The 144,179-nt window shown below is 44.9% G+C and overlaps 2 protein-coding genes across 2 annotated transcripts; both read right to left on the reverse strand.

The window, feature by feature from the left end:
- Positions 1 to 4,061: 4,061 nt before the first annotated feature.
- LOC135375968 (uncharacterized) lies at positions 4,062 to 69,963 on the reverse strand. The gene is made up of 14 exons (XM_064608604.1): positions 69,957 to 69,963; positions 69,860 to 69,886; positions 64,530 to 64,539; positions 63,393 to 63,475; positions 56,327 to 56,485; positions 44,586 to 44,728; positions 37,649 to 37,711; positions 36,475 to 36,626; positions 36,151 to 36,191; positions 21,770 to 21,887; positions 13,587 to 13,658; positions 12,448 to 12,577; positions 9,677 to 9,778; positions 4,062 to 5,408 (listed from the first exon to the last, which is right to left on the reverse strand). Exons 1-14 carry the CDS (start codon positions 69,961 to 69,963, stop codon positions 5,313 to 5,315), a joined length of 1,203 nt encoding a protein of 400 aa, XP_064464674.1. The 3' UTR covers positions 4,062 to 5,312.
- A 69,383-nt stretch (positions 69,964 to 139,346) lies between these two features.
- On the reverse strand, positions 139,347 to 141,368 carry LOC135375973 (uncharacterized). The gene has a single exon (XM_064608606.1). The coding sequence runs from the start codon at positions 141,366 to 141,368 to the stop codon at positions 139,347 to 139,349; it is 2,022 nt and encodes a 673-aa protein (XP_064464676.1).
- Between the last annotated feature and the right edge of the window lie 2,811 nt (positions 141,369 to 144,179).

Here is a 144,179-nt window from a genome sequence, read left to right on the forward strand (position 1 = left end):
AGCTTTGATAGCATATGAAGATACCTTTCCTTGGCCATTTCCTCATTTCTTAATTGGGAATCGCCTTGTCCTCAGACTCACTGCTGGCAACATTCGTTTATAATACCATCTGTGTGTGTACTGCCCATATTGTCATCCGTATATCCGATCACACTTGTACGTCGGCATACAGTAAGTATGCACTAGTAAAACAATACGAAGAGCAACTAAAAATTACAGACAACAAACACAACAACAACAACAAAATAAAGTACTCATATAGCAATAGGAGACACGCAAAAAGACGTGAATGTCTCGATCGAACTGCGGACCTTTCGTGTCAAAGTCCGACACTTTACCTCTCGACAAAGAGCGCAAAGGGTGCGCGCCGCCTTAAACTCGCGACGTGAACCACGCACAATGGGGATTATTTCGCAGTCGGAGGCGAACGGCGTGATAAGGACGCGACCGTGGCACCATCTAGAATCGAGAAAATCGTGAATCGGAGTTTCCCCGACTGGTATGGCCTCTAATGTGAAACCTTCAAAGTTCGATTTCATCTCCGACGTGGACCTCATAGCTTCTGCAATGTGGTTCCCAAACACATGCTTTCATTGAAAATTCGATTGCCAAGCTTTCCCAATGCACGGGTCCCGGCTACTGTGTCAAAATCCCGTTCTGTGGTCGCGGCACAGGAAGAGTTGCAGGCTAAAACCTCGTCTTGCTTCAAACTGACAAATCTGGCCGTTTTGGTGTTCTCCCGAGAGAAGAGTTCTTAAAAAAGCGATCGGATGCGATTGACGAGCTGTTAGTGCCTTTCATTGGGAACCTTCGAACATTGAAAAGGGATGTTTCGAATATTTTGAATGAAAACGAAATGTCAACCTTGGTAAAATATCAAAGGAACTGCGTCTTGCGCGTTCTCTTCAAAATTTTTATTGAAGGACCATAAACCCAATCTACCCCTTAGAATTGTACTTAATGAAAATAGCACTTGGCAGAAGTTCGTATCAGCGTTCATCCAGAAATCATTGTCAGTTTTAAATGTACCCAACCCCTTATCTCTGAGAAACTCCGAAGAATTTGTCAAAATGCTTTTGCCATTTCATGGTTCTGAAATGTTCCCGATATCGTTGGATGTCAAAGATCTGTACTATTCTCTAAAAAACCTTTGCTGTGAAACGCGTTTTGGATCTTTTTTTGGTACGTTTCCAGTCTCGCTGGCATAGCTATAAGTGATTTTTGGAATTGCTGAATTTGTACTTGAATTTAATGTAACTTATAGATGGCGTTTTATACACCCAAAAGGATTGTGTTTTCACAGGTTCGTCTGTTTGCACCATTCCTATCTGAAATCTATTTAGGCTGCCTCGACTTTCATTTACGTGCTTTTGTAAATTCGTCTTTGCCTGACGCTGTTTTGGTGGCTAGATACGTTGATGGTCTGATATTTATGTCTCGTTCCCGATCCTGCTTGGTAGAACTGCAACGTGTGGCTCGTGAATCGTCCCCCAAATTAACATTTACGGAAGAGCATCCTGCCGACGGGAAATTGAAGGTTTTAGATTTGACATTACACTTCAAAGGTGGGTTATGCTGGCACTATGATGCTTCAACTAAAAAAACCTTTCTGCCTAGAAGGAGTTGCCATTCTAAGTTGGTGAAAAATAGTTTGATAAATTCCTTGATAACCAGTGCCCTGACCAAGTCTTGCTTAAATTTTGTGTTCAGTGCATTCAAGCTACAGACCGCCAAGTTACAAAGAGCAGGATATGAGTTTAAGCTAATCCAGCACAATTTACTTGCACAGTTTCATGCTCGCCCGAAAGGTTTAACGGAAGAAAAAGAGAAAAACGAAAACATGGCAGTAGGTCCGTACTACCACAAGATATCACATAATTTGAAGGCTATGTCGAATGAGATGGGGGTCCGTCTCCTCTTTAGGAACAACTTCAGGTTAGATCGTTTAACGCCTTTTTCGAAACCAGAGCCTGGATGTAATGCTGAACACAGAACCATCAAATTTGTTCCACGTGCAAAAAATGTTGTGTATAGAATTCCGTTAGCTTGTGGCTTTGTATACATAGGTCAAACGTCTCAAGGTTTTAACCAAAGGTTGGGCCAGCATAAAAACAGCCCAGATTCAAATTTGTCGGGCCACCTAAGGCTCTGTAATAATTGTCAACCCCTATGGTCGCAGACAGCGGTGCTGGCGTGGGAACCAGACAGGCGAAAACGTCTTTTGAGAGACGCATTGGCCATACAGAGTGTGGGCAATTGTATTAGTGTGCCGTCTGTATGTATCCACCCGGCCTTCAAGCGGCTCTTCTAACCTTCCTTCAACTCACTTTGTCCTCAATTCCTATTCCCCCTCTCTCGGTCTTCCCACGCATCGTCTACGTGTTCATGAAGTTCGTTATTATCTATTAAACGTCTTGCTGGTTTTGAGCCCTCGTGTTTGTGTTTGTTTACGTGTCTTGCGCATCGCTCAGGCTTGCCTATCATGGAATTTATTCACCAGCTAGCCTGCATTTACGCCATTTTGTCTATGCTCCATATTGCCAAGTGTGAGCAGTAATGGGGAAAATGTCGGCAATGTGGGCTCATATTGCAAAAATTCAACCAATATGGGGAAAATGTCAGCAAGATATTACTCATGCCCATATAGCTCATGCGAACCCCCTAATAATGAAAATGCAGATAATGGGACGAACCCGTATTGGTACCTGTTCCAAATGGCGAAGTCGCACGGAATATCGAAATTCGAAGCGTGTGAAGTGCCCTACTCAGCGCGTCGTTACATTCAATAACTTCCCGCAGACTATACACATTGCTCGAAACAACATATCTGGCAATGCCACTGTAATATGCACTGGAACTCTGCTTATACCTGCTGTAATGAGTCACCATCTTGCTTGATGACAATCGGTCGTAACCGCAGAATGAAACGAAGCGTTGCAACGTCGTTTCAGCGAAATCGCGCTAATTATAGAGGGGCGTAAAAACTTTGTAGCGGTGACGAGGATGGATGTGCCTTTGCAATTTCGCTACACCTGCATTGAGTCAATGCCATGCCAACAATAATTCCGACATAATTTCCTGTCAAATACTGTGTTTTTAATTCAGGATGTCAGCTCTGCTGTGATTACCTGCTACGTAGAGCTGTAAGGCCATTCATCTGTTCTTTAAGGATGCTACGTAAATGCTTTGCAAAGAGAGCAACACGCGAATACTATTTATTCACGCTGTATCGGACGCTCAGACAATGTATGTTTGCTTGCTCCCAACGCTATCGAAATACTACACAGTAAAATAAGACTTACAGTAAAAAAAAAGATTGTATAAACATCCTACAGATCCGTATATCTAAGACGACATCCCGTGATATTCGAGCGACGTTCAATGAGTGTTCATATCCTGGTCTCTTGGATAGTCCAGGAGCTTCCCCAGATATATGAACTGCGCTTTATACATCGGAATGCAAACATCCAGAGCGTGATATTCTGTACACAGACATGTGCTGAGACATGTGTTGTTTACTGGGTAGAATCACAAGGTAAATGGCTTTGTGGGATATCCCCTACATGTCACAAAGATATCCGGATATTCAGGACTTTCGTGACCAGGTAGAGACGTTCCAGGGATATTAATCAAAGAGGTACATTTCGTTGAATTTGAGAAACAGAATACGAAGAGGACAACACAGGACTCAAACCAGCTGTGAAGCTTTAATGCAGAGGGTACCGGAAAAGTGGATCGTGGAATATCGTTGTCTCTGGCAAGGCTCGCAACCGTAGGAAACCTAAGCAGTCAGAGCTATATTCTTTTTTTTTACAATTTTCTTCCCCACTTCGTTCCCTTTGTCCGTGTTTAGTATGTAACAGCAGAGCTTCAGGTAATTGTGCTTGTTGATTTTGCGAATGCGTTGCAACTGACAACTTAATGCGATAAATTTCCTCACGCCACTCGGCTCCCCAACGGAGAGTAACACGACATAGGTGCTACGTGGATTGGAGACAGACCCGCTTAGAGCCACAGATGTAGAACCGATAACCGTGGCTGTCGTACGATTTTTCTGTTGCTAAGGTGGTCGAAAGTTTGTAATGATTTCGAGTACTAGAAAGGCGTTAATAAAGTTAAAGAATCGAAAATATATAATTCATAAATAAAATAATAAAATAACTGAAGGACAAACTGGAATACTAAGTGCGAACTAAGTGGGACTAACGAAGGAACTACCCCTAAATTCGCACTTACTATGCTAATTAATTAATTTATTCTATCTTTCAACACGAAACAAAGTACAATACCATTTTATGTTTTAGCATTACAACTCCCGAGTTGGAAAATCGTGACAGTCTGATGGATGTGCGTAGCGCCGGAGAAAAACCTCTCCGCTCCCTTCCTCATTCAATACCGGCATTCCGCCGCATCAGTGATGCATTAATTAATCGTACTTCGATTTTTGGAGTGAACCCGTTCCCTGGGGTAGCAGAATTTTGTAGCAGAAATTGCGTGTGTAAATAGTGCATGCGTAGTTCAGTTGTTTGAGACACTGACAGTGGTCACACGCACACACACAAATACACACGCGCACAAATTGTTCATCAGTGTACTTGTTTCAAGTATTTACTGTTTATTTTCACAGGTGCCTGCAGTATCTTGGATGGCGTGATGAAAGAACGGCGGTCTGTCCATGAAGCGTCTGCGTGCTAAGTTGTGATTGTGAGATCATCCTATCAACTTGATCTCAGTCAACTCAGTAACTGTCTCAGTATCAACTACGTGGTGACTATCGACGTGGTGACTCTCTTGATGTTTCAGTGCCCTCTCGTCCTGGAGGTTTGATCCAAAACAGGTCGAAGTCAGGGCTCGAGTATTTGCCATATTAGCGTATGACAGCCGCGTTGACAGATCCAGGAGATTGGTAGCGGACGAGTGCAAGACATTTTAGGCTATCCTGAGGGTTGTGTTACATGTCCATCACCTCTATATTTAGATATGAGTTGAAGGTATACTAGTCGAATGACGATTGAAGGACAGAGCGAGCTCTGGAAGGGACGACGTTTTTCAGACGCTTGAAACGGGTGCGTGAGCTGCAAGCTGTGTCATCAGAGATGAAACGGGCACTTCTCTCTAGACATAAAGAAGCTAGGTGTCTGCGTCGTGTCTGCCTGTGTCTAAGCGTGCGTCGTTTGGATTGTTTTTGGGGCTTTGATTAAAAATTTGGGATCAATGTCCTATAGTGCCAGCATAAAGCATTCAAGAGTGTTTGACGGAATGTCGAATGATGCAGCCAGTTTTCACGAAAGATTCTGGTGCTTTCTGTCAATCTATCTAGTCATGGCGTAGCTAATAAAGTTGGTTGTCCAATTAGAAGATAAACGTGCACGTACCGCATCGTCGTCGTCGAAGCATGCTTGTCCGGGCTGAAAGGCAATAACGAAATGTTAATCAGTTTTGTGTCGCTCTCGTTCATTTGGATCAGTTCATAGCACACTCAAGGGTACCAAGGAAATTTTTTTCTGTTTTACAGAAAAACATTTTCTGTGCCCCATCGTTTGATAGATACATAATCATACAAAGATGGGTAGAAATCCAGCGAACCGGTGGAATGTAGGAAGGGAGTTGCCTCAGGACAGAAGCCGCCGATATTTTGAACAGAGACTGTTCTTCTTCTGGGCACCGTCCTCATCATTGGCATGGTATTTAAAGGGTTAGATGTGACGTGTTCCGTACGGAACCTTTCTTCCCTCCGGGCTGTTGACCCACAATTCGCATGAACCTTTAAACACGTCACACCTAACCCTTTAAATACCATGCCAATGATGAGGACGGTGCCCAGAAGAAGAACAGTCTCTGTTCGAAATATCGGCGGCTTCTGTCCTGAGGCAACTGCCTTCCTATAATCATACAAAGTTCGGCACCAACCCCTGATATGAGAACAGATAGGGTATCGATCATCGCATTTGTTTTCGTTACGACGCTACGCTACGTAACCCTACGCTGCATGACGATACGTCATCCGTAGACGTCTGCCGTGGCCATGGCCGTGATATCTCGCATAGTAAGCTTCCGTATTCGTGCTACATATTTACACCCTGCTACCCCGTTTAATGTAAAACTTCGTATTGGGTTCACATCGGAGCAAATGTACCCTGCTTAAATTGGGGTATGTGTGGGGGTGTATAGTGGGGTATTGGGGTATTGCGAAAATATTCTGGCACAGCGTCGATGTATTGTGTGTACCGGACTGTACTGAAAAAGCGTTCTGACATGTGTTCCCACTGTTCGACATGGTCCAGAACAGTTTTCAGCACACCACCAACCAAGACAGCACACGACATCGGGCCGATATCGGCAGCAAGTTGGGCATGTCGGCCCAACATATCCCTGACACTGCCAACCTGTGACCGATATACGACAGAAGTTGGCAATGTCGGCTCGATGTTGATGGAAAAAACGCGACATCTAGCCGAAACTGCCAACTTGCGACCGATATCACGCTGAAGTTGGCAATGTCGGCTCGGTGTTGACCGAAACAAGCTACATGTAGCCGACAGTGCCAACTTGCGACCGATATAAGTTTGAAGTTGGCAATGTCGGCTTGATGTTGACCGACACCAGCGAGACGACGCTGACAATGTCAACGTGCGATTGATATCTCACAGAGATTGACAATGTCGGCTTGATGATCACAGAAACGAGAGACAAGACGCCGACACTGCCAACTTGCGACCAACATCCCACTGAAGTTGGCATCGTCGGCTAGATGTTGACCGAAACAAACGACATAACGCAGACACTGGCTTTCCATCGACCTACTTGGTGTCCCGCGCCAAAAGCAAGTAGGAAACACATTCGTTACGTTGATGTCGAGTTAATATTTGAAGCAATACCTCATTCGAGCCTTGTTTGTATGCGTGAGCGAACTAAAATCAGACACGTCACCTCCACCATTTTGATTCTGAGACGAGCAGGGCTCTCGAATTTGCGGAAGCTCGTAAGACATGAAATATATAGTATGTTTTTGTTTCGAAAGAAATGCCGGTACCTTTTGAAAGCTTCTTGCGCTTCGTTTTTTAAGGAGCTTTCGAACTTTTTTTCGTCTTGCTTTTGGTAATACCGCGCTCATTCCGTGGGAAATACAAGAAAACCATGAGAAAATAAAACGAGTAATAAACAATGGTAGACATAAAACGTAGTTTCCTCGCAAACCAGTCTAACGTTGTTTTCATCCCTACGATGGCCAGCACACGAATAAAAATACAAAATTATGTTGGCGCAACATCGGTCACAAATCGGTAGCATGTCGAAATTTCATCGGCAGCATGTCCAAATGATATCGGGCCAATATCCTGACCCGACATCGGCCCAACTCTGAGCGGTGTTGCAAGCGTATGTTAGGCCGATGTCGGGAGTGTCGGCAGCAGCACATAAGGTTTTGCCAGGAGTTTCCCCGTATTGGATTAGACTTGGCAATAGGGACCCCATATTGCGAAGTTTGAGCCGTTAACGGGGAAGTGTCGCTAATATCGCCCTGTATTGCAAGTGTGCAATCCGTCCCAACGTCATTCTCTCGTATGTTTAGCGGCACATAAAATAACTTTGTTCTGTTTTTCTAAAAGCGTTCTGGAATTTTGACAGGACAACACCCAAAAAAGACAGCAGCGTATTCGTACGAACGGCACGATTGTTATCACCCAGCAAGAGAACACTGATCATATGTAATCCATGTGTTCCGCACATGGTGCTAAGGCGTCGCATCGCTAATGACGACAACGGTGTAGAGGAACTAGACGCCATATAACAATGGCACCGGGAAACAATCCGCGCCGGTTATGCTGTATTGCGCTCTTCCAACATTTTCACATTGCGGCCTCTGCCAACGCCACCTAGATACAGAAGGTCTGCTTATTACCTCCTCTCCCTCCTTCTCTACGTGGACACAAAGCCTGACTTCGTCTGATTGCGGTGCGCCCTGTTACGAATCCAATAACTCCGAAAACCTATAGACACGAATCTGTAGATAAAAAGAACACTTTCCACAAAGTTACTGACGATAGAAATATGGGACAGTTTTGAGCTTTATTTTGAAGTTTTCCTGTTTACTACGCCTGGACGGCAGTGGTTCATCTATGTGGCTACGACAGCTAAAAGCTTTGATTTGATTTGATTTTTTTTTTGTGGCGCATTAGTGGCGTTATTAAGTTTTACCTAGGTACAATTTTTGTGCTTACTAAACCAGTGCTAAGTGCTGGGTTAGTAATTAAAATCACAGATCCTTTAAAAACTCGGTATCTCTAAAAAAACATGTATACCTTTTCAAAGGGTACAAAACTTTCATTGCCGAGCTGAAGAGCCGGGTGCGCAGTGGCAAGAAGTTTCTATTGCACGAAACAAAATGACGTTCACGGAGATGCTGGTAGGCTGGGCATACAATGAGGATGTGAAAGATTGAGAGTTGTTCCCCACAGTCACTGCATTCAGGACAGTCTACTTCCCGTAAGAGATATTCATGTGTTAAATAGGTGTGTCCCAGGCGGAGCCGACAGGATAGCACCTCATACAGTTGATTGGATGCAGATGGAGGAATAGGTTTTATAGTGCGTAATTTGTTGCTTGTCTGTTGGTTCCAAAAGCTCTGCCAGTGTCTGCTGCTTTTTAAACATATAGCCCGACATCTTTTGATGGAATGTCAAAGGGCGTTATGTCGCATGTTAGGGCAGCAGCAGCTGCTCGATCGGCCTTTTCATTTTCTGGTATCCCAACATGGCAGGGTACCCAGCAGAAAAGTAACCGATAAACTGTGTGCTTGCTAGGTTCCTTGCACGATAGACAATGGGGTCTTTTGTGCAATGAATGCTACATATAGTCTGTAATGAGTCAAAGAATCTGCGTATATGACTGATGATTTAATACGATTTTGTAAGATATAATTAAGGGCTAAAATTATGGCATACACTTCTGCTGTGAAGACAGACATGGTGACCTTCACACGATGTGACCTTGTAACAGTGCCAGTGACCATAGCGCATGATACCTCGGAAACACCCTTTGAACCATCAGTGTACTCTATGTGCTGCCAAAGCTATCCTTTCGCACCTCAAATTCCTGTTGCAGTATTGTGTTTCACAGTTTCACGTTTGTTGTATCTGGAGAGGTACATGTTTGGAGGCGCTGCCATGGATGAGTTTTTTACTTGACTCAAGGATGATAGAGTTGTACTCTGGAAAGCCATAGTGATGAACTGGTTGTGACATTCGAACGCTAAAAGAAGACACAGCTGAATGCCTGTTCAAGAAATGCTGTCTGAACGGTGTGCCTTTCACACATTGATATGTTGATTCTTAATGCATATGAAGGAGCCAGGTAAAACCTGTGTTGCTCTAAAGACCACTGATTTGATTATATGTACAGCCATTGTATTGGCGAAGCTCTGAAAACTAAACGTAGTCCTTGGAGACCTACTGGACCCAGGATTTTAAGTGTTGATGGCCGTGCTGAAACGTACACAGCACATCCATAATCCAATTTGGAAAAAAGAGTGGAGACGCTCCCCAGGACCGGTGAAGCTGAAGGTTCGACCGGGATTTGCTACCGCCGTGAAAAACACTGTTCTGATTGGCTACGCCACATCCACGGGTGACAAGGCTTTATCCATCTAGATAGTGTTGACTCTGCCCTATGCACTTACAGTCTGCGGAGCCTTGCATGGACCAAAGAAGTTGGTGTCATACGAGTGTCCCGAAACCCCACACTGCGTGGTACACGATTTGCTCACTGTAGAGCCTTTGCCCTAGAACGGTGACAGACGAGACGTGTATTCATCACTCACCATATCATTGTCACACATCACACATGAAAATGACACCCATGAGCATTTTCAGTAAAGTTTCAGAATCAACAGCATTAGATGAATTTTAACGGGGCCCGGGTTTGGACTGAACTATAACGTTTTATTTTTAGTTTACTTCACGCTAGCGCCAGGACTTGACGCAGCGCCTGGCGCCAATTGCGTGCTTCGGATCAAGCCTGAAATCAAATGCATGTGATCATCCCTACGGCTATGAGTCTTTATTACTCGGCACCTTTTGTGGCACAGTTGTGTGGCGTTTAAAAGAGTATTCTACTTTCGGCATGGATATAAGGACGGTTCTCGCCGAAGTCGGCCTGACACGCAAGGAAATTCCCCTGTCTCGACGGCACAGTTGCAGCGTCCAATGTTGCTCCATAGACGAAAACGTGCTGGGAGAAGGCAATGCATTTAGGACAGGTCCTGGTCGCACGTCACAGCAAATGTCAACCTACACGTGACCATAAATATGGCCGCACCCGTGATCCGCTCGAAAATCGTTTGTAAATAGTCCGTTTACTCTTTTTGTGCACTGTTCCGGGCGTCTTTCGACCTCGGTAGTTATATTCATCCGATAATCTCGCACTAAACACTCAGTTTTCTACATGAGGTCTCCTACTGTTGACCACTTTCAATGATGCGATGGCGACCTACTATTACACACTGAGTCGATGCGATTGGCTTAAGCTGAGGGGAAATCTGCTACTATGTCTCGGAAGAAGCATTGACGTTGCCAAAATACGTTCGTCTTCTGGCATGAAGCCAATCGGAATATGTCGACAAGCGCTAAAACGACATGACCTCAAAATGATGTCTATGCTTTGACACCGTGCTTAATGTTGCGTCACGCGTGTTTCCTAACGTGGTGTCTAAGCAGAGGCCTCGTATTCTCCACTTTCGGGGCTCCTATCAAACGCACATGAAGGACACATCTTTCAGAGTGTTGTTATAGCTGAAACCGGTAGTACTCCGGTGAAGCGTGCTTTTCCTGAAGTGCCTTCAGGTGTAGTAAATAATGTACTGTTTAGTGTTGAGATCCGAAATAGCACAGATACAGTTGTGTTGAGAAAAATGATGTATACATGCCAGGAGTTTTGTTTCTCTGGTTGCGAGGCGAAGGATCCGCCTGAGGTAGACGACTTGCTTTGTGAGTGACGTATTCATTGTGTCAGTGGACCCAAGCAGCACACAATATTGGGCCCATATTGGCTGGTCATTGGCGATACGGGTCCAGTATGGGGCCTGTTTCGCCAAGAGTTTTCCCATATTGGATGAAAATGGACAATACAGGCCCCATAATGCCCACTTTGAGCCAATATTGGAAAAATCCTGGCGATATGGGCCCCATATTGCCCGCGTACACCCCATATTGACTCAAAATATAGAAAATTGTACGTACCCGTGTTGCACAAATGCCCAAGCAGCACGTCAAGATTGAACGTTGAACCGTGTGAAATACCCAATTCAGGACATCGTTACATCCAACAACTTCCCGCAGATGATACACATGTTCGAAACTGTCAACGTACTTGGCAATCCCAATGTCACGTTCGCTAGAATTCGACAACTCAACATTCCCCGTTCTGGAAATAGCCGCCATCTTCCTTCGCTATCCTTTAAGTAAAAAACACAATGTCTGATAGGAAGGGATGGCTCTTCTGTAAAATTAGGTGCTTTCAAGTTGCTGCAAGCCGTGTGAATTGCTCTGGCGTATGTCCGTCACCGTCACGAAAGTGTTTCGCTCCTTTGTAGTCTCGGAGCGGGTGGGAAATTTTTAGTTCACAGAATATTGCGATCCCAATGAAGGCTTCTGAGGGATCTTTGGCATTGGCAGCTGCGTGGGATTGCTTGTGGCCTTCAGCAAGGCGGGCGTAGTTGTTCGTTCTTTTTGGGCGATGCCGTGTTTTGTCTGCTTTTTTTGCAATCATGTGCAACGTGGATCAATTAGATCCGCAGAAATAAAAAAGCAAAGATCAGAGAAAAGTATTATCGGTGGTGAATATTATACAGGATAATTCTTTATTATTACACGAACTCCCCGTTGGTGATATTACAGAAATATTGGCAATATTGGCGCAAAACGGGCTTGCCAATATGTGCACCCCCATATTGGCAGCCCACATTGGGCCAATATTGGACCAATATTGGCGTGCTGCTTGGGAGTATCACTAATCATATGTGAAGAAGGACACCACGGCAATAACTCCACTAGGTTTGCAACACTGGGTTTCCTTAAACCTGAGTATCGGATCTATTCTTTGGTTCTATCAAGAAGCGGTCCGTCTGTAGTACCAGAGTACCTCATCACTAATAGTCTGCTGCTGAGACGCTTGGAGCTCGCACAATACTAATCAATCATTAATACGATCCATCGCTATTAAACGTTAATGCCGTCAATCCTCGTATCTTCTTTTCATCACGCGCGAAACAATTTCCTTGGAAATGCAGTTACCGGAAAATTCAAAACAAAGTATTTTCGCAGAAAAAAGTTCGCACAATCGAAAAAAACAAGCGTTCTATTACTTCCCAGCGCTACGACCTCGTTTACATTTCAACAATTTAAACAACACGAAAATACGAAATATATGATTTTTTCCCGTAGTGATGCTTACCGCTGTTAGTCCATCTATAAGAGCGCTCGCCTTACAGAAATTATCTACGTTGAATCCTACTACTCCTGAAAATGTAGGCGCATTTTGCGTGTCTGTCGTTGTGTAGCATAGACTTCTATTCAAGTCGTCCCTGTAAATAAACAAATTAGCTTCCAGAAATTTTCGTACAGGCAGAGTAGGTACGCTATTGGAAAAGAGCTGTCCCAAAACAGGAACTAAGATGGCCATCTTCAACACTCTCGGAGCTAATCACCATTGAGAGACATTGTTCTGACTTCTTAGTAGTTGTAAATGCGAGCCGTATTTGCGTCTTCGTGCTAAGCGTCTATGCTCTGCTCTCCGTTGAGGGGCATCAGGCAAGGGCACCAGTGGGCTCTGCGACTGGGACAGGCAACATCTGTTGCCCTGAGTTTTTATGAAAACAATGCGGCTATTCAGCAGCCTTCCTTTCATGTTGGCACTCCGACTCAAGACTACATGCCATCATTCCCATCATTCCATGTCTACCTTCGAACGGTATTGCTTACGCGCAGTGTAGAAAACACGTAGTTTATACGTTAATGTAAGCACCTTCCCCCTTCATGGAGGCCAACTGTCCCATTGCGAAGGTAAGTAATCGTGATCATAATCATAGTTCGAAATTTTTTGTCGCCAGACAAGTGCGATCACGAGCGACGCGAAGACGGTCGCGTCTGTGGATTAACGTTGTCCACACGTTACTTTTTTTTTTGCTTTTTTCATGTGCCGAAATCTCGGCACATGAGACACCAGATTTAATGTCAGTCGTGGAAGACTGCGTTCTTCAGCAACTTGTGCCCTTCCAAAGAACTTACCATCGTCATCGGCCTGCTTTGAATCTTCCCAGATAACCAGAAACGTCTTATGAACATCCATAAGACGTGTAGTCCTGGATATTGTGCACGTGTAATAGATATCCATTTTAATCCACTGGATATTCCATGGACGTACTATCAACATATAAAAACCATCCACACCGGAGTTCCTCAGCGATTTGTACCCTTCCAAAAAAAGTAACCAGCGTCATCGGCCTGCTTAGAATCCGCTATCTTTGGATCGGCGCTTTGGATACGCTACCGACTCATCCGCTGAGAGAAGCCATTATGAAAGGTGACCCTTACTTATATGCAGGGATGAGATGTTGGTAGCATTGATCAAGATGCATGTCATCGCATTCACTCGTGTTCACTATCCTGCAAAACGAGAGTCATATGGTCATGTGAGCTTATTGACTGCCTCTGAGACTTCGTGGCGCACATGTGGCAATCTCCAACTGCTGCAAGCGTACAATACTTTCACGTACATTTAGAGCGTCTTGCTGAAGAAAATGACTTGAAAACAACGGCAATCCCGAAATGTTTAGCGTAGCGGAATATTTTTGTGCATTTGTTTTCTTCCTTCTCAAATATTTTCAAATTCTTCCCTGCGCGCATGATACTGTGATGATGCGTCCACCTGTACGTTGACTTTTCTTTATTTTGTTCATTTCGGATCTTCGGAGACCCGTCTTTCTTTCTTTCCCCAATGTGAGAGGAAGAAAGACCACACTGTCGCCTCTTGCGTCCTGGAAAAAATATTATCAGAAAACAGAAAATGCAACCCAAGGTAAGGGCAGTTCAGATAGAGTCACCCCATACACACGCTTTTGTTTTATTTCTGCAAGTTAAAGCTCATCTTCGATGCATGAGGCGGTACTGTGCTCCTCCACCCTCTCACACTGGGGGTGAAGAAAAGACGCGTCTCCGAAGATGCGCAATGAACAGAAAAGAAAGAACATCAAGAAAAAAAGGAGTTCCTCCACAAATTTTTCGCGGACTATGTACCGAACGGATTCTTTATCAAAATGGTAACGATATGAAGTCACCGTAAGGAACAGATGTTCTCTTTTGGGACAGCTTCGCAGCTTTTTCAACGATTCTTAGGTAATTAGTCGCTTGACGGTTGAGCAACATATGGCCAAGAACGCCGCCGGCCCAGAGAGAATAGTGAAAGTAGCATGCCTATCGCATATACATATATATATATTGCATATATATAGAGATAGGGGAGAAAAGACACCAGAGATTGAAGTAGGGAGTAGGGGAAAGTTATTTATTAAGCTGGCATTTAAACTAAGGGTCTGGGGAAGTCTACGTTTCGGCGGAAGCTCCGCCTTCTTCGGGACTGAGAGGAAAATCTCTGTACAAGGTCTTTTAAAAGGTTACAAAAGTGTCGTCACAGTTGGTACAATTCCACTGCGAGGCAGTCGTTAGTGAGTCATGTTCTGGAAGATTCCGGAAGGTTCCTGGGTCATCGGCCGGGGAGATTACGTGTCAGAGCCTTGGGTCGCGCTCGTTGAAAACCTGTTGTCCGGGGTGTTCTTAGAGTCATTGTGTCCAGCTGTAAAGAAAAGAAGAAAAGAGGCAGCGGGCACTCCGAGGACATACAGAAAAAAAGTTATCCGGATATGCTTCTTACAGTTGATAGCACTCCTTTATCCTCATTTATTAGAGATTGGAATTTGTAGATCAAGTACGATTCGCGTTGCTCTCTGCAGCGATCGGATGTGAAATTTGACTCTAAAATAAAAAGTGCGACGTTATTAATGGAATGACCGGGTCGACTAAAATGGCGAGAAACCGGGAGGCTACCTTTTTTCGAAACATCTGATCGGTGGTTATTGAATCGAATCCTAAATGAATTTTTACTTTGACCTACATATTGCGCGGAGCATGTTGTACATTGAATGATATAAATAATGTTACTGGAGTTACAGTCAAAGTCGCCATTGATTTTAAGGGAGAAGTTGGAGTTTGTACTCTTGACCGCTGCCGTGCTTTGCATTGATTTGCATATTTGGCATCTTTTACCATTGCATGGATGGCATCCCGCCGTAGGTGTTAATGGTTTGGGAACTTTGGAGTTGACTAGTCTATCTTGGAGGTTGCGGGCACGTCTGTAGGTAACTCGTGGCTTCTCGGCAAATATTTGTCGTGTCCGTTCAGATTGCAGAAGGATGCTATGGTGGCGGTGGAGGATACTGTTAATATTACCCGCGCCTGCACCAAATGTAAGAACAAGGTTTACGCGGTCGCCCTTGGGTTCGTCGTTGCGTTTACCGAATAAGTTCCTCCGGTCTGTTTGTCGTGCTTTGGACAGGGCGTCTCTTACTAGACTTACGATTAACGAAGGTCTGCTCTAATTCCGCGAGGTTTTTGTTTAGAACATCGTCGTCCGAGCAGATCCTCCTGTATCGGAGTGCCTGGCTATAAGGAATGGCGAGTTTAGTATGGCGCGGGTGGCAACTGTTAAAGGAAAGGTACTGCTGAGCATCAGTTGGCTTTCGGTACAGGTCAGTGGAAAAACCCTTCTCGGTTAAGGTTACTTTTACATCTAGGAAATTAACAGTCGTTGCCGAGAAGGAGTGGGTGAACTTCATGGCGGGGTGTACCAGGTTGAAATCGCGAATGAATCCTTTGAGATCTTCTTCGGAGTGTGGCCAAAGCATGAATATGTCGTCCAAGAAGCGTTTGTATAGACTAGGTTTTTTGTCGCGCACGGCTAGAAATTTTTCCTCTAGTGCACCCATGAAAATATTTGCGTACGTTGGTGCCATCTTGGTTCCCATAGCTGTGCCATTTATTTGTAGATAGTGGCGGCCGTCAAATTCGAAGTTATTATTTTTGAGGATCAAGTTGAGTAGAGTTGGTAATACAGATGGGTCAACCGCGCGATCGGAGTACTTCAGATACGCCGCCTCCGCTGCTAGCACGCCATCCTCATGTGGGATGTTAGTGTAAAGGGAGGTAACGTCTAGCGTTACAAGCAAGCTTGCATTGGGTGGTTCACATTTGCTAAGTATTTCGAGGAAATGGTTGGTGTCCTTAATATATGAGGGTAATCGGGGCGGTATATCTTTAAGGAGGTGGTCAACGAAGCTAGAAATTTTCTCCGTGGCGGTGCCGATTGAGGAAACTATAGGTCGCCCTGGGTTTCCTGGTTTATGGATTTTCGGTAACATGTAGAACCTGCCTGGTTTAGGGTTTTGGGGGGCTAGAAATTCATATAGGCAGGAGTCGATTATTTCACGCGCTTTTAGGGATTTTAGGGTTTTGGTGATTTCGGCAGCTATCTTATCTGTTGGATCACTGTCAAGCGGCTCATAGAACGTGTTACAGCCCAGTTGTCGGAAGCCCTCGTTAAGGTAGTCCTGTTTGTCCATCACTACGATTGCCCCTCCCTTGACTGCCCTTTTGATAATGATATCGCCACAGTTCTGTAAGTCGGAGAGGCTGCGCTGCTCAGCTGCTGTTAAATTTGGTTTAGTTTTGCGGTTAGATGAATTGTTGTATGCGTCAAGTACATCCCTTTGAACAGCCTTGATGTACATATCCAGGGCTTTGTCGCGGTTGGCATCGGGTGTGAAATCAGAAGTTGGTTTAAAGGGATTCGGATTGGAGTTAGGTTTGTCGAAAAAATATTCTTTTAGGCGCATACGTCTTGCGAAATTGTCCAAGTCAAGATGGAGTTGGTATTCATTTAGTTTAGCGTTTTTGGGGCAGAATGACAGACCCCGATGGGCGTCGGATAATGTCGTGACATTATCCGACGCCCATCAAGAAGAATTGTCAAAATTTTGCAGGTCCCGTGAACAGCTCGTATCGAGAACTAAACACAAAAAACTTGCCAGGGACGGAGTCTGCTCACCTATTTTAGCTGATAATAATGAAACGCCTCCAGAAAGTATCTCGGTAAATAAACACCCGGTCACCTCTACTCAATTATTACTGCCCCAACTTCAACGTGATCATGATGGTGAATTGGACGGTGCGGCCTCTTCCGTCCAACAACGTGTAACTGTATCACAAAACGTTGTGAACTTGTCATCCCGCACCCTCACCGACTCAGAATTCTCACTTGTGAATCGGGGTCTGTCATTCTGCCCCAACAACGCTAAACTAAATGAATACCAACTCCATCTTGACTTGGACAATTTCGCAAGACGTATGCGCCTAAAAGAATATTTTTTCGACAAACCTAACTCCAATCCGAATCCCTTTAAACCAACTTCTGATTTCACACCCGATGCCAACCGCGACAAAGCCCTGGATATGTACATCAAGGCTGTTCAAAGGGATGTACTTGACGCATACAACAATTCATCTAACCGCAAAACTAAACCAAATTTAACAGCAGCTGAGCAGCGCAGCCTCTCCGACTTACAGAACTGTGGCGATATCATTATCAAAAGGGCAGTCAAGGGAGGGGCAATCGTAGTGATGGACAAACAGGACTACCTTAACGAGGGCTTCCGACAACTGGGCTGTAACACGTTCTATGAGCCGCTTGACAGTGATAAAACAGATAAGATAGCTGCCGAAATCACCAAAACCCTAAAATCCCTAAAAGCGCGTGAAATAATCGACTCCTGCCTATATGAATTTCTAGCCCCCCAAAACCCTAAACCAGGCAGGTTCTACATGTTACCGAAAATCCATAAACCAGGAAACCCAGGGCGACCTATAGTTTCCTCAATCGGCACCGCCACGGAGAAAATTTCTAGCTTCGTTGACCACCTCCATAAAGATATACCTCCCCGATTACCCTCATATATTAAGGACACCAACCATTTCCTCGAAATACTTAGCAAATGTGAACCACCCAATGCAAGCTTGCTTGTAACGCTAGACGTTACCTCCCTTTACACTAACATCCCACATGAGGATGGCGTGCTAGCAGGGAGGCGGCGTATCTGAAGTACTCCGATCGCGCGGTTGACCCATCTGTATTACCAACTCTACTCAACTTGATCCTCAAAAATAATAACTTCGAATTTGACGGCCGCCACTATCTACAAATAAATGGCACAGCTATGGGAACCAAGATGGCACCAACGTACGCAAATATTTTCATGGGTGCACTAGAGGAAAAATTTCTAGCCGTGCGCGACAAAAAACCTAGTCTATACAAACGCTTCTTGGACGACATATTCATGCTTTGGCCACACTCCGAAGAAGATCTCACAGGATTCATTCGCGATTTCAACCTGGTACACCCCGCAATGAAGTTCACCCACTCCTTCTCGGCAACGACTGTTAATTTCCTAGATGTAAAAGTAACCTTAACCGGGAAGGGTTTTTCCACTGACCTGTACCGAAAGCCAACTGATGCTCAGCAGTATCTTTCCTTTAACAGTTGCCACCCGCGCCATACTAAACTCGCCATTCCTTATAGCCAGGCACTCCGATACAGGAGGATCTGCTCGGACGACGATGTTCTAAACAAAAACCTCGCGGAATTAGAGCAGACCTTCGTTAATCGTAATTTTCCAACCAGTCTAGTAAGAGACGCCCTGTCCAAAGCACGACAAGCAGACCGGAGGAACTTATTCGGTAAACGCAACGACGAACCCAAGGGCGATCGCGTAAACCTTGTTCTTACCTTTGGTGCAGGCGCGGGTAATATTAACAGTATCCTCCACCGCAAACATAGCATCCTTCTGCAATCTGAACGGACACGACAAATATTTGCCGAGAAGCCACGAGTTACCTACAGACGTGCCCGCAACCTCCAAGATAGACTAGTCAACTCCAAAGTTCCCAAACCATTAACACCTACGGCGGGATGCCATCCATGCAATGGTAAAAGATGCCAAATATGCAAATCAATGCAAAGCACGGCAGCGGTCAAGAGTACAAACTCCAACTTCTCCCTTAAAATCAATGGCGACTTTGACTGTAACTCCAGTAACATTATTTATATCATTCAATGTACAACATGCTCCGCGCAATATGTAGGTCAAAGTAAAAATTCATTTAGGATTCGATTCAATAACCACCGATCAGATGTTTCGAAAAAAGGTAGCCTCCCGGTTTCTCGCCATTTTAGTCGACCCGGTCATTCCATTAATAACGTCGCACTTTTTATTTTAGAGTCAAATTTCACATCCGATCGCTGCAGAGAGCAACGCGAATGGTACTTGATCTACAAATTCCAATCTGTAATAAATGAGGATAAAGGAGTGCTATCAACTGTAAGAAGCATATCCGGATAACTTTTTTTCTGTATGTCCTCGGAGTGCCCGCTGCCTCTTTTCTTCTTTTCTTTACAGCTGGACACAATGACTCTAAGAACACCCCGGACAACAGGTTTTCAACGAGCGCGACCCAAGGCTCTGGCACGTAATCTCCCCGGCCGATGACCCAGGAACCTTCCGGAATCTTCCAGAACATGACTCACTAACGACTGCCTCACAGTGGAATTGTACCAACTGTGACGACACTTTTGTAACCTTTTAAAAGACCTTGTACAGAGATTTTCCTCTCAGTCCCGAAGAAGGCGGAGCTTCCGCCGAAACGTAGACTTCCCCAGACCCTTAGTTTAAATGCCAGCTTAATAAATAACTTTCCCCTACTCCCTACGTCAGTCTCTGGTGTCTTTTCTCCCCTATCTATATTCAACATCCTGGTCGTTCGAACCTAAATTTTGTAGCGTATTGCATATATATATATAGAACAAATAGGTTAATATATCAGACGGCTATGAAGTTGAATAAAAGTGAAATAATAAGACTTGGACTACAGATTACAGGAACGTTAACAAAAACTAATTTATTTAATGGGCAATGTGACACATAGATTAAAAAAAGAATGGTCGACGTTTCGACAGTGGCACTGTCTTCATCAGGACAAAAAGAGACTAAAAGAGACAAAAGAGACAAAAAGAGTCAGGACAGAAGAGAGAGAGAGGACTTTTTGTCTGTCGAAACGTCGACCATTCTTTTTTTAATCTATGTGTTAAATTGCCCATTAAATAAATTAGTTTTTGTTAACGTTCGTGTAATCTGTAGTCCAAGTCTTATTATTTCACTATATATATATATATATATAAAGCAAAAAAATAGCCGAAGCTCTGTAGCTGCACGTTGAGCATATGTTTACAATTTGATCGTGCACTCCCAGCCAGGGACAGCTGTTTCGCTCTACTTGGAGCTCGTTAGCCTGGCGCAGCGCCAGGCTGACGAACTCCAAGTAGAGCGAAACATTGGGAACCGCATTATTACAGGACGTCTTACCTTGCCAAAAAAGAAAAGTTTTAAGGAAGTGTATACCGGAAGTCGCACTGTGTAAGCCACAAGACAAGGGTGTAACAGCTGTGTTTCAAAAACGCTATATTCCTTGTGATGAAATTAAGGAGGTGCATCATACCAGAGCATGCTGGTAGTACAGTTCGGATAATCGTCCCAGTCGAAAAAAAGTAAAGGGTCCAATTAGAAAATTTTCAATTGGATCAAATTTTCGATCAGTTGTGCTTTTGCCACACATTGGACTGAAAATCAATGAACCTATTCAAGAAGCAGTTCGTGCTCCCATTGCATGGCCAATTGGAGTTCAAAGATGAAATATCTTTGCTGACGGCAATGCATGCGTTACGGATACGTATTCTTGTCGCCCGCATTGCGTTGAGAAAACAGTTTTTTACAACGAAACACAACAACAACTTTGTAACAAGTACAATGATGTATGTAACTACACAACACAGGCTGGCGTTGTGTTGTTACGTCGCGTCCTTGTCGTTGTGCTTATAAGGAAAGATGACTGCAGTGCGGGTAAACCCGCGGATAGCCGCGGGTACCCGCGCAAGTTTGTTATTTTCGAGTACACAATTCCGTGTCATCGCGGGTTGCGGGCAAGGTGCCGGTAGACTCGCACTGCCTCAGCGGATTACGGAGGTATACCCGCAGTACCAGCAGGCGCAGAACCAACCCGTTGGATTGGGGTGTATGACCCGATTCATTCGAACATTTGGCCCAAAATACTTTACAAGACGTTCCACATCCAATTCGTCATCTCAAAATAAAGTTGTTGTTATTGTTTGCCACATAGGGCTAACTTCGGCTATCTTTCGACACCAAGACTGGTACACTTCGCATGAGTAAGCTGGCAACCATGTCCGCAGTGGCCACAGCGTACGCGTTGGAAAAATGGCTCGCTAAAGGAAGGACATTGTCCTCAGTATCAATAACTCATTTCGTGCCGTCACGATCATGTGGCATATAATTCATATATGAGTACGCATTGGGCTGCGGGTATATCGGCTGGTATGCGGATAGGCGTCGGGATGTTCGGGTACGGATGCGGGTTGTGCGGTTGCGGTACGTGTGCGGGTACGAACTTTCGTGCCCGCACTCATCACTACCTATAAGGTCATGCTTCGTCGTCATGGACCCCATGGGCAAGCTTTTCTACGCATGTCCTCTTATGTGTATAGTGTGTACTTAGTGTATACTCCACTGAATATGCGTATTCCCGCATAAAAGACGTACCTGACCAGGGTGTTGGACCACATACAATGTGTAACAGCTAGGTAGGAAAAGGGAGGGTCGTAGTAGATGTTGGGCAGCAAACGTCCTCCACAGGGTCCTGTTTTATCTTCGTACCAGTCTGAAACAAGTCAGCACACTTAAACAATGAAGGACACAATGAAGATATCATGATACTCTATCGACCACAATCGAAGAATCACATATTTCTGTACTAGAACGGCCCGGCAGAGACAGCCGTTGCAGTTCCGCCAGCAATTCACTTCGCTAGACACACCTTGCCTGACCCAGACAGACTCTGCAAGCTCTACAGTCTAAATCCTGTGACGGACATGTGCCAGTTAAAAAAGCTCCCTCAGAAAGTGCAGCGGGTACACAGCCGTAACCGTCTGGAAACAGCGGTAACGGTAATCAAATAGCAAGCCCAGCGAACCTCATCGCCAAATTTCAGCAGGTACAAAGCCGTCACCTGAACCTCGTACTGGTGTGCTTGTTGAATAATGCGTGTGCCGGCTGAATATGCGTGACTTCGATGGAGCGTACTACGTTGCCCCACGCTCCTCCGGTGAGGAGTGACATGGCACAACGTATTCTCCCGCAGTACGTTCCTTCCCGCAGTACGTTCCTTCCCGCCCGCTGTCTGCGTTGCAACCTCGCTTTTGAGAAGGATGACACCTTGCTTTTTAAGTACAGGTCTAATGTTTTTTCAGGGTAAGTCAACCTAGCTGTGATGCATCGTACGACACCTGCGTTTCACTCGTGTTTGACAATCGAAGTACATTCTGTTGCAGACGGTGGACGCATTGCAAATGGCGGCAGGAGAGGATCGACTGCATCGGTGAAGCGACGATGTACATTACAAGCGAGGTTAATAGTCGAAAGATGAAAGTCACTGAAAAGGTTAGCCAGCTGTAGGGATCGAACCCACATCTTCTGGATTACCGGTCCAGGGCTCTACCAATTGAGCTAAGCTAACACGCCTCTCCAGCGACTTTCGGGGTGCGTCATCTGAAGGGACGACAAACCAGCCACTCTCTCACTCATCCTCCTTTCACTATTACATTTTTGCTCACTGATACACATTCATACGACGGAAATCGACGCAAGCGGCACCTGTTGAACAAGAGATAAACTGATGTTCTGAGACTGGAACAACATAGAAGGGACAGATACAAAGCCTCAAATTGCCTAAGAAATCAACGACGAAAGATGAAAGTCACTGAAAAGGTTAACCAGCTGTAGGGATCGAACCCACATCTTCTGGATTACCGGTCCAGGGCTCTACCAATAGGGGCGCGCGCCTGGAGTTTAGCGGAACGACGCCAGCGCCAATTTCTCCCCTGTCGACGGAAGGCGAAACTACCGTCCCGTGTATGCCGGAGTGTGCTGCTGGACGATTCCACGCGAATGATCCAGCTGACCTGGTCGGCCCCCACAAAACGATCCGAATTTTTACGAAAAAATTTTTTTAGTCGCTAATAGTGCAAAACGACACACCACGAAACATTTCTTCCCAAATCTCAATGTGGCGGGCTAGACACGAGTAAAGTTCGCAGCGCTGGCGAAAACCGTGCCTGGCGTGAACGGCAGGTGCGGCTCATAGAAAGCACCTAGAACTGTGTGGTTTTCTTTTGCGGATAGAGGAAACTATGCTCTACACAGCATCCAAATCCCGGTTGTCGTGCTGTAATCGGTGCAGGGATACAAAGGCCGGAAGTTTCGCAATTTTCCTCCTACTTCGCGATTTTTTTGTGGACAATCAAACCATTAAACTTTAATGAATATTTTTTTCCTGCCAAGGCCCCAAGGAATACTTCAACAGGAAAAATCGCCAGACACGTAACTTTCACAGTCATTGTAGGAAAAAAAGAGGAAGTATGCGATTTTTCCAAATTCGCTACAATCGAGCGTAAAACACGCAATGAAGAGGTTGGAAGATACGGCTGAAACAACGCAGTTTTATAGAACGAGCCTTGCTCTACAACATACTAAAAATCTCGAGGGTGTTTTTTCGTATACAGGAGAAAATATTTTTTGTAGTATAGGGTATTACGACCACAAAAAGAAAAGAAAAAGGCCAACAAAAAAAGCTGTCACCAAACTTCATCCACACGGGCGACTTCCTGTCTTTCGTTCTGACAGTGAAAACCCCGGAGCGGCATAGCTTTTGTAGCGAGGACAAGTCCTGAGCGTCCTATCATCAACTCGTGCACTCCAGTCCAAAAAATGTGTCCCAGTGCAGTGAATATGTCTCTAAACCCTATGGAACGTAATTTCAGTGGGGCTTTGAAACAACAGTGTTGGCACGAGACTGTCCTTTTAACCACTGAAGTCAGTAACGCACCTTTGGCTTCCATTTGAGCATCATTTATTCAATTGTTAGAACATTGCTACAGAATAAAGCAAATGTTGATATTCAAATAATATAAGCCACAAGTTTATTCGGTCTCACTGAGCTCATTGAGGAGATATGTAAAGTAAAAATAGTCTAGCTTTGGGATTAATTCTGAAAGAAACGAGTCATCCCGAGTGACTACCACAGTCTGTGTCTCCTTCGGACTGTACACAAACAAAACACCCCTGGACAGGTTGAGAACATATAACTGGACTTGGATTTGAGTAGTATGTTGATTCCTTAGTGATACCTGTCCAGTACACAGCTCTAGATATTCTACCAAACAACGCGCACCATCTTCAAAAATAACGCTCCTGTGAAGTATGCTTCTACGTTCCCCACCCTTGCCGAATCCACAAAATAGACGCAACATTGCCATAGCAAGGAAAGCACGGCGGCACAACGCAGAAGTAGCCGATCACTTGCTTTCGCTGGAAACAGCTGCGCCTATGGCCTGGCTGGCGCGAGACGGTAATTAACTCCGCCACCGCGAGTGGCGCTGTAACGCAGTGAACTTGCACGCCACCTGGCCGAGGCGTTTCACCCTATTGAGCTAAGCTACACGCCTCTCCAGCGACTTTCGGGGTGCTTCATCTGAAGGGACGACAAACCAGCCACTCTCTCTCACTCATCCTCCTTTCACTCTTACTTTTTTGCTCACTGATACACAAATCATACGACGGAAATCGACGCCAGCGGCACCTGTTGAACAAGAGATAAACTGATGTCTGAGGCTGGAACAACATAGAAGGGACAGATACAAACAAAGCCTCAAATTGCCTAAGAAATCAACGGCGAAAGATGAAAGTCACTGAAAAAGTTAGCCAGCTGTAGGGATCGAACCCACATCTTCGGGATTACCGGTCCAGGGCTCTACCAATTGAGCTAAGCTAACACGCCTCTCCAGCGACTTTCGGGTGCGTCATCTGAAGAGACGACAAACCAGCCACTCTCTCGCACTCATCCTCCTTTCACTCTTACATTTTTGCTCACCGTACACACATTCATACGACGGAAATCGATGCAAGGGGCACCTGTTGAACAACAGATAAACTGATGTTCTGAGGCTGGAACAACACAGAAAGGACATATACAAACAAAGCCTCAAATTGCCTAAGAAATCAACGACGAAAGATGAAAGTCACTGAAAAGGTTAGCCAGCTGTAGGGATCGAACCCACATCTTCTGGATTACCGGTCCAGGGCTCTACCAATGAGCAAAGCTAACCTTCTTTCCTTTCGTTATAGGTGACCGTGGGACTGTATCGATTACGAGGAGGTGAGTTACAAAATGGAATACTATTCCAGCATTAACGTTGGAACAATACCAGCGTAATATTCACTTCGGTGTCTTTACAGGTTGTTTCCTGTCTCAACGGTCACACATACGCGTTCAAGATTGCAACTGCTTCTCACATGGAATTGGTGTCTGTTGCCACTTGTTGGACAATTGTTCCTCGGTCATTTCGTTTGAGGAACTGTCGTGTTCCGTGTTCGAAGTTTCGAGGATTGTGTGTTCGGCATTTGGAGGACTGCCTGGTGCATCGGATCATCGGATGGGTTGTGTGCCCGTGCAACGTGTGCTCCATATGTGTGTGTTGGGATTAGTGAACCGTGTATGCTTTCCATTCGGCAAAGGATTATGTACTGGATGCAATTTAAAGGTATGTGCAAGCCAATAAAATTTGGTGTTTCATGTTCGATGTGCTTGGAGCATTTTCTGCTTTTTCTTTTTTTGCGAAGCGTGGAGGTCATTTTTCTGTTAGGGAACTCGAGAGGCGCAATGTGTTTCGCGTATTAGGGGGTACAAGTAACCCTTCGATACGTCCGGTACACTGTGGCTCCTGGCGTCAGCAGGGATGTCGTACCGGTTGCTTCAGGGAGCACATGGCACCCGCAGCTCTCGCAGGCACCGCGTGCCCCTTGAAGACATCTGGCACCTTTTTTTAATAAAAATGTGCCAGTTGATCACACGGCAGCTATCCGTCACTGGGTTTAGAGTGTAGGCAACATTTTTGCATTTCAAATTGAAATTAGGAACTGAACGAACTTGAAGATGGCCACTAGCACCTTTGTAGTGCTACTGAACACTATCGAGACCAGGCCAGGTCAGAGCGAGAGCTCGGGCTGAGCGAGACAAGGCTATTTATTATTCGCGCCTTGATGTGATGGCGCTGGATATGCCGCCACACCTTCAAGTAACGGAGTAGTGCGAGAGGTCAGTGAAATAGTTGCTATCTGTATTCATACTTTCATTTTATTCTATTTCTATTAGGATGGAATTATCCGAAACAGGAAGGTTGAGAGGTGATCCCAAACATTTCTCTCTCCCAAGGCCACCGCGTACAAGCAGTATACCCAAGCAGCTCCTGCCTGCTCAGTGACATATATAAATGCTTTCAAACATGAGGTAACCCGCACGCTTCTCCCCACCACTACGTGGACTTTTGCCTCTACTCCAGACTACTACTCCAGACTACGTGGTCTTTTGCAGTCCGGGATGAGTTTCTACGCTATGGAGGGACGTGACGTTTAAAATTTCCAGCCCATAAACAGACTTCATTATCAGCTGTGAGGCGGATTGGTCGTTTGCTTCTGTAGAAGTACATTTCGCCCTCCGTCGTTCTCAAATTCAGCGTCATGACTTCTCTCACATCTCCGGCTCGACTAAACAATACTAAGCGCCCAATGCGAGGCGAACGTCAATAGTTGGGCTGGCGCGATTCCCACCCGGTACCTCTCAGATACAACGTCACATGGGCTACACTAACCACTGAGCCACACGAGATGGTGACGCGATGCCGCGTGGTTCAATCCAAAGTACGTCAGCCCAGTAGTCCGAACCATTCGAAGGTGACCAAGACGACGACCCATCGCTTACCTGAGATTCGGGAACTGTAGCGCCGTATATTCATTCGCGCTTGCGGTGTTCTGCGTGCTAGAAAACGTGGTGCAAGTGTGATAGCTAAATTGAATGCATTTCTTTTCCAGTTTGATGTTTGAACCGTTTAGGGCTTGAATGTAATATCATTAACATTCATCTAGTCAATTTCCGTAAGTGAAGTAAAATCATTCGTGGAACCCTTGATTATAATGGCAGTTCGGTTTCCGAAAGAACAGATCGACTGAGCTGGCTGTTTTAGTACAGAAAGGAACCGTACTAATAAAACACTGAAAAGAAACTCATTACTCTGGGAATTTTTATTGATTTCAGCAAAGCATTTGATTCGTTTTCACACAGGATACTATTACTAAAACTGTCGCGTTGTGGAATCCCGGGCCCGACACTTTCGCTGTCCTCGTCATATTTAGATAATAGGCATCAGAAGGTTGTCATTAATGGCTACTCTTCTGCGCTGCAGCGCAAGGTAGCTTATTTGGTCCTTTGCTCTTTAGTGTTTATCATACCATATAGTTTATCATACATGCCGACGATGCGAGCATCTTTTTTCACGGTTCAGACCCTGACGGGATAGTCACACATGCAAATGAGGTACTGGAACGGGTAAAGTATTTGGCTGATCCTAACTGTTTGAACACTAACGCCAGTAGAACTAAGGCGGTTTTCTTCAACGCAAAAACAAGTTCAGCCCTCAGTAAATCTTAAAATAGATAACACAGTTGCCGACATAGTAGGAAATGCAAAACTCTCGGTGTAACTTTTTCTTCTACACTACTACTTTCTTGGTCATTGATGACGTGCATTCCAAGGCATCGCGATTCTTTGGTTTTCTGTATAGATATCGTAAGCATCTAACCAAACGAGTTATGCTACTTTAAAACTCATTATTGTACACACATTTTAACTACTGCTTCTTGGTATGGGAACAACGAAAATGTCCAACCTACATAGGTTGCTTGTGTTGCAAAATAAATTCCCCCGAACTTTGGATCGTCCACCATATAACCACACCACAACTGGTTTGTTTGAACGGTACTCGCTGATTATTGTTAATAACCCGTATCGATATAAACTTTTGTGTTATTACCGTACTGCTCATAAAACGTCCTTAGATAATATCTTATCACTAATTGACCTCAAAGAGCATAGTTATTCTTATAATAATCGCGCCAAGAGGTTTCGGCATATCCCCCGATGAGAATCAGATATGGTGAACAGAGTGTTCATATATATTGCCTTGCATCTTGAACGAGCCCCTATTGATTCATTTTGACAGTGTCAAAGAAAGATATTCATATTGCATGCATTTATAGTTTACCTTCCACGGATGCTTTTCGTCTCGCTTAACCAATGTCATTTTGTACGGGAGCTGTGAACCCGTCAAGTCGTTACTGCGACTTTTTTTTTCAAGGGCTCCAACCACGACTTAAAGTGGGAATAAAATTCATTCATTCATAATTGGTGAGGAAAGCCCCAAGTCAAAATGACGTCAAGTGAGATCACAGGGTGGAGCTAAAAAGCGACAGAGTGCATTGAATATGTCATCCACATCCAAGCGCCTATCGGATTTCAGCGATAATAAGTACAGCGAGCTTTCACTGCATAAGTTGCGCTGATATAATGCAGAGAAATGCACACCTTGTTTTACTGCCCCTTTAGAGCAGCATGGAAAGCGGGGGAAAAAAGTTCACTGCTTGACCGCGTTGAAATACCCAAAGACATTGCGTCCTATGCGAACGTTTGATTCCCCCGCTCGCGCGAACCTCTCCGCTTAGTTTGCGCCACAGAGGCGCGAGACGTGACTGCAGTTCCTTTTCCTACGTTCGGCCTTCGACCAGTAAAGGCGTTCTCTCCCCCTTACAGGCTCGTCCCTTCAATCGACTATATCATGTTCCCAAAAGCAAGACGCATAAAAGCTTCTAAATGCCTTATCATCAACCAGAGGCACCTAAACAGATCACCTTTCGCTCATCATCCGTCCAGTAACACGCTCTGAACACAATAGAAGCGGCCGCAATGTCATTTCATGGCGTTCTGCGGCCGCTATACGCCGGTGACGCCGCGTGAACTGGAGTCCGCGGCGATATGGGCTGGTTTGTATAGCAGAATGTATTCAAAAAGGCTTCGCGTGTGTGTGTGTGTGTGTAAGGCCAGTCCAAGGCGCGTTGATGGGAGCGCACTGCTCTGTTGGGTACCCAAACTTGCAGCCAGCGATGGTGAATGATTATTTGATTTGATTTGATTTAGAGTCATTATTGGCTCACCTATTTAGTGAAAGCCTATGAACACATGTTAAGTGGTTTAGTTTAAAAATGATGAGAGCTACAGTGTGTAGCGAATGATGTTCACATTTACACGTTCTACTCTATAGTATTCTTGCAAAATATATGAGTGCAAGAAAATGAAAGGAAAACGAAGTGAATTCACTCCTGTATAATGATCGCTGCGCAGAAGCAAAACCGTTTTCTTCGTGGATGTATAGCGAACATGCATTCCTTTCTTTGTTTTGGTTCGCGCCGGCCGAGTGACGATATCCTATTACACCTGGAACGAAGACCTATTGTTTTGCGTTCGCATATATATATGTGCCTTCTTTGACGATGGTAGGATGATTATTGATAGGATTGATGACAGGATCATTATTAGGACCTGAGGAATAATATGGATTTATGTGGTTGTGAAAATAGACCTGTGTTTATTGAGTGTGAAAATGTGAGTGTGTGTCTGTGTGTCTGTGTGCTGGGACCCCACTTGATAAGTAAGTGCTATCTGTTTGCCTTTTCGTGCGACACGAGTGATACATTTATGTACTATCGCGTGAAATAGTTGTTTAAAAAATAAGGGCAGTCGCGTTTGCATTGCTATATCTAGGATATCTAGGATATCTAGGATAGGACGAGCGTTTTTAATGGAATTGCCTCGCGAACCTGGTGAAGTCTGTTTGGGCAGGGTATTTTATGAATGCCCGACGCCGGTCCTGTTGTTGGAGTTTTGTTAGTATGTATCTGTCTGTGACTGACTTTATGGTATTAAGCTGTCGGAGTAGAAGTGACTTTCCCTGCTCGCTTAAGATAAATCGTGTGTCCCTTTTTCTGTGCTTTCTTCACGCAGGGACAATGCAAATGAGTATTTAGCATTATGCAATAATTATCTGATAGCAGAAATGAATGTCTTTGTCACAGTTTATTAGCCTGTGCCTCGTTATTTTATTTTGTTCTCTTTTCTCTAGCTATGCGAGCAGAAGTGCGTGTAATTTTTTGCTGCTCTTTTCTTATTTTCTCTACGTTTACGCAGAAGAAAGCCTCTGGTAAAAGCTGAATATTGTTCTATCAGTGGAAGTGGGGTTGTTTGTTTGATTTTGTTGGGTGTTCGATATCTTGATGAAGTAAGCAGTGCTTAATTTTGCAGTCATGGTTTTTTGAGCAGAAATGCTGGTATCTGAGCACGGAGTAAAAAGTCCTATGTTTCTCTGCTCCCTAAGAAAATTTGTGCGTCATTTTCCAAGCAGACCGCGTTTAGTTTACGCGGAAATAGAAAAATGAAGTTCCGTATGCTCTATGATTTTCGGTCGCAGGCTTAAGCCCTTTTCCCCGATGAGCAGTATTTTGTATGCGATGTCGCATGTCTGAACTTGTTCAGTAGTGTTGCAATATTTACCCTTCACTAATATCTTTTTGCTGTCATGTTGTGCTAGCCGCGTAGCAATAAGCGGGGATTCTCCGAATATTCCTGAGCGGTTCGACCTAAGCTTTTTCCCTGCTCACTTAAGGAAATTTGTGTATCCCTGTCCTGTGCTGTCTTTACACAAGGGTAATGCGACTGGGTATGTGGCATTATGCAGGAATTATCTGGTGGCAGAAATGGGTGTCTCTCAGTTTAATAGCGTGCGCTACGGTTTCTTGCAGTTACAGCTATTGGGACACAAATGCGTGTAAATGTTCGCATTTTTTTTTTCTTCTTTCACTGCTTTTACTCAGAATGTAGGTGAGGGGAAAAAGTAAGCATCTAGGTAGAGCAGGAGAAAGCCGCTCGGCAGAGGAAATTTGTTTTTTGTTATATGTTTTTGAGTGTCAGTACTCACTTTGCTTGGTATGTTGATGGAGTAAGCTGTATGCAGTTATAAGTATTTGCGCAGAAATGCTGGTATGTGAGCGTGGAGGAGAAGTTCCAATAAAGCACCACTCCTTGTGCATTCCTGAGCTGCTGTGTGTGCGGGCGTGCTTTTTTTCCTGGTTTACGACGTCATCATGGCATGTTGGGGCTTCTTTAGCAGTGTTGCAATTTTACCCGCCGCTATGATCTTGTTATATTGTGTTAGCCGCTTAGCGATGTCCGGTGACTCTGCTATTATTCCTGGGCACTCCGTCTTAAGCCTTTTCCCTTCCCGCTTAAAGGAATTTGTGTGCCCTCGTCCTGTGCTTTCTTTACGAAGGGACAATGAGGCTGTGTATGTAGCATTATGCAAGAATTATCTGATACCAGACATGAGTGTCTTTTTTTTTAGTTTATTAGCATATGCTTCAGTTTTTGAAGCCAAGCACAAGTGTGCGCAATTTTTGCTGCTCTTTCCTCAAATCACTGCTTTTGCGCAGAAGAAAGTCGCATGCTAAAGCTGAGTAGTGCGTTTCTCTGCTTGTTTGTTAGATGTTGTTAGGAGCTCGGTATGTTGAAGTAGTAAGCTGTTATAGGTATTCGTGGAGAAACGCTTGCATCTGAGCGCAGGATAGGAATTCCTGAAGCACGGCACCCTCAGTGTAAATTAATTATTTTGGATGTGAGTCTGTTTCACTGCATGACAAGGCTGAAATGGGAAGAGAGAAAAAATTGGAGTGCCTTCATTAATAGCGATGCACCTAATAGGCCCAATTATAGTTTCCATAGAAAGTAGAATTTTAATAGGCTCCTAAAATTATAGTTTTGTTGTAGTTTTTCTAAACTGCAATGAAATGATCATTAATATGGTGGGAATGCAATCATGTTCCCGTAAAGGCGTTGTGTCTAGTCCTCCGTCGAGCGCGAATAGGACTTTGCCCCCGGCTTTCGCGCCTTTTTGCTCGCAGGTGTAGCCTCAGACAACGAATGTGTGACCATAGAAAGGGTCATGTATTACACAAACCTGGTTATGATATTGAGTGGTCTCACTTATTATTTTAAAAGGGCAGTGGTAGTTTACTGGTGTTGTGATTCTAATGACCATGATGAGCCTTGGGGGTGAAAATCGCTAATATGCATGGTGTTTTTTTTTGTGTTGAATTTTGTTGTGAAAATGAACGTTATTAACAGTCGGACAAAGGAAATAACCTTGCGATTCAATAAAGAATAGGAGTGTTTGTCTTTGCCACTGTCTTCTTCAGGCAGGATGTTATGATGTCATGCAGTCTGTAGCAATGCATTGACCGTTACTGGAAAAAAGTTGTAGCAATCGAAAAATGGTGTGTGTTGTCCTGGACGGATTTATGATCAGCACTGTTTTTGAATAAGAGGAGTCCGTGTGCTTAGAAATACTTTGATGCTGGTTTTCTTCTTTGTTCAAGTGTTTCTCTTTGCTTCCCCCCCCCCCTTGTTGTTTGACAAACATGCGCTGACATGCCCTGACCTGTTCTGTCATGTTTTCCTTCTACATGTAGTTTTTTTTCAGAACGAACATTCTTGACCATGTCGATAGTGCTGTCTTGAATGGGAGTAGTGCTATCCTAAATAATTTTGCGATTCATTTAGTTCAGAGAGTAACCAGACGGGGGACAGGTGCATGGCTTTATCCAGTCGAGGAACAAAGCGACATTATTCAGTTAGCTGCCTGGCTCTCGGAAAGGATGGACATGTCTCGATTAGCTCATTGTATGTAGCCATTGTAGGTGTTAGGATATTTTGTTCTTTTGCAAGTCTAATTTAGTAAGACTTTGGTAATGAAATGCTTAATTCCTACAATCACCTCTCATGTATGGTGTTTTTCTGCGATAGATCCCAATGCAATCATTATACAGTCGACCCCCGTTTATCCGGACTTCATTATCCGGATCCCGCGGTATCCGGACAAAAGGCACGGGAACGGATTTTCCTCCATGTATTTTGTTCTCGTTTATCCGGACTTCAGCTTCCGGACTCGGACAAGAATTCCAGGGAACGAAAGTCGAAAATTCTTGTAATCCAGCTTCAGTTATCCGGACTACGGTGAGTAAGAGACGACGCTGACCCCGCTTCGTCACCCTTTTCGCTGTGTTGGGGTTATTCCTATAGTGACTGTAGTTATTCCCGTCACACGTCAGGGACCTACATTCCTCATTACGGAGACAACTGTGCACGATGACCCCCTTTTCTATTTGTGTGCATTGGGTCACGTTGACGAGTCCAGTCATTTGGAAATATCTCGAGCAACTGTCCGGTTCTAGAGGGGAAAACTCCAACCCGAGGGCCTGCTGCTTACGGCCCGTTGGCGGATGAAGACATTCCCCTAGCTGAGCTGCGATCCCTGATGCAGCGGCTCACTGCGACTGCCGTACATGATGGTGCGATTTCTGACTACGTTGACGTTGATAAGGATGATGACGCGTGTGCAGCTATGACTGATGGCGGTGTGATTGCTGCTGTTGCCTCCGATGATGTGCAGCAAGACGGTGCCGATGACACCAACAGTGAGAAACAAGGCTCCGACATTGACACTTTGCGTCCGCACTGACATTCTTCGAGCAGCGCAACAGCGTGGCTCAACTCCATGCAATTAGCAAAATGTTTGCAGGAATCGAGTGCCTACGCTACTATGTAACAGCTGTCATTGACGAGATTTCTGTGTTTTAATTAAACCTTGCTCTGTAGGACGTTTCTATTCGGTCGTTTCATTTATCCGGATGCCCCGGTATCCGACGATTTCGCCGGGAACGGCACCGTCCGATAAACGGGGGTTGACTGTAGTAGAATAAAGGAAATTGGGGATAGTGATTCAATAAATAACAGGTCCCACTGTCTAGAGCGTACGCGTCCTCGAGCCACGCAGCTGCATGATGACGTATACCGCAGCACTATTGCTTCACGTGGACCCCGTTCAGAGGAGCATTAGTGAAAAAAAAAACAGTGTAGGCCTGAGACAATAGGATGACGTCACGACCAATGAGCATAGCCTGCAGGGGGGTGCAGGGATTCACTCTTCGACACTGACGGGTGTGGACGCATTAATTATGTTCCTAGCAATTCGTTGGCCGTTAGTGGAAGGGGCGTAGCTTCGGTGGGGTTCTGTCTGCTTCAGATGGGGGTGCCGATGTGTTGTTCATCACTGCTGAATCGTGCATTTTGTGTCGAGCGGATTTACAATGAGGGAATGTAGTGTACGTGTCCGATGGTGGTGAGTGTTCACTCTGTTCAAGTGTTTTTCTGTGTTTGCTTTCCTCTGTTGCCCGGCAGTTGTGCGATTTGTCCTGACATGCCCCGACATGCATGCTTTCCTTTGTTGACGCTTTGTATTCTTTTCTTTTTGACAAGGAACATTCTAGTCTTGACGATGTCGATAGTGCTAGGCTGAATGGGAATAGTGCTATTCTTAATAATTTTGCGATTAAATTAGTTCAGAAATCAACCGCAAGAGGGACAGATGCATGACTTTATAGAGGAGAAAAAGCATTACGATTCAGTTCCGTGCTTGGCTGTCGGATGGAGTAGGCGCATAGTTATGCGCTCCTTGTTACCCGTACTCCTGTGTTGATTTGTTGAGTGTCTAGTCCTCTTCTTAGCCATTGATGGAGTTACGTTTTAGGATATTTTCTTCTTTTGCAAGTCTAATTTAGTTAGACTTTGGAATTCCTACAATCACCTCTTATGTATTGTGTTTTTCTGCAACAGTTCCCTATGCAATCGTTATAGTAGAATAAAGGACATAATCTTGGGCTAGTGATTCAATAAATAACAGGTCCCGTCTAGAACGTACGCGTCCTTGAGCCACGCAGCTGCGTGATGACGTAATACCGCGACACTATTGTTTCAGGTGGACCTTTGTCCAGAGTAGTATTACTGAAAAAAAAACAGTGTAGCCCTGAGACAATAGGATGACGTCACGACCAATGAGCAACGCAAGAAGAGGGCGCAGGAATGCTCTTCGCTCTTAGCCTCTCGTAGGTGGTCACCGCGGAGGGCGCTAAGGTCGCGCGGGTATGCGTAGCTGCCGCGGCGCGGCGTCCCAGTCAGTTTGCTCGCTGGCTCTCGCGGAGAGGAGACGTTCGCTCGGTTGCTCCGCAGTCGCCGCGCCCGCTCAGTTTCTGCCTGGCTCTCGGATGGATGGCTCTCTCATCATCGCCGCAGGGGAAAAAGGTCAGTGATTTACCGATGTTTGAGAGTTCTTTTAACGTGCTCGTGTTAAGGCTTTTCTCGCCTTACGCGCATGTTTAGACTTGTTTAGCTGTGTCCAGTACCTAGCCTGTTGACTCTCGTTTACAGTCGTGTGGCTAGTGGTTCCCGCCTTGTGTTAGCCGCGTAGTGTTGTGCGGTGACGCTGTGGTTAGGCCTTTTCCCTCGCATGCCTAGACTGAGCAGTGCTGCCATTTTTACGTGCCGCTAGTACTTTGTTGTTTTGTCTTTCTCGCATAGAGCGACGATGCTGGCACCATCTGGTGCGACGCCTTGCAACTAGGTGGCTACCTGCCTCTGCAACCGTCATGGCTCAGTCGCCCGCACTGGCGTGGTTTCTTCAAAATGGCGTTGTTGATTTTCAAATAAATTAGTTCTCACTGTCTGCTTCCTTTCTATCTAGTTTTTTTTCTACAATCCGACTTTTACATAGAAAATCCACGTCAAGTATTGCATTGAGTTAGATTTTGCACAATTTAAAAATATTCAAAATTTTAAATTTAAAATCATTTAAAGTAAAAAGTGCAAAACTTGCCGCGGATTTTCTGTGTAAAACTTGGGTTGTATAATTAATTGTTGTATAGTTAATTGGTTGCAATAATTATTAGTTCTCACTGCCTATAGCACCATGCGTCGGAGGTCGGGATGCCCAATATGTCGCCGTATTATAGGCCGCCAAGCCCTACATGTAACATAATTGGCCCAATGTTGTCCCTGCTAAGGTGTGGTTATTACTTGCTCTGCCTTGTATACTTACCCCAACTAGTCTGTTGAGAACCTTCCTTGCTGAGGAGCTTTCTGAAAACGACACACGTTAAGTTTCGATGGAGCCATTTTGATGACCATTAGCTGACTTTCGCACTGAAGATCGGAACGATAGCAGCACACCAGCAGAATATATAAACAGAACTATAGCTTTGGTGAAAACCTAGATAGTAAGCACGTTGAACAATGGGCAACTGTTTATGCTAAAAACACATTCTCTTGCATTCGGCGTGAAACGACTTGCATTGAATTTTCTTGTAAGGGGTCTGCGATCTAGGAGAGGCATCTTGCGTCGTGTGTTATTCCTCGAACTCACCTCGTAAATACGTAGACGATGTCGGACTCGTTGACCCCAGGGTATTCAACTATTCTTCCCTTAAGTCTCTCAGAGGTTCTTTCTAAGTCAATTGACTGAAACTGTCTCCCAGGAATTTCCACGAGGTGGTTTCTTTCCTGTTCCTCATTCAGCTGGAAATACACACGGTTAACAAAGTCATGCATGTGTCCCTATGTCATGAAATTCCGTTGCTTTCAATATTTATCATCATCAGTGCCGCCAGTGTGGTCGCTCCGTGACTTAGGCTCAGATTTTTTAATGGGACTGTCCTTCCGCTGCTTTCGTTTTTTTCCTGAGGAACCCACAAAGCTACTCTCGACAGAAGGTAGTCTTCTTTACCTAGTTGAACTCGGCTTCAGTTTTTCTGAACTGCTTCCAGCAGTGAGTCTGATTGCAAGAGTACAGAGCATAACTTTACTAACCGCGGCTTAAAGACAAACCATCGTCCTATATTTTGAACCTAAAAATGTTTAGAATTGCACTACATGGGTTTGAGAATGGACGATTGCAAGAAATCAGAGTGCTGAATGAAGCACGCGTTGCGCCATGGGAGCTTATTGAACTGAGAAAGACAGAATTGCCGATTGTGTTTCATTTTCGATGACTTTGACACGTGTTAACTTTCACGTAGTAAGGATACCCAAGCTATATCCACTCGGTGTATGCTGTCAAATGTAGCAACATGAACACTAATACGCCATAACAGATGAGGCAGTGGTCCTGCTTGAGCCAATAATGACCTACAAGGCCCTGCTGTAAAACAAGAAAACCGATAGCGTGTCGACGGAAGGCGAGACTTGAAACGAAATGTAGCTCATCAGCAACATTTGTAAATGCGGCCCTGTAGTGTCTGCGAAAGTAATACCAATGGGGAAGGACTGTCTGAAACTGGGTGGGTTCTCTGTCGGAGCGAAACACGGGTCGGAAACGAAAGTAGCCTTATTTTTGCCCATTAATGATGTACTGAATTTGAAACACAGAACACTGCGATATCAACGTCCCTTGCAAACATGTTCCAATAATTTGTTGCTGCTATGAAATTGCCTTGCCCTCAACCTGGTTTCGTGACAGGACCTTGGCTCAGTGGTTGCCCTCTGTATGAATAGGCCCACTAATGCTAATGCATGTCTGGAAGCCGAGTATAAAATCGTACCACATAGGTGTCGTATACTTTCATCTTCAGCTTGATGTTATTTTCTGCAAAGGCTGCATTGATCTGGAACATAGGAAGAGAGATAGACAGTGTCCGTTAATTCGTATATTATGCAGTGTTTTTGCCATACCCGTCGAATTTTGTCATACGCGTCGAAATTCGTAGATTCGAGCTTCGTAGATTACATAGCGGTAAAAATTACAGAAAAGAATTACCTTCGTCCAAGAATAAGTTCCAACAACATCGTATAGTGTGGCTAATGGCGAGTTCCACGCAGAGCGAAAATCATTTTTCCAACCATTGGGTGGGGTTTAAGCAGTGTTGTACAGCTTGGGGAAAAGAGTGCACGGGACAGCACCGTGCCGCATGTCTACATTGCAGTGACATCAAAACAGGAAACAAGGGCGGACACACTTACTGATACATGAATAGAATAGTCAGTCACCCGTTTTTGACTGGGAGGTGTTGGGGTCGAATCCTACCGCCGACTGTTCTGTCTGAGGTTTTCCCGGGGTTTTCCTGAGACTTTCCAGTTCCCCCTGAAGTCGGCCCAGCACGCATAGTAACTCCCCTGCCCCCAACTTCTTTATGCTATTCCCTGTTCACCGGTCCACATCTGTACGCCGCTCATAGCCACAGTTGCTTCGCGGCGCTAACACGGAACAACAAAAAAGTTTCATATTCGACCTCTTCCTGGTATAATGCAGACGACCTCTGCGATGAAGACATGCGCCAGTGCCGTGCATGTCAACTATTGTCTCAAGCTGTACATGGTGATTCCGGACATGGACATATACAGTGGTGGCTCTGTGTTCAGTTTGTGAGTAGAGATCTCGCAACGTTGCAACATTTTCCGCTGCAAATATGGGTAGCTGTGGGCTCTCTCAGCGACTTTCTGCAAAGCACATAACTGAAAAACAGCAATGAAGCTTCCTTTTGAAGCTTGAACTTTCGCGTGTTGACCACGAGAAAGCTTTTAATGACGTTTTGGAATGCCCGTTGTCATTTTTGAATTGTTCTCTACTAGTTGACCTGATTTTTCCGGGTGAACCGAGGTGTACCTCATCTACTTCATAATATGGAAAATACAGGGCACCCAGGACTAACGCGATGGCAATCCTTGAACTTCAACAAAACAAAACAAATAAAATGCGAGGACACCTTGAAATTGCGTGTAATGCTTTGCCAATATGGGTCAAATGTAGGAGCTTACTAGAGAGGATAACGCGCTGCGGGTTTGGCATTAAAGAGGCCATGAAATGGTTAACGCGAAATCTAAGTACTCTGCAGGAAATCGTTCTCATGATCCATAACTATCGTACGACACGATCGACATTTACCCGTATTCAGTACAATGGAGGCGCAGTTACCAGGCAAAAAAAAAAATAGCGGTGCGTGACAGCCGGATAGATGCCTTCGAAACACCAGCTGAACAGCTGGCTAACCTTTTCACCCTTTCAACTTTCATCGTTGATTTCTTTGTTCATGTGGTCTCTGTAAATCTTTGTTCCTGCTCTTGTTAATATTAGAATGTTATTAAATTACTAAGGTTAAACATTTCCCTATGTATTCCGTCATCGCTCTTAGACTTGTTGCGGCGAATCACCTCATCCCATTGTCATTCATGTAGTTGTTCTTAGGCAACTAATAAATCAATGAATGCATTTCAAGGTTGCATAATACGGCAACTGTTCACCTTCAACCGGGAAACCAAGTAAGTGGTAATTTTTATCCTGTGGTTTATCCCAGATGCCCTAAATCACCATTTTCCGGTTGCTACAGCAGATGCTATGCCCGAGAACACGCACGATCCTCATGACGTCCTCACAGTGTCATCATGTATCGAGCTGTATCCCCAGAACGTCCTAGGGATAACGCTCGTGGACTGTTCTTGAAGAGTAATTCAGATTCGTCCTGTGCCCGCCCCTATAGGTGGATAGCGGGGCGAGTAATGATACTTCGTTTAATTTACATGCTCAGACTCCCTAACACATTTGTTCTGTTTTGCTTTTTCCGGCCGATCCTGAGACATGATAGACATTTCTCTTAAATAAAGAGTATTCCAACGTACAACTCAAAAAGGATGACTGAGGATACATGGAGCATTTCTCGTGGAAAGGACAGCAACGCGCGGTTATGTTGCACTGCAAGAAACATAGACATAGTGATCCAGAGCTAATGCTTCGATCAATTCCTCGCTTCGAGTATTTCTTTTTTCTTTTCGTAATCGAAAGAAACATGTACAGCTCACCCTTGGTTTTGTGTCGCAGGCGAGCAGGCACTCGAATTTACGGTTGGTCGAGTTCTAAGCAATTAATAGGATCTGTTTTGGCTTCGGAAGAGAATAACACTGAAAACACCACTTGGCGCTTGTTTCTGTGTGACTCCTTGCTGCCCGTCCTGTAAAACTTTGCAGCACTTTATGCACCTTATTCCTTTTTATTTTATTCGACAGAAGGACATGTCTCGTTCGGGTGACACTCATGAATTTTTGAATTGTGTGAGCGAGAGGTTACTACAATCTGTTAAGGGAAGGGAGGAGAGCGTAGCGTGAGCCTGGGAGAGGAGATGGTAGGGTTACCGTAGTGCATGCGTTATCCCATAAACCTAAGAAGATTAGTCAGGAGCAGGACGCGTCAGTGGTGCAGGCTTCATAGACGGTGTCGAGTTTTTAACGCCCGTGTTGCGGGAAGAAGCATGCAGGGGATTTTGTTTAGTGCAGAACAGTAGTAGTGTACTAGATACAACTGTCGTGTGGATGATGCCATATTGGCCCGCTGCGAGGTGGGTGAATGACAGATTAAGAGAGCATGCGCTTGGGGTTCGGTCGGCCCAGTCTGGCCATTGCATAGTTCACGGTGCCGCTGCACCTGTGAGCCGGATTGTTGTAAGACCTTCAGCGTTCTCAACGACTCTCTAGCGTTTGTTAGAAACGTATTACGTACACGATTCGTTAGAAGTAGAAATATTTCTCAGAGAACCGAGAGGATGGCGGGTGAAGATCAACGGCATGTGTTAATGAAGGAGTCTCTCTCCAGTGGGTACGACTGTAATATCAGCTTCCAGGGCTGTGTTACCTGTTACTTTCGACAATACCAAAGCCATGTAGGTACCGCAATACGTGTTTGAGCGCGCCCGCAGACCGTGTATCACCAGAAGCACAACCGGAACCATGTGGACTCGGATTGGATTAGATAAATAGCGTAGTATGGCTTGAACTGACTCGATAGTCGACAAAGCCACTGTTGTTAGGTGGACGCGTGAGCTAGGGTATCGCAAGTGCAAGCACGCACTTCTGTTTTAGTATTGTTGCTGTTCAATATGGGGGGATAATTGGTGCACAGCGGCGCAGGAAATTAAATATTTTGACTTTTTTTAACAGGATGTGGGAGGACATCGCCCGGGCGCAAAAATGCGCAATCGGCTCAGAAATCATACCCCTGCAAATATGTCTGCAAAAATGGTCAAGAGATGGTCAAGGACAGCTCTTCAGAAGAGAATATGTCGGCCGATATGTGATTCATTGAACTGTTAGAAATGAACAAAACACGGAAGAAAACTCCGCACCAGACAAGGTTGTTTTACGGTTTTGTTTTTCGCTTCCCTTATGGTACAGTTATTCCCCGAATGTTGAAGTAGAAAGAATAATCTAGTGCAGAGAGGGAAATCTGCGGAACATTCAATTAGGACAGAATAAAAAGACGAACGAAGTCGCGAAGCACCCGGGGCGAGGACCACAGAGAGACTGACACAACCTGCCTGACACAACCTGCCGTCGACACAATCGCCAATGCTATGCGGAATTTTTTTTCATTTCATTTCATTTATTTCACCTTAAATGCCCATGCGGGCTTTACATAAGGGAGTGGATAAATTGACAAAATATGAACATTTACAAACATGATGCAAACCTGAATTTACATGAAAAAAGAAAAATAATAATTCAAAATAAATGAGAGCCACAAAGAGTACACCGTACATAATAAGCCATTAATGCAAAAAAAATATGAATCCAAAAGTGAACATCATAGTAAAAACACATTAGCAAAGGAGATATGATGACAACTGTGAGCCAAATGAAGCACTGTCCTGATATGTTTAATAGTGATTCGGGTAGACCATTCCATTCGCTTATTGCGAGAGACAGAAATGAGTTAGAGTAAGCTAATGTTCTGCATTGAGGACGTCTTATTTTGTATGGATGATCAATGCGAGATGACACGTAGTCAGGCGGTGTTATGAGGATGTCCTTAAGGAATGGAAGGTGATGGTAAATTCTGTGCAGTAGTGTGAGACGTGCGAACTTGCGACGGATGTTAAGTAGAGATAACTGAAGACTAGATTTCATTTCTGTTATGCTGGAATGACGAGAATAATTAGAGCATATGAAGCGACAGGCATGGTTTTGAACACTCTCGAGCTCACGCGAAAGATAGTCTTGGTGAGGGTTCCAGATGGATGAGGGCATATTCTAACTTACTGCGGATGAGTGATTCGTAAGGCCACTTTCTTTACTGTGATGGGAGCATGTTTAAGATTGCGCCTGAGATCGCCGAGGGTTCTGTTAGCGTTGGCGGTGAGCTTGGTTATGTGTTCCTTCCAGGACATATCAGAGGTGAAGGTGATTCCAAGATAAGTTAAGGAGGTTACGGACTCAATGGGGAGGTCGTTAATGTAATAAGCAAAGCTAGGAACGTTTTCTCGTAAAATGAACGACCTTGCACTTCGAGCTGTTTAGTTTCATTTGCCATCCGGAACACCAGTTCTGAACGCGGCGAAGGTCGTCCTGAAGCAGTGATTGATCGGAGGAGTTAAGATATTTTTCTGTAAATGACACAGTCGTCGGCAAATAGACAGACCATCAGGTAGATCGTTAATGAAGATCAAAAAGAGGAGTGGGCCCAAGAAAGTTCCGTGGGACGCCTGAGATAACGCGTGACCCAGGGGAAGAGCAATTATTGACAGATGTGTATTCATGTCTGTCATGGAAATCGCGAATCCAAGCAACGACGGGCGGGTTTATACGTAGGCGGGCTAACGTGTAAAGTAATCGTTCATGAGGCACACGATCAAAGGCCTTGAAAAAGTCTATAAAAATGGCGTCAGTTAGGCAGTTATGATCCATGTTGGAAAGTAGATTATTAGAAAAGCTAGATAATTGTGTCTCACACGAGAAATTTTTGCGGAATCCGTGTTGGAATGGTGAGAGAAGGTTATTAGTTTCCAAGAATGATATTAGGTTTGAAAATAGGACGTGTTTCATTATTTTTGAACAGACATTAGTAAGGCGAATGGGACGATAGTTCGTCAGCTGGTTTACGTTCGCCAGATTTAAAGATCGGGGCGAGCTTGCCTACCTTGCAGTCGCTGGGCACGGCTTCAGTTAGTAATGATTGGGAGAAAATGAGGGACAGGAAGCTACTGCAGGGGTTTTTAATGCTGTTGAGTACTTTTGCGTTAATTTCGTCAATACCTGCGGCAGAGGGCTTTAATCTGTCAATGATATTCACTATTCCATCAGCATTAATCACGACGGGTGGCATCATTTCATGAGTAAGAGGAGGGAGAGACGGCACAGAAGACGCGTCCTCACGCGTAAATACAGAAGCAAAGAACTTATTAAATGCAAGAGTTTTTGTTTGTTTGTCGATGGTCTCATGGCAAACAGTACTCGTGTTAGTCTACATGACCGGAAACTTAGATGATGAAGGTAGACATCGGAGTTTCTGCATTTCTCGCTTCGTTTATGGTCAGAAAGCCGGTCATTAAGACAGCGGGAAGTCAGTTGCACATATATCGTCCTACAGGAGAAAGGGTGTAGAGTAGACGGCATTCTTGCAGTGCGGCATATACCGGTTGTTTCACGAAGGTCTCCAGGCTTGATAGTTCGTAAAGAGGTGGGGCCATCGAAGAAATTTCTTTTTCGTAAACATGCTTGGGACATGGGTCATCAACTGAGTCGTGAGCGGATCATATGGACACGCTCACTAAGTAGTCAATCATCCTAATTTTTAAAGTTTACTTTGCACGCATTCAAGACAACTGTTTCCCGTATCGGCACCTTCAGCGAAACATATTCAAAGAAACAAAAAACAAACGTGTCACGTTCATATACAATGCCAAGCATAGCAATGCGTATCTTGCTGCTGTTCCTAATCTTTCCGTCGCCCCGTGTTATGTACTAATCGGATGAACACGACATAGACAGCCGGATAGCTGATTGAAAGAGCACATTGGTGCACTACTCCGCGCAAGAAATATGTAAACCGAAACCGATTAATTGCTCGAAAAAGTCCTATGCGTCGACGAGTTTTTTTTTTTACGAATGTTTCTCGCTGAAGGTCCCCATACATAAAACAGATATACCGTAGGTGTGTGAAATAAAATTGAAAAATGGGATGTGTATTTTATTCGTGAGAGTATGCAAATGAGCCGCTCACAACTCAGTTCACGGCAGATGTCTTAACCAAAAAGAAAGGTCCGCTTTGGTGTTTACGAATTATTCAGCCGAGGTCCTTTCGTTAAACACCCGGTAGAGCAGACGCATCCGTGCTACACCTGACTTTAGGTACTCTGGTGTTTTTTTTTTGCATAGTGGAGGGCGCGTATTTGGCTGGGTAATCACCATCATCATCATGATCAAATCAAGTTGTTTTCCTGAAACGGTAGGACAAGCAGGACAATCACCCAGCAAGTAGAATGCATCCTGGTGGATGAATTCGGGACAAGTTCATTTTGTTGAGTTTGGGGTCCGGTGAACGTCAGGAAGTGGACTCAATCAAGTATTTCGTATCCATTTGCTTAAAAAAAAGTACAGAGTTCTATAGCTTTCACAGCAAGCTCTATCATGAAGACAACCTCTCCCACAATGTGAGAAACATACCTTCTCTCTACACATTCCCACCATACGCAGTACGTACATCTATTTCACACTTACCATGTTAAGCTGGCTTTGTGCATATATCAGGAATTGTTCCTTCGATATCGTACTGTAGCTGTGGTCACCGACGAAGAGGACTGTGATGGGACGCGTTTCAGCCAGTTTAGTCAGTTCTTCGTCGGTCAGGGGACGCCTTGTAGCTGTAATTGAATATGAAAGCATCAGTGGCACTCTGCTCATATTTACGTGTTACTCTAGCTCCTATTTGTTTGTCATGTTGAAGGGTTAAGTGCGCCTCGTGAAATGGATTCAATGGGAACTGTGTGGGGCCAACGTGCATAAACAGTTGTACAGCAGCACAACATTTGTAATCTCCCGCCATTGGTGCAGGATTCGTTCTTATGCAGATATTAGGATTTTTATGGACCGGAAGTGAATTATGAGTTAAAATAAAATTTGGTATGAGTTACATTTGATGCGTTAATTTGATGGAACGGACTACAGCTAATCGATATCGATTTCTATTGCCAAATAGTATTTTTCAGTTCATTCACTTTTTGCCATCGTCTTACCAAGTGATCGGTATGTTTTGCGTCTAAAGGCGCATAACGGGTGGAGTGGTGCTAGCCGGCGATACTGAATGGTGCGCGTTCCCAACCCGCGCACGTCAAAGAGAGAGACAGTATGGGTGTAGTGGCACGAAAGCGGTAAAGGGAAAAGAGCGCCATAACTATGGTGAGTGTGTGAGAGATGAGGATAAGAGAGAGAGGGGAGGATGACGATAACAAGTGAGTGCGGCAGTTAAAAGCTATCTACAATTATGAGCAATGAGATGATCCAGGATAACAGATTTACATGATGAGTTAGATGACAAAGACTAAAAGCGGGGCAATGCTGAACATCTACATCTGACACGAGTCAGTACGACTGAGATTTTCGAGTTTGGAACCGCACTGCGAATAACTTCATTTTAATGAATACTATCAGTCAAAGTTCCTTGCTTCAATCTGCTACTGCAGACGTTCGTGTGCTACTCAGTCTGTGCAAGCATCTGCTGGGACTTCGAGGCTCTTTGTGCAACGGACTTTTGGCCTTTAGCCGGAAGAGATGCCTTCACGTGTGCCTCCTTCATTTTTGGAAACACGCCAGTTGTCGATTGGACAATTCGTAGCGATTCTAGGGAGCACAGAGTGTCACGGTTCGAGTCTCGTTGATCCGTCCCGCAAGTGATGAGAGAAGTCCCATCGAATATTTCCAACAGACGTAACCGGGCATTAAAAAAACGTGTAAAACTTTGAAGACGAAACGCCAATGTCTTTGCATGCAGCGGTCCGGCGTAACATTAAGCGAATACAAAAATAAGACTCTTGCACGTTCCTTGCTTTTCACGGCTTTCATTACCACTTTACAGAATCAGCGACTCAAAGCTCGCTTTGCTCAACAAGTGTCGTTGGTATCAATAATGCCTTACGTATCGCCGAAGCCTTTCTCCAGCAGAACGAGAGCCTCGTCAACGCGAACAACACCCACATCAACACATTAAGTAAAGTGCCAAGTGCCGATATTCGGGAACACAAGAAATGTTCCATTGTCGAGTGTTCCTGTAGTTTTCACAAAGGAAAGCTGTACAGTTGGTTTCTAAATGGTACATAGCCAACGCGTTGTGCAGAAGGGAACTTCTCATGCGTTATATGGCCGTCGACAGGTAAGGACTAGAAGCAGACGAATCCACAATTTTACCAATCCGAATCCAAAGACGGGTTCTGCGACTCCACCACGCCTACGATTCTAGAATCTACTTCGTAAATGTAAACTATGACGTTGTTTCATCGACTGCAGGAGAAACTCCCGAGTATACATGTTTCAATAAAAGTAACAAACGATGAAAACCGAAATCATATTGCCTTTAAGCGTGTAATGGGAGAGTTCCTTCCTGAACTCCTTCAGTCCAGAACAATTCAACCACACACCACACAGATCTATTTGGTTTTCTGTGGACACCGGAGGCGCAACCTTAAAAATATACAAATAAATGTGCTTGGTGGATCGAAATGCTCCTATTTCGGCCGTTTTGGGCACTGGGAATCGAGGATTCGGAGATTCTATTGGTCCATCCGTTGCGAACACTGTGACGACTTTTCGAGATGAGGATCAAGTATTGGCATAAACGCCACCGCGACAGAGGTTCGACTAATGGTCGACACACTATTACTGTGTAATATAATGGAGGGATATATGACTTAAGCTGGGAAAGCTGAGCCTAGATCCCACTGCTCAATAACTCTCAACAAAGTCACTTCCTAATCATTGGATGCCGTTGAAATGTGAGGGTTTGGTGGAAGTAGCAGACTCTAGTTCATCAACTCTGCAACTTGAAACGCTCTTCAAACGGCTTCAAAGCGTCATTAGAGGTCGAACATGTAGAACAAGTCGCACAGGCAAAGAGGTTTCACCCATCACCGTAGATCGCCTTGACTTTTGCTAATATGCCAGCCCCTGAAACCGTGACCGAGCTCTGGCGTCCATTTGTTTTGTTGGTACTTCGGATAGTGAAGAGTACTGTGAAGACGTTTCCGGAATCTGTGCTCAGCTTTGATTGTGTTTTTGAGGAATTAAGATATTTCCTTTCACTTAAAATTCGCTAAAGTGCTTCAGGATAATAGGCGCTATGTCCCGCCTACTCGATCCTTCGACACACTTGGGACCCCAGCAAGACCGACTACTTGGCGGAGGATGCACTTTCGATAGGCATTGGAGCGGTGATCTACTACAAGATTAGTGCAAGAATCAGTCATTCGTCCACGTTTAGCAGACAACAGAGAGTTGTAGCAGGCCGCTGGTAACGTTGGTAACGTGGTGGTGGTGGTGGTGGGGGGTGGGGGGGTCGAGTAGCTTGCCGTTGTTGGCCGCACTCAAGTAACGTGGCTTGCGTCGACTCGTGTCAACCGGAACCAATCAGTGGATGAGATTCTGAGTCACGCACTAGTGCGATTGGTTCCGATAGGCACGATAACCTTATCAACGGCATGTGAGTGAGGTGTGTGAGTGAAATGAAGAGTGAAAGGAGGACGAGTGAGAGAGAGTTGCTGGCTTGCCCCTTCAGATGACGCACCCTGGAAGTCGCTGGGAAGGCGTGTTAGCTTAGCTCAATTTGTAAAGCCCTGGACCGGCAATCCAGGAGATGTGGGTTCGATCCCTACAGCTGGCTAACCTTTTCCGGACTTTCATCTTTCATCGTTGATTTCTTAGGCAATTTGAGGCTTTGTTTGTATCTGTCCCTTCCATGTTGTTCCAGCCTCAGAACATCAGTTTCTCTCTCTCGTTCAACAGGTGCCGCTTGCGTCGATTTCCGTCGTATGAATGTGTGTATGAGTGAGCAAAAAATGTAAGAGTGAAAGGAGTGAGAGTGAGTGGCTGGTTTGTCGTCCCTTCAGATGACGCACCCCGAAAGTCGCTGGGGAGCGTGTTAGCTTAGCTCAATTGGTAGGAGCCCTGGACCGGTAATCCAGAAGATGTTGGTTCGATCCATACAGGTGGCTAACCTTTTCAGTGACTTCCATCTTTCATCATTAATTAAGTATACCATTTTAGTTGGCCATCGAACACTGATACGACCGGCTAGGAGAGATATCCGAGAGGCTTCGTTTTCGTTTCTTCTTTCTCGCTCTCTCCTTTCTCTTCTTTTTTTTGGGGGAGGGGGAGGGGGGGGGGCTTATTAATACCTGAAGACAATTATGATACAGCTATAGGATGTCACGCTTCCTCGCGAACGCAGGAGCCTCTCTAGCGAGGGAAAACGCGATTGCAAAAGGGGGACACTTGGCCCATTCGTATTATAACACATTACTCTGCTCTCTTTTGGTCACAATAATCCTCGTTGCTTTGTCAATGTCATCTGCATTTTTTAGATAATGTAGATTTGTCGTTCACCTCGAAGCTACAACAACAACAACAAAAAAAAAACGTAAGAAATCACGACTTTCTGTTTGAGTCCGAGTTTGATTTGAGATTATCTGACGACTTTCCGTTGCTGTGACCTCTCAAAATGTATCTATCAAAGTCCATCATAATAAGCGCAATTTCAGACAACGAAAAAAAGAAAAATTTCGTGTCTGCGTTCCTGTCTTTTATTATCCATACTTAATACAGCTAACGCCGTAGTGGATCAAATCTCTTGCAGCCTAATGCCGCGTGTTTTTCGAGAGCCGTACTCCTGGCTTTTCGTTTCGTCTGTGGAGAGGGTGCTAGCAGGTGTGCTGTCTTATCAGCGTTCTTCTGAAGATTTACAATCTTGATCCAGCCGTACATGATCGCGCTTTCAGCGGTACTGCGGTTTCAGATCGCGCTTTCAGCAGTTTCTGTAGGTGTGAAGAACAGTATATTGAATGCTTCATAAGCTACTGCGTGCACCACGTAAAAGTCAGTTGTGTAGCATCGGTTGCTAGTACATATGACTCGAATAAATACGAATGAAGCACGATGAACATTTGATTTACACATCAGAGTCTTCATGTTGGGAAAAACTTCGCATGGCTGCATATGCGATCACAATGTCCTCCTTTAGCTTTGAAGCCAAAATAAACCGGGGCACTTCAAACCACCTTACTCAAACTGTGACGCAACATTTGCCTCAGCTTGTCGTCGTCTGGACCTTTGGACGTCGTTCCCGATTTCCGTTCTTAGCTCACCTCGCGTCATAGAGTCCACATCTAACATGCGTGACACGCGCTGTTCGAGTTCGTGTTCGACACTTAAACATGGCCTCTTTCCTCTTGTCTCTTGGATGCCACCTTCTTCCCAGTACGTGACGTCACGTTTCTGTTATCTCCTAGCCTGTAGCGCTGATGAATTTTCTTCTATCCTTTAACATATATTTTAGCCTATCCCATGTTGCGTCCCATTAGTTTGTTCGCCGACTATGTAGGTTCTCTAAGACACAGTTTTTCTTTTCTAGTCCTTGGCTAGAAAACCATCCTAGTCAGCGCTGCTGCATGTGGCTCATCGCGGCGTGATGCGAAAAAAACATGTATATACGGGGTCAAGCTCTCCTGTCCGTACCCCTTGCATTTGGTCCCAGATCTAGAAACTTAGTTAGGGCGTTTAACGTCTTCTGACGCAGATCTTTCCCTGCAGTATCTTGCTTAAATTCTTTTACCACACCTCTGAAAAGATCCCATAAGTGCAGGGGCGCCGCTAGGCAATTTTTCAGGGAGGGGCAAAAATCTCGGGCCCGATCGCCTCTGCACAGTCCCCCCGGGATGGGTGCCGTTCGACAGCTCTCTTGAGCAATTATTCCGAGTACCACCAGTGCCATCAGCAATTTATTCTAATAAATTTATTAATGATAACGCAACGCATGCCTTATTATGTGGCTGGAGCTTTCAGTGCTTGGACACCGCAGCACATTTGGGAGAGGTCGTGTGCTGCGAAAAAGAAAAGTATGAGAAATACGGCGGGAACTTTCAGAGATGTGCAGCCTTCGCCACGTAGGCAGGGCTCTGGCAAAGTCACAAAACGAAAAAAAGAAAAATCATGAGTCAGGGATGGGCAAGTGCCCCCCCCCCCCTCCCCTGACGGCGCCCATGCGTAACTGTGCTCGTTCATCTCTGGTGTCCGAGGAGAGGACTAGGGTCACAAGGCGTGGTAGATTCTCAAGAAGTAAATCGGCATTCTTTCCTGTTAATGATGTGAATTAAGGAACTTCCGTTTTGCTGTCCGTGATCAGTCTGACATTCGCACCAGATCCATTTATAATGTCCACCAGCTTTCTCACGAACGTGTCTTTTCCTTTCGGGTGGCGCACTTATTAGCAGTGTATACGTCCTGCATTTCCAAGCGCAGGTTTTCAAGAAGCCGCTCGACTATTCGCACCTTCATGTGCAAAACATCAGGGACAATGAAGCGGGGTTCTATGAAGAACAATGGGGGATGCCGCACTGAGTTTTTCATGTTACCATACATAACCTCAATCTGCGTCTGCTTTCCACTCGCCGAATAATAACTTGTGAGTGTTTGTTTCACAAAATTGATTAGCATAATAATTCCTAAGAGGATCGTTAATCCTAAGAGCTTATATGCATTCCATTACCTATGCCAAACGATTTAAGAAATGTTTATGCGACCGCTGGGGGGGGGGGAGTGGGGTGACGTAGGAATTCGAGCGATCTGCCTGCCTACACTGGCGGCACTTTGCTCGGTGAAGGGACGAAGAGGGGGAGATGAAGTGGAAAGCTCACGCGTCTGGCTGACATGACCGTTGCGCTTCATAGTCATTTTTCAATTTCCACGTCGTACGTGTTGTCATTGTTTGCTCTAGTTGACCAAACTGTTTCATGTACTTGTTTATTTACCTCCACGTATCTGCGCAATTTTTTGATGTGGTTGTAAATGTTGCATGCTGCTTTGTTAACATTGTTCTACCAAGTGTTAACCTCCCGTTTGTATTGCCTCATCGCCGCGAGGGTAAATAAATAAATTAGTCTGTAGGTCTTACAGCACAACAACCGTCCACCTTCCGCGTACAAATTCTTTGAGAGCGATAAATCAGCTTCTTTTGCGGGACTCGCCGATGCCACGCAACTACTGAAGTTTCTCTCTCTCTCTGTTTCCTTATTTATTTTTTTCTTACAGTGGCCGCTCACCGGCCACTGCTGCACGGCTCATGATGTACTGCTTGCGACATACTTGTTTGATATCTCCAGCCCCCGTAAAAGCGGGTTACCGAACCAAGTTGCTGTGCTACCGTCGCCTTCGCCTCACTTCCGTTCCCCTCGTGGCGGCGGAGCTGCGCAGCGCCACCAGACGGGAGAGATGACGATCCGATAACCACGCGTCGTCTGCTAGCTCCAAATGCGTCGACGGGGCAGCGCTTTCCTCGGAATGCGGAGTGGAATGGGAATTGTTTCCTTGTTTCCTTTTGTTCCTGTTTACTGTTTTTGAAACGTAAGTACACCGAAATTAGGCCACATTTGAGCAGTCCCTGCGGTCGTCAGGACTTTTTGTAAAAGGTGTCACAGTAATGCAAGGGACCACGGCTGCACCGTGAAACTGGCACAAGCGGTGGACTACCTCATTTTATTTACTGGTGTTATGTGAAGCGAGCAAGCCTTGCTTGCTGGCTAGGATAAAAAAAGAAATAAAAAAATTATACAAAATGAGGAAAAGAAACGCTGTGGAACACGGGACCTCAGTAACGCGGTGGTGCCCCTCCACTCTCAATCACTGCGCACATTCGCCTGGGCAGGGAAGCGTAGAGGGGGGAACAACACCTTAGGAACAATCTAGAAAGTGTTGACAAGCTTATCAACACTTATCGATTGTTCCCGATGTGTTATTCCTGAGGTGTTCTGACCATTCACTGGTCCATGCATTCGCACTCCGCATTCCGAGGAAAGCGCTGCCCCGTCGACGCATTTGGAGCTAGCAGACGACGCGCGGTTATCGGATCGCCATCTCTCCCGTCTGGTGGCGCTGCGCAGCCCTGCCGCCACCAGGGGAACGGAAGTGAGGCGAAGGCGACGGTAGCACAGCAACTTGGTTCGGTAACCCGCTTTTACGGGGGCTGGAGATATCAAACAAGTATGTCGGAAGCAGTACTTGTACGGGGCATCAAGCCTGGAATTATTTTATCTGGATCTTGTAGAGTTGCCCGCTTCATCACGGCTTCTGCGTTAACCGCATGACAGACAGAAAGGCGAGGGCGATTACAGCAGCTATAAAACGAAACCCGTGCACAAAAGTTACGACTTATCATATTGTTTTGTTTGATTTTAGTGACTTTTTTTTTCCTTCCATACTTCATCCAATGAAATCATTCCTTGTTCATCAAGATATCTACTGGAGCTGAAAGCACTGCCTTGAGTAGGAAGTATGCTAGGACGTTGCCAAAGCTTATTCACTCTGCGCGCGTTCTTGATATTGTTCTTGTATGCAAGAGCTTTTGTGCCCGTATAGCTCTGCGGCTGAGAATTCTGGGAGTCTGCGACTGGAGTACGAACAGATGGGCTTTCCTATATGTCTTCAGACTGCCTGTACGCCGTAGAACGAATAATTGCAAGAACGGTAATCCATAATCTGTATGAGAATATGCAAAGAATATATTACACATCCGTGAGAAAACTGGTGGACATTATAAAGGGATCTGGTGCGAACGTCAGACTGCTCACTGACAGCAAAACGGAAGTTGCTAAATTCACATCGTTAACAGGAAAGAATGTCGATTTACTTCTTGAGAATCTACCACGCCTTGTGACCCTAGTCCTCTCCTCGGACAGCAGAGATGATCGAGCACAGTTATAGGATCTTTTCAGAGGTGTGGTAAAAGAATTCGAGCAAGATACTGCAGGGAAATATCTGCGTCAGGAGACGTTAAACGTACTAACTGTGTTTCTAGATCTGGGAACCAAATGCAAGGGGTACGGACAGGAGAGCGTGACCCCGTATATGCATGTTTTTTTCGCATCACGCCGCGATGAGCCACATGCAGCAGTGCTGACAAGGATGGTTTTCTAGCCAAGGACTAGAAAAGAAAAACTGTGCCTTAGAGAACCTACATAATCGGCGAGCAAACAAATGGGACGCAACATAGGATATGTTAAAGGATAGAAGGAAATTCATCAGCGCTACAGGCTAGGAGATATCAGAAACGTGACGTCACGTACTGGGAAGAAGGTGGCATCCAAGAGACAAGAGGAAAGAGGCCACGTTTAAGTGTCGAACTCGAACTCGAACAGCGCGTGTCACGCGTGTTAGATGTGGACTCTTTGACGAGAGGTGAGCTAAGAACGGAAATCGGGAACGACGTCCAAATATCCAGACGACCCGATCCAGACGACTCGATCCAGCTGACGCAAATGTTGCGTCACAGGTTGAGGAAGGTGGTTTGAAATGCCCCCGTTTATTTTGGCTTCAACGTTAAAAGGAGGACATTGTGATCGCATATGCAGCCATGCGAAGTTTTTCCCAACATGAAGACTCTGATGTGTAAATAAAATGTTCATCGTGCTTCATTCGTACTTATTCGACTCATACGTACTAGCAATCGGTGCTACACGATTGACTTTTACGTGGTGCACGCGGTTGCTTATCAACCAGTCAATAAACTTTTCTTCTCACCTACAGAAACAAAGATGTACGAATGAAAAAAGACGCGATGGCGAACAACACAGTCCCAAGCAGTACTATGCTGAAAGCGCGAGCATGTACGGCTGGATCAATATTGTAAATCTTCAGAAGAACGCTGATAAGACAGCACCCCTGCTAGCACACTCTCCACAGACGAAAAGAAAAGCCAAGAGTACGGCTGTCGAAAAACACGCAGTATTAGGCTGCAATAGGGATAGATTTGATCCACTACGGCGTTAGCTGTATTAAGTATGGAAGATAAAAGACAGGAACGCAGGACAACATTTTCCTTTTTTTTTTTTCGTGGTCTGAAATCGTGCTTACTTTGATGGATTTTGATAGATACATTTTGAGAGATGGGAACAACAGAAAGTCGCAAGAAAATCGCAAATCAAACTCAAACTCAAACAACAGAAAGTCGTGATCTCTTAAGTTTTTTGTTGTTGTAGTTTCGAGGTGAACGACAAATCTACATTATCTAAAAAATGCAGATGACATTGACAAGGCAACGAGCATTACTGTGATCAAAAGAGAGCAGAGTAATGTGTTATAATACAAATGGGCCAAGTGGCCGCCTTTTACAATTGCGTTTTCCCCGCTAGAGAGGCTCCTGCGTTTGTGAGGAAGCGTGACATCCTATAGCTGTATCATAAATTGTCTTCAGGTATTAATAAGCCCCCCCCCCCAAAAAAAAAGAAAAAAGGATCGATCGAGAAAGAAGAAACGAAAACGAAGCCTCTCGGATATCTCTCCTAGCCGGTCGCATCAGTGTTCGATGGCTAACTAAAATGGTATACTTATTTAGCTTCACTAATTTTCAAAGATGGACCCAATGACAGCATCGAAGCCCTTGGAGTCATTGTACATTCTCTATGACCGACACAATGGTGTCTATAATTATGAACCTATCCTCGATAAACTTGGTTTGACAACGTCAGCACATCGTAGAACCTCAGATATCACATTTTCCTGTGCGAAGTAGTACATGTCGTCTTAAGCTGTCGCTGGTCTATTTTCTGCCGTTCATTTTAGTTCTTTCTTGTAGTTGCTTCCTTCCTTCATTATCTTCACATAACGTTCCACGAGCAGTGGTGTAGGGTACGCACCTCCGCGGTGAAACACCCCATCTCATCGTCATCATTTATGGTTGTTGTGCCGTTCACTCCGACCACAACTCTATTTTATGTTTTGTTTGATTGCTCACAGTTTAGCAGATACCAACAGACTTCGTAACAGCCATAATGTACACACGTTTGCTCTTTATAACAACCTCAACGATGTCAACAGCTGTCAAGTTTTTAGTTTTTTATATCCTATACCCTTACCACGTGATGTTACACACAAATCCGTATTGTTATTTCTTATTTATCTTCTCTTTTAGTCTCTTCTGCGCTGAGCCATTTTCCAAACCTGTGGTTGCGCGTGGCCTTGAACGTAGGCTTCGCCGCAACGTTCTCGTCCGGCGATGGAAGGCTCCTTTACAGGTTCAAAATTTGGAACCCGAATGGAACCTTGAAGATGCCACTATTCATGCCCAAAAAATTGCTCAAAAGCTTTGTCCTGGCAGAGGCAAGATGCAATTAGAGAACGAATGCAAAGCGCTGCCAGCAGAATATGTAACACGCGCTTTTCGTTCTAGAATACACAGGCTCTATGGAAGTCGTTTTAGGTGAAGCCTGCTTTACGTTTTGTCCCTAATTCTTGGGCATGCAGGCAGTGCAATTCGAATGGTCACGATACATTCGTGCATGATTCATTGCGGTCACGCTGCGATGCGGTAGAAAATGAATCTCGTGCAGGATGTCTGGCAAGACACATGGTCTCCTTCATTTGAATACCAATCCTCTGCAGGTATATGCTCGAACGCATACCACATCTCACGTTGTTGCACGAACGATTCCATTCTTGCAGTTGCATTGAAAACAGCAAACAGGCCCACATGAATGTCAGTGTTGAACTTGTGCCGAATTTATCGAGCACATAATCACAATTTCACGTCGAAATTGTTGTTCAGATAAGCTTCCAGTTGTTGTTTCCGTCGTCCAGTATCTACGGGCGTTACCTCGGGCGGAGCCATGGGACGCCCCGGATCATAGCCGGCTGCCATAACTGACTTTTCTCCAACAACTGAAGAAACCCCCAGGAAAGTCAGAGAAACCCTCACCTTTCTTCCAGTCAGAAGAGCGACTCTATCTACGTAGGAGGGCAGGTTTTCCAAATCTTCGTCACAAAAATGGGTGCGTCTATCGATTGTTTTGGTTTCATTAATTTTCGTAATAGGAAGACAAAATTGAGAAACTCATTTTGCATGAACGAGGAGGTGCATTTCGGGTGAAGTTGGAGTTGTTCGTTCTGTGTAGAGAACAAAGGCGCGATCCGTTAGGCATTTATGAGAGATGCATATGATGCAACCAGTAGCGCTCGTGGGTAAAGACAGATGAATTGTTCTTCCACTGATGTTGGAAGCGCACTTCCAACATCAAATATAAGTACCTAACGAAGTAGTGCAAGTGATGTACGTTCACTCATTATGAGCAGTTCCTTAAAAAATTATATACGACGGAGCTTGAAGTGCAGTTCCTATTGGTGAACGATAATGAAAGTTTAGATATAATGTTGCAGCATTTTCTAGCTTGGAGGAAAGCCGTCGTGCTATGCAGCTCAGTACGTCTTACTTGTCGTAGTTGTTGTAGTGGTACTTGTCGTAGACGAAGACGAAGACGGGCTGTCCGCGGAGGCCACACCACTGGGAGGATCATACTGTACCCCTCCGTCGCTGCCACCGGCAGAGTCGTCAGCGCCGCCAGCATCGCCAGTGTCGCCACCGGATAAAGCTGTTAAAGGAGCACAGAAAATGCTTCCGTCACGATATTCTTTTCAAACCAAGCATTTAACATGAATACTAAAACGCACCACGCGAAGTTATTCACTCGACAGATGCATACATATCGCGGGATTCCATTTTGAAAATCTGGATGTCCCCATCCTTCATCCTTGCCGTTTGTGTACATTCCAGAATATCTTACGTATACCAACTCGCCAACCTCTTTTGTTATTGCACTCATTCGTTGAAAACGGGAGACTTAAACCTTTTTGTGGCAATTATGGACAGCATAAGTGTCACAAAACAGGCATACACCTCCCCTTTTTAACAATTCATGGCAGATAACGATATCATTCCAGATGATGATCCACTTTAAGCTGCGCTGAAGTTCGTTTCTAAGAGTGAACGACAAGATTGTTCTTGGCTTGCACCATCCCTGCTGGAAATAGTAGACACGATCTCATTCGTTAATGAGATTCAATCAGAAACCAGACTGCCAATTCGTTCAACGTGTAAAAGCCGACTCCTTCTCACTGACTGAGTTGGAAGTTATGCAGGGAAGCTGCCTTCGCGAAACTTTGCCCCGCCGTGTTGTGTGGAGAAGAGTAGTAGGAGGGGGGGGGGTTGACGCCCACTAAACCAATTAGTTGAATTGGTTTCTTACTTCGTTGATGTGGTCTTCTCAGTAGTAGGAGGGGGGGGTCCAGGCTTCGGGCGGTCCAGTTAGCAACATGGACCTCTGGACCCTGTCCTGAGCCCTGCGCGTATTTTTTCCCGCACCCAGCAGGCGGCGCTCGGGTGGAGGCTCTTACCGGAGGGCGGAGCGTGGCCGGAGGGCTGCGTGCGCGCTTACCCGCTCACATTTTTCAGCCTGTGCCGACTTCAATCACAATTTTTTCCCGCTACAACAGGTGAGCGGTTTACATGCAGAGACATGCAAAGGATAGCCATACACAAAAGTACAAGTGAAAATATATTTATTAAAGTCATTAGTGTCGAGAATTATGTTATGACTCTGTGTGAAGGAGAAAAACAATAGCATTGAAGGGGTATCACATTTTTATTAGTGGTTATCACGCAAGTTTTCAATTAAGCAGGAGGAGTATCACATTTTAATCAAAGAAGATATTTTTAATCAATACGATTACAATCAAAATTAAAAGTTGTATTATAAAAAGTCTAACATGACCACCATAGTGGAGCTTTAATTACAAGTGCCGATAGATGTAGTTAATTGTGTACAGCAGAAAACCTGGAAGACCATGGGACAGGAACACAAGACGAAATAAAATCTATAACACTACGAAGAAGATATTCTTAATCAAAACAACAGAAGGGAAGAATAATCTATTATTTTAACTGTCATAAAATCATCCTCATGACTTAATCTAGTCGAACCCCATACAATTTCTTTCTAAGAGACACTACAAACATTAGTTTGTTTTATGAATCCAACACAGAAAATATATTAAAAAATGAACTTCACCGTATAGCACGCTCCTAGCCAACAACCAGCTATAATAATATCTGCCCTGATTTGTTGAAGACCGGAGGCGTACGCCTGACAGTTATGAACATTTTCGAGCGCAATAGGGAAGAGAAGTTCCAACATTACACAATTAATCAATTTCTTATTAAGTAATCAGAATAGACATACGGAAATAACGAGAAACAAAACAATCAACCACTAATAGAGAACCAAAACACATCACGTAGACAAGAGGTACATGCAGGAAAATAAATGAAAAAAGAATCTATCAAAACGATAAACATGCACGGACGAATAGCAGAGAAACACTTTGAAAGGCACATGATGAATAATTTAATACAGCACAGAGCTAACACTGAATAGCAGAGAAACACTCTAAACGACGCATTTGCCAACGTGTAAACAACAGACAAGAAAATATTATTGAAACAAGAACAACAGCTAACAGAGAGCCAAAATCCAACACGTAAACAAGAGGTACACAAAGGATAAATAGTTGACAATCTAACAAAACGAGAAACATGCGCGAATGAATAGCAGAGAAACACTCTAAACGGCGCATCTACCAACGGTAAACAACAGACACATGCAGGAAAATAATTGAAAAAGAATCTCTCAAAACGAGAAACATGCACGCATGAATAGCAGAGAAACACTATGAACGGCACACCATCCACACGTAAACAATGAAATAATGAGAAATACAATCAATAGCTAGTACAGAACCAAACATATGCACCAAAGCAAACAAGAGGTACACAGAAGAAAATAATGAAAAAAAGCAATCAATCAAAACGATAAACATGCACGGATGAATAGCAGAGAAACGATTTGAACGATGCATCTGCTAACATGTAAGCAACACACAGGAAAATAATAGTGAAACAAACTATTAAACATTACGATTTGAAATTGAAATAATATATCTTTTGAACTATCATAAAATCAACCTTGCGAGCTAACAATATAAAATTTTCATCCTACTCAGGCACTATACCTTGAGAAAGCTATCCAAACACGCAGCACAGCTATGCTTTACACAGTACAACCAGACTCGAGACCCGGTGGGGTCACTCTCTCCCTACCTGCGATGTTCGCCTCCCGACTTGTCACAGATATCTACATTCTCCCACAAGCATTGAATGAACATTTCGAAGATGTACCCAAGCAGCACAATGTACTGAAAGTGAAGTGCAATACGGGTTCTTTAGCTGATAATGTTTTCTCGTTTGCTTAGATAATGTTTCTCTAAAACCAGTGTGCACTGACATAAAAGTCTATTCTTAGATTTTTTGCGTGCTATTGTTTTTTGATAGAATTCTTATTGTGTTCTTGAGAGTCGAATAATTCCAATGTATATTTGCGATCAATAAAAAAAAATCGTCTCTGCACACCAGTCCTAAGAATATTTCCTTTTTGAGGAAAGAATGTGAAAAAGAGAGAGTATTTCCCCACCCCACAGATTGACAACAGGTTCCTCGCTTTGGGCTGCATAGAGGGAGAGAGTGACCCCACCGGGTCTCGAGTCTGGTTGTGCTGTGTAAAGTATAGCTGTGCTGCATGTTTATAGTGCCTGAGCAGGATGAAAATTCTATATTGTTAGCTCGCAAGGTTGATTTTATGATAGTTCAAATGTTATATTATTTCAATTTCAAATTGTAGTGTTTGATAGTTTGTTTTGCTATTATTTTCCTGTGTGTTGTTTACATGTTGGCAGATGCATCGTTCAAATCGTTTCTCTGCTATTCATCCGTGCATGTTTATCGTTTTGATTGATTGCTTTTTTTCATTATTTTCTTCTGTGTACCTCTTGTTTGCTTTGGTGCATATGTTTGGTTCTGTACTAGCTATTGATTGTATTTCTCGTTATTTCATTGTTTACTTGTTGATGGTGTGCCGTTCATAGTGTTTTTCTGCTATTCTTGCGTGCATGTTTCTTGTTTTGATAGATTCTTTTTCAATTATTTTCCTGCATGTGTCTGTTGTTTACCGTTGGTACATGCGCCGTTTAGAGTGTTTCTCTGCTATTCAGCGTTAGCTCTGTGCTGTATTAAGTTATTCATCATGTGCCGTTCAAAGTGTTTGTCTGCTATTCGTCCGTGCATGTTTATCGTTTTGATAGATTCTTTTTTCATTTATTTTCCTGCATGTACCTCCTGTCTACGTGATGTGTTTTGGTTCTCTATTAGCGGTTGATTGTTTTGTTTCTCGTTATTTCCGTATGTCTATGCTGATTACTTAATAAGAAATTGATTAATTGTGTAATGTTGGAACTTATCTTTCCTATTGCGCTCGAAAATGTTCATAACTGTCAGGCGTACGCCTCCGGTCTTCAACAAATCAGGGCAGATATTTTTATAGCTGGTTGTTGGCTAGGAGAGTGCTATACGGTGAAGTTTATTTTTTAATATATTTTCTGTGTTGGTTTCATAAAACAAAGTAATGTTTGTAGTGTCTCTTAGAAAGAAAATTGTATGGGGTTCGACTAGATTAAGTCACGAGAAATAATAGATTATTCTCCCCTTCTGTTGTTTTGATTAAGAATATCTTCTTTGTAGTGTTATAGATTTTATTTCGTCTTGTGTTCCTGTCCCATGGTCTTCCAGGTTCTCTGCTGTACACAATTAACTACATGTACCTGCACTTGTAATTAAAGCTCCACTATGGTGGTCATGTTAGACTTTTTATAATAAAACTTTTAATTTTGATTGTAATCGTATTGATTAAAAATATCTTCTTTGATTAAAATGTGCTACTCCTCCTGCTTAATTGAAAACTTGCTTGATTATCGCTAATAAAAAATGTGATACCCCTTCAATGCTATTGCATCAGATTTTTTGGCTGAGTTTTTCTCTTTCACACAGAGTCATAACATAATTCTCGACACTAATGACTTTAATAAATATATTTTCACTTGTACTTTTGTGTATGGCTATCCTTTGCATGTCTCTGCATGTAAACCGCTCACCTGTTGTAGCGGGAAAAAATTGTGATTGAAGTCGGCACAGATTGAAAAATGGCGAAAGAAGTCGGCCCAGGCTGAAAAATGTGAGCGGGTAAGCGCGCACGCAGCCCTCCGGCCACGCTCCGCCCTCCGGTAAGAGCCTCCACCCGAGCGCCGCCTGCTGGGTGCGGGAAAAAATACGCGCAGGGCTCAGGACAGGTCCCAGAGGTCCATGCTGCTAAATGGACCGCCCGAGCCTGGACCCCCCCCTCCTACTACTGAGAAGACCACATCAACGAAGTAAGAAACCAATTCAACTAATTGGTTTAGTGGGCGTCAATGAGAAATGTTGATTTCCAATTGATTTAATGAGATCCGACATGTTGTGTATTACAGACTGCGTCAATAGAAGGAATGAGGAACTGGCCTAATGTGTATCAATGAGAAACTAATTTCCAATTGATTTAATGGGATCCAACATGTTGAATTGCCGTCACTAGAAGAAGTGAGAGGTCAGTTGCTCAAGAAACGAGTGTAATGGTGACCAGCAGTACATCATCTCTCTCAAATTAAGTAATAATATATGATTAGAAAGCACGCTGTACGTTCGTGTCGACAATGAACTAATTCGAACCATTTCAAACTATTGGAATTCCAGAACATGAACCGTATAGAAAATACCGCAAGTGGAAGTTGAATGAAAATTTGAAATTAAAATTTATTACGAACAAACCTAATGAGGAATCGAACAGACCGCGGGCCGCCATGTCGCCAACAGGGCGCGTTGTAATACATTTCCGTGCCGCACCACATAGTGGATCGTGCGAGTTGAAAATAGTTCGCATTATTTCAAATGTTTCATATTATCCTCAAAGTACATATGACGTGGTTCCTTGGTATTACACCTCTTACTGTAAGCTATTAGCATTCCGTACAAAATTCAATGAACGTATGAGGACGCTTTCTCCGGAACCGTCGGGACCACCACCTGACGGATTAATCAGTCTCTCACGAAATGTTGGAGCGTTGGGATGTGTGTGGTCGCTCACAAGCAGTTGGCGTCATTCGTGCTTGATTTCGAGGATTTGATCCGTGTCCAAGGTAAGAATCGATTTGTCAAGCATTCGCGTTGTGTGAACGCCGCTTAGCATGTTTTTACCCCTGCTCGCAGGCACTATGGCCGTTGGTGGGAGGATCGTGCAGTCAGTGTGTTGCCGCCCGCCCTGCGTGCAACGGTACGTAATATATTTTGGCGCTCAGTTACGTTGACATGCTGCTGTTCCAGCACCTTTTGTATTATCCTCTGAAACGCTATTACTTGAAGGTTACACTAGTACGACGCGGCTAGCATAGGGGCGTAGGCATTTGACAGCAGGTGGCCAAAACGGAATCTCAGCGAAGCTGGATGGCCCTAATTTTCACGCGAGAAAGGCAAGCTGGACGGGGCATTAGAAATCTCCTACGAAGCACATAAGATCATTATGTCTTCGAGCTTTTTTTTTTTCCTCAGCACTGTTCGGACGTGGGGATAGAACTCTATTGCTGTGTATTTATGTTTCATGTGCTGATGACTTGCAGAATGCTTTCATAACATGTAAGTGCTCAATTAGGTTTCTATTCTTGGTGTTTACTATGTCTTGCTAGCGATTTTCAACCGCTTGGTGAATATTCGCCCTTATGGGAAACATGTGAAATAACTTTCTGCTACTTGCAGTATTTTCACGTCTACTGTATTGTTATATGTGTAAGAATATAGGTTCACGCAGGAACACTATTGTGTGTAATTCATTTTTACAGCGAAAATATGCTTTCTGATGCAACAGAATACTCACTGCGCATTTCAAAAAGTGTATAGACAATGAGAATTTCATTGTGACTTTAATGGCGAAATCCTTGCTGCTGTAGACTTTGCCAATGGGAAACTATGCTGGCCTCCAATGGGTGCGACCGAGCGCGGTTCCAACTTCGTTCCTATTGACATTTACAATGATTTCCCTAAATTGATACTTCCTAAATTCTTGTTTTCAATATGGTATTTGTCCAAAATTATCGATACGAAATGAGAAATTTTGATCACTTTCAATGAGAATCGTGAACGTGATATCCTCTTCAACCGAATGAGATTTCTGGTCTACCTTGAATTGGACTATTTTGAATTTCCAGCAGGGATGCTTTCTCTCCTTTTCATGCGGCCACCTATCATTGCTGACGTAAAATCTAAATACACCACAGGTCTGGTAATGGTACGGTGATATTATACTGAAGCTTGTGGAACAAAACGATACAGCGATACAGCTTTAACTGTCTTCTTTCATAATGCTATTTGACTAGGTTTGTACGATTATATTTCACGCGATTTTAATTCTTGCCTGAAGAGCACCGCTCACATTTCTGGACATGGCTCCTCAAGATGAAACTCACGTTATGTCTTGAACTAATCACCGCGGGAAATCGACTATAGCCTCTCACACTGAGTTGTCATACCTGTGAAAGCAAATATGACAGCCCCACCTATCAACAGCAAGCCCAGCGCAGCAACGGATATTGCTATCACTCTCTTGTTGGAGCTGCAAGGAAATCAGATTTCTGAGCAAACAACATTGTAGGTAGCACTACCCTGAGGGTATAAGGAGGAAACACGTAGCCAACAGACCCGAATGGACAAACAGAAACAACCAAAATTATAATATGTTCTACAAGAAGACCCTACGTACGTGCAGGTAGATTCATCGACAGCTGACTAATACAAAATAGTCACGGACTTGTTTGTTCATAATGACACGGGTTGTCATCTCTCACACTTAATCCAACACACTTAACATAACCTGGCGTTGGATCCAAATGCTAAGGCAGTCTGAGCAAAAAAAAGAAGAAAAAAAAAGAAAAAAAAAGAAGAGTGTTTTTTTTTTTTCAACTTTCGAACAATGTTCGCATAACGGATTAGTGATAGAGCATTTACTTCCCCCAATGTAAATCTTGCTGCGCTGAAGAACAATGTCTTTGAATGCTTTAGCTGACAATTTTTCCTGGAGGACTGCGGCATGAATGATGTGATCTTTGAGGGTTTGTGACTTACACCCTGGAAGTGTGCTGAAAGCTGGGCGGAGAACCTGCTTTTTCAAAGGAATGTAACACTTCGTGAAAAACGGGGTCATTATACCTATGCAATTCTGCACAAGTTGCATGCCGTGGTAGATGATTCAGTTACAGAATTGCTTTCGTGGAGTGCCTTGCAGTAGGTAACCCGGGTGTTCTAGCCAGGTAATTTGTTGCCGAACTGAATTCTTAAGGATATGTAGATGTACACTAGCTTTCTTTTCAGAGCAGAGTGTTTCAGCAGGGCGTGAAAACGCTATTGTTCACTGATTCAATGCGACAACACAGTCCCGAAAGTAAGGCTTTCGAATCAACCCTGCCGTGTCAAGAGAAGGGCTTATTCCAAAAACCATAGGGGAAAGAATTGGGGCCGGCCAATGTTAATTACAAAATTTCTCTTTCATCTTACTTCTTTGCTCATTAAACACTGAGCTAAATTCATTTTCAATGTTTGTCGTCAGGTACACAATATACCGAGCACGCTGCTTGCTTTGGTTCAATAAAGGAGAAATGATCAGTACTTACCCTTCTTGACCTAAAAATTCCAATAATAAACATATGAAGTCAATGTGGTAACACCTACGAGGTTTTTTTTTTTTGTAGGTGTCGTTACTCGACTGATGTTCACAAGCCTTACGGTATCACTGTTGTCAGGAGTACAAAAGATTTGACTTGAAGCTAGGGGGCAGGAACTATGATGGTTATTGGTAATGCCTAAATGAATGTGTGTGTGTGAGGGGGGTCATGAATAAACAGTACCACCTATCAACATACAAAATTTGATTGCTCCCATTTTACTATTTCTGTGTTATAACTGATTTGTTCTCGCCATTTGGGTATTTACTTATTTCGTTATTTACCAACGGCTGGGAACTCTCTCACCACCCGCAACTTTAGGCCATCTTATGCACAAAGCCACACTTGCTTGTCCTCTATCCATATTCTTTGTGCCAGTAGGAGACCCGAGCTTGGCCCGACCCGGCCTGCGTTTTCCTGTTTTTATGCTGTCCGACCCGGGCCGATGACTCAGCGAATACCCTAGCATTTCCAACCGTAACTTGTACATTTCTAGCGCCTATCAACCAAATTTGTAAGTATATTTATAGAAGATAACGTCACAAATATATAAGATGTGTGGTAGTTCCTCCCACTCACTAAGCTTTGTTGACGTGATTGTGAAATATGTGAGGGGTCTGAAACAATGTGAAGTGACGTTTGAGAAAGATCAAGATAACATCACATCACATAACGCAGTGTGCTTGTTTTTTGCAAATATATGAACAGAAATGACGCCGGCACGGGATATGAACTAATGATCATAATAATACACTAGTAGTCCATTCTTTTTACGTCCTGCACATATCCCAGGAATACACAGTATCAGATAGTTTTCAACGTCACATTGTGGACGTACAGATGCAGTCCGGTAGACGTCTTGGACATATGCGATGTGCGCAACTTTCCCACGACGCGCCTGAGATATTTCTGGTTTACTGGGATTCTAAGCCGCAAGTAGAATTTCTCTTAACCATTACAGAAGATTCGGTTTCTTATCGTTGCAAGCAACATTCAGTAAGAGCTGACATTATTGTCTCACACTGATCTCGCACAGTGTGTGTAGATTGAAGATTCCTGCGAAAATATTAGATGTATTAAATGCCACCTGTCGAATAAGCTGAGCCACGCAAGGCAAAAGAAGAAATCGGAGCAGAAACTGTCTTTGTGCCCGTGTTACTATTAATTATACGTATTTGCTAACAAACTATGCTAAATGTACGCGTATTTCCAAAATTATACAGGGACAGTTTTTGGTTCTCTTTCCTACACTAGCGCTCAAATTTATTTTTGAATCTTTATGTAACGGCCTTGCGGGTACTTGAGGTACTCACATCAATAAACAAGTCAATAAATAGCCCTATACATAAACACCCAAAAGAGATATAATAGCAATGTCCGTAAGACATCCCACCTTCTGCACCTCATTGTCTCCGTAAATGTTCGTCAGATGTCCAAGCGGACTCCTTGTTTCACTCACTTGAACCTGACATAGGTTAGATATTCAAAGGACTGCAATGTGTTTTTGAGGTTTTGTATAGTCATCAATAGCAGAAACTCAATCGGGAACATGGAACATGGTTGCTTTTACGAGTTGGGCGGTTATCTCTCACCAGAAATATTCTGGTAAGACGTAACATATTTAACTTTTTCTCTACGTTTACAGGCAACAACCGTTACCATACACTGCATGCCTGCTCCTGCACGGTACATTTTACACATGACCGACTGGGGGAAAATCCTATATCACCGACGCGATCACCAGTCTCACATATACTTATTCTTCTTGCATCAAGTACTAGCAGTCTGTAATCGGGGTACGCAGAAGACAGCACAGTGCGCCGGACTTCGAACTAAAGAAGAACACACTGACATAATACTTATCGTTCGTTCACACTTCCTTACATAATCGCTGTTTACTCTGATCGCGGTTGTCTAGTGAAACAAACACACAATGTCTGCTCTTAACATTCAGGAGCTAGTAACCATAGACATTCAAAACGTGAAATAAAACGAACTATTGGCTACATATGACGTCTGCTGGTCTGACAATCGTGATATATAAAATTTGGAGGCGTACGTTAATAGCACCTATCAGTGCTGGTATTTCATCATGCTTTTTCTAGGGGAAAACTTATTGAAAGTTGGGCTCCCGCAAGGTCAGCGAGAAAGAACGGCGTATTAATCACTTGAGAGTCGAGGAAGCTGAGAGAGAAGTAGGTCAGGGCAACTGCGCAAGTCACTTTGATGGCTAATGGTACAAACCTTTGGATGCATCGCTAATTTATCCTCTACGGTAGCTTACAGCAAAGAAACGCGGGTTAATAACCTGGTCCGGCTATTCCGGTTACATATGTCGTCACAAGGCGCGTGGATGTGTTAAATAAAGGGTAACAACACACTATCTGTAAAATAAATAATTTGGCGAGAACGAAAAAAAATGCATATGTAGATTTGCTTTCAAAAGATGTTACTTCAATCCTACTGGCGTGTCTAGAAGGTCGACATTTACACCTGTATACCACCGTTCCTTCATCTCAACGTACTATTCTCGGTAGCATACATAGTTGGGACCTGCCTTTTGGTGCGGGATTAGCACTTAAACAAGTTACTCGTGTCTATCAGCTCGCTATATTCCACAAAATCTAACTGAAACGCATTATCCACTGTAGCAATGCAACCGTACCTGAAACCAAAATTGAATAATCCGTAAGCAGGTGGCACCATCGAATTATTTTTGGTAAAGATCCTTGGGACATCGGTCAGGAACTGACAAGTGAGGCACTCATTTGCTCACTGATTATATAAAAATCTTAAATGTCTAATTTTACGGGACCTTCGTTTTACGTATGGGGACCTTCAGCGATAAATATTCTAAGCAAAAAAAAAACACGTCGACAGTTTGCGATTTTTTTAGGAATTGATCAGCTTGTGTTGACATATTTCTTTCGCAGAGCAGTGCACCGATCCGCTCTATGGAGGAGCTATCCGGCTGTCAATTTCGTGTTCATCCACCCGGTTCACATACGGGGGCGACGGAAGATTAGGAACAGCTGCCAGAGATGCTTTGGTGTCTTTCCTGTCCCTTATCAAAGTCACTGGTGAACAGCGCTTGCGGTTCTGTCGTTCCGTTTGCGAGATAACGTGCTATTATCATGGATGATGACGTATGCACCGCGAGAGCTGTGGACTAGTCGGGTAGAGGAAGACCAAGCGTCTCTTGCGATCTCGGGGATTGGACACCCCCGCCTGGTGTGCCAACCAGGCGAATGAACACGAAATTAACAGCGGGATAGCTGATCCAAACACCGAATCCGGGCTCTACTCCACGCAAGAAATATGTATACCCAAACCGGTTAATTAGACGAAAAAGTCTAAGTGCCGATGTTTTTTTTGTTTTATCTTTAGCTTTGAATATTTTTTGCTTAAGGTCCCGGCACGTAAAACAGTGCTTCCTGAGACACCCGGTATAGTGTGGGTTAACGAACGTAGTTTTCTTGTGTGTTTTGCAGCTTCCATCAGTGACCGTTTGTTATTTTGTGTGCAAGCGCTAGCTTATCGTCATACGCACGGGCTTTAGTTTTGGTACAAATACAGATTGAGCTCATTGGTTTATTCGTTAGTGTTCCCCAAACATATGGATGACCAGCGATTACAAAATTGGACACTCGTTTTCGGAATACGGGAAGCATTGTTGGTAGTTTTATGCGTCTGGCTGTCTCTTGTTTTTTAGCATTATACGTAAAGGGAAGCCTTCAAGTGCATTCCTGAGCACCTACCCTTAAAAGTGCATATCAACGTTTCTCTCGTGCTTTTCCACGAGGTACTCAACTATTCAACTTTAACAGCTGTCATCAATCTGGGAATTTCGATTGTTTTTTGCTCTGTCTCGAAGAGGCATTTTTCGTGAAACGCCACCGTTGACAAGCTCAACATGCCGAGTTATCAATAACAATATTGTTGGGAAACGTACGGGGAAGGAATGACTCCAGCTGGAACACACGAAGGTTTATTGCTCAGACTGTTGACTAGCCAGCGAAACGAATAAAACATGCGCGAAGGAGCAGAGGGTGGTCGGGGAAGAGCATCGTTGTCTTCCACAATTCTTCCACTCCCCGGCATGAGTAAAAGACATGAGTATTAGCTCGCCTATACTGCAAAGGGTACGACCCCTAGGTCTTGAAAACGGCGGGCAGATGGCATTGCGGAGCTGTACTCCCGAGTCCACCTACGCCAGAAGTGAGCAAATATAACTTCACGGCGCTGGACGGCGCTTCTGTCGATCAGAGGGGTTTGATGGAAATTTTGGTTGGTCATCGAAAAATCTGGGAGCTGTAAAAAAGCTGGAAGCGAGAGAAATCTCGGGGGGTCATTGGAAGGATAGGTCAGAGGGCGTGAATTAATAGTGGCCTCGATTGCTCCGGAGATGGTAGTGAGTTGCCAACTAAAGGAAAATAACAGGCGCGCAGGAGGAGGACAGGCCAGAGGCTGGGCCCTCGCTGTCTTCCGCAGTTCTTCCAAAGACCTTCATGGTGTTTTGTAGTTACACACGTTATGACGGTTCGATGGCTTTTCTTTTTCTTCCCAATACATGATTCCACTGAATTCTTCCATTGTTTTCTTCATTGACAGATACTAAGCGTTTGATATCGGAATCGTATGCTTGGCTTTTAGGTATCACACGATCCAGTAAAAGTATAATACCTAAAAGGCACAACAACAACAACAAATAAATCATGACTATGGCCTGGGGTGATTCACCGCTTGAGAGCAGTCCTAAAAGACACACACACTCTTCATGTATGCATTTTACGATCTTGTAAATGGTCACAAGTAAATGTAACTGTATTTATGCGAAAAAAAAAATAAACAACGAAAGTGTGTATTGCGCTCTTCATATATTTGAATGCAAACTAAATAGGTAATGCATCTAATGGTTACTTTAATATACTTGTGCTATGTGCTTTAGTACCTTTGTAATGTGGTACTTCGTACTACTTATGCGGGACACTTGGCCACCACTGCTTTGAACTGACTACGTTAAAATACGAACCCCACAGGCAGCCAATAAAGTACTACAGCTCACATGTTGTGTATTCTAACAGTTGGTCGTTCGGCGCATATTACATCTGTGCAAGGGATGTGTGCGTATCCGAAATAGATGTTAACCCTTATTTTGCCGACGGTAATTAGCTTGGTCGGGTCCGAACGATGTATCAACGCGCGTATCTCATATATTTCTAAAAGAAAGGATGCGCATGATCTGTTAGACAATATGAATTCAGAACAGAACATGTTACCTGCTCCTGCAGCTCCGACCGTGCTTTCTGCAAGTTCAAGAAAATGGTCATATAAAGGGAATCCGTTCAACACATTAGGCAGGGAAAGAGAACTTACCCGACATCTCGCGCGCCGACTCTACTCCACTCAAAGAACTCATGGAACTCGCGTCAGCTGCAAAAGAGAAGACATAAATGAGTTTGGAGACCGTTGTCTGGCACAAAGATTCACGAAAAAAGAGAAATTGTTGTGAACAAGTTCGGCAATTTTGGTTCATTTTCTTCAGTGTCGCATACGTGCTTCAAGAGTGGAGATACCATAAACGATGTCCTAGAACAGAGCACATCAACACTCCCGAAGAAAACGATGCACAAATGGTATGTCTTCTCCCATGGGATCTACCGTTTATCAGTCAACACAAATGCAAATACAGCTATTCACTGTTTCTATGCCTGGAATAGTGGCTGCACACATTAGGAGACCCGTGTATAACTACAATGTTAATCGACCGTAATACTTTATTCACATATTCGCGCTAGAAATGTAACGCCCAACGTCCGCCGTATGTTTCCGCGCTCCCGACTTCTCAGATTGTTAATCCGTCTTCATCCGTGATCATTTCCACCATAATCTTACAGTAGACGTTGACGACAACAACGAGAGGAACTTCGAACATGAGGTATACCCACGCGTGGCCAACATCTGTCCCAGACCAGATCTGAATCTGATTGTTGAACTGGAATAGGTTGAAGTGGTACCACTTGGAGTGGTCCTTGTTCGATAACAGTTCAACTGGTGAAATTGCAACCGCTCCCAGTCTGAACTGGTACCCGTTGAAACTGGGCATGGTCGTAAACCTGATTCTTAAGGTGGGATCGGTTGAAGTGATCCCCGTTCGATAATACAATTACAGGTAGACATAGTAAGAAAAAAAAGTACGAACGGACGCAGCCGTTTTTCTAAACCGTCCTCCTTTACCAAGGTCTTGGGTCGCATTTTTGTATTAAGGATACATGTCACGTTTTCATTCTATTTGTTCTCATCACAAACATGGTCACATTGGTTGCTCGTCTTGAAACTCAGTCTGGTAATCCCGTATGGAATGTGGTTAGATACTTGCTTGCGCTTGCTTCCTGCAATACTGATGTTGTACGTTAAGAGCCTCGAATCAATTACAGATTGATTGTAAGTTGCTAAGACGTATGCCTCGCACCGTTGCAGGAGAGTTACGCTCCACTTTAGACAAGGTGCGGGTTGTGCGTGAAATTTGCTAATTTTGCCAATGATTCTGGCTGTTACCGCGATGTTCCCAATGAAGGTTGCTGAGGGATGCTCGCATATGTTTTCTATGATGGGTTGTTCTATGTGACTACCCGGATCCCAGACCAAGCGGGGTATTACTATTTCACCATCGCCAGCAGCCGATGGCAAAGTTGCAGTATCTACACAAAAAATATAACTAATTGTACGAAAGAAAAAGTAATGACCCGTAATATGATGCGTTCCTGTTGCCGTGCTACATATTGAAGCCAGTTAAAACAAGACTGGTGTGGCAGTTACTATACGCACAGATCATTCATATTTGTCACTGGCTCAACTTGCAACACTGGACCAATATTGTCAGTTTCATTGGCACAATATCTGTCCGAGTTGTACGGCCTATATTGGAGCAATGTAACTTGTACTGGCTGCCAATGTTGGACCGATATTAGACCAATGATGGTGTACTGCTTGGGACAGATCTGGAGGACAATTAGAGCTCTGAAGGATGCGCCCCCACAAAACAATCCTCTCGCGGCATTGGCTATCATTAAGGGTGTAGACGAAAACATGCTACCGACAGATTTCTCCGTCGTCCTGACGACACCGCGGCCGCCTCGACGACAGCGGTACACGGCGGTTTTGCTCAGAGCATGATGACATAAATTCACCAAGACAGGCCTCGGCCACCGGAGGTTATGGACCGCGACTTAGTATAATCGAGCTGAAGACTGCGTTGAAACTTGTGAAAATCACCTATGCCGCACTGCCAAACCTTGACGAGCGATCACTCCAAGGTCTGCTTCATGGTTATAATACGTCTTGGCGACAGGGTTCCGTACCTTCTACCTGGAAGGAGACATTAGTCGTGCCTATCCTGAAACTAGGCAATCCCTCAAACGCTCTATCCTCCTTTCGCCATGTGAGCCTGACAAGCTCCATGGGAAAACTGATGGTGAGAATGGTTTTGCATCATCGCGACTGGTGGCTCGAAGAAACAAGGTGTGTTCCCTCATAAATTGTGTGTTCCCTCATTTCCTCGCCACCGAAGCTCCACTGATCCAGCTCTCGACGTAGTCTCTACAGTCCAGCATGCTCGTGCTTATCGGCGGATTCTTGATTGGATTTCCTGGACATCAAGTGCGCATATGATATCGTCTCGCACATTTGTGTGCTCCACGCATTTTCGTTTTTTTTTTTTACTATGTAGTCGACTCTTCAGCTGACTCCACGATTTTCTTACGAACCGAACTGTCGCTGTCCGCACATCCCACGGCCAAGTGCTCTGTTGATCAATGCGTACCCCAAGGAAGCAGGAAGGCCGATCGATAATTCCTCGCAAAGTAGTATTCTCTATCTATACCGATGACGTTGCCTTTTGGACAGTAGGCAAGTCACGACCAGCCATTCAACGCGGTTTGCAGCTAGCTTTAAATTCCATTCGTACCTCTCGCGACTTGGAATGTACCTTTCGCTCGAAAAGTGCGTCGAGCTCCTTTTCAGCCTCAAGAATATGGAAAATTTCCTAGAGTAGGTCGGTGCAAAGAACCTCGAGCCTGTACGTTCCCATCGCTTCCTTGGTGTGGTCCAGGACGCGAACCTGCGTTGGGCTCGCCACATGGAGCACCTTGAAACCAAAGTGCAGCGATGGCTTCCTGCAATTCAACCTCTTTCTGGCTTAGGATGGGGGCAGTGATCAACGCTACCTTCTAGCTGTTCAGACGGCTTTGGTGAGGGCGACTTTGCTTTACAGCCTTCCAATCAGACACATGACTTGTACAACGCCGTTAAATACCCTTTGGGCACTGTTTGCCCCAGGCCTTCGTTGCTGCCTTGGAATTCCAAGAATTGCTGTAACACGGCAAGTCCTAGGTGAAGCTGGTCAACTCCCGGTGGAGGTCCTTCGTGAGCGTAAAACGTCTCGACACTTCTTACGTTTGCGCGCGCACATTCCCCGTCACCCACTCCTCAGAAAGTTTCGGTACTGTCCTGAAAGTGATTCCCATCGCGTAGCGCAGAGGACACGCAGGGCTCTCACTGACTTCATAGCTAAGGACGTCTCACCCCGAATGTCCCCTGGTCTCTGCTTGTGCCACCCACCTGTGCACGTCTTCCGGACCTCTAGGAACGACGAGATCAGGTTCCCCCACAAGTCCTTCGAGATCACTTTTATGATCAGGTAGACGCGAAGTTTTCTACGTCTGCCGCAGCATGCACCGATGCCGCATCTCAAAACTGCAAGTCCACGTCGGCATATGTCATCCCATCCGAAGGTGCAGTGGAAGGACGTCAACCTTCGCATCAAACCTCATCAACAGCCGCGGAACTTCATGCCATGAACTTTCTGCAGCATATCGTTCACTTTACCCCACGGAATTGGGTCGTATTCACTGACTCAACATGCGCACTGCCAGCAAATGAAAATTCTGGCATCCGAGGCTCATCCGCACGGTTGATTATGAACGTGTGAATGGCTTACAAACTTGTCCATGAAGCAGGGCACAGGCTGGTTCTTCAATGGGTTCCAGCCCATTGCGGTGTCAAAAGGAATGAAGAGACCGGCAGCACCATAGAAGCAGCTCTCTCGTCTCGGAGACTGACGCGTATTGCGCTGCTGAGAGGAGATCGTCGGTCCGTACTTCGACGCCTCGTGACTCCTTTTGCTGCCCGCAAATGGACCGCTGATATTGTCCCCCAGCCATGCTGAGCAGAGTTCATCCAGCGCTCACTTTCCGCATGCCTCGACATATCTCTCGTCAACATGCCGCATTAGTTGATCGAATGCTCCTCGATGTGGCTTTCACAGCACAGTGGCGTTGCCGTTTGAGGCAAGTTTACTCTCCCCACTGCAGTCACCGCAGTACTGTAGAAGATCTAAGGCACATTCTTCATCATTGCGCACACTAGAAACCTTCTCGAACCGTACTACCCGGAACCCCTAACGAGCTAGACTTTCGACCCCCTCTCTCACAAAATTGATTGGTCCCTGGCCACATCCAGCCCGCCAAAGCTCTACCCTCATAGCTCTCTTCACGGTTCTGGATACCATAGGACATGGGTCCCTATTGTGAAGGGGCCCATTATTTCATTCCCCGTATCACCCCCAGCAAAGTAGTACAGTATCGCCCCCGGCAATGAAACTCCCGAATTATCATGTTGTAATAAAATTGTTGTTGCTGTAGTTGTTTTACGGATTTTGTGACCAGATAAAGTTTCCATGCGCCGTTTTTTGCGCGGGACACAGCCATGTTATAGAACTGAATAACGTGAGAACTTGGGATACCACTTTTTGTGGAAAGTGACCACAAACGACAATTACCAACGTTATTTTGTCATCTGATTGACGGACGTTTGGCGGGGGCAATGCAAATGCGTTACCTACGCGGCATTTTGAAACTCGCTCTTTCGCCAGTTGCACATACACTACGCCAACCGAAAATATTGAAACAAACTATCACATCCTAATAGGAATAACCTGCTTCCCTTTAAAAATACCTGTCCCACTTTCTCGCGCATTATTTCACAACCAGAAACGTCTGATAACTCCTTCATAGTTAAAACCTATCTCGTAATGATAGGCGGCATCTTCCTCGGACACTTGGAGTGCAAGGTACATTATAAAAGGCCGCAAGCCATTCAGTGTGGCCACACGGAGGCTTCAAACTTCCGTTCCTTAATTCTGAAAAGCAACCAAAACGCGCAGAGAGAAGGGCGCAATCATGCACGAGGTTATGGGTGTAATTACATTTCTCCCACATAAGTCAGTGACACACGGTGTTCCAAAGGGCCGTCCGTGTCTGAGTAGCCTACACTGGTTTGTGCTTGCACGTTCTGCTACATGCCTTTCTCTTGACATCAATCGGAAAGCCTAGCATGCAATGTGGTACCATATTTGGCGGAACCTCCTTTCAAAATTCTGTCGTCGCAAAGTGAGCTTTTGAGAGCAAATGAGAAAAGCGCAGGTATTTTCGCAAAATTCGCGAGCGCTCTTTTCCTCGCGTATTTAAAGTTCCGCGAAATATACGAACCAATGACAGAAAAATGCGCGAACGAAACATGGAAGAAATTTGATCAACGCGCTTGGGTAACTTACGTTCGCGTTTTTTTTTTTTTTTCATTGCCTTGCCTCACTATGTGTTCAGGTCTTCTCCGTTGTAATTGTGTTGCACATTGGACGACTGCTCTTATTTTTGGGGTGAGAGCACCTTTAACATGTTTACATTCATTAATTAGCATATGCATATGTTTTGTAAGTATGTAGGCTACTTTCCCTTTATAAAACCGTGGCGTCGTCACTTCTGATGCATCAAGTAAAATAAGTGCACATTATATTGAATTTTAACATTCAGAACAACAGTTCAAAAACGTCCCACATTTGTCCCAATATCCCGAGGTGACATCGCAGGGATATACCTGCGACGTCCAAACAGTGCCCATATCCTGGTCTCCTGTATGTCGCATAGATATCTATGGGATATTAAGGCTGCTCCCACGGATATCCCATTGTCCAAGATGGGATATCCTACAGACGTCGTCAGGACGTCTGTTGTTTGTTGGGTAAAAGTTGCCGCATCACTTATCGAGTCTTAATTGTACCTAGTCGAGGCGGTTACAAGAATGACTGGAGACGGGGCAATTCGGCGATGACCCAGATACCAGCAGAGTAAGCACCCCTAATCCCAGCGGTCTCAATCGGAATGGCTCAAAATGAAGACAAATGCAACGGGTTATCTACTCAGTTGTGGAACCCCTTGATAACTTCTTCCTAGAAGTTCAAGGTGTAGGGCCTCTAAGACGCCAAATGCAGGGCCGACGCACCTCGGCATCGTGAATTTAATGTTCTGTGAATGATTGCATGGTCCAGGCTCCTCAGAAATTCGCGAATTATTGAGCCTGCGAATTTAACCTCTTATGAAGTGTAGCGCTATGTTCTTCAACGAAGTTCACCATATTTTAGAAGGAAGCAGACGAGCTTCGACGCAGGAACCGAAGGATAATTCTGCAAGGAATACATCGCCCTCTTTGCAGTAAATAAGCGACCGGCAAACGAAAGCGCGGGGTTTCAAAATGTTATAAAAATTACTTTCGTCCAAGCTCGGAGAGTGATCCATATCTGGGCGAACATAATCTACAGTGGATACACAACAGAAAAAGCAGCCTGATCCGGCCACGGCAATTGAAGCACAACCTGTACGTGAACACGGAACACGCTCTCAAAAACATGCAAGACGCAGTAAGTAGCCTTATCAAACTTGAACTATGCATACGCAGTCTATCTCAACAAAGTAGTGAGACAGAGTGAATCGAACGCTATCTTCTTTGCGTACGTAAAGGACAGCGAGCGATGCGCTAGAACTCTGATATCCAAGGTGCGGTAAACGCGAACAGCCTGATCTGACATCAATAAAGAATGCCCAACGTCCGTAAACGCAATCTCCATAATGTGCAAAAATGTGCGTATTGAATAAGCTTAATTCATAACAAGCTTAATGTGCTTATGCAACCACAGCAATGAACGAGCGATCAAGGTGAAAAACGCAAAAAACAGTAGCCTTATCTCGCCCCGGCAATGGATGCGGAGTGTAATTGAACAGTGTCCAAAATGTGCAAAACGGAAAAAGTAGTCTTACATAATCTCAGCAATGGCCGCATGCTCTACGTGAACAGAATCTGCGATCCGTGAAAAACCCAAAACACTAATCCTAACTTATTTAATTTTGTATTTCTTCCCGGTTTGCGCCGCGAAGCAACGGTGGCTATGAGCGTCGTACAGATGTGGGCAGATGGACAGGGGACAGCAGGAAGGATGGGGATTAGTATGTATCCTGTGTCGGCTTCAGGGGGACTGTGCTCACATTCGTCCTGAAAGACTTCGGAAAACTTGAGACAGCACATTCAGCCTTGTCGCTGGTGGTTATCTTAACTCGCCTCAACTCGCCTCGCCAATGGATACGCAGTTTAAGTGAGCACAATTCTCCAAAATGAGCATATCGCGTAAACTAGCATTTTGTCATTTCAGCAATGGGAGCGCGGTGTGCGTGCGCCCATTCTTATTTAATTAATTTTCTATCGTTTAATCTTGCCACTGAATTGCTGTTAATTTGCTCTTTTTTGCTCGCCTATTGCTACTAATAAATGTTTTTGATTTCAGCGGTCCAATACAATTCAGACGCGAAATCGGTTTTTGCAATTGGATTTTGTTTGATTTCCGCGAAATAACGCTTCTCCTTTCAAGCAATAAAACGTGTTACATACCCGCTCAGATGGTTACTTTAATTTGTCCCAGTGAACTCGTTAGCGGACTACTTTGCACGAGCATCAACTGCTGTACCTTTGCCAGGACCGCGTCCTGCATCTACGTTAGGCGTAGCAGGCAATCTCTGTAGCAGCAGGCGAGAGACAGCTTTGCCAAAGTCCGACCCGCACGGTACGTCTTTCTTGCGTAAAATCAAGGTTTTAACACCAAGCGCGAAATTTTGTATGGCGTAGCTGCCCGTGATTCACTGCATCAGGGAAGGTTTGATAGTTCACGCAACAGTCAGTTCACGGGCTTCCCAACCAATCACCACACGTCAAGTCAAACAGCGTGATTTGGATTCGCGCCCCATTCCTTTTCACAGGAGTATTTTTTTTAACGGTGCGTCGCAATGCAGAGTTTTACGTAGCGAGATATTCAAAGAAACACGAACCATGCGGGCCGGCCTTAAAGGAAGCACAGGTTGGGTCGTCTGCGTACATGGAATGTACCGCTCCACAGGTTACGCTACAGATCGATAGAAAAACGTTTTCAAAGACGCTTTCTTACACTTATTATATTTTGCGTTCTGTATTCCGTCCTTCGATTTGTAAAAGCCAGCAACGCACATGCCGAGTACAAACCGCCTTAGTCTTAACAAGCACCTGACTAGCGAATTAGCATACACCGCTTCTTTTACGAACATGATTGCAATACGCTATCTCGCGTCACTCACAGACACTGACATATGAGACTGTAGCACTGGAATGTGTGGAAGATATTTCGAACCGACTAGGCCTCCGAATCTAAAACTTAGATATTAGTTTTTCTAGACCATAGTTTCAAGTTCGCTTACTCATTCTGAGTCGTAGATATATCCTTTCAAATAGGAAGTGCCTTTGTATCTTCTACCAGGGCTCACTCAAGGCTCACAGAGGAAGTGGTACGTCGTATGATGTGCGCTATTCCACGTCACGTGCAGGGTATAAGTAAAAGCAGCTTCTCAGGACAACATCGACGAAGTAGAAGATGTACATTAAAAATGTAGAAATGAAGTGCCTCTTCATTTTGAAAAGTATCTGAAAAAGGTAGTTTATATGGCGCTAACCCAGCTGCACTACGCCAACTGTCATGTTAACGGACTGCAAGTATGGTGACCATGGGTTAAAATAACTAAACACAAGGACACTCTGCCTCCGCTTGGTACCTCATTGGTACCTCATTGCGTAGAGTACATAGTCAATGTCACAAAGTCATAGAATCCCAGGTGCTGTTGACATGCTCCTCCAAAGCTTAAGTCTAAGAGGCAACAGGTATATCACACAGACGCCATCGCCCAGAAATGGTTGCTCACTTCAAGGTGAACTGTACACTGCACTCTAACAGCGTGGAAGGTACAGGGCCATTACATCCAACGAGCTGTTACATCCATCGTGTCGTGACATCTATCGGTGGACGTAATGGCACAATGGATGTAACGGCTCGTTGGATGTAATAGCACGGTATGGATGTAACGACGCGCTGGACGTAACGGCCAAAAAATCTGGGTCGTCATGGGGGCGATGGGAGGTAAGAAGGTCAACGGGAGTAGAAGCCCGGATTAGGAATAGCAGGAGTGAACCGGTGACCCGCCTGTGTTCAAGACGACTACAACCCGCAGGCGATTGCTGTTCTTTTATTTCTTTCTATTTCGTTTTCTTTTTATGGAAGGAATACCAAGCCGGCCCATGCCTGACTAACCTTTTCTCGATTCTTTTTCAATAAACAGCCCTTCCCCCTCCCCCGGTTGCTGGTCAGTGGCGATGTACGTTCAACCACATTGCATAGTGCATGAATATCCAACAATAATGCGTCACTGTAGCTGACCAATAGTATTAGTTCCGCCTATCCTTTCTTTTCTCCCGGTCTCGCTGGCATGGGACGCGCGGACATCTGCATCCAAATTCGATGCCAAAACTTATCAAATTGCGGCGTTCATTTCCACCCCATTCTTTCCCGAACGAACTTCAAACGTGAACCAGTACAACCTAACCGCAGACAGTCTCAAAAAAGAAAAGAAACACGCCCATACAATGCAGCTTCTACAAGCATAAGATTACCCGTCACGACGGGAGCTCTGCTCAAGCGCTAACTTAACCTGCCAGCCTCACGTCCACAACGTGTGGCTGAAACATGTGGCAGACATTGAAAATAAAATACATAACTAAATGAATTAAGAGGGGATACGACCTCCTGCGGCCCCATGTATTCTCTATGGGCGAAACAATGCGATCTTTTGCAGCTAATACTGAACCGATTTGGACCAAAATGGCCTTGTTCGATAGATTTTAGAATTTCAAAAAGTTCGCATTGGAGACATTTGCAATTTTTTTTGCAGAAGTTTTTAAAAACCTTACGAAAGCAGCAAAAAAATTATAAGTTCGGTCTCTCGCTTTTGGAAGTTCGTAGCTCGTTTACTGTAGCACATATGTGAAATGTAATCAGTAGCATTTACGCGGAATTCTTTCTTGAATATTTACGTGTCCATGTCATGTCTGTCCATGCCTCCAGTTGTTCACAATATTGAAAAAGCTTAAGGTATGTACGGCTCCGTGAACTGCCCCGTCTTGCCATCGTACAGTAGCGCCACATTGCTGGTCAGAAGAGAACTTCATATCGTTCCGCGGAATGCAGTCACTGTTCTGGCACCCTATCCCAGAAGGGGTTTCCCCGGCAGCGGAAGCGCGAAATTGAGGTCGTGAAACCTGTCTGAAGAGATCCACGTTGAGTAAGTCGTCGCAAAATAATGGGGAGGCCTTGAGTGAGAATAGGGAGAATAGGCGGCATAGACCAGGAAAGCTTTGCTACACTACACAGCCACACAATATTCGTCTCGCATCGCATGCACGTAAAAAGAACGGTAGGGTTAGGGGAGGTGAGGCACAGTGAGACCGAGTGGTGTTATCATTCGCTCTCCCGATGTGTTGAAATTGGAAGACAGTTTTTTTTCTTTTTTTAATGAGGTAATATCAAACAGACAAAGACTGGATTATGGAAAGGCCGAAAAATATGGAATTCCAAGAGGATGTCTGCGAAATAAATAATTTATGAATAAAATGTTGAAAAAGACTCCACGTAGAAATTCACTTTTCAACTGAACTTTTTCAAAAGAACCTCTTTCTCTATCCACAGCTGTAAGATCAACCCCAGTACACGAGGGATGCTGCCAAAAAGTGGCATGCGCTGGACAAGGTCATGCAAAGTTATTTTAAATGCATAAAAAGCATTTAGCACATTAATTCCGAATACCTGTCCTGAGCACAGCGTTGTGGATCTACCTGATGTAGCAGATGTAACTTTTCGAATATATATTTTTCCTTTCTTGGTGGCCTCTGGCTTTCGATAGTTCAGTCTTCCGATTTCTCGGGCTCGGGGTCCAATGATGGGTGTAACAGCGGTCCCGGAAAAAACGGTCCCGGAAAAAAGGGTCCCGGAAAGAAGGGTTCCGCTGGCACAAGGTGGAAAAAATGGTCCCGCAGGCATGCGATATAGCTTTGCAATCGCTTAAACACACATCTATGGTGTGACAGTGATATATGTATTATATTTTGTGAACACGGTGTTTTTTTTCCTCTTTCTCTTTTTTTTTTTTTTGATTTGTAGCAGGGGTGTCACATATTACACCCAAAAGAAGGGTGCTTATTGGGTATATTGACTAAAAAAATGGCAAGTTCTGAAAAAAAAAAAAGGCTTGCTCCCAAAATTCACGGAACACTATTTGCACTGATGTACTGCAACATGCATTTGCAAGTCTGAGCGTCTTAGCTGCCTAGACTCTTGGGGACATGTTTACAAAAAGAAAGTGCCTGGTGGATGATTGCCAGTGAAGGGTGTAGGAAAGAATGTCCCCGGAAAAAAATGTCCCCGGAAAAAACGTCCCCGGAAAAAATGTTCGCGAAAAAAATGTCAACGTTCCCAGCCCCTCGGGTAAGATTATAGCGCAAAACAATGCACCGACTTTTTGATCATACCAAAGAAGGTATTTAAAATTCGACTACATACCTACAACTGCGGGTGCAATAGAGTAAGTTACGAGAGTGAATGAAGGACATTATTCTCAATAGGCACGAAACAACGGTGAGGCGAGTAGAAGGAAATGCCGCATATTATATTTCTTTATTTTTTTCTGCAATTCTATATTTATTCATGTACTTCCTGATCCACATGTGTTCGGCTGACGTTAAAACCGTATCGTCCGTCCAATGCCGCGCAGTAATTGCTAAAGGGCTCTTCTCTCCCGGTGTCTACTGCATACAAAGATTCCGAAGCCATTTTTTTTTATTGAGCCAGATTTTGATTAACCATTTTCGATACCTTTACACGCTTTTTTGGCGCTATTCCTATTGCTTCTATAGATAAATTATAGCAGACTTGTGTGAGCATCACCATATAAATGCGACAGCAAATCAATCCTTAGACGGTAATTGTGAACATGCTTACCTTCAACTTACTCCTTGAAACACGTTGGTCCTTACTTGTCAGAACAGAATAAGCATCAGCAATGACAGGACGATCAATAAATGTACGGCAACAAAATGCGGCCTAAATACCATGCGATTGTATCCTCAACAACCCGTTCTGTTCAGTCGCACCGTTCGGGATGACGCCGAAATAAATCATGTAAAAATAAAACGTTCAAAAATAAATCTCTCAAATATCAAATTTGCAAAATAAACTCTTCAATATAAATCATGAGAAAATCCACGCTGTCGAAATAAACTCCGAAAAATAAACTTTGAAGAATAAACGCTTCGAAATAAATCTTTTAACATCCATCGTCCCTGATTGGTGCACAGCCGACGGCTCTATGTGCGCCGCAGAAAATAGTACCCTCCTCGCGCTTGGGGCTAGCCAGGGCTATAACTGTGAACGAGGATTTCGGTACACCGGAAGTAGGTTGTCTGTCTGTATGTGATCCGTGACAAGTTTTGCCAACTTAGTAGGGGGGTGGGGGGCTGATATCATTCGGAATGACGGATGCCCGAGAGCGTATTATTCGGTGAAGTTCTGTTTTAACAGTGCAAGTAACGCGCGACATCGGTGTAATATAGTCTAATGTAGAGCCGACTATCAGGAGAGTTTGGCCGTTCTGTTCTGACGCCTGTTCTGTCTGTACCTTATGTCCTCAAATATTGCAGTATGCTATCCCATCAAAGGAGCCCAACTTTTTGCACTTGTTCAACACCCCGATTTTGTTTTTTGGGGAAACTCCGGGTAACCTCTTCACAGGGGACACTTCTTCCGGGGACCTTCAGCTTATTGCTTGGAAATACGTTGACCCTCATTTCACAGCACAGAATAAGCATTAACAATGACAGGATGTTCAGTAAACGTGCTGCAACAAACTGCATTCTAATACCATGCGATCCTAACATCAACACCCTTATTTTGTTTCTTTCGGGAGCTCCCGGTAGCCTATCCACAGGGGACATTTTTTCCGGGGACATTCTTTCCGGGGACTTTTTTTCCGGGGACATTTTTTCAGGATCCCGCCAGTGAATGACTTGTACTACCCACTCAATGAATTTTAGAGGATATGGTGTCGCTCTATATATTTGGCAACCCGAACGTGATTGTCGTCGTGTACAATAAACACTTGCAATAACACAGTCATCTCTACTTTTACTTTTTGTTTTCTGCCTAAGTGATCAAAAGTACGTTATCTAAAGGGAAGTTTGATGAAACGATTTATTCCCTGTATTAATTCTCAACAATTCTATCATATCTACTTTGTAGAGCTCATTTTTTATCGCAGCCGCTCGTCTGTGGAAACTATAAGAAGGAAATTTCGCCATGGTACAACAAAACATATTAAATTAACAGCATATAAAGCATTAGTTCCGAGTGGCTCGGGACTAACATCTCCATTTCTTTCTTTTACAAATCAATCAATCAAAACATTAGGAAGGGGGTTGCCTCAGGACAGAAGCCGCCGATATTTCGAACAGAGACTGTTCTTCTTCTATTCTTCTGAGACTGTTCTTCAGAGACTGTTCTTCTTCAACAGTCTCTGTTCGAAATATCGGCGGCTTCTGTCCTGAGGCAACTCCCTTCCTACATCTCTACCGGTTCGCTGGATTTCTACCCATCTGCAATCAAAACATTAGTTCCCCTCATTTAGAGTATGCATCTGCAGTCTTGGATCTCTGCACATCCACGCTGTCCGAGAAAAAAAAAAATAAAGAAGACAAAATGCAAAGGTCTGCTGCACGGCTTATCTTGTCTAGGTTTCGGAGGACTTATTCGGTTAATGTTTGTGGCGACAAATAAATTTAGATTCACTTGCACACAGACGCAAGGTAAATACACTAAATCAGAATAGTCAGTTAAATACAAAATGCGTCCGCAAAATGTTCTAGTGTGAGAACTAGGCGCCAAAGAAAAATCAGCAGGTGAATATAAATAAGCGAGGGCCAACGAAATATAACATTTGGACTCCGCGCTGCGTCCAGAAAGTCAGACAAGCTAAGATAGCAAGTCACCAGATGCAGTCCACAAAGGGACAAAAGGGAAGAATTGGCTTTCGTCGGGACCTCCTTCTTTCTTTGTAGCTGAGTTGACCTTGGCAACCCAAACATGACGTGAGATCCCTGCATCTCAATAGTCAAGGAGGTCACACGTGTTTTTGGGACTACACAATCCTTCGGAGGAGTGAGTTATTTGTACTAAGGGTAATGGTTACAGCTTCCTCCAGGCTGAGACCCGTATGTTCGTGTGGCGCCATCTACGAGCGAAAAAATCGTGAATCGGAGATGCCGCCTCACTCGTATCCCCTCTTAAGCATGAACGTGTCTTTAATGATCTTATCTGTGTGCTGCTCTCGCTATATAGTTGCGCAACGGTACCATTACAAAAGGTATAGCAGTGACTTAACAGTAAAAGATCACGGTTTCTTGAACAACGCGGCATACTATATTTTACTGGTACATCAGTTACAAACAGCTCTTCATTCGCGGACTATAACATTATGTACATGGCAAAATCCCAACGTCTACCACGCGCTTCAGGTACGTTGCGACGTCTTCATATTGAACGGGGGCACACAAAAAAATAGCGGCGAAATAGTTCCATCTCTTCGGCATATCGGGCGTTCCTCTCGCGGATTCGTGGCGTTTGTAGCTCCAGCAGCGCTGCAGGGTCGCACAGCAGGAGCCGCAGCTGGTACTTTGCAGCGTGCTGCACCTTCTGGAAAAATGCAAGCAGTTCCGCGAGATTTGGGTGCTAGTTCGGGAGTTGGTCATCGAGTTCATTGTGCCAACCCTCAAACACATTCGTGGTGCGTGCTCCGGAGTTGCTAAAGTGGTCCTATACGTCACGGACGGGAATGTATATCAGCCAAAATTGCGGAAGTAGGATATGAAGGGCTGCAGCAGAGCGCTCAGAAGAGGTGATTCTTGCTGAGGTGGATTGGAAATGAAAATCTCGCTGAACGAGAGACGGAAATGTTCGGGGAGGAAGGGCAGGTGCCTTACCACCCTGAACCACTCTCGTACTTCTTCATTGTCCTGCAGACGGTTCTCAAGCAAAGCTCGTCCCGCTTTCCATTTATCACCTTCGCATAATGAAAGGCGCAGCCATTTATTTTTATCGGCTGATTCACACGTACAGCGCTGAACACTGTCACTGCTGCATTTATAGCTGCAACTTCGACGTGAAACATCCAGTGACCTGAGCTTTGTAGTGTTCCCAAGTGGCTGAAACGCCGTAGGAGTGTGTCACGAATTACATCATGGGTTTATTTATGGGCGGCTGTGTCGGGATCACTCTGGTTTACACTTCGCAAAATAAACTTCGAGAATAAACTCCTCGAAATAAATCACGAAAAAATCCACGGTGTAAAGATAAAGCCGTAAAAATCAACTTTTGCGATACAAACGCTTCAGATTCAAACTTTCAAAATAAATCGTCTCTGATTGGTCGTCAGGCACGGCAGCCTCAGAGCAGCGAAGGCTTTTGGCTCCCGCGTCTCAAAATAGTTTCCCGCAGGGTGAGGCTTTTTGCGGTGGGCTGGGAACGAGAGTGCCGAGTCTGGACGAATCGTTTACTGTATTCTCCGCCGGCTATCAGGATTCTGTTGACACTGCTGTTAATGATTTGATCTGCTGCTCGCCTGTCAAATTTGAGTATGTCGAACTCTGAATTCGTGTGGTGTCACCGAATGAGTTCCCGGTGTTGGTCCCAGCCGTCCCAGCTATGGTGGACACCTGCTATATAATGAACATTGTCGCGAACATCGCCATTCTCCTGCAGCTGCCTTGGTTGTGAAGTCGTAGAGTTGAAAAGTGACGGTCGACGAAAAAGCCTGCTTCCGATACCGTGTGGATGTGTTGTGTTTATCCGTCTGTATGTGTTTGTGTGTGTTCCAGCCTCAGAACCGTAGAATCGTGAAATCGGAACCTGCCTGTGGTTTTCCTTGTGAGCCTACGTTCTGATTAACGCACGGAACATGTACTGGACAGACTCTCGAAATGCATTTCTGCAAATAAGCTGCATATGATTGTGAAGAAATTGTGTGTTTGTTTGCAAGAAAAAACTATTTTCTCTCGAATGACTAACTTGAGTCAGCAGAGGTCCTATTTTTTTTGTAACCAGTATACGGTAATCTCAAAGTGTAACGAAATAAGATTCAATTTCAGGAACATCCACATTGATTCGCGCACCTCCCTAGACAACGATTTGCCATGCAAAAGCTGCAAAAGATGTATCTAGACATAATACTTCAAGCACTTTGTTTTCACTGGTCTTTGAATACACTGGAATCGAAGAATGCCATTTTCAAGGTCTTAAAAACCATGAAATTTTCTCACAGGAATTTTTGCATCTTTTTTTATTCGCGTGGACATACAGTGTAAATTCTGGTTATCAGATGTCGGAACTGAAGAAAACTAAGAGCAATGAAATAACTGAAATCAGAAGTGTGAGAAATGAATGGCACCCTCTGTTGTATTTGTTTGCCTTCCTTTCTCTCCTATGATCTTCGCATTCAGAAATTCCCAAGTACGTTTATTAGCAGTCATTCTTTATGCCAAGAAGAGGTCTAAAATTTACGGTACGAGCTACTTCACTGTATGGTACCCTTGCACGCATTTTTACAGCTTATAAATATTGTGCTGAAATATGAAATCGCTGTAAAACTTGCATCCTATACGACATTACATTAAATGTGCTGCTTGCAGTTCTGCAGCGTTGTTTCTTCCTCACGTTCAAGTGAAAAGGCAAAAAGAACACTCCGGGGCTTACTCTCACACAGCCATTATTTGGGGGCCATGTCCTCGCACTTTACGAGCATACTTTGGAAAACTATAGCGGCACATAGGGAAACCGACATTGCATTTGCACCGACCTTCTGTTTCTAATAATTAAACGAGACCTAATTAGTACATTCGCTTCGGATGTAGAACATGTTGTCATCCTTTATAACTGCAAAAATATTATTTCTCTAAGAATAAAAAATCAGTTCATGGACATGCTATATGCACCGCACCTACTAGAAATTAACCAGTGCTTGCTGAAATTATACTGGTATTTGTGTTTTATGTGATGTATGGCCCACATTTTCTTTTTGACCAGCTATGCCAGTGTGAGAGCTCCTACGCCAGACTAGCTAATTCCTCCTCTTTGTCCTCTATGTGGTCACATATATGTTATGCTACAAGGAAGCTACCTGATACCACAGTACCAAACAGGTGAATTTACATGAAGACAATCACATAGCAGAGTGAATAAGAACCACCATTATTGACTTAGTTTGCTTGGTCGATGACAAGTGAAGGTGGCATATTTCTTTCCTCAGATTTTTTTTTATTGGTTTGTTCCAGCTAAAAACAGAAGCCATACACTGAGCAGCAGGGCATAATAAAACCCTCCATAAGCATCACTTTGCCTCTTTGGCTTTGGCAAGCGTGACTTTGCCTCCACAAGCATAACTTTGACATAATTGCTTTGTGCCGTGATATAGGGTACTATGACTGTGTTCGCAGTACCATTTAAGACGTTGGCACCTATAGGGCTAGATTGTAGCCCCCTATAGTGTGCAGATATTCTGATGCCTGCAGAGCTGTAAGCTGTTCTTCCGGGTGAAAGAAAGCTTGAAGACTGCTTACGTTGTGGCTCACTGCCAAAGAGATACGGTTGGAGAAGAAATTACTGGACATAAAGCACAGTGAGGCATGCTCCACCCAGGCCACAAGGAGGTACACAATTAATTTGAGCCACCTTCTGTTAATGCAGCAAAAACACATATTTCCACTGAAAGAAAGACTGTTTTTTTTTTCTGTGTGGTTGAAGGGCACACGAGATCATAATAAATTGTTTCCAAAAGCTGTTACGTCGCATTCTGACATGATCTGAGCCAATATGGTCAGCTGATGCTATAAGACCTACAGAAAACACATGCCAGCAGATTCTGAACATGCTATAGGAGAGGGTATGCCCTTGAAATGATGAGATTTGTTCACTTTCCAGATGACTCCAGGTATGTGAAAACAATCATAAATGTTGACAAAGCTGTTATGAAGCAGCGACTGCAATTAATCTGTAGAACTGGGCAGAACGGTTGAATGCAGAATTGTTCAAAGTGTGCTATAGCATCATACAGATGGGATATGAATGAGCTGACGAAACATTTTTCTTGTGTAAGAGCAAATACAACTGTAGGTTCTCAAAATATTTTTTTTTGCTTCCTAGATGGCCTCAACTGACGAACAAGCTGCAGCACATTATGGTGACAATTTTTTTAATTTTTTCTAGAGAAAAATAAACCTCTAGATTTTCAATATGTTGCAGGAGAGGACTAGTTATACAAATAAGGAAAGATTTCTTTTAGACGACCTATATGTGAATATACTATCTGAAAAAAAAAGTAATTTTTTGCAAGTGCTTGTTATTCTCAAACACATGGTTAAACAATGAATATAGATCAGCTTGATATTTTTATGTGAAGCTAATCACAAGCAATCAGTTACAAGCATAAATAATCTGGGGCTCCTTGAAGAATGCTAATTTGTCAGAAATTTATTGTAAACTTGACTCCAAATGTGCTCCTTTCTCGAGTTCTCACCACGTCACCAGATTTATTCTCGTTCTACATACCCTTTGGGATGGCAGAGCCGTGGTTCCCCTCTAACACCAGGCAAGGAAAGCGCACAAATGATGCATATGTAGATGTCAGAAGGAAGCTCGTAAGGGACAACATCATATTTCGGCACAGTTTAATGTGCCCCTATTGTTCAAGAAAACAAAATGATGAGTTACATTCGATATATGCATCGTCTAAAAAATGCACACAATTTTTTTCAGTGATATTTAACAGAGTCAAGCTGCATCTCTGGCTGGTTTTGGCTGGAATAGCCCAGGTTGACAGTTACACAAGCTGATGTATGTCAGCACTGAAAATATGAAGGAAAAATGGCAATTTAAAATGCCTCACTCAACTTACTACTTTTCATAGCTTACACCTTGACAGGTGTTTTTTTATCCTAAAATGGTTTCATTGCCAAAATCAACGAGAATGACCGTCATCACATTAACAAGTTTCAACTTTATACCAAGTAATAACAAACATGTGCTTACTTTTTCTGCAATCAAGATGTAAATTACATCGTTGAGTTGCAGGCTTCAGTGAAAAATCACTGCTTGTGATGTCACTGCTGAGTGAGTACGGCACTGCTAGTGACGCAACATGTGATTCCAGTGTCTTTCACCCCACCCCACGTTATTTCATGAGCAGTTGGCATCAGAATCAATCAGCTTGCATGATGCACTTATGAAGGGTAATTTCATCTGTGCCGATAAACATACTGCAGTGTTAATTTACAATGTAGTTTGTGGCTGTGGAGCACACTCATATTCAGTATGCCATGTGAACTAGGGGAGCATTTTCTGGCATAAACATTAGATGAGTGAAGACCCCCCAAAAATGTAACCACTGTTTACGTGCATTTGACAACCTCCATTTTTATTGCTGAGAGGCTCTCTTCGTAGCAAGAGGGAAACGGTGCTGGAAATGTGGCACATGTTCATAAGATGTAGAACCAGAGACACAGAAAAAAATTATACAGATAAAATGGTTAAAAAGCAAATGAGCTGGTTGCTAAGATCCATGACGAAAAACCCGAGACTGGGAAAAAGGACGAAAAACAGACGACACAACACATAGTCTCAAACACAGCTAAAGTTTAATCGACAACCGCACACTTTTAACAACATCAGGTGGGGGAGGAGGGACAGTGCCTCAGTCGGAGGCTTTTGAGAGAAACGTTGTCAATTTTGGGGGCTGGGAACTGTGTCAGCAAAGCGTCTGTGACCTTCGGCCCTGCTTTGGCGAGCATTTTGCACTGTCCCTCCTCCCCCACCTGATGTTGTTAAAAGTGTGCGGTTGTCGATTAAACTTTAGCTGTGTTTGAGACTTTGTGTTGTGTCGTCTGTTTTTCGTCCTTTTTCCCAGTCTCGGGTTTTTCGTCACAGAAAAAAAAATGACAGCATATCATGATCTCAATCATGTCATTGTTCATGACTTGAAAACCCGAGACGAGGTAGGGATGAAAACAGACATACACAAACACGGTCTCAAACTCAGCTGACTTTGTATATGTCTGTTTTCGTCCCTACCTCGTCTCGGGTTTTCAAGTCATGGATCGTCACCACCAGCTCGCTTGCTACCTAACTTTCCTTTCGTTATCATGTCATTGTGTCCGTGTTTCTGTCTCCTGTTCTGCATTTGTTAATTTTTTTGTGTAGTTGCTGAATTTTAGCCCAACAGCAGGGGTCAGCAATTAGAGCACATCCAGAACATGCAAGGCATACATTTCCTCATTCCTCATTCAAGTAACGTTGAAGAAGTAACCATGCGAAGAAACAATACAACAGTGGAGCTGGCTTCAGTACACTACAACATGTAACAATATACAGTATGTCTCAGTGTTTCCCAAACCGTGTGTCAGGACCCCCATTGAGGCCGCGATAGCCCAAACGGGGCCCAAGAGAAAGCAGATGAAGTGAGGGCAATATGCCACAAAACCAAGGAAACTATCTCGACTGCATTATATTGAAGTTGTTTTACAAAAATGCAAGTTCAGTTCAGCACACAATCAGTCGGGAAACAAGCTAACTCGCAGCAATGCTTTGAATCAAGTGTGCCGCAGTATTCCTCACTGTATCATGACGAGTCCGTGGACCTACATCAGACGCTATTTGCACGCGCTAGTATAACATTCGTATTTCTTTATTTATTTCGGGAACCCCAAGGGTCCGGAGGACATTACATGGGGGGTGGGAACTCGAGCGTAAGATACATTTACAGCAACTTGATAGAAACAAACAAGCAAGCAGAAAAGAACCACACAATTAGCGGTAAGTAAACAGGAAAATAAAGAAACGACGACAGTACAATCTTATATGAAAACAAGTATTAAAGCGTGAAACAGGGAGTTCGTTCACATAAGTACAGATAATTAACAAATATGATAAAGGGGAGCTGAAAAATTTCATAGCAACTGACATACAAGCGTGGTGGTCTTGTGGGTGGAGTGAACGGGAGAGGGTGTTACAAAATACTGTATGGTAGATAATAGTTGCGAGAGGTGATGGGAGGTTGTTCCATTCGATGGCAGTTGAACAAGAGAATGATCTGGATAATGCATTGGTATTACAATGAAAGCATGTGACCTTATTAGTGTGGTGGATGCGACGAAAAATGACACTCGGGCGGGTGATGGGCGATTGGTGCGGTGGCAAGATGAAAAAGAACCGATGGAAGAGGGCTAACTTGGCAAGACGGCGACGATGTTCGAGTGAGTCCAGATTAAGATTTGATTTTAACGCGGTTACAAGGGATCGAATTTGTAGTCGTTGGAAATGAAACGGGCAGCCCGATTCTAGATGGCTTCTAGGGCGTCCCAGAGATACTTTTGGGGAGGGTCCCAAATAGGTAATACATATTCCAGCTTGCTTCGTACAAGAGCCGTGAAGGTTAGGAGCTTAAGATGGAGCCCGCCAACCTGAGGGTGCGTCTACAAAGCCTAGGAAGCGAGAAGTGTTAGTTATTATGTGGTTGATGTGCTCGTTCCAAATTAGGTTGGAGGAAAGGTGGATTCCAAGATATTTGTAAGAATCTGCTCGGGTTAATGTGATATCACTTAGAGTGTAGGGGAAGGGAGGAAGACAGGAGACCCGTCTTCGAGAAAACGACAAAATGCGACACTGTGCGATGTTCAGAGGCATTTGCCGCTCATTGCACCAACGCCGGATTAGTTAAAGGTTGCTTTGTAAGGTTAGTTGGTCAGAAGGAGAGAGGATTTGCGTGTACACTACACAGTCGTCAGCAAAGAGACGAATCGTGGAAGATATGCCTGAAGGAAGGTCATTTATATAGATAAGGAAAAGGAGAGGGCCGAGGACTGAACCCTGAGGGACACCAGAAAGCACAGGTACATCTGGGGATAGGTGGTTGTTGCAAGTAACAAATAACGTACGATTAGTCAGAAATTGAGCTATCCAATGGACGACATACGGGTCGAGGTTAAGCAGATCGAGTTTGTATAGAAGCTTAGAGTGCGGCACCATATCGAAGGCCTTGCAAAAGTCTAAGAAAGCGGCGTCAGTCTGATGATTATTGTCCGCGTGGAGAAAGATGTCGTGAACAAAACTGACTACTTGAGTTTCACATGAAAAGAGGTTTCGAAACCCGTGCTGCAAGTGATAGAAGAAGCATTTTTCTTCAAGGTACTTAACTATGTTGGAGTATGCGTTCGAGAATTTTACATACTATAGAAGTGAGTGAAATGGGTCGGTAGTTATTAACGATGTAGCAGCTGCCTGATTTGTGAATAGGGACAATCTTCGCCATCTTCCAGTCCTGCGGTATAGCAGAATCTTGGAGTGACTGAGTAAATATGCAACATAGAATCTTGCTGGAAATAGATCTCGTGTTGTATAGAACCTTCGGGTTAATAGAGTCCGGACCAGCACTCGACGACAGCTTACGTGACTCAATGATTTTACAAATGCCATGAGTGCGGATATGAATCGGGACCATAGGTGACAAGGCGATTACTGATAATGGAGTTTGGGTGTACCCGTTATCGGTGTTGAAAACGGATGAAAACAAGGAAGCGAAAGCGTTGGCGCAGTAGCTGTCGGCGGGTGTCAGTTAGACTGATACGGTGGGATTTTGGTGGAAATAAGATTTTCCAAAATTGTTTTGGTTTATTCGTCAAGAGAGACGGGAGGTCGATGGTAAAGAACTTATGTTTCACTTCCTTGATCGAGCGCCTGTATTCCCGTTCACAGTAGTGAAATTTAGCCCATGATACGTTGTCGCCAAGACGCTTTGCTTTCCTGAATAAGCGCTTTTTCTTGGTTAGCAAGATTTTAAGACTTTTCGTGAACCAAGGATTGTGATCATAAGATTTCACTCTTATCTTTGGAACATTGTACTCGGTAAGGTAGTTTATGTTGTCACGAAAGAGGGAGCAGTTATCCTCAATGGAGTGAGGCAAGGTGCCATGAAATGAATTTTCATACAGAGCTTCAAGACCCTCGTTGATGGCTTTGAAGTGAGCTCGAGCATAGTCGTATATGGTTTTATCGTTGAATTTATGAACATTTGGACTACTTGAAGAGATATCTTAGAAAATGGTCACTGAGACCATCAGTGACATGCAAAGAAGTGATGTGCTCAGGATGGGAGGTTAAAACCAAGTCAAGGGTTGACTGCGTGGCATGAGTTATTCGGGTAGGATGTGGAACGGCATGCGATAGATTAAATGTAAGGCATAAATCCACAAACAGTGCCTCTTGTGAACTCCGGGAAAGATTGCCGTGGAGCAAGTCCCAATTTATTGACCGTATATGTATCAGCGTATATTGAAGGTGTATATTACTGTATATGTATCAGGGCACATTTCAAGCTTCCTGAGCGCGCACAGACGGTGATCTCAGTTGTCTCGCGACGTAACAGACGGAGAAAGACACCGGCTGACACACACAGACATCCCGAAGGCTATGCCCATCTTTGTTGATGCACCCACGAATCCACAGGAAGACTGCCGAAGCTCTCCCACTCGTATTAAGTACCTGTAGCTTGAACTACAAACAGTTTAGTGCACACTCCACGAAACGAGAACAGCTGATTGCTGATTTCATGGGCGCGGCCATGCGAGCCGAGAAGGACAGTTCAACAGAGGAGCAATTTTAGGTAAGTTCGAATGTGGCGCCAGTCGTCAGTGCAACAATTTCCAGAGTGAACCGAGCTCGATCAGCTCAGATAACGTTTTTTTCATTCTTTTTCTTTTTAGTATTATTTATCATTATTTTTTATTCATTTCCAATTCTAATTCCAATTCCAGCTCAACCGCTCAGCGCGCTGACACTAGTGCAACGTAGAGTCAATAAATCTTTCGCTTCCTCGCTTCCCTAAGGAGAAGATTACTTGAATTATATTCGTGTTGTGTGATTCCTTTTTCCCTCTCCACGTTCCAGAAACATACGGTTTGTGAGCCAAGACAATATTGTTGCGAGCCCAATTGACATACAAAAGTATCCCGTACCGTGAAGACCACCACCCCAAACGTGGTTGCCACGGTTTCGGTATTGGCCCATTTGCATGTCAGAATTCAGGGATTGATATTTTAATACACGTACGGTGTTTCAAAATTTTTAAATGAGGATTTTAACTAGGACAGTCTCTCATATCGGTATCTGGCTTTTGTTCAAGACGTCCTTATTAGAGTTAATTAATGAATTTAATTGATTAGATACGCGCCCGTAGAACTCAACTGTGAAAATGACGTCAGAAGAAAAGTTTGTCCAAGCTGAAACACACACACACACAAAATAAACGGGGTGCCACAAACGCATACTTTGTGGTCGTAGCCATATTTTAATGGAGATTTTTTTTTAAATAAAACAACTAGGACTATGTGTACATTAGTTTCGCACTCACGCGTACCCGAGTGGAGGAAAACCTTATCTGCAAGGTATTTTGGCATTCTAATTTCCATAATTCACTAAGATGTATTTTTTTTTATGAAGCCGTTTTTCTTTCTTTCGAGAAACAGAAAGAGCAGAATTGCTGGCAATCGGTTTAGATATGAGATGAATCCTTCATCTATATGCTTCAAATTATTATCCACAGAGGTGACATTTGTTTTTAGTGCACCGTTTCAGATTTTCCATTATGGAGATACCTCGCTCGCACTAACTAGGAAGTCGACAAGGGGGAGCGAGCCCTAACCTAACCTAACCTGAAGGAGAGCACTGCGGGACTTGGAGTTAGAGATTGAGAAGTACGTCATTTTTAAAGAGGTCCTCGGAGGGAAAATTTGGGGGGGGGGGGGGCAGAGCCAGCACCGTGAAAACTCGAGGAGCGGTGGACTGTTCCCCCTGCCCCCCATTCCGATTTATACCGAAACTAAACAGGAGCAGCTTTCCAAGCTAGGGCTCCGGAACGAACCGACAACCGTTAAAAACAATAAAGAAAAAGAAAAAGAAGAAAGAAAAAAAGAGGAAGGAAGCACAAAAAAGGTATATTCGCTTGAACCGCAACGGGTCAAAAAACATTGCAAACACGTTTTTCTTGTGCGGGTCATCGGCATTTAGCAGCCTTTCTGAACCGTGATGTGGATTACAGGCCCAAATAATGACAAATGAGCAAGCAAGCATCCTCGCTGCTCACCTTTTGGTCACTTTACGTCGTAAAACGACGATAAAACCGGAGACACTTCTACCATCAACACTTTAGGTCGTTTGAAGTGGAAATTGTTGCGCCTACCACTAGCGCCACATTCGCGTTCAAATTGCTCCTCTGTTGAACTGTCCTTGAAAGAACTGATGTTCTGAGGCTGGAACAACATAGAAGGGACAAATACATACAAAGCCTCAATTTGCCTACGAAATTAACGATGAAAGATGAAAGTCACTGCTGTTCAACTTCAACTGTCCTTGTCGGCTCGCATGGCCGCGCCCATGAAATCGGCAATCAGCTGTTCTCGTTTTCTGTAGTGTACACCAAACTGTTCACAGTTCAAGGTACAGATACTTAATCCGAGTGGGAAAGCCTCGGCGGTCTTCCTGTGGATTCGTGGGTGCATCAACGAAGATGGGCATAGTTTTCGGGATGGCTGTGTGTGCGACAGCTGATATCTGTGCGCTGAACTAACTTCAATTTTTTAAAAACAACTTCAATATATTGCAGTTGTAGCGTGATAGTTCCCTTGGTTTTGTCGCATATTGCGTTCACTTCATCTGCTTTTTCTTTTCGCCAAGTGGTGTAACCCCCGCTTTGACTATTGCGGCCTCCCTAAGGTTTATGTGTCAGTTTTGGAAACACTGATATTGTTACATGTGACACACTGTAGTGTACTGCAGCCGGCTTCACTGTTTGACTGATAATTTGCACGGTTACTTCTTTAATATTATTTGAATTACTTTCATCTGATACTGTACCATTAAATAGGATAGGAATCCATTATGGTTTAGAATTATTTTTCCTTTGCAATGTTCCCACATTGATCTTGGTGACAAGTTGTCTCTCATTAAATTCCTTTTGGGTTGTATTTCACACTGCTTACAGCATAATGTGAGAATGAGAAAATTTATGCTTCACATGTTCTCAGCGTCCTCTACAGCAACTGCTCCTGGGCTTAAAATCCAGAAACTACACACACACACACACAAAAACAAAAAACTGTAGAACAGACGACACATAAAAAAGGACACGACAAAATGATTGGGACTGTGTTATGCTATACTTTTTTTTGTGTGTGTGTCTCTCTCTCTCTGGTTCTGCATTTTTGTGAACATGTGCCATGTTGCCGGCACCCTTGCCCTCTTGTCACAAAAACACCCTCAGACATAAAAATGCAGACAAAAAAGTAGAGAACTCCAACTTAACATAACAAGAGAGAACAAAGATGGGGACACAGGGAGCTTCTAGAGTCTTGGCACATACGCAGTGACCCCTCGGTTTTTAACAAAAACCGTGGCCCCTCCCCGAACAATACTCCCATCTCCTTAAATAGTGACCGGTTGTGCAGTCGCACATTCAGTTTGGCACTGATGATGTCCGTCGCATGACGGATGAAACGTCTGAGTAAACCTTGTTATTTTGTTATGTTAAGTTGGAGTTATCTACTTTTTATCTAGTTATGTCGTCTCCCGGCTTATGGAGTATTTTTGCATAAATATGCAGGTTGTGAGAGGCACATAAACACTGCTTACATTGCTAACCTGTCTATCACAAGACATGTGAAAGCATTGCCAAATTAAAATTCAGTAATACAAAAATGATTCTGAAATACATAATTCCAATAGAAGGGAGGGTAAACATTGGAATAACAGATAAATGTAAAGCACTGAAGTGTTGGCATTCTTCTGATGTGTATGATATACTGCTCTATTTAACCCATGACATATATGTTGTCAGACATTAACTTCTTGCATTCAACATCCATATGCTATACCTATTCCATGTAAGCGACTCGTCTTTACACGGACACGTGGCGCACCATTTTGGCACAAGGATTTGATATCCCTGCTTGTTGGACATATCAAGCAAATACTGTTCCAAAATTGTGTTACCTACATGACATACTGCATCTGCTGAGATATGTTACGGGAGAAATACTCCTGAAGCGATTAAAGGAAGTGCATACGAGTACATATGCTTTGCAAAGTTGTTCCAAAGTTCCAAGTAGTTGTTACAAAGTATGTTCGTGTTGCATTGGCAAAGCATTAGTCATCTCATAAAAGAAACTAGTCAGAAATGCGAAGCCGCAAGGCACTGTTGCATGGCCATGTTCACAATGGGCAATGACGCTTTTCACTTTGCGTACCGCGGACTGACTATGCTCAATGAGTGGTTTGCAGTGTCTTGATGTAGGCCATGGCAACTACCGATGAACTTTGCAGAGTGTGCAACGATATCTTTTGTGAACGAGACAAACCTCAATATATTCCCACGTAATTTTGATCCTGCAATTAATTGAGTTGAGGGTTTCAGGTATTTAGGTGTGCACCTCTCTTCTGATATTTAGTGGAAATCACACAGTAGTTACGCATCCTCTAAGCCTATTAAAAAAAATGTCTCCTTGAAGTGGACACGAAAACTACCTTTCGCAGACAGTACGCAGCTGGCATACACAACCCTTGTACAAAGTGCCTTGCAAACAGTACAAATAACACCATACTGTTCAGCAGAGCCACCAATTTGGAACAGCTGAGCTACGCTCAAAGCTAAGGGGGACGACTTCGCATCAAAAAGGCACGGTCTTGAGGGGATTACGGTGGTCTCTGAGAGAGCACGCAACTTTCGGTCCTACCTTTCTTTCAAGAGGAGGCAGCGAACAAGTGCCCATTCGTGGATCCCAGCCCTCCCCTTCCGATTTGTTTCGGTATCAGTCTGTCCACCAATGTCATGATGACATTTATATTCTGTTGAGTTTCTTACGTGCTGTCCGGGACATGTATGTAGGTAGGTATGCCAAGAATTTTTTTTTTATTATTAACCTTTTTTGTAGTTGGAATCCCTCGAAAAACCATTGCACAGCACCAGAACACAAAGGCTACATAATGACCCAGTTTCACAAACCTTTTCAGCATCTGAACTGAGATGAATGGTCATTAAACTATCTGCTTCACTAAAGCAGTTATTACTGAAGTATTCACCACATCACGGATGGCAAAAAAGAAGTGTCTGTTAAGTTCAAGAATTGGCAACCCTTGATATTGGTTCAGTTAACCAGAGTTGGTGAAACCGGGCCTATGGAAGTCACCGAAACATTGATCACCTCACAAACCAAAGTTTGTAAAAAGAATTGAGTGCTAGCATGAAGTTTTGGCAATTGTGAGTAGCATTTGAACTGCTGCCTATGTAGCTGCAGCATAATTACGAGTAATTCAGAAAAAGTAGTACAAAATTTGAGGGTGCTCTACTCTATCTTTCTCTACATGGTACTAAAAACTGTGATGATTCCAAGTGCTCATCGTCTTGGCCCAGATTCTGTAGCAGATTTATCAGCCATTTGTGTTTCTATTTGTGGTACTGTGGCAAACTAGCCACTCCACCCACATACCAGCATTCCTAGGTTACACATAACTTGTAGTTGAAGTGTATACGAAGAGGGGAGTCAAGTCCTGTAGATCACATAAACAACATACAGAAACCGACACTGAAGATTTTTGTTTAAGTTTAATTTGTACAAGCTTTCGCGTGGAGGTCCACGCTTTCTCAGGTAGGACCTGAGGAAGCGTGGACCTCTAAGCGAAAGCTTCTACAAATTAAACTTAAACAAAAATCCTTAGTGTCGGTTTCTGTATTTTATTTATGTAACATGTAGTTATAAGAGTGGTTTAAACCACCTCGCAGAACGAGAGGACAGAGAGGTAGCAAGCGAGCTGGTGGTATCGATCCATAACTTAAAAACCCGAGACTAGGGGACAAAAAACCTTGTCTATGTTTGTCGTTTTTTTTTTGTCCCCTAGTCTCGGGTTTTTAAGTTATGGACCTCGCAGAAGTTGCAGATGTTGTTCATCAACTTTATTTTGAGATGGACAAGGAGTTTCATTGCCTGGGGCAATACTCTACTCCATAGCTGCTTGTGGTGTGAGGAAGGAAATAATGCCCCATGGAGTCCAAAATTGCCAAAAGAGCTTTGAGAGCAGGCATTCGTGGGCTCGATTTAGCCATAAGCCAAGCAATTTTATCTGAAAATGGCAGTTTGGAAAGCTTGGTAGTGTGGGCAGTGACACAAAATATACTCTGGGTCTTCTACAGCACTGCAGTGACAGTATCTGAGCCAGTCAACTTGCCTCAGATGGTAATGACACTTAGCTGTAAATGCCCCATTGAGTCACAGTGCACCATCTTGGAGAGAAGTGTTTTGTGGCATCCAAAAACCAAGCTCTGGGTCAACATTGCTCAGTATAGACGGGAGGAAAATGTCAGTTGTCCATTGACAGGACGACTATTTATACAATCCATTGATGTGTTGGTGAACGAGATCTGCTGTCTACATGACCACTAACAGTCCTTTGCTATCTTTCATTGTGATTTAATTAAACACCTCCCTCATGTGACGGTGTTCCCGGCACAGTTTTACCTTGCTGAACCACTTTTCGCGGCTCTTATCAAACATAACATTAGCGGTTCTTCGTAGGCTGAGGCCGAGGAACGCAAGAGACGTTTACATGGTGTTTACGTGATTACCGTCGTGACAAATGGTCGACACAGCAGTTTTGCGGTACGTTTTATATGTTGCTCATCCTGGACATTTTTCGCTACCCGATTTCGTGTCCAAAACAGCTACGACTGCATCAATGTCTCTGAGCATTGAGCTCATGAGCATTTGATCGTCCTTGGAGAGACAGAGCAGTCATTGGAGAACCATAGGCAGTGGCTCATTTGCCATTCAGAGGAAGAGGAAAGCCAAGTCACAGAGCAGAGGTTTCTTCTCACAGCAAAGGAGCGGCATGAAAAAATGATGACTGTGACCCTGGCAGCTGCGTTGTCAGCTTTCCCATTCCTTGCGACAGAATCAGCTGTATGCTATAGATTTTGACCATGTGTGTCAGTGCTCATTTGCTGTAAGTTAGAAGCGTGTTCCGGAATCATTGGGATCTATGGCAGGGTCTCAACAGATTGGGAGGGGGGGCACTGGAGATAAGTAAAAATTGCTTAGTCTAGATGCCCAGTGGTATGCTATGTTATACCCGTGAAATGGAGACTGAGGGGGTCAGTACACCTGGAGCCCTGCTACTTGAGCACACTTATCTGATTTGGCTGGGCTGTGTTTTGGGTTGCTTTCAGTCAGGCAGATGATCTGTAGTGGCCGTGGCTCACATTTTCAAATAGGGTACTGACCTTTGCTGCTGCAATTAGGCCAATTTGAAACTGTGGCTGCACTTTTGGTTATATAAGGGCTTCATTGTTGCTCTCATGTCTCCAGGGCTGACACACTTTGTTAATTCTTGCATTCGTTCGCAGCTGCTTCTGGAATTCAGCCTTCTGTGGTAGGTGGACCTTGCAACAGCATTCGAGAACGAGTTCCTGAGCCTGACAAACATAATCTTGCAGCATAGAGATGCAAGTGAGGTCGTTACACTGCCTGCAAGCGCTACTGGTATGCAGTTCATGCATTCAGACGTAGTCTTAATCTACATTGAGTGAGGTAACATGTACAACTTTTTCCTCATATTTCAATTTTTTTTTTACAAATGAGATGTGTGTTCTTTAATTTGCTACAAGGTAATGCAGTACTGGGGGCACTTGAGGTCATTGCCCAGAGGTGCAAGGAAAAGCTGAGCAACATCGTTTCCAGGGTAGGCACACCCACTGCCAACTACTTGATTTTTAAATCTACCATACCTGCTTGTTGTTGATAGCACAGGAACTAATAAGCAAACCTTGCATGAAGGTGTGCCACTGCTTTTCCCCACAAGCTTACTGCTAACACCTCCTGGCAGTGTTTGCTCCCTCTGCCCTCTTGCAATGATAATGATTGAAAACTAATGTCTGTCTATTTGTTCCTTCTGGTTCGTGCAGGACGTTCCATCACTGACGCCTTGCGTCGTTATGGAAGGCGAGGAGGTGAAGGTCTTCGTGGACAAACAAGAGCTATTTGTAGCGTCCTCACTTCTCAGCGGTGTGTGCTGCCTATTTGCAGCATTTTAGGGGTTCCATATTGAGTACCCATTGGGATCCCACAAGATGCTCACATTTCTCGAGCACGCCTTCGCAGGGCTGAGTGAAACTAAGCCCAGAGTAAAAGCAATGGAACTCCTGAAATTCTACATCCTGCACGGTGGAAGAGACGATCAACCCAACGAGAAATAACTTCAGTTCCTGGCCCTTAGAAATTTTTGTAATAAAATACTGTCTTTTGTACCTTATGCTTCTTTATTTTGTCCGTTTTATGCATGATTCAGGTAAAATTGTGGGGTATATAAAAAAGGTGTAAAATGTAAATGTTCTGGATATACTGCCCTTGAAGCCACAGAGTTACAAATTTACTCCATCCCAGAAGGAGTAAAAAATATACCTTTTTGTAGAAGTGAAAATTAGAGTAAAATAGAAGTTCGCTATGGGACAAGCGATTTACTCCTTTTGGGGAGTTAATGTACACTTTTTTTCTAACAGTGTATAATTTACATTGTTTTGCAAGATCCCTCCTGATCGACTAATGGTCGAGCTAATGTGGGGTGGCGTTCTGTGCAAATAACGAGCACGGGAATGATTTCGCCCCCTTATTTCCTCTTTTCTTGGAATACCAGACCCTCACAAATGCCGACGAAATGACAACATCTAAGACAGCCAAATGTTCCGTTATGGAAGTCCCCCACCAAAGATTCACCTCTGACGTCATTTATTTACAATCCTAGTAGCCCGCGCAACGGATGGATGCCGCTGACGGTCTCTATCGAAGCATCATACTGGAGACGCAGGGGCCCATGGGAGTTACGCTACCTGTTGTGGGCATCCGTCTCCGATTAGCGGACGCATGCGCATGTTTCCTGGAGGGAATGATAAGGTTTGTGTGATAGGAGGAGACGCTTCTATTTCCGATACGTTACTTAAGCAACGGCAGAAGGCAGTTGGGGGCCTTTTTTCCTTGTCTGGGTCGAGAGACGGAACGTCGCTGCACTGCTTTGGAAAATGTAAGGAAATAAACCACTCTTCTTGTTGTTCAATTGCTGTGTTCGTGTTCCTCGGGCTTAGGCGGTCGAATACGGAACCACCCCAGGTTTGTGGGCCACGGTTCCCACAAGATATACATTGCACGCGATATTGAGGCGAAACCTGTATACGTACTAACAAATCAGAACATACAAACGAACAAAATTGCGAACATAATTACATTTGGTATTTGGTACACATGGCACCGTACCGCGTTGTCAGTGTATTCAGAGTGAGGTTCAGGAGCTACAACCACGTAAACCATAGATCCATGTGCTGTCGTATAGAGAATGTCTTCTGGATGTTTTCATGCCGCATCCACAAGATATCTTCATGGACGTCTTCTTTGGAAAGTCACTGGACGTTTTAGCTGTGGTGGTATAGGGCGTCAATAACGACAGGAATTATGACAGGAATCTCGTAATGAAGGCGACGGAAACAAAAACAACACACCGCAGACAGCCGCAAATTTCAACCCTTTTACTAGGACATCACATGACTAGATACACCCAAAGCTGCATCCCTTCATGTGATGTCCCAATAAAAGGGGTGAAAGCTGCGGCTGTCTCTGGTATGTGGTTTGGTTATTTGTATTTCTGCTGCCTTCATTGTGGTTTGTACCCAACAGCTCTTATGCATTAATGACAGGGTTGTCTGACAGACTCATTTATTGTTCAACAAGTATCACTAGTACGCATTTTGGAGCACAAGTCAGTGTCAGTGTTCATTCACTGCAATGTTAACCAACGCGTACTTTTTAAACACGAGTTACCTCCTGGCAGACAAATTGGTTGGGATATTTTCGCAGTGCAAATAATACTCAACTGAACTCAAGTGAGTCTATATTAGGGTTTTGCTGCAAAACTGAACAAACAGAATTAAGAACTTTTTACATAGCCATTTCGTTAACGATATAACGACGCATGTGCCATGAAATAATCTGCCAAATTTCCCCGAATTTGGACCAAAACGATAGCTGAACAACATCTGAAGCAATGCAGGCCCACACGGCAGGTACACTGACCAGGCTAATCGCAGTATTGCAGCACCAGTTGAGTGCAACAGATTCTACGTGCCATACCTCGGACTTCTTCGGAGCTATTTCACATGTAACTTCAGCATCCTTTTGGTAGAATCTGGGGCATTGTTACTTTAAAGCATGTTCTTGCTTGGTGATTTGTGACTTGGAACAAGTTTGAGAAGTATTATTTACAATTCTGGTAATTCTGTTCTTTCAGAAAAGTCACTATCAATAATCCAATTCCTTCATTTAAATCATATCCACACACGTTTTCTACGAGACTCAGTAATACCTGCAGGAGTTATTTGGTGGATGAAGCAATGGATAACACATGTATGTTACAGAATGAAAACTACATTCTACAGAACAGTATTTCCCTAGACTAGATTATATTGTAACGACGATAAGGACGGTGGACGCATGCAACGCGACCCATGCGCATTATATATCATTCAGCCATTAAACGCACTTCATCATCACGACGTTATGCTGTCTTACATTTTGTGGAGGTGCGGGCCGTCCACTGTCCTCGAGCTCCTGCCACAGCCACCGAAGCCCCAGCCCCAGCAAAGAATGACACGGGTAGAGATATGATTGCGCTAGAGACTGTTTTTAATGCCAAGAGATAGAGAGCCGAAGGGACGGTGGCACGCGCTCAGCCAGAGCACCCACTCTTCTTCATGTAACAATATATTAGAGTATCACATTCTCTTCAGTCATGCAGAACAGTATCAAACTATGTCCCGTTCACGGACGTGTGAGAGTATGACAAAAGTACTGTAGTAAATTATGATGGCTTCCTCATGTTAGCTGGGATAAAAAAGAACAAAGCAATGGTAGAGCATGTGCTGAAAATGATACCGATGAACTTCAGCAGTACAAACTTTATTTTCCGTTTTCTGTCTGTCAAGATGTACTAGAGGGTGTTGCGCGTTGCCTGGCCAAAATCGATCCCACCGAGACGACAGAGTTCCTCAATCAGCATTCGAGTAGGACAACAGCCATAATACTGAGCTTCCAAAAATAATCTACCTGAAAATCAGTCAAGGAGTGGCCTACCAATCATGCAAGTTGTACAGATAAACCAAAGATAATGCTCCCTACAATAAACTCACGAAAATTCGATTTTTATAGCTGCACAAGCGCAGCAAGTAAGTATCGGAACCCAGTTATATTATATCGTGCTAATCCAAAACTGTGATGTGCTGTTCGCACATCGCTTACAAACAAACACACGCAAAATGATACTTATATCCCTCAAATACACGCAGCTGTAACTCGGAGAAACCAGAAAAGCACCGAAAAAAATAAATAAAACTACCGCGACGCGGCAAATCATGACCATGAAAGGTGTCGATGCCGGTGCGGCTGATTTGCTAACGCGAGTGTTTTTGCTACTGGAACGGTTACGTGCATGTACAGCGCGTTTCGACAAAAACTAACTGCACGAAGAAGAGCAGTCTTATGTAAGGGAAAAAATATATTCAGAGCGCACGCGGCTCCATGTACAACACGTCCATATACAGGATCTGCTTTTTCCATAAGAAAAACAAAAAAAAACAAGGGTTATAGAGATCCCCTTTTCACTTCTATCATCTCTGCGCCAGCGGAATTGTTGGTCGTCTGTTGCTCAGCTGTCGAATGACTACCTAAAAATCATTGTAAGAATAAATTGTCGAATAACTAAGTAACCTATGAAGTAAGTAACCTAGGATGTTGTCCCAGTGAGAACATCTGTTCCTTTCGGTCACCCGATATCGTAGCCGTTTTCAGAACCAAAACGTAGGAGGAATTGGAGAGGGCAGAGTGCCTATTGACATTGAATGGATAACCTACCTATGAATACGAAGGAATTATATTCTGGCAGTTTTCTCCAAGGTTTCCTTACACTGACAAATAACTTTCCGTCATCTTCATCATTGCGCATTGCTTGTGAAATGATGCCTCGTGCATGACACTAGTGCGAGGCAGACAGAGTAGAGTCGTGTGTTTTCTCTCCAGGGAAGTGTTGGTGGAAACGACATTTTGAGCACTACTTTGTCGTACTTCACTCGCCATGACCTTGCACATTTGGTGCCTGTTCCACCTTCAGTCTCGGCACCTGGGAAGCGATGTTCATTTGCTAGATTATCTTCCCCTAGAAGAATAGTGCGCAGGTAGTTGTTACCCAGTGAGTATGTCAGAAGATCCTCACAAATGAACTGCATCTCAATCGATTCCAAAAGGTGTTCTTCCATTCCGTAGCGCTATTGGACCAAGCGCCGACGCTGTCCAAGTTTTGACGAAAGTATTTGTCGTGACATCTGCTGCCCCTGCGAAAGCAATATTAACTTTTCTGGCGATCACTTTTCTAGCCTCTTTGTCTTCCTCCGTGACTGGTTCCCTTAGGTATAGACTGAGACCACCACTGCCCTGAACATCTGAAGTAATGCGACAGGATCTGTCTTCATATGTCTTCGTCACTCCCACTCATGTGCGTGCTAGTACTGTAGACTTCTACTTTTGTCTTTTGATTTGGTTTCCGCAAAGATTCACACGAATAGACCTTCGCGTACCTTCCCCTGCACGCAGACCAGGAAATTTTCTCCCTTCACATACTTGCACGATGACCGCGTTTCTTACAGCAGAAATATTGCTCTTGAGCCGCAAGAATGGTTTTCTTTTCTGCCAAGAGGGATCACCGCGTCGCATAGCACCGTGATGCGTTTGCGATGCGTATCAGAATGAGCGTTCATTCGCCATTTCACGAGCACTGGTGCAGCGGAGGGACTCTGCACGTCGTGCCTTGAATCCACTGTTCGAGCTCTTCGACGCCCGAGCGCCCTGCCTCTGTCTCGTTGTCCTCATCAGTTCATTCAGTAAACCTGAGGGGTTCCAACTTTTCGATTTCAAGTAGGATAAACTTTCGAATTCCCCTGTCTAATTCCATAGCTCCAAGAAACTCTCATCCAGTGGTCTCCACTTCTACACTTGTGCCGTCTTCGTTGCCCTTCAAGCTGGCTGAGCCGAGCGGTTAACTTCTGATGGCAATAATCATCGGCCACCTCAGTGGGCAACGCGGAAAGGATGGTAGCTGTAAGCATTACAGCAAAGGAGTCCGTTTCCATAGACAAAGCTCTGAAACCTCAAAGGTTGGATTTTGCTCCTCAGCCCTCGAACCTCCTTGGCATTTTTCCCTCGAGGCAGTGTCATCAGCTTGTCGGGTACTGTCGTTTAATGCGACGCTCGTCTCCAAATCTTTCCAACAGGACTTCAATGGAGTCCCTCCAGCACGCTTCCGAAGCTGATAAAACTGATATGGTTTCTGTAGCTGCTTCGTCCAGTAACGATCTCAAGTAGATTAACTTATCCGATTGTGTAATGTATGGCTCCTTTCCAAAAATCACTGATATATCTGTCGCCTTGTCAACGCATATATTGAAGCTTGTGGAGCCGAATCCCAGAGAGTATGAGTCAACGACGCTTAAACCGCAGACTCACGCCCGTGTTGTACACGCTTCGTTGAAGCTGGCACTTGAGTGGTAGCCGTTGTCATCAAGCATGGATCTTGCGAAGAATCTAAAATTGACATTCCCTTTATGCAGTAATCTGCATATTTCACCGTCATCTGATATTCAGCCTCCAGTTAGTCGTCCTTGAGATGGTCTGCAAATTCCCTTTTGATATAAGCCCCTCGAGCCTGACGCGTAGACGTTCCAACAAGCTTTCGAGGGTCCTCCATGCTCAGCGCAGGCTTCTCCCACAAGCCTCGTAGCGTATGCCCTTCGAGACGTCCTGTTACGTACTCTTTACGTTCTGTATATCCAACAACGAATACATCATTGCAGACAAACACCTTTCCCAGGTTTTCGGAATCATATTGCCAATCTTTGAAGCGACCACACGGCACAACAACAGGCAACGCGGAGTTGAACGACGGGCTGAAATCCACGATACGCCGCGCTGATTTGCGAGTGATCCTTTCAGAATCATCTGTTCCTTCAATCGCATCAGTCTCCAGGACGGGTCAGGTCACCTTGGAGAAGCTTCCATATGTCCTCCTCTCCACCGACGCGTGTTTTCTACAGTGTTCACCGCTGTGCATAAAAGCTTGCGAACTCTTAGCGGGAGCATTCCTTACCTTAGTTCTCTTGTAACATGAAAAATGGTTAGGAGCAACTAATATTTATTCGAACAATAACTTTCGTGCAAGAGACTGCACTTCTTCAGGTTACACAACTAAGTGCGACACGAGTATATATACCAAGTGAACAGATACAATAAAACAGGTTTCCAGAACTAGGTAAACACAAAACAACCAGACCGTAATACAATGCATCACGTGAGCAACCGTCACATAAGAATCAAGAAAGAGAAGGTGTACGGGTAAATGAGACATTCGGAGAATTGGGGTTCAAAAGATTTGGTGGTGAAAAAACGGGGGCGCAGGTGGATGTCTAGCCGTGTACGAGGGGAACACAGCTTTTGTTGAACTGCGTGGGAAGGTACGGGTGACCTTATGGGCTGAAGGGAAAATGGAGCTAAGAATGCTAAGAACAGAAGGTAAATGGAGTAGCTTCGCTGGATGATGGGTTGAACAACTGCAGAGGACCGCCATGAACGTTTAGTCCCCGTGGTTTTAAAGAAGAAAATTTAGAAATGAAGAAGGACTCGCGATTTTTGCGTTTGCAATCGGTGGTGTAGCCAGATTCCAGAATTGCAATGGACAGGTGTGTATCCATGTCGTGCCCGGGAAGATTAAAATGTATAGCAACGGGAGTGGGGCGATTATTGACAATGTCGGATTTATGACCGTAAAACCTCTGACGCATGGTCTTGGAGGTTTCACCAATGTACTGAACATTGTTATCAGATAACAAATACTTGTTATCAGATAACAAATGTTAAAGGAGTTACAGTGCAAAGATTGTTTAATTTGAAAGGTGTAGTTGTTTATGGTACTGGAGACCGAGGTGCAGGTAGAAATAAGATTACAAATTTGGCAGCGTGTGCCGTTGCAGGGACCCGAACCAGGTGTTGTGGTACGGCGCAAACGCGAAGAAGTAAGGATATTCCGGATATTCCTTGACCTGCGGAATGTAACAATGGGGGCAGAAGGAAATAGTTCTTTCAATTTTTCGTCACTGTGTAGAACGTTAAGATGGCGCTGGAAAATAGTTTTCGTGATACGAAGGGCTTTGTTGTAGGTGGTCACGAAAGTAATATTTCTGTGTTCCTCGTTAGGTTGGCTGGAAAGAAGTAACTCTCTGTCCAGCGAGCATGATTTGGTGAAAGCATTTTCAATTAGATTGCTGGGATAGTTACGCTTCCTGAAATCAGCAGATATTTCGTGAGCGCGTCTGTGGAAATCGTCGGTATTGGAACATATGCGCTTGAGTCGTGTGAACTGCCCAAAAGGAATATTTCTTTTCTGGACATTGGGGTGATAACTACTAAAATGAAGATACTGGCGTCTATCGGTTGGTTTCTTATAAAGGTCGGTGACTAGTTTTCCAGACCGAATGGAGACAGTGACATCAAGAAAATTGATTGAAACATTGGAATAGTTGCAGGTGAATTGGATAGTGCTATGCAAGGAGTTGAAGTGTTCAAAGAAAGACAACAAGGAAGAGCTGTCACCTGGCCACACAACAAAAATGTCGTCGATGTAGCTCAGGAAAATGAGCGGCTGTACGGGGAAGGATTGAAGGGCCCTCTTTTCAAATTGACCCATGAAGACGTTTGCATAGTTAGGTGACACGCGGGATCCCATCGCTGCACCATGTACTTGGACAAAATGTCTGCCATTAAACTCAAAGTTATTATACTTTAGGACCAATTCAAGTCGTGGGATGACCGCAGAAGTGTGCAGGATGTCGGAGGGAAAAGAAAGGAGAAAGGATTCCACTGCGTTCAGGCCCTCATCGTGGGGGATGTTGGTATACAATGATTTTACGTCCATGGTTACCAGTGTCATATTGGTCAGATCTGAGAACTGGTTGTTGATAGAATTAATTTTAAGGAGAAAATCATTTGTGTCTTTGACGTATGAAGGAAGTTGCGGAGATACATGTTTTATGCAATGGTCTATCAGAAGGGAAATCTTTTCTGTTGGTGTGTGAATGCCTGATATTATAGGTCTGCCAGGGTTATTTTCCTTGTGGACTTTTATAAGGAGATAAAATGAACCAGGATTAACGTTTTTAGGCTTGATGAATTCCGCTATGTGGCGTGGAATTAAATTGTCATTAACGAGTGCGGAAATCTTTTGTTGATTATTTGACAAAACAAGGGTGTAGGATCATTATCAAGAACCCTGTAGAAAGTAGTGTCGTTGAGATGTTTATTGGCCTCATTAATATAGTCGGAAGTGTCCATGACCACAATTCCCCCTCCTTTATCCGCAGGCCTGATCACTACGTCATCCCGTGTTTTAAGATTACGTAAAGCAATCCTCTCAGCTTTGGATAAGTTAGGATTTTTAACGTTAATTGACTCACCGACTCGCTTATTGATATCGTTATAGACCGCCTTGATGTAGTTGTCGATCATGGGACTAGTTTGTGATGCGTCAGGGGTCCAAATGGAGGGCTTCTTAAAAGGGTTCGTGTTGGTAATTTCGCTGCCATGAAAAAATGTCTGCAAATGCATCCTCCTACCTAAGCTTTGTAAATCATTGAGTATGTCGAACTCATCAATAGAAGGTGCGGTGGGGACAAAGCTGAGACCCTTAGACAAAACACTAATATCAGCTTGATTGAGCGTGGCACTGGACAAATTAAAAACTATGTCATTTGAGCATGCCGTGGGATATGTAATATCAACTAAAATATTGCAGATATTCAGATCATTAACGGGTGTGAGATCTAGATTGTCACGTTTAGCTTTCTTGGATTTTACAGATTGTAGTTTGGAGAGCTTATCAGACGCAAAGATTCTGAGTTCTGTCACTTCGTTGGGCCGTAGTGTTAGTGCTAGTTGCCGGAGTTGGTTGTCAATATCCTTAATTCGGTACGAACTCTCAGTACGCAAAATTTTTAACAATTCTATGGATGCATGCTTTAATGAGCTAGACCATCTTCTAGAGCTTCGAGGAGAGTGGAATGTAAATGCTGGGGACGCATGAACAAGCAAACCTTTGGGAACAATATTCTGTGCTATGCAGTCGGAATAGTAACGAAGATGAGACACAAATCTAGCTTTCTTATCGATTAATTTACGTGCTTTGAGGAAGGAAGCAGACCTGTTATTGTCTATGTCCAGTCACCGAGAGCTCCTGGTGTTATACCTCCTGGTGACGTTCCGAAGTTTCTTGGTGGGTTGTCTACGCGCACTTAGAGCCGATGTGGTTCTGGAGGTGATGGTGGCCTCAACTATGTACACTGGAGCGTTCACACTGTTTTGCGGCACTGTGGCGTTGTCGTCCACGGATTGGTGTCTGTGATCATGTTGATGTTCTTCGGGGGAACTGGGCGTTCCAGGTGAGCAGGTGGGACTGAGGCGGTCACTGTGACCACAAACGAGAAGCGCAGGACATGACGAAGGATGAGGTACTTGGTTAGGTGGGGAGAACCGGGGTGAGGGGAGCACAGGTGAGGCAGACGAGGAGCGTTGGGTGCAGCGCTCGGGGGGAACTGATGGAAGGTGCGGAGTATGCGGGTGTAGGCCAGGAACAGCAGCAGGGGCCGTGTTTGGTCCTATGGGCTGAGGGGTTGAAGCCATTGAAGGGGGCAGAGGTGGGAAATCATCAGGATGTGGGAAAACGACGAGGAGTTCAAAAACTTGGGCACTAGGGCACTGCATGAGGCACTAGTGCCCGAGTTTTTGAACTCCAGTGATACCATTATTAAGTCTGTTCCTGGTGCCAAGATTCCGGACCTCATCAACATCGTGAACGACCTCCCGCAATGTGTAGACGTCGTCTTCCTTCAAGTCGGCTCAATAGACATCGGTGAGAACTCTGTTTTCTCCTGTGTGGAACTTTTTGACCTGCTGCTGTCTCACATCCACTTTACCCGTCCACATGTTTTTGTGGTCCTCTCCAGCATACCGCCACGACTTCCTCCTGCATATGTGTCCTCTGACCAACGCTTTTTCACCCGAGAGACCAACCGTAAAATTCAACTTATCAACCAGCATTTCTGGTATTTGTCCATTATGCACGACCGTGTTGGCTTTATCCGCCACAGTCGTGTCGAACAATCGCCGTGGGACTTTTTAACTATGGACGGCCACCACCTGAATCTCCGGGGCGCTAGAGTGCTGGCTTCCCATTACCGAAGCTGTATCAGGCTTCATTTCTGCCCAACCACCCGCTCCGTACGACAAGAGGTCGTCGTTTTCCCACATCCTGATGATTTCCCACCACTGCCCCCTTCAATGGCTTCAACCCCTCAGCCCATAGGACCAAACACGGCCCCTGCTGCTGTTTCTGGCCTACACCCGCATACTCCGCACCTTCCATCAGTTCCCCCCGAGCGCTGCACCCAACGCTCCTCGTCTGCCTCACCTGTGCTCCCCTCACCCCGGTTCTCCCCACCTAACCAAGTACCTCATCCTTCGTCATGTCCTGCGCTTCTCGTTTGTGGTCACAGTGACCGCCTCAGTCCCACCTGCTCACCTGGAACGCCCAGTTCCCCCGTAGAACATCAACATGATCACAGACACCAATCCGTGGACGACAACGCCACAGTGCCGCAAAACAGTGTGAACGCTCCAGTGAACTCAGTTGAGGCCACCATCACCTCCAGAACCACATCGGCTCTAAGTGCGCGTAGACAACCCACCAAGAAACTTCGGAACGTCACCAGGAGGTATAACACCAGGAGCTCTCGGTGACTGGACATGGACAATAACAGGTCTGCTTCCTTCCTCAAAGCACGTAAATTAATCCATAAGAAAGCTAGATTTGTGTCTCATCTTCGTTACTATTCCGACTGCATAGCACAGAATATTGTTCCCAAAGGTTTGCTTGTTCATGCCCGTCTCCAGCATTTACATTCCACTCTCCTCGAAGCTCTAGAAGATGATCTAGCTCATTAAAGCATGCATCCATAGAATTGTTAAAAATTTTGCGTACTCAGAGTTCGTACCGAATTAAGGATATTGACAACCAACTCCGGCAACTAGCACTAACACTACGGCCCAACGAAGTGACGGAACTGAGAATCTTTGCGTCTGATAAGCTCTCCAAACTACAATCTGTAAAATCCAAGAAAGCTACACGTGACAAGCTAGACCTCACACCCGTTAATGATCTGAATATATGCAATATTTTAGTTGATATTACATATCCCACGGCATGCTCAAATGACATAGTTTTGAATTTGTCCAGTGTCACGCTCAATCAAGCTGATATTAGTGTTTTGTCTAAGGGTCTTAGCTTTGTCCCCACCCCACCTTCTATTGATGAGTTCGACATACTCAATGATTTACAAAGCCTAGGTAGGAGGATGCATTTGCAGACATTTTTTCATGGCCGCGCAATTACCAACACGAACCCTTTTAAGAAGCCCTCCATTTGGACCCCTGACGCATCACAAACTAGTCCCATGATCGACAACTACATCAAGGCGGTCTATAACGACATCAATAAGCGAGTCGGTGAGTCAATTAACGTTGAAAATCCTAACTTATCCAAAGCTGAGAATTGCTTTACGTAATCTTAAAACACGGGATGACATAGTGATCAGGCCTGCGGATAAAGGAGGGGGAATTGTGGTCATGGACACTTCCGACTATATTAATGAGGCGAATAAACATCTCAACAACACTACTTTCTACAGGGTTCTTGATATGATCCTACACCCTTGTTTTGTCAAATAATCAACAAAAAGATTTCCGCACTCGTCAATGACAATTTAATTCCACGCCACATAGCAGAATTCATCAAGCCTAAAAAACGTTAATCCTGGTTCATTTTATCTCCTTATAAAAGTCCACAAGGAAAATAACCCTGGCAGACCTATAATATCAGGCTTCCACACACCAACAGAAAATATTTCCTTTCTGATAGACCATTGCATAAAACATGTACCTCCGCTACTTCCTTCATACGTCAAAGTCACAAATGATTTTCTCCTTAAAATTAATTCTATCAACAACCAGTTCTCAGATCTGACCAATATGACACTGGTAACCATGGACGTAAAATCATTGTATACCAACATCCCCCACGATGAGGGCCTGAACGCAGTGGAATCCTTTCTCCTTTCTTTTCCCTCCGACATCCTCCACACTTCTGCGGTCATCCCACTACTTGAATTGGTCCTAAAGTATAATAACTTTGAGTTTAATGGCAGACATTTTGTCCAAGTACATGGTGCAGCGATGGGATCCCGCGTGTCACCTAAATATGCAAACCTCTTCATGGGTCAATTTGAAAAGAGGGCCCTTGATTCCTTTCCCGTACAGCCGCTCATTTTCCTGAGATACATTGACGACATTTTTGTTGTGTGGCCAGGTGACAACTCTTCCTTGTTGTCTTTCTTTGAACACTTCAACTCCTTGCATAGCACTATCCAATTCACCTGCAACTATTCCAATGTTTCAATCAATTTTTTTGATGTCACTGTCTCCATTCGGTCTGGAAAACTAGTCACCGACCTTTATAAGAAACCAACCGATAGACGCCAGTATCTTCATTTTAATAGTTATCACCCCAATGTCCAGAAAAGAAATATTCCTTTTGGGCAATTCACACGACTCAAGCGCATATGTTCCAATACCGACGATTTCCACAGACGCGCTCACGAAATGTCTGCTGATTTCAGAAAGCGTAACTATCCCAGCAATCTAATTGAAAATGCTTTCACCAAATCATGCTCGCTGGACAGAGAGGCACTTCTTTCCAGCCAACCTAACGAGGAACACAGAAATATTACATTCGTAACCACCTACAACAAAGCCCTTTGTAACACGAAAACTATTTTTCAGCGCCATCTTAACATTCTACACAGTGACGAAAAACTGAAATAACTATTTCCTTCTGCCCCCATTGTCACATTCCGCAGGTCAAGGAATATCCGGAATATCCTTACTTCTTCGCGTTTGCGCCGTACTACAACGCCTGGTTCGTGTCCCTGCAATGGCACACGCTGCCAAATTTGTACTCTTATTTCTACCTGCACCTTGGTCTCCAGTAGCATAAACAACTACACCTTTCATATTAAACAATCTTTGCACTGTAACTCCTTTAACGTTTGTTATCTAATAACATGTATGAAATGCAATGTTCAGTACATTGGTGAAACCTCTAACACCATGCGTCAGAGGTTTTACGGTCATAAATCCGACATTGTCAATAATCGCCCCACTCCCGTTGCTATACATTTTAATCTTCCCGGGCACGACATGGATACACACCTGTCTATTGCAATTCTGGAATCTGGCTACACCACCGATTGCAAACGCAAAAATCGCGAGTCCTTCTTCATTTCTAAATTTTCTTCTTTAAAACCACGGGGACTAAACGTTCATGGCGGTCCTCTGCAGTTGTTCAACCCATCATCCAGCTTCATTCACCTTCTGTTCTTAGCATTCTTAGCTCAATTTTCCCTTCAGCCCATAAGGTCACCCGGACCTTCCCACGCAGTTCAACAAAAGCTGTGTTCTCCTCGTACGCGGCTAGACATCCACCTGTGCCCCCGTTTTTTCACCACCAAATCTTTTGAACCACAATTCTCCGAATGTCTCATTTACCCGTACACTTTCTCTTTCCTGATTCTTATGTGACGGTTGCTCACGTGATGCAATGTATTACTGTCTGGTTGTTTACTTAGTTCTGGAAACCTGTTTTATTGTATCTGTTCTCCTGGTATATATACTTGTGTCGCACTTAGTTCTGTAACCTGAAGAAGTGCAGTCTCTTGCACGAAAGTTCTTGTTCAAATAAATCTTAGTTGCTCCTAACCGTTTTTCATGCTACGTGTGTGATTCCCTCTTCGCGGGCTCCTTGACAGTGTTTCTCTTTTTTTTCCCCTTTTCGACGTATATAGTATATAGTTGATGCTCTTAAGATGCCATACCAGTCGGGGAGCACCTCCGATTCACGATTTTCACGATTCTAGATGGCGCCATGCTCGCAGTCCTTATCACGCCGTTCGCCTCCGACTCCCGAAGTAATCCCCATTGTGCATGGTTGACCTCGCGAGTTTAAGGCGGCCCGCACCCTCTGCGTTGTTTGTCGAGTGGTAAAGTGTCGGACTTTGCCACGAAAGGTCCGCAGTTCGATTCGAGACATTCACGACTTTTGCTTGTCTCCTATTGCTACATGAGTACTATATTTTTATTTTTTTGTTCTTATATATTTATGCTGCAATTATTGTTTTCACAAGTCACTACCGCCTGTACTGACTGATTGTGGAATGTTTAGTTGCTCTTCGTATTGTTTTACTAGTGCATATTTACTGTATGCCGAGTTGCTGACGTACAAGTGTGATCGGATAGTACGGATGCCAGTATCTCGGAGGCTCTCAATTGGATCTACCAGCGGCTATAAATTAGGCTATAAACATTGCCTACACACAGCGCTTACAATGCCAGTCTGGAGAATCTAGTGCTCGAAACGGTATTCCCTTTTTTTTTGCACTCGCTTACATAATAAATAATAATAATAATAATAATAATTATTATTATTATTATTATTTTACCCAAGAAAGCAAACTCCAAACATAATAAAACAGGCCCGTCTAAGCCGAAAGGCTTGTGGCACTCGCCCTGAAGCAGCCAGCGGCATACAGTTTGACGGTATATGAACATATAAAGGTACTACATCCGATGATAAAGTTGCTGTAGCGCTTTTTTTAGTTTGTACTTCGATTAAAAAAAAACTGTCGAAGGGGAGCTCATTAAAGTTACGAGGTACATAGCATTGCCTGCGACAAAATCCATATTTTGTGCGTGAGAAATGCACAGCAAAGTTAACCCGCCTGCGTCTAGAAGGGCAGCATTCGCTAACAGGGGTCCCAAAAATGTTTTTACAACATGCAATTTACCTTGATAATAACTCTATTATTCATGCAAAAATGACATTTTGATATGTATATTTCTGGTAAGTAAGCATTATCAAATTTTAGAAGGCGTTGGTGCAAAAGACTTTTCAAAATTTCCGTCGTAGAACAGACTTCTTATTATTACCCGAAAACTTCAGTAACATATTTGAAAGGCTCCTTTCCTCCATGTTCTCCCTTCGTTTTCTTTTACCTTACACCCGCTCAGAAAAATGATGTCAGTCGACAACCCCAGTGAAAGGGGACCCCTTTTCTTCTGGTGTACCAGGTTGCAAAACCGTACAAAGGAGGTGAAGGGCGATAAAGGCTTCGGGTCGACACACGGAAACCAACCAAAAAGATATGGGAAGGTCGAGCGGCAAGGCCTCGCAGCGGGAGTCGCGATATTCCCTACACTTTCTTTTTTGTCCTCCCTGTCCTTTCCTTTTGTCCCTGTCTTTCTTTTTTGTCCTCAACGCCAAGAGGAACGACTCGACAAAAAATAAAAGCACACATTGGAGAAAAATAATAACTATGGTCACCTGACAACATAACAGGTTCTTGTTTGAGTGTGGCAAAAAAGTACAGTTCGGCCTCCTTATTATGTGGGACAGGATAATATATGCATTCCTTCCTTTTTTTAGAAGCGTAAATTTTTACTCCAGATTTCGTTGTGTTGAATGCTGAGGTCTCAGTTAATTCAATCTAAACTTGAAAACGTGAAATTCGGTCGTGGAAAAGCTGAAGAACTGGACACCATGTGAGCCAAGTTTATGCGTATTTTAGGAAAACCACTATTTTTGAAGAGCAACACAGATGCAATTACAAGATTGGGGTTTCCAGAGATGAATATGAGCGCTAGTTGCCAAATGAAGGAATGATGACGGAGAAGTCGTTTCATATCATCAAAGCTCGCCCGCGATGCCAGATTTTCTTCTCCGCAAAAAAATGTCCCCAGGCAGAACCGTCCCCAGGGAAAAATGTCCCCCGGAGAAATCGTCTCCGCAAGAACGAAAGCCGTTTGATCGAAGACGGGACATTTGGTCGAAAGTCATTTGATCGAACACCGTTTGATCGAAACGGCAGCGGTCGTTTGATTGATTTTTTTTATTGCTTCGTTTGGGGCAGATGCATACTCTAAACAAGATTGAACCAATGTTTTATATGGCTGTTAATACAATATCTGTATTTTATACTATGACGAAATTTCCTTCTTAGCATTCAGACTTCGAGTGCCTTTCGTGCACATATCATTATATCATTTCGGATCCCAGCAATGAAAAGGGTGCCCAGAAGAAGCACAAACTATTGGCTGCTCCCAACTTGAAGACATTTTCTTCGGTATGTGTCCTACAGCTACGGGGGATGCTTCCGCATTGTTCTATTCAATTCAATTCAGTTTTATTCAATTTTATTTCCATTCAGATGGGAGAGAGTAAAAAGCCAGAAGGCTGTGCTGTTCGTAAATGACCAATAAAAGCTTTCAGCAAATGAACAGTGGTCTCCCCTCTTTAGCGAAAAAAAAAGCAAGAAACAAACAAAAAAGGAGAGGACACTCATTGCCTCATGCTCCATATGTTCGAATCAAAAGTGACAGAAAAATAGGTGCTAAGTACACGCTGCGAGCTTCGAACTCCCTTCGAAAAAACGTCTTTCGAACAAACGGCGTCGATCAACCGGCTTTCGATCGAACGGCTTGCGACCAAGCGGTCTTCGATCAAACGCCTTCTCGAAACAGCTTAGGATTTCGGAATAACTCCTTGAACGCAATCTTTATGTATAAATGGACAAGATAAAATGAAAAGAACTTGACGCGCAACGATGTCTCGGAGCACGATTTCCGTCTCATGACGCTTTGATTATTACCCGGAAACTTCAGTACTATATTTTTAGACACTCCTTGGTTTTCACAGGGTACTTCACATTACACCAGACCTTTCGTTCAGCGTAGACACTAGTTCAGCGGAGAATCCCCAGTGGCCCGGAGCTTTTCCTTATCTTCCTGAGAAGGCCTCCCTTTGTTCGCCGTCCCAAGACAGAAGGGTACAGGTTTTGAGTCATCCAACGTGCAACTAGCAAGGATTGTCGAAAGATGGAAAATCCAGGGAACCGGTCTCGAAAAATTGGCCGTATCTCAAAATAACGTGATCGAAGTCCCCGTTGCTTCAAAGTTATGAACAAAAAATCATCCCCAACAATAGTGCGGATGTGTATCATTGTTACCTCGTACACCTTTTTCACACCAAAACGATGTAAACGGGCTGTGCAGAAGGTGTTGGAAAGCTCTAACACCCATTTAACACCCTCCAAAGGGTGTTCGTTTTTTGAGAAGGTGTAATAAGGGAGTAAAAAAGGAGTATACACAAGTTTCCACCCTATGTACACCACAAATACACCCAAAAGGCAGTTTTTTTTTTTTTTTTTTCAGTTTACAGTGTGGCTGCTCATCTTTGAAAGAAAGCAGTTATGTGGCTTACTTAGCTTGCACGACCCGAAAGAAAGGTACATTTGGGTATTATGACCAGTGTCCTTACATGGGGTCCCATTATTTGTGAAATGTTCGGTGGCCTGGTTATGGCTTTTTAAGAAAGAGAGAGAAATGGGGATGTTATGAGAATTTTTCCTTTCCTCGAGGAAATTAAGGTCTTCCTAGAACGGAGACAGGATCTAAGCGAAACATTTGTACTGTTCACTGGTTAGTCGAGTCCACTGTATTGTCACCAAACAGGAGAGCTACCTATGGAGGTAGGCTCCAGGAACACTAGCGTTGCGGGAAAAATTAATTCATGGGTGGCCTAGGCTCACTTCCAAATGCTTAAATAATGGCGAGAGGAGATGACAGGTGACAGATATCTACAAATGGTATGTGGTATTATCAGTGGTATGTACAATGATACTCACAATAACGTTCACGGCAAGAAGTCATGGAAGAAAACAAGGCCGCCCTCATGTCAAGGTAGGACAGTCCCCCCCCACCGTGCACCGAAGCGCTCTTCAACACTCGACGTCAATCCTCCTCGACCACTGCCAGAAGGAGACATCTGGCACGCTGCACAAGCGGCAGAATGGGGACATTGCGAAGATTTCGCGTGACAGCGAGGTGCCACGGCATCCACAGCACCGTGGCTCCGCAGGAGGTCAGAAGCATGCGGATACGGCCATCCGCCGTACGAAGACCGATCGGAGCGGCACGGAAGCCACCTAGCACCGGACGCGAGTTGCCTTGCGGATAACTTGCCAGAAGGCTCTGGCAACGCGGCAGTCGTAGAGGACATGGTCGTTAGACTCCGGAAGGCGGCAAAAGGGACACGTGGAAAATGCAACAATACCCCAGCGGCCAAGGCGGTCGCGCGTTGGCAGGACACGCCAAGCAAAATTACATTCTATATGTATTGGCATCATCGTGGAAGACCAGCCATATTGGCTGGCTCCCTTTAACGCAACAAACGCACTAGTCTACAACCATCGCAACACCCGAAGACGAGCTCACGGCAGGTCTGGGATTGATGTACGTGCTAAATGCCACCTCGCAACAAAGCAAAACTCGCGGAGAGTTCCACGTGGGACAGCAGCACGAAGGATATTACAAGCGGATGACATACCTACCATTCGTTTCTTCGAAGACGGTCGCTGATGTTTGCCACCGCCTACCAAACTGGACGGCCCCAAGGACTGCTCTCTCCCTGTATAGCACTCTACGGATGCCCGCTCTGACCCTGTTCAGTACCTCAACGGCGGTGCGCACCGTGCACAGCTATGCAGCGTGCTATCCAGACCTGGTAGTTGATTTCTATCGCCAGGAGTACAATGGCGTCTATCGCAGACCGGAACTGGAAGCGAGCTCAGTAACTGGACCGTGCCCCACCGAATGAACGAAATGCCGTAAAGCACTTCAGCCTTGTGCCACGAAAAATCCGGGAGCAGACAATTGCGAAAAGCGTGCTCCGACGTTTCAAAGGTAGGGCAGAAAGGGCAAAAAGGCCTGGTCAAACCGAAGCGGGACAACCTGTCCCTGAGGGGTAAAACGTCGTGCGCAAGACGACACTGCAAGCTTGCACGGCGCGCATCCAACCAGCCGGCCGTAATATGACGCCACGCGACCGGGCGAGGCACAGCCGAGCTCGCCGTCGGAGGGAGCTTCAGAAGAGCGGCATAAAACTGCTTGACAGACTAGACAAAGAAATCCTCCGACGGGAATGATGCGCGTAGGCGACGGTGCGTTCAAAACGTACTCTCTCAAGTGGCAGGCCACAAACTCAGAGCGCGGTCTATTCGGCACAAGCAGGCGAAACAGACGTGCGTCTGGACCTAAGCAGCATTGCAGGAGATCGTGGGCGGGGTGGCCAGGGTCACTAAGGCCGTTAAAAATTGCCTTTATCCCGAGCGCAAGACGCTTGATTTTTACGTGAGGAACGCGCAAACCGCCAACCTCTGTGGGCTGGTACATACGTGCACGGGATACCCACTCAGCTCCGTTGCCCCAGATGAACCGAAAGGCCGTACGAGTTGCTGCAAGGAAAACCTGACGAGGAGGAAGGCAAACTGTCCCGTGATACCAATATTTGCTCAGGAACCACGACGCAGCCAGGCGAGCTCTACAGGTGATAGGGAGCACTAGGCCCCTTGAATCCGTGAGAACCGAGACGCTGTGCTCGTGAACACGCAACCAAGAAAGAGAAGAGACCCCAGCCATGTTATAGTGAATACCAAGAATCCGCACCTCATTCCTAACAGGGATCCCGAATGGAGACGGACAGGAGGGAGTGACATTAATGAACAGCGCAGCGCTTTTTTCTCTGTTGATTCGTGCATTCGATACTCGACCGTATCTTTTTAAAATAACGAGAGCACGACCTAAGGAGTCCTCGTTACTGAGCATTATGGAGAGGTCATCTGCATACGCGAAAAGAGGGAGGTTCCACGAGCCCGGCAACGGAAACATAACAGATCGAAGGCAGGTTGCTAAGGTTTCTAGGAGAGGACTAAACACCATGGCATACAACGCCGGGGACAAAGCACAGCCTTGCCGCACACCGGTCATGATGGAGAACCTACCGGAAACGCCCCCGTTCACGCCGACAACGGCAGAGGAATCTCTGTATAGGGTCTTAATCCAGTCCACCACTACGGGAGGAAAGCCAGCCACCTCCAGCACACGGAACATATGCCCACGATGCACCCTGTCAAACGCATTATTCTGGTCAAACGCCACCAGTACCGCAGGTTGCTGACGGCCGTGCGCCCAGTAGATGGCGTCACTCAGGGCCTGTGTGTGCAAGTTGATTGACCGTCCAGGAACAGCACAGACCTGACAGGGGGGAACTACCCAGGACGAAGACCCAGGACTAACGAAATTCTACGCAGAATTGCGGTCGAAACTATCTTGTAGTCCGCATTAAGTAGGGAAACAGGCCGATATGCATTCGGGTCCCGCTTCCTAGACGTGTCTTTGCATAGTAACGTTACCACACCCTCGCGCATGGACGGGCAGAGGAGGCCGTCCGCCAAGCAGCCATTGAATAACGCTATCCGCGGGCCAGAGAGCGTACGCCAGAAGCACTTATAGAATTCGACCGGGAGACCATCGGAGCCGGGAGACTTTCCACTCCGCAGGGCCTTAACGGCGGCCGTATACTCGTCCAGAGTAAACGGATCTGCGCTAAGGAAGAAGTACTTATGAGTCGGCAGAAAGCTTTGTGTTTCGGCATCAGCAGGCACGACTGCACCGTAGAAGGCGGCGAAGTGGTCGCGAAAAATTGACCGAATGGCTTCAGGACTAGCCGGAACAGACCCGCCAGAGGTCACCAGCTCCGCAACAGCATTTGGAGGGCGACGAAAAAAGCGGCCAAGAAGAAGGCGTGAGCAGCAGGACTCCTGTGACCACCGCTCAGATGCCTGCAACGCCGGAAAGTGTTCCCAGGCACGCATCTTTAGAGAGGCAAGACGCCTCAGAACGTCCTGGGTAGCATCGTCGTTGCCAGGGCCACTCGACCCCGGATGACGCAAAATTGACAGCACTTGCGGAAGGTGTTGCATTTCCTCTCGGCTCTCCCGCGCCCGCCGAGCCCGCACTGTCGAAAAAGCCTCCCGCCTCCAATATTCCAAATGTTACTGCAAATATCGCTAGAAGGACTGAGTTGCAGAGTGACCACGGCTCCATATGATCATTGGCAGTTATCCAAATTTGCCGGTGCGACACAAGCTTTAAGAAGGGAAGCGTTCGCCAGTCCCCCCGCTTAGCGACACGCGGCGACGACGACGATTCAGTTTTAAAAACCTAATACCCGGCTTGCTTATTCATTGACCGAACGGCTTCAGGAATAGCCTGAACAGACCCGCCAGAGGTCACCAGTTCCGCAACAGCATTTGGAGGGCGACGAAAAAGCGGCCAAGAAGAAGCCGCGCGCAGCAGGACTCCTGCGACCAGCGCTGCGCTCAGCTGCCTGCAACAAGTGCAAGTGTTCCCTGGCACGCATCTTTAGAGAGAGACGTCTCAGAACGTCCTGGATAGCATCGTCGTTGCCAGGGACCCTCGACCCCGGATGACGCAGAATTGACAGCACTTGCCGAAGGTGTTGCATTTCCTCTCAGCTCTCCAGCGCCCGCCGAGCCCGCCACCGACGATAAAGCCTCGCGGCCCCAATTTTCGCCTTCTCCCACCACTCTCGCGAGAAGGAAGCTAACGCGACATTGGAGACCTGCGACAGCTACATATCATCAGTGCCAGTTGTCCAACTTTGCCAGCGTGTTCGCCTCTGTCGACGTCCTAGCGGTACGCGGTGACGATGACGCTCAGTTTCGAAAACTGACATATAACCCTAATTGTAGTGATAAGAGGGGTGTTCAATCTGTAATGTGCCAGACTACGGACCGTCGTCACGAAAGTATATTTAAAACTAAGACGATGGTCTTGACACAGCTTTTGAGTTAAGCGCCATGAAAGTCGACGTAGACTGAATCGACAGGGCACAATGGCAATACCACCACATAAAGTCGCTGATGATACCCTAAGAACTGATAAACTCTGATAAAATGCTCACAGGCATCGTCATCAGGTAAATGGGCTGGATGAAGATATAGAGGGTGTTTGCTCTAACGTGTCCAGAAATTACATTTCAAGCGAGCGATAAAAAAAAGCAAGTGGTATTTTGCTGCTTCACTAATAGCACCTGTTTCTTAGTCAAGTAGCTGAAGTGGCTTTCAAGTAGCTGAAAAGTAGCACTCGTTTCTCTTTTATCGCTCGCTTTAAATAAAATTGCTGGATACTTTACTGCAAACACCCTGTATATAGTACACACAAAATTCAACGAAAGGACATAGACAAGTTTCGTGCAATTGGAAGGTTATAAGAATGAACACTGCGGACCTGACGTGGTGAACATCACCTATAGTTGTATACAACGAAAGAACGGCGTTTCGGGTGTCTTTGCGGAACTTTAGCCTATTCTTGCTACCATATTATGTTTCCTCGTATTATTACATTATTAATTAATATTATCATCATCATTATTATTCTTATATTATGATATATATTATTATTATTAGGAAAGACGACGAACTTCCAGGCAGATGTGTTGTTCTTTCGCTCAATTTATTTTGTTGTAAATTTTAACTGTTTTTCGTGGTTTTCAGTCCCAAATACCCGAGATGAGTACCTCTGGGTACCCTAGGGACTGGGGAACTCCCCTACAAAAAGACATGCCGTTATCCGTCCATGCTGCGGAGAACGTCAGAACGAGTCATCTAGCGGGCATCTAGCCAGCCCGTACTGATTGGGCGCCAAGACAGCTTCGTCGGCACAGAAGGGACTGCGGGACCAGACTGCAACTCTCTGATAGCTGTATACAAATTGCTGACAGACCATAACTGGATGTCAACGTCAGGAAGCTGGAGCCGTAAACATCTCACAACATCAACACAGTCACTGTATTGATGGAGCATGACTTCGGACCTAGGCCGAAATCATGGCCTGAATATACCTCTCTACGCCGAAATAAACCACCTGGTGCTGCATCCCGTGGAATACTGCCCTTATGTCCACGCTGCGTGCTCGGGAGTGTGCAATGCCTTGAAATAAACGCGCAAGTGAGGTGCAGGGTACTTGTCGAACACCACCGGAACGCCCTGTTCACGTGTACGGTGCAAGCGGGACTGTGTGACCCACTCCACCGAACCGTCCCGGGTGAAACGGGACGGCTGCCTAGTGATGGCAGTACGGATTAGTGGTGGCGGCATGAAAACGACTCCTAGGAACCACAGGCGACTATAGTACCAGGCCACTAGCTGGTGAGCGCGAAAAGTGATGGGCAAATCAACAAACTTAAGCTTCCGCAGGGCAGCTCTGCACCGATTCAGCACACGTGGCCAATTTACACTAGATATGCCAGTGCAATGAAAAGTCACACCAATAATTTTGTCGTCTGGTCTCACTGGGATATGCAAAGAAGCCCCGTAGGAAAGCTGGAGGTTCAACAGTGCTGCACTTCTTTATCTATTCAGTCGTGCCCCTGAAACAGCTCCGTAATCCTCAGACGCCTTCAAAACAGGTCGTAGGGAACACTCGCAAGGAAGGATCACAGAGATGTGGTCCGCGAACGCAAAAACAGGTGGAGGGCATCCATTCGGCAATGCCAATGTAACAGGAAGCGAGCAGAGTCTCTCGAGCAGAGGGTTGATGGCGATGGTGTAGTGATGGCGATGGCGAGAGAGAGGACATCCTTGACGGACCCCATAAGTTACATCAAAGGGGCACAAAGGCCTCCAGCGACAGATACAACGCTTCTAGCACCCCTATACAACGTTTCCACATACCTGACCCAAGCAATAGCGAACCCGTATGCCCACCGAGAGATCATGTATGCGTGTCGCACACTATCGAATGCCTTGGACCGATTGAAGGGTGCCAACACAGCGGGGGCACCGCCACTGTTAATCCAGTGTGTGGGAACTCGAAGTGCGATTCTATCAAGGTCTGAGGACGTGCAGTGGCATAGATGCCTGGCAATGATGTAACACCTTCTCCAACAGAGGTAAAACGCGCAACAGAAGAGTTATTGGCTGGGGTCTTATAATCGCTCGTCATTAAGGTAATCGCACGATATGCATCTAAGTCCACATATATTGTCATCCGCGAAATAAAGCCGCGAAAATAAAGGGTGTTACAGTATATGCCGACTATGCTCGAATGCGATCCAGCGTTTGGGGAACGATCATCTTCTATACAGGGTGTCTTTTTTTCATACAGATTTTTCATTAAAAACTATACGGGCTATAGAGATCCTCTTTTCACTTCTGTCATCTCTGGGCTGGCTGACGTTCTTGGCCATCTGTTGTTCAACGAATGACTAATTACCTAAAATTCGTTAATTAACTTTTTAAGTATAAAAGCTACGAAGCTGTCCCAGTGAGAACGTCTGCTCCTCTCGGTGCTCATTCACCCTCGGTGTGAGAGGGTGAAAGAGCACACTGTCGCCTCTTGCATTCCTGGAAAAAGGTTAAAAGAAAACAGAAAATGAAACCCAAGATAAGGGCACTTCCGATAGGGTCACCCGATACATGTTTTTTTTCTTTTTTTCTTTTTTGTTTCCGCAAGTTAAAGCTCATCTTTGAGGCATGAGGCGGCACTGTGGTCCTTCCCCCTCTGATATTGGGGTGAAGGAAAGACGCGTCTCCGAAGATGCGCAATGAACAAAATAAAGAAGAAAAAAAGATATTCCTTCACGAATTTCTTGGGACGATCTACCGAACGGATTTTTGTTCTGAAAATGGCTGGGATATCACGTGACCGAAAGGAACACGTGTTCTCATTGGGACAACTTCGTAGCCTTATAATTAAAAAGTTAATAAACGATTTTTAGGTAATTAGTCATTCGACGTTTGGGCAACAGATGGACAAGAACGCCCGCCGGCCCAGATATGATATAAGTGACAACAGGATGTCTATAGCTCTTTTAGTTTTTTTAGTTAAAAATCTTTCTCGACACAAAAAAACACTATGTCTGTATAGGCTAAGTGGATAAAATCACCATGTAATCAGATACCTCGTGTCTCAAAAATTGATACACTCTGATAATGTGCCCAGCCGTGCCATCATTATACAAGGAAGAATGAAGGTATGCATAGTATTGCTTATCAAATTGAATGAATGGAAACAAATTTAATACAGTTAGCTGGCTAGAAGAATAGGCAAGACGGAAAGAATCTCGCCGCAGTCAACACTGCATATCAGCGCGCTATCAACGGCATCTCCCGTGTTGTTTGGAGTTCAACGTATTATTCTCAGATTTCATGACAAAAATGAGTTACTGGGCATAAATATTTTTTGGGTATTTAATTTAATACTGCAAAATACGCCTGCTAGGGCGCCACCGTCAGCCTCAGTGCAAATCTGCGGATGCGGTTCCTCTCGCCGTTTCTCCGTCGAGTTGTCGTGCCGCTGAGAAACTTGGCCGTTTTTCCGTCTGGAAATCGTCGTATACGGTTACTGCTTTAAGGTGCAACCACGGACGTTGCTTGGTATTACAAAAAAAGAAAAAAAAAAACGTGGCTCAAATACTTAAAATATATATTTAACATAGAGATTCGTCACCATATCCCACCTTTCGCCAACTGTCTGCTGCATTTCGCGCACATTCAATTCCCATTTTGTATCGCTTGTTCCCTGTACTGTGCCTGTAGTACTTCCGAAATCTCAGCCGACCTAACGTTCCCCCTCACAAGCAGCTTGATTATGCATCGCCATTCCACGGCTGCAGACACATTGCTCGCTGCCATTATAGCTGCCGCAGCTGCACGTGCGCTGCTGCACGTTAAATAATTCTACAATACTAATAATTAACCCATTACCCATTAATGTTTTTTAAGCACAATCATAGCTCAACGCTGAACGGGCCTTGTACAGAGCTTCAAACCCTTTGTTGTTGTCTATTTGTCGTTATGGAGAGAAAAAGGGACTCTCGCAATAGCGTTCTTAACTTGGACGTGGACGTATAGAATGCACGCTTAAAGGAGCATGGAAATGATCGGAATAAAATATGACGGGAGAAGTAGAAATTACGATTCTGAGCCCTGTGATACACATTCGCACAAAAAGTTTGAGCGTAGCGCGCAATCGTCGAGCGCGAGGGACCTTTAAATCTCGCGGCAGAAATGCCCCCTCACTCGGCTGCCAGCCGCTGACGTCGTATGGCCGCGCCGTCTTTTTCTTTCTTTTTTACGATTTCTCCGGCGTCGCGGCGCCGGCAAGCCGACCGAGCAGGAAGCGTTGTTGTTCATCGGGCGTCGTGGAAAGGACAGGTGATGAACTGAACACTCTTTAGGCGACACGTCTGCTCTTCTTGACGAAGCGTTTTATGGAGTTGGAGCCTAATCTCCGCCAGCTTCGATTTCGCCACACGAATGTACCGGAGGCTGGTAAGTGATGCTGCTAAGTGTGAACGAACATTGGGATTGAAATATCGTGCTTCTTCTTGGTTACAAATGCATAGTCATGAAGGCGCGGCGCAGTGACCAGTGTTTTCACTTGAAGAGGTCGTCGACGATCATGACTTCTCCGTGTTGTGGTCAACACTATGGGCTCTGAACCGCATGGACACTGGCATCTCTGAGGCGAAAGAGCGGACCGATGAATGCATAGCTGTGTAACATTGCGCTTACCATATCTTACTGATACCAGGAGCGCAACGTCTCTACAAGCACAACAACATGGATACCAAAATAAAGTCAGTAGAGCTCATCTGCTAGCGATCTGTGAGAACCCCCAAAACACATGGCCAAATAAGCATTTTCTTTTTTGAATGGTCATACGCAGCATACAACAATGGCACATGGAATAAATCTCCAACTGACAGGAATGTATTTAGTCGTATCATGTGTGCTGCACACACATTCACAATACAGTTCACTAATTAACGACACCTCAGCACAATCGGAACAGAAACCACAACCGCGTACGATCCGCCTCAACCCGGGCCGTAACGGCAACACAGAGGCCTAGCCACACCTTTTATACTGTCCGCAGTCTTGTTTTATGCAAAACGTACGAGACAAATCATGTAAGAACGCAAGTGAATGTCAAACGCAAATAAATAGCAACAATGTCTTAGTCGGTAAGTCGCCACGATTCCGGAGCTAGCAGATAATTCTGGCGGACACGGCGGACGGCTGACGTCACCACACGCCAGACTCGGCTTGGGGGAGACTGTCGCCGCGGAACGCATTCTTGCAAACTAATTTTCTCGGAAAATTCGCGCTTTTCGAAGGAAATATTTTGCGTGACAGGTTATGAAGGTAGTATGTTCATATCAAGCGGTGAAAAAATATATGTTCCAAATGATTCCCATGCTCCTTTAAGCTGCAACTTCAGACTAAAGATATATTAAATGCGATAGCATTGCTCTAACGCACTTTTGGGTCCATGCTGTCCGCGTCGCGTCACACTCCCTACATAGGTTTCCTTGTCGCGGCACCGTTGAAGTAGGGAGACTTAGAGGGATAGGTATGCAAAGGAGATATTTTATCAGATTGGAAAGGTTTAGCCAATCATGTCATTCCCTTGAAGTGGCTGACATCATGACGCTGCTCTTGGATTTCACCATCAGCAACGTTGTAGACTATCGCTCATGACGATGAAACTACCCATTCCTCATCTTAAAAATAACGTTGTTCTTGAATCTTGGGTTTCACAGCTTCCTTTGTCGTGTAGTTTCCCAAAGCGCTTCCGGTGTGCCAACTCTTCCTATTGCGTGCATCTTTCTCATTCCGTATTAGCGGCACGACACAAACACGGGTACGAGCGGTGCGCAGCCGTAGACAGATCTCAATTTCACACCATATTTTATGAGAATGGTGCACAAACGAATTAATGCAACGGACAATTAATAATAATAAAAAAATACACGACGATTACCATTGCGCAACGCGAATTTCGGCGGTAGCTGTTGTGAGGGGATGTTGACATTTTTGTATGTGGCACTTATATACAGAGCGTCCAAACAAACTGTGAATATATATATAGATATAGAAGTTCAAAAAAAGACGTGGAGACAGATTTTAGGGAAGTTACAAACTCTAGTTTATTACATAGGGAGACGTTAAAAAGGGGGGCAAGTGGTGGACGTTTCGACAGTGGCACTGTCTTCGTCAGGACAAAAGATGCGTAGCTGGTTACACATTACTTAAATAGGTTTGGTACATGACGTCATAATCCGTACGGGCAGGCCACAGGCGTTTGTCAATGAGTCAGATTCGGGAATATTCCGGAAGGTCAAGTCCGGGTGGTGATGTCATTCGCCGTTGGTCACTGTCCGCTTTGGGGAAAATTCCGGGCAGGATGAGCGCTGCCTCAAACTTTGCTGAAAAAAAAAGAAGAAAAGAAAAACAGAAAGGAAACGAAAAGGAAGAAAGTGTAGCTCATCTAGGCGACCAGATTTCTTACCGTTGAAAGTGCTCCCAGATCTTAGTTAATGGTTGATTGGAATTTGTAAATGAGATAAGATTCGCGTTGTTCCCTGCACCGATCTGAGCTAAAATTTGACTGGAGAAGAAAAAGTGACACATTATTTAGTGAATGACCTGGTTGCTTGAAATGGCGAGAGACCGGGAGGTTTGGCTTTTTTGTAACGTCAGATCGGTCGTTGTTGAACCTGATCCGAAATGATGTTTTAGTCTGACCAACGTATTGTGCTTGGCACATGCCGCACTGAATGGCATAAATGACGTTAGATGAATTACAGTCGAAGTCACCATTAATTTTGAAGGAGAAATTGGAATTAGTACTTTTAAGTACTTGGGTGCTTTGCATTAATTTGCATATTTGACACCTGCGACCATCGCATGGGTGACAGCCGTTCCCTGGATGCGCTGCTTTGCTAACCTTAGAGCTAACTAGATTATCGTGCAGGTTGCGCGCGCGCCTGTAGGTTACCCGAGGTGGCTGAGGAAAAATTTGTCCCATGCGCTCCGATTGAAGAAGGATACTATGGTGACGGTTTAGTATATTGTTAACGCTTGGAATATTGCTGCTAAATGTTAAGATGAGGTTTTCGGAACCATTATCTAACACGCGTTTGTGGTCTTGGAACAGGGCTTTGCGATCTGCTTTGCGGGCTTTGTTTAGAGCGTCGTCAACTAGGCTAGGTGGAAATTGACGACCGATGAATGTTTCCCTAAGTTGAGCTAGATTTCTGTCCAAGTCATCGTCACTGGAACAGATGCGACTGTATCGAAGTGCTTGGCTGTAAGGGATGGCAAGTTTAGTATGACGCGGGTGACAACTGTTAAATGCTAGATACTGTTGAGAGTCCGTAGGTTTACGGAAGAGGTTTGTGGACAAGACCCCGTTGGTTAACTTTACTTGGACATCGAGAAAGTTAACAGTTAGAGGGGAATAAGAAAGCGTGAACTTGATGGCCAGATGTGCTTTGTTAAAGTCGCTGATAAATGTGATTGTCGCTGTGAATTGTGATTGTGTTGTGATGTCGCTGATGATGTGTGTCGAGGAACCGCTTGTAAAGCGTGGGCTTCTTTAGGTGCTTAGACAGAAATTCCTCCTCTAGAGCTCCCATAAAAATATTTGCGTAGTTAGGTGTCATTTTTGTACCCATAGCCGTGCCATGAACATGCAAGTAGTGCTTAGCGTCAAATTCGAAGTTGTTATTTTTCAGAATAAGATTGAGAAATGTGCATAGGACACAAGGATCGTATGTGGTATCAGAATATTTTGAAAATGCCCTTTCAGCTGCAGCAATGCCATCTTCGGGGGGGATGTTAGTATATAGCGAGGAAACGTCTAGCGTGACTAGCAAACTGGAAGAAGGAGGCTGACATTCACTTAAAACTTGAAGAAAGTGATTGGTGTCCTTAATGTAGGATGGTAGGTTAAGAGGTATATCTTTATGAAAGTGGTCAACAAAGCTTGAAATGTTCTCGGTAGCTGTACCGTTGCATGAAACTATTGGGCGCCCTGGATTGCCAGGTTTATGAATTTTAGGGAGCATATAGAACCTGCCCGCTGCGGGGTCTTTGGGGAGTAGATAATCGTATAGGGTGGAATCTATCTTTTTACTTGCTTTTAGATCTTTTAGACTGCGGATAATATGAGCCGTAATTTCCTCTGTAGGGTCAGCCTCGAGGAGTTTGTAGAACGATGCGCACGATAATTGCCGGACGCCTTCGTTAATGTAATTCTCTTTGTCCATTACTACGATTGCACCACCTTTATCAGCTTTTTTAATTACTATGTCACTGCGGTCCCGAAGGTCAGAAAGGCTGCGCTGCTCAGCCGGCGTTAGGTTTGGCTTCGATTTGCTGTTGCATGATTTATTGTAAGCGTTAATGATATCTTTTGGAACTGCACGAATGTACATGTCCAGAGCCTTTTCACGGTTAGCCTCGGGCGTAAAGTTGGATAGCGGTTTAAATGGGTTGGAATCTGACTTAGGTTTGTCATGAAAGTATTCCTTCAGACGTAGACGGCGGGCGAAATTATCTAAGTCCAGATAAAGTTGGTATTCATCTAGCTTGTTGTTAGTGGGGCAGAATGAGGGGCCACGGCTGAGTAGTGAGATTTCTGAATCGGTAAGTTCGTGGGACGATAAATTAACGACGTTTTGGGGCTTATGAGGTAGCATCTCCGCAGATGAGGCTGCTGGGGTGGGACCTGTTTTTCTAGCAATCAGATGATGATTTTGCGATGGAGTATTAGTTGTACCTGCATTACTTATATGATCACAGTCCTGAGCTGACACACTGGGTTCAAGCGTAGCTGGAGTATTAACGTTGTCCCTGACTAGCTTCCTCCGCTTAGCATTGCGAATTGCCTCTTCCCTTTCTTTTGCGTATTGTGCTAATTCTAACTGGTGGTTGTCTGTTAAGAAAGATTTACCATCGATAGTTTTCGCCTGCTGGGATGATTGGTCTATGGCGTCCTCACAATGGGATATAAGGACTTCGATTAACGCGGCCGAAGCATTGTTGAGGATCTCGTTCCACTTATTCTGATGTGCAGATTTTAGGGGAAAGGTGGGTTTAAGGTTAATGGCGAGACCCTTGGGAATTTCGTCCTGATCTTTGTAGAGTTGTAAAGTGGTGCGATGGGAATTATAGCGTGCTGATTTATCGGCTAGCTTACGAAGTTTAAAGAAAGCTTGCGTACTTGGGGGAGGTTCACTTTCAGAAGGAGAAGAGGTACGCTTACCGGCGGTTAGTCAGTCCAGCGTCGATGGTCTTGTATTCTGCCGTCGTCGTTCCAGGGCAGCTGCCTCCTGAGGGGTAGGCCACACTGGATCCGGAACAGCAGTCACGTTGGGTGGGCGTGATGGTAGGAGCCGTCGAAGTCGTGGAAGCAGGTCCAGCAGGTGTCGGCTGATCATCCGAACTCCCTCGAAGTTTGGATGGAGGCCGTCAGCTGCAAAGACCTGGGTTGGTCGTCGTCGGTGGAATCCGTGGTCCAGGTAGCAGAGGTCGGTCGAGTTCCGGCAGAGCTGGACCAGTCGGCGTTTGAAGTCGAAGGCCCGCGGGTTGCACTGGAACTCCCTTCGCCTGACAATGAAATGGCGGCGCCTGTTATGAGAGCGATGGAGCACTAACGTACAAACCGTCATTTCAATTCCACCACGGGCCCGGGTCTTGTTGAGGAGTCGCTGGTAGTGGGAGAATGCCTCCTGGGGGTCCAAAAGTGGCATATCGTTAGTTCCACAGTGTAGAACCACGACACGCGCACTTGGTGGCAGCAAGTCTACTTCCTCCAGGAAACCCGTGAAATATATATATATATATATGCTGGAAGAAAGGGGTTCGGGCGACCGCGAAATTAAATAGGTACTAACAAAATATGAGGCAGACAACGAAGATGTAGGAAGTAGAAAAGGGGGGGAGTTATTTATTTACTAGTGGAAAGTTAAGGGGGAAGTCAACGTTGCGGCGGAAGCTCCGCCTTCGTCAGGACTGAAGAATGACAAATGACACTTGGAGTTTTATACAGTGCTACAATGACGTCACAATCGGGGGGTCCCGCCACCTGGCGGCCGTCAGCAGGTCAAGTACAAGGAAGTGGTTGAGTCATGTCCGGTGAAGAGGTCATCGTCCGGGAGGTGGGATGGAATCCAAGGGCTGTGGACTGTTGTTCTGCAAAGAAAAGGGGAACAAGCAGCAGTACACTATCTAAGCAGATAAGTTTCTTATTGTTGACAGTACACCAGGGTCCTCGTTTATGATAGATTGGAATTTGTAGATAAGGTAAGATTCGCGCTGTTCTCGGCACCGGTCGGAACTGAAGTTTGTTTGAAGAAGGAAAATTGTATGTGGCACTTATATACAGAGCGTCCAAACAAACTGTGAATATATATATATATAGAAGTTCAAAAAAAGACGTGGAGACAGATTTTAGGGAAGTTACAAACTCTAGTTTATTACATAGGGAGACGTTAAAAAGGGGGGCAAGTGGTGGACGTTTCGACAGTGGCACTGTCTTCGTCAGGACAAAAGATGCGTAGCTGGTTACACATTACTTAAATAGGTTTGGTACATGACGTCATAATCGGTACGGGCAGGCCACAGGCGTTTGTCAATGAGTCAGATTCGGGAATATTCCGGAAGGTCAAGTCCGGGTGGTGATGTCATTCGCCGTTGGTCACTGTCCGCTTTGGGGAAAATTCCGGGCAGGATGAGCGCTGCTTCAAACTTTGCTGAAAAAAAAAAGAAGAAAAGAAAAACAGAAAGGAAACGAAAAGGAAGAAAGTGTAGCTCATCTAGGCGACCAGATTTCTTACCGTTGAAAGTGCTCCCAGATCTTCGTTAATGGTTGATTGGAATTTGTAAATGAGATAAGATTCGCGTTGTTCCCTGCACCGATCTGAGCTAAAATTTGACTGGAGAATAAAAAGTGACACATTATTTAGTGAATGACCTGGTTGCTTGAAATGGCGAGAGACCGGGAGGTTTGGCTTTTTTGTAACGTCAGATCGGTCGTTGTTGAACCTGATCCGAAATGATGTTTTAGTCTGACCAACGTATTGTGCTTGGCACATGCCGCACTGAATGGCATAAATGACGTTAGATGAATTACAGTCGAAGTCACCATTAATTTTGACGGAGAAATTGGAATTAGTACTTTTAAGTACTTGGGTGCTTTGCATTAATTTGCATATTTGACACCTGCGACCATCGCATGGGTGACAGCCGTTCCCTGGATGCGCTGCTTTGCTAACCTTAGAGCCAACTAGATTATCGTGCAGGTTGCGCGCGCGCCAGTAGGTTAGCCGAGGTGGCTGAGGAAAAATTTGTCCCATGCGCTCCGATTGAAGAAGGATACTATGGTGACGGTTTAGTATATTGTTAACGCTTGGAATATTGCTGCTAAATGTTAAGATGAGGTTTTCGGAACCATTATCTAACACGCGTTTGTGGTCTTGGAACAGGGCTTTGCGATCTGCTTTGCGGGCTTTGTTTAGAGCGTCGTCAACTAGGCTAGGTGGAAATTGACGACCGATGAATGTTTCCCTAAGTTGAGCTAGATTTCTGTCCAAGTCATCGTCACTGGAACAGATGCGACTGTATCGAAGTGCTTGGCTGTAAGGGATGGCAAGTTTAGTATGACGCGGGTGACAACTGTTAAATGCTAGATACTGTTGAGAGTCCGTAGGTTTACGGAAGAGGTTTGTGGACAAGACCCCGTTGGTTAACTTTACTTGGACATCGAGAAAGTTAACAGTTAGAGGGGAATAAGAAAGCGTGAACTTGATGGCCAGATGTGCTTTGTTAAAGTCGCTGATAAATGTGATTGTCGCTGTGAATTGTGATTGTGTTGTGATGTCGCTGATGATGTGTGTCGAGGAACCGCTTGTAAAGCGTGGGCTTCTTTAGGTGCTTAGACAGAAATTCCTCCTCTAGAGCTCCCATAAAAATATTTGCGTAGTTAGGTGTCATTTTTGTACCCATAGCCGTGCCATGAACATGCAAGTAGTGCTTAGCGTCAAATTCGAAGTTGTTATTTTTCAGAATAAGATTGAGAAATGTGCATAGGACACAAGGATCGTATGTGGTATCAGAATATTTTGAAAATGCCCTTTCAGCTGCAGCAATGCCATCTTCGGGGGGGATGTTAGTATATAGCGAGGAAACGTCTAGCGTGACTAGCAAACTGGAAGAAGGAGGCTGACATTCACTTAAAACTTGAAGAAAGTGATTGGTGTCCTTAATGTAGGATGGTAGGTTAAGAGGTATATCTTTATGAAAGTGGTCAACAAAGCTTGAAATGTTCTCGGTAGCTGTACCGTTGCATGAAACTATTGGGCGCCCTGGATTGCCAGGTTTATGAATTTTAGGGAGCATATAGAACCTGCCCGCTGCGGGGTCTTTGGGGAGTAGATAATCGTATAGGGTGGAATCTATCTTTTTACTTGCTTTTAGATCTTTTAGACTGCGGATAATATGAGCCGTAATTTCCTCTGTAGGGTCAGCCTCGAGGAGTTTGTAGAACGATGCGCACGATAATTGCCGGACGCCTTCGTTAATGTAATTCTCTTTGTCTATTACTACGATTGCACCACCTTTATCAGCTTTTTTAATTACTATGTCACTGCGGTCCCGAAGGTCAGAAAGGCTGCGCTGCTCAGCCGGCGTTAGGTTTGGCTTCGATTTGCTGTTGCATGATTTATTGTAAGCGTTAATGATATCTTTTGGAACTGCACGAATGTACATGTCCAGAGCCTTTTCACGGTTAGCCTCGGGCGTAAAGTTGGATAGCGGTTTAAATGGGTTGGAATCTGACTTAGGTTTGTCATGAAAGTATTCCTTCAGACGTAGACGGCGGGCGAAATTATCTAAGTCCAGATAAAGTTGGTATTCATCTAGCTTGTTGTTAGTGGGGCAGAATGAGGGGCCACGGCTGAGTAGTGAGATTTCTGAATCGGTAAGTTCGTGGGACGATAAATTAACGACGTTATGGGGCTTATGAGGTAGCATCTCCGCAGATGAGGCTGCTGGGGTGGGACCTGTTTTTCTAGCAAGCAGATGATGATTTTGCGATGGAGTATTAGTTGTACCTGCATTACTTATATGATCACAGTCCTGAGCTGACACACCGGGTTCAAGCGTAGCTGGAGTATTAACGTTGTCCCTGACTAGCTTCCTCCGCTTAGCATTGCGAATTGCCTCTTCCCTTTCTTTTGCGTATTGTGCTAATTCTAACTGGTGGTTGTGTGTTAAGAAAGATTTACCATCGATAGTTTTCGCCTGCTGGGATGATTGGTCTATGGCGTCCTCACAATGGGATATAAGGACTTCGATTAACGCGGCCGAAGCATTGTTGAGGATCTCGTTCCACTTATTCTGATGTGCAGATTTTAGGGGAAAGGTGGGTTTAAGGTTAATGGCGAGACCCTTGGGAATTTCGTCCTGATCTTTGTAGAGTTGTAAAGTGGTGCGATGGGAATTATAGCGTGCTGATTTATCGGCTAGCTTACGAAGTTTAAAGAAAGCTTGCGTACTTGGGGGAGGTTCACTTTCAGAAGGAGAAGAGGTACGCTTACCGGCGGTTAGTCAGTCCAGCGTCGATGGTCTTGTATTCTGCCGTCGTCGTTCCAGGGCAGCTGCCTCCTGAGGGGTAGGCCACACTGGATCCGGAACAGCAGTCACGTTGGGTGGGCGTGATGGTAGGAGCCGTCGAAGTCGTGGAAGCAGGTCCAGCAGGTGTCGGCTGATCATCCGAACTCCCTCGAAGTTTGGATGGAGGCCGTCAGCTGCAAAGACCTGGGTTGGTCGTCGTCGGTGGAATCCGTGGTCCAGGTAGCAGAGGTCGGTCGAGTTCCGGCAGAGCTGGACCAGTCGGCGTTTGAAGTCGAAGGCCCGCGGGTTGCACTGGAACTCCCTTCGCCTGACAATGAAATGGCGGCGCCTGTTATGAGAGCGATGGAGCACTAACGTACAAACCGTCATTTCAATTCCACCACGGGCCCGGGTCTTGTTGAGGAGTCGCTGGTAGTGGGAGAATGCCTCCTGGGGGTCCAAAAGTGGCATATCGTTGGTTCCACAGTGTAGAACCACGACACGCGCACTTGGTGGCAGCAAGTCTACTTCCTCCAGGAAACCCGTGATATATATATATATATATATATGCTGGAAGAAAGGGGTTCAGGCGACCGCGAAATTAAATAGGTACTAACAAAATATGAGGCAGACAACGAAGATGTAGGAAGTAGAAAAGGGGGGGAGTTATTTATTTACTAGTGGAAAGTTAAGGGGGAAGTCAACGTTGTGGCGGAATCTCCGCCTTCGTCAGGACTGAAGAATGACAAATGACACTTGGAGTTTTATACAGTGCTACAATGACGTCACAATCGGGGGGTCCCGCCACCTGGCGGCCGTCAGCAGGTCAAGTACAAGGAAGTGGTTGAGTCATGTCCGGTGAAGAGGTCATCGTCCGGGAGGTGGGATGGAATCCAAGGGCTGTGGACTGTTGTTCTGCAAAGAAAAGGGGAACAAGCAGCAGTACACTATGCCAAGTACTATGCCAAGCACAGTACGTGGGCCAGACAAAAACCGCATTCAGAATCAGATTTAACAATCACCGATCGGACGTGACGAAAAAACCGAACCTTCCAGTTTCACGCCATTTTAGCCAGCCAGGGCATTCAATTAACGATGTTTCAATTTTCCTTCTTCAAACAAACTTCAGTTCCGACCGGTGCCGAGAACAGCGCGAATCTTACCTTATCTACAAATTCCAATCTATCATAAACGAGGACCCTGGTGTACTGTCAACAATAAGAAACTTATCTGCTTAGATAGTATACTGCTGCTTGTTCCCCTTTTCTTTGCAGAACAACAGTCCACAGCCCTTGGATTCCATCCCACCTCCCGGACGATGACCTCTTCACCGGACATGACTCAACCACTTCCTTGTACTTGACCTGCTGACGGCCGCCAGGTGGCGGGACCCCCCGATTGTGACGTCATTGTAGCACTGTATAAAACTCCAAGTGTCATTTGTCATTCTTCAGTCCTGACGAAGGCGGAGCTTCCGCCGCAACGTTGACTTCCCCCTTAACTTTCCACTAGTAAATAAATAACTCCACCCTTTTCTACTTCCTACATCTTCGTTGTCTGCCTCATATTTTGTTAGTACCTATATATATATATATATACAGTCACTTAACGAACACCCTTCGTTTCTCAGAAAATTGTTCGTAAATCGAGGTATTCGTAAATCGAGGTCCGAGGTGTGCAGTACACAAATACCTCACAAAAGCACGGGAAACTGATTTGAATAAGTTTTATTTTTGAAAATACTGCGTAATTGTGCTTTGCACCATACTTTCTGCAGGGTCTATCCTGTTTAGAAGCGATGACAGAAGTCTGACACTTGACACATCCACCCGGTCCTCAAAGTACCGTATCGCGCGCGGATGAGACTGTTTCCAACGGCAAATATCACGCTTGTCACCGGCTGTCAGGACTGAACGCCGTCTCTTGGAATGACAATATGTTTCCATCTCGGAGACCTGGTCCAAACTCACAACCGTTCGGCTGTAAACGACGGAATTATTCTTTCAGGAAATGGTGAACCATGTTTGTGGAACGTAGTGGCGTTGGGACATTGTATGTTTGACCTTGGCAGCATGTACTGAGGAACTTTCATTATCCTCCGGTCATTGGCCTGTCCTCCGTACGTTCGTAACGCCCGTTCGTATATCGAGGTCAGAATGGCTTGGCTACTTTGGGTCCGTTCCCTAATAATCCGTTCATAGTTCGGATATCGAGGGTTCGTAAAACGAGGTAAAAATACACGAAAAAAGTGTGGTTCCCTGTGGAGCCGTTCGTAAGTTGAGGGAATTCGTATATCGAGGGTTCATAAAACGAGGTCCGACTGTATATCACTTTGTTCACAGTTAGCTTGGACACCCTGTATGCTCAACCACTTTACAGTGGCGAGTACCGCCGTGTTATCTGCGAAGTGAGTGGTGATGTGTAGAGATGGGAATTGCGGGACAAAAGTATGACTAACATCGTGACAACACGTGAAACGCTGAAAAACCGGGACACTTTCCGGTACAACATACCCATCTCTGAGTATGCCAATACTGAGTTTGTGTTTGATTATAGGAGTGATTTTATTTGCTTCAGATTGTTTTAACTTGTTTTCCATCACCGAACCCAACAGTCAACACTCAACAGACAGAAGAAAACCGAGAAGATGAAGAGAGAAGAAAAGGAGGGTTGTTGTTGTTGTTGTTGCTCCTCAAGCGGGATGGCGCTTATCCGCTAGGGAGATTGGCCAGGACTACTGAGGTGCGGTCAACAGGATGTTAAAAAAGAGTTAGAATCGGTTAGAGGTGGAGATGAATGACATGATACTATGGAGAACAGCGCGGTCCCTAAAGCCATTATGGAAGGCTCCAAGGGATAGCAGAGATGTCAGGGAGAGCTGAGCACCGATGGAGATAAGAGGGGGAACGAGAAGGCGACGACGAATGGTGACGTAGGAGGAGCAGTCGAGAAAGAAGTGATGGACAGTCTCGGCTTGTCCGCAGTGCGGGCACGCAGGTGCCGATTCGAGGCCAGCACGGTGAAGATAGAAGTTCAATGGGAGGGAGAGGCACCGAGCACGCGTTACAGAAGTTTCGAACTCACGGCAGCCACAATGCTCAGGATTCCAAAGGAATAAGAGGTGTTCATAGCCAGGACGTGGAGGGCGACGCCGCGCGAGTGAAAGGAAGCGTCTGTAGCGCGCCCGGACGATGTCAGCTATTGGAGGAAGGACATCCAGGATTGGCCCAGAGAGTGCCATATTAGCCAGGGTGTCAGCGGCTTCGTTGAGCGGGAGACCGCGGTGACCAGGAATCCAGGTGACAAGGAGATGGGAGATGTGGCTAGGTGCAAAAGCAACTAAGGTGGCGAGCAAGGGGCTTGTAGGGCTCTCAAGGGAGGAAATCACAAAAAGAGAGTCAGAGAGGAGGAGCACCATTTTGAAAGCGATGGGAACCCTCATCAGCGCTAGGAGCATGGCTAGAAACTCACTGTGAAAGACCGGTGTGTAGTCCGGGAGGCGGACGGGACTGTGCAAGTCGAGCTGCGGAATGACACTGCCAACTCCCGCCCGTTCCTCAGAGACAGATGCGTCCGTGGCGATGACCAGGTGATTGGGAAACTGAGACATGTGAGTGTCAAGCTCTGCTTTCAAATAAGTGAGAGGGGCATGTTTGGCATCCGAATGAAAGATGCTGAGAACCTGGACAGAGGCTGGCGCGGGAGGCACAACCGGCTGGGGGACATGGGCAAGCGAAACGTTCAGGGGCGACAGGAGCAGCAATAGCAACTGGGGAATATTGGATCTGCGCCACCGCCTGCTAGTCCAGGAACCCAAATCTCTGAACGATTCAATGTGGTGAGAAGCAAGAGGGCTCTGCGCCAGAGACAGGAAAGTGCTCACTGTTAAAAGATGAAAGCGGGCTTTCAGTGGGAGCACACCCGCCTCAAGATACAGGGCATCGTTAGCAGTATACCTGGGAAGGCCGAGACACATGCGGAGCGCTTTCCTCTCTAAGACGAGCAGCTTGCTTATCCGGTAGTCTGGGAGATGAGAGAAAAGGACACAGCCATATTCGAGGATGGGACGGACATAGCAACGATAGACATAAAGGAGGGCATTCCTGCGCATACCAACACGAACGCTGGAACAACGCTGGATGCAACGCAGTGCCGCGGAGGCTCTTCGGCTGATGTGGTCAATGTGGCGGCCCCAATCCATCCTGTGATCATACCACACACCCAGATACTTCAGAGACTCAGGTTGGTCGATGCGATCGTTGCCTATCAAAAGATTGAAGCTGGGCACCACACCACGGAAGCCCACAGGCGGAAATAGGAGCACGGCACATTTCTGGACCTTTAGACTCAGATGAGCGGATGTGGTCCAAGCCACAATAGTGTCGATGTATTGCTGGGTCAGCGTGTACAACAAGTGCAGCGATGAGGCCGAGGCGAAAAAGGCGATGTCATCTGCGTAAGTGATTGTCTGAATATTCGCGTCCAATGGAAGGGAGCTCATGAGTATGTTAAAGAGCAGAGGGGAAAGGACAGAACCTTGAGGCACCCCTCTAAACAGCTGATGAGGGGAAGAGACGAGGTGGCGGTCCGAGCATTGGAAAGATCTTCCAGAGAGAAAATTCCTGACCCAGGAGAGAATATAGGGAGGGATACGAACAGCAGCCAGCCTGTGCAGCAGGACGCGGTGCTCAATGCTGTCGTATGCCTGTGCAATGTCTAACGTCACCAGAGCTGAGAAGTCCCCATCCTCCTGTGCGCGGCGTATTTGGCTCTCGAGGTTGACGTGACCCATCCAGACGGAACAGCGCTGACGGAAGCCGATCTGGCTACAGTTGTAGATATTATTGGACTCAACAAAATCAGACAACCGGCGGTGAATCACTCGCTCCGGTCTTGCACAGGACAGACGTTAGCGCGATCGGCCGAATATTGTCAATGGCAAGGCCCTTGGACGCAACCTTCTTCAACAGGATAACCCTTGCTACTTTCCAGTCAGGGGGGATCCAGGACGAGCTCAGAGAGGTGTTGACAATTTCAAGCAAGACGTTGGGCTGAGCAGACCACAGAAATTCATCGTTCGAGCAGATACGCCATCCGGACCGGGAGCAGATGAAGGGAGCGCACGGATAATGCAGTCCAATTCGTCCCATTCGACTGCTACGAATCCAGGATGCGGCGACACGGAGAACGGAGGAGGAGGAGGAGGTAGGGCAACAGTGTTATGGAAGCGCGCGGTGAGGCCCTTGGCAACATCTTCAAGACGAGACATGGCATCTGCATCGGATAAAACGTGGAGCTCGCCAGGTGAACATGAAGTCTGGCCCCGGAGAAACGAGATGTGCCGTTGAAGAGCCCTCCGTTGTTTCGGGAGAGATAGGAAAGAATTGTGCTCGTTGTGAAACGCACTCTTGGAAGAAGAGACAGTCCTCTTGAAAGAGGCCTTTAGGATCTGGTAGCGTGTCCAGTTGGCATAGCACGAGTTGGACAGCAGTTGCTTCCATGCAGCTTTCCGTCGCCTATAATCCCTTGTACAGGTCTCATTCCACCAGGGAGCACAGTTGGAAGGTGAGCGTTTGCGCACTTGGAAAGAAGATGACCCAATGGCCTGGGAAATAATAGATACAGCAGCAGCACGATCACCCATTGGCATGTTGTTGCAGGTCTGCAACAGCGCAGTAACTCTCTTTTCCTGGAGTGAGCGATTGTGGCGGATGACGAGGGAGAGACGTTGGGCTGCCGAAGGCACCTCGAAGAAAACAGGTTTTGTGATTCAGCCACAGCCATTTCCGGAGAACTTCCCGTTAACAGCTACCACCTCAAAAACACACTAATACGCGTGTTGTCCTGAATTCGCGAGGACACCTATAGAAAGAATGTGGAAAGAGCCAATCGACAGAGAATTTTGGAAGGCGTGCTTGACGTCACGGAGTGAGATTAACCCCGTTATAAGCACGCCTTCCATTCCAAGCAGCACAGTGTACTGGAAGTCGAGTGCAATGGTGGTGGACGGATAGGTGGTAGGCCTCGAACAGAGTCGTGAAGCTAAAGAACATAGATAAGACACATACCCCTATTGCACTCGACTATCGGTACATTGTGTTGCTTGGGATGAAGCCGAGCTCATTAGAGATAGGGTATCTGCATATTCAGATTAGGCCTTGTGCTGTAGGTCAGATTCGTCAAGTCGAGCATGTTCGCATGCTCCTCCACATGTTCTGATGATTGGGTATACCGTTGTTCCGGAGTGTATGACTCATCATCTTGCAGCATGTCTTTTGTCGATTTACTAGTGTGTATTTCAATTAAACTTGAGTCGCGAGCAAGCTGAACAGCTACCACTGTAAAAGTAATTCGTAAATTATACGCGCGTTAAGACTAAAAATAGTATTAAAAGGAAAAAAAAAAACCCTGCGAAACATTTTCATGTAAGAATCGCCATATGTGACAAAGGAGAGAAGCACGTGCAAAATCTGAAATAAAAAAGAGCGCCGCTAGGGAGAGATATCGTACAGGAACACGTATTCGGAACGCCAACGTTAAAGGGACTGTTACCGAGACGTTCCTCATCATCCGACAACCTATTTTGCCATATATTCACAATCATATTTTGAAGTTCGCGGAGCCTCTGCGGCCGGGAGCGCCGCAGCAACAACGACATCGTTGTGACTTGGTTCGAACCATGACGCTGCGGACATATCACAGCGCAGTCGACCCGCATCTCCCCTGAAGATGTTCGTCCATAATTACACCGAGGTACCTGCATTCATCAGCCTGCGATGTGGTGCATTCATCAGCCTGCAGTATAAGTTTACCATGAACAGCATGATTAACTGTGGACCTTCATAATTTAGATAATCTAGTACGAAAAACAACTGCACAAGTTTATTCATGTTTAACATAATTTTGTTTCATCTAAATCGCTCATCAGTGTATTCTAAATTATCCTCAGCATGCCATCGAATTTATCCAACATTTGCTGCAGGCGTAAAGAAATTGATGTGATCGGGCTAATAATTGTATAAAGGAAAGCAGTATTGGTTCCAAACCTGAGCTCTGTGGGATTCCTATAGGGTACACAGAGGCTGGCTACCTGTTAAGTACCGGCTACTTGTGTTTGTAAAGATAGATAACTGCTGAAAAACTCTAAGACGCGACCATGGAAGCAATTTTGTCGATATGATGTCGTGGTCTGTCGTGTCACATGCTTTTTTACTTTTTTAATTTTATTTCAGATGAACGTGGCCCTCTAACCTGTTTTGTACATCTCGCGTTCCCGCTCGCCTCGGTTTCGGCTCAAATTTCAAAATTCAGTGATGGATGTTTTAAAGCACTTCCGGGTTTCATGTTCGTTGAAACCGTGAAACGGCTTGCAAACAGGATAGCCCCTCAATCAAAGTTCTGTGCGAAAACACGTGGCACACTATACGGCATGCGTGGTCTCGCCGCAGGGGTCGAGAACGACCCGGAATACACACACATTTCGCGCTCTGTTTATTTTTTTTTTACGCCGAGTATGGCTTCCAGGATTTTTTCGTAGCTTTCGCACGCATAAATACGCCATCGTACGCCACCGGAAGTTGCTCAGGTAAGTAGACAACGAGTT

Source organism: Ornithodoros turicata, unplaced genomic scaffold, assembly GCF_037126465.1.
Source record: "Ornithodoros turicata isolate Travis unplaced genomic scaffold, ASM3712646v1 ctg00000961.1, whole genome shotgun sequence".
NCBI classification, from domain to species: domain Eukaryota; kingdom Metazoa; phylum Arthropoda; class Arachnida; order Ixodida; family Argasidae; genus Ornithodoros; species Ornithodoros turicata.

Bases quoted from the DNA above. Each gene is read 5' to 3' on its own strand.
- LOC135375968 (XM_064608604.1), bottom strand. The intron at 9,779-12,447 runs GTAAGCATCACT...TCACCGTTCTAG, and splicing joins TTATAGATGGACTAACAGCG to GGCAAAGGCTCTACAGTGAG. The intron at 5,409-9,676 runs GTAAGTGCATAG...ATTGCCTTTCAG, and splicing joins CATGCAAGGCTCCGCAGACT to CCCGGACAAGCATGCTTCGA.
- LOC135375973 (XM_064608606.1), bottom strand. From the start codon at position 141,368: ATGGGTCACGTCAACCTCGAGAGCCAAATACGCCGCGCACAGGAGGAT.